The 144,179-nt window shown below is 43.0% G+C and overlaps 2 protein-coding genes and 1 long non-coding RNA gene across 14 annotated transcripts; 1 reads left to right on the top strand and 2 right to left on the bottom strand.

Annotated features, from left to right (window-relative positions):
* Positions 1–84,836: 84,836 nt before the first annotated feature.
* Positions 84,837–87,691, bottom strand: OLFML3 (olfactomedin like 3). Its single transcript, XM_003805652.5, has 3 exons — positions 87,446–87,691; positions 86,459–86,744; positions 84,837–86,141 (listed from the first exon to the last, which is right to left on the bottom strand). Exons 1-3 carry the CDS (start codon positions 87,557–87,559, stop codon positions 85,321–85,323), a joined length of 1,221 nt encoding a protein of 406 aa, XP_003805700.3. The 5' UTR covers positions 87,560–87,691; the 3' UTR covers positions 84,837–85,320.
* Positions 87,692–89,276: 1,585 nt separating this feature from the next.
* On the bottom strand, positions 89,277–138,104 carry HIPK1 (homeodomain interacting protein kinase 1). 11 transcript variants are annotated; one of them, XM_055114181.2, is made up of 18 exons: positions 136,562–136,688; positions 135,202–135,223; positions 134,190–134,284; positions 125,958–127,035; positions 114,529–114,652; positions 112,329–112,448; positions 111,449–111,535; positions 110,293–110,477; positions 109,818–109,980; positions 108,817–109,042; positions 104,674–104,795; positions 103,592–103,726; positions 100,841–100,983; positions 99,155–99,337; positions 98,455–98,661; positions 96,911–97,152; positions 95,154–95,209; positions 89,277–94,084 (listed from the first exon to the last, which is right to left on the bottom strand). In XM_055114181.2, exons 4-18 carry the CDS (start codon positions 127,031–127,033, stop codon positions 93,596–93,598), a joined length of 3,558 nt encoding a protein of 1,185 aa, XP_054970156.1. In that variant the 5' UTR covers positions 127,034–127,035; positions 134,190–134,284; positions 135,202–135,223; positions 136,562–136,688; the 3' UTR covers positions 89,277–93,595. The 11 variants fall into 11 exon arrangements, with proteins under 11 accessions (XP_054970156.1, XP_054970139.1, XP_054970148.1 ...); XM_055114164.2 differs by having other exon boundaries at positions 95,154–95,284; positions 136,562–136,687; XM_055114173.2 differs by having other exon boundaries at positions 95,154–95,284; positions 100,841–100,980; positions 136,562–136,687.
* On the top strand, positions 138,041–143,970 carry LOC130541622 (uncharacterized). Of its 2 annotated transcripts, none has more exons than XR_008955708.2 (3): positions 138,041–138,179; positions 139,017–139,161; positions 143,068–143,968. It is a non-coding gene; the product is annotated as an uncharacterized LOC130541622 (long non-coding RNA). The 2 variants fall into 2 exon arrangements; XR_008955707.2 differs by having other exon boundaries at positions 138,058–138,196; positions 143,068–143,970.
* Positions 143,971–144,179: the final 209 nt, after the last annotated feature.

Here is a 144,179-nt window from a genome sequence, read left to right as displayed (position 1 = left end):
AAAAAATTAGCCAGGCATGGGGTGGGTGCCTGTAGTCCCAGCTACTCGGGAGGCTGAGGCAGGAGACTGGTGTGAACCCGGGAGGCAGAACTTGCAGTGAGCCGAGATCACGCCACTGCACTCCAGCCTGGGTGACAGCAAGACTCCATCAAAAAAAAAAAAAAAAAAAGATTGCCACCTGAACACTTTGGACTCCTCCTACCTTTTAGTTAAGAGGCTAAGAAAGGTGCTGGCTGGGGTGATTGACCTGGACTATCAAGATGAAATCAGTCTACTACTCCACAACAGAGGTGAGGAAGAGTATGAATGGAATACAGCAGATCCATTAGGGCGTCTGTTAGTATTACCATGCCCTGTGATTAAGGTCAATGGGAAACTACAACAGCTCAATCCAGGCAGGACTACAAATGGCCCAGACCCCTCAGGAATGAACATTTGGGTCTCTCCACCAGGAAAAAAACCATGACCTGCCGAGGTGATTGCTGAAGGCAAAGGGAATACAGAATGGGTAGTAGAAGGTAGTCAGTAATACCAGCTATGACCACGTGACCAGCTGCAGAAATAGGGACTGTGATTGTCATGAGTATTTCCTTCTTCTTTTGCTAAAAACATGTTTATGCATGTATACACTTGTGCTAAGAAAATATCTTTATTTTATTTCCTTTTCCTTTTTCGTGTGGCATAAGATTTATTGACTTCATATCAGCATTTAAGTATTGTTAACTTTATGTAATAGTATTTGGGTTGGGGATTGGTGCATTTCTGGTTGTAAAAAGGACAGTTGTATTAAGTTAGATGCAATTATGACATTATTGTCTTTATTTGCAGATTATGAATGATGTCAGGAGATGTGTATGGGCTCAAGTTGACAAGAGGTGAACTTGTGCTGGTTAATACTGAGTGTTAACTTGAATGGATTGAAGGATACAAAATATTGGTCCTGGGTGTATCTGTGAGGGTGCTGGCAAAGGAGATTAACATTTGAGTCAGTGGGCTGGGGAAGGCAGACCCACCCTTAATCTGGTGGACACAATCTAATCAGCTGCCAGCAAACATAAAGTGAGCAGAAAACCATAAAAAGGAGAGACTGGCCTAGCCTCCCAGCCTACATCTTTCTCCCATGCTGGATGCTTCCTGCCCTCGAACGTCAGACTCCAAGTTCTTTGGTTTTGGGACTCGGACTGGCTCTCCTTGCTCCTCAGCTTACAGTCTATTGTGGGACCTTGTGATCATGTAAGTCAATACTTAATAAACTCCTATATATATCCTACTAATTCTGTCTCTCTAGAGAACCCTGACTAATACACCATATCATACATGAAAAATTACTGGCTAGCCAGTGTATTCACTGCCATTGTGTCTGACATTGATTCCATGTCCAGTCAGCATCCGCGGACATGTAAGAACCATGCAGTCTGTAATTCTGTCCCTTCCTAGAGTTATGAGCAGCCAAGCATCCTGAAACATACATAGCAGAATATCCATATATTATTCATATCTCTACTTGGAATCCATAGTCCCTGAAAAAGAGTCACAACCCAAACTGAGATTATAATCTTTCCGTACCCCAACTCTTCTCCTTCCATGATCCCAATCTCAGTGAATGGCATCACCATCCATATGGTTCTCCAAACTAGAAATGAGGGTGCTACCCTCCACTATGTTTTCTACTCTATTCCCCACATCTAATTAAACATCAAAGTTTACTGATTTTTACTGCCAAATATCTCTTGAATTCATCTACCTGTCTTGAAACCACCAGAATTAGATTATGCTATTATAATCTCATTGCTAGTTAATCCCAATAGCCTTCTAACCAATCTCCCTCATTCCACCTTTCTCCTTCCAAAACATTCCCCATATGATATTCAGTCACATCTGATCATGTCTCTCTCTGCTTAAAACCTTTCAGTAGTGTTCCCATGTTCAAAACCCTCCATAATTTAGCCTTCGCTTACCTCTCCAGTCTTTCCACTTGACTTCACTCTGAGATAGAGCTAGGCTGAGCAATTTACAGTTCCCAGAAGCCACATTTTCCAGTTTTTCTTTCAGCTCACCTTTGTTCGTGCTCTGCACCTCTCAGGAAGCCTTCCCTGACCTCTCTTAGTCTACATTATATGTGTTTTCTGTGCACTTTCATAAGGGATTTAGCATTATCATAGTTCTTATCACTCTGTATTGTAAGTGCCTATTTCTTTATCTGTATATACCCCAAGACGTTAAATTTCTTAAAGGCAGGGACTGAGTCTTTTTGATCATCGTACTTGACACATATTCAATACAGGTTTGTTGAATAAAAGAGACACATTTATCTGTAAGCACTTCTTTGTTATTACAATAATTGCTAGCTTTTATTCAGGGTCTTCTATTTTGTAAAGGATATTCACAAGTTGTGTCTCATTGGATCATCCCAGCAAACCTGACACAAAGTCTTCCCAGCTCAGACACAATGCCAAGAAAGAAAGAGAGAGGAATGTCACTCTTATTTACCTAAGAAGGAAATGTAATTCAAATATATTAAGTGACTTGCCTGTTGGCAAGTGTCTAGTACTGACTCCTATTGGGGAAATCCACAAGCAACACAGCTGGGGAGCAGGTATCTATCTCTGTCAGAAAAGAAATCACAAGAATGAGCATGTTCTAAAGAAAAATGTGCTATGAGTGGTGACATTTGAGGCAGGAGATGCTGAAGCTGATAGGAAGACAATGAGGAATCTATTCCAGGAGTTTGCAACTGCCACTTAGATACAAGGGAATGGATGACTTGGTCCTCTGGCAAGTAGAGTGGATATTATGATCCTTAAATGATGATTTATGATGTTCCCTAATGGCAGTGCATATGGCTGGGCTAAGCAAGGATTAGATACAATACAACAGGCTCAGTAAGCTGCTAAATATTGGCCAGGGAAAGGTTAGGTACGGGGTGACCTGATTTTCCATAGAACAACATGGCGAGGTAGGCCAAGTAGAAATCAAGGGTCAGGGAGGGTGTAGAATATAGAATGGGCTTAGCTGCTGCTGCCTATGAGGGATGAGTTCTGCCACCCCATACGGCCCTGTTCCAGCTGTATTCCAATTACCATTCAGAGCCTACTCTCTTGATGATCAATAAGAGCACTATTTGTTACTGTTGTCATTTTTATTATTAGTTTAGTACTAAGACATTAGAGCACTTTAACAACAACAACAAAATGCTTCACATGTAGGGAAAAAACTTAGGAAAAAAAGACCTGGCTCTATTAAATAAGATTATGTCCAGAAAACCTAAGCCATTGACAGATCCACAGTAACAGATGCACATCTCCATTTGTAGTACCAGTCATACAGAAAGGAAAAGAAAAAAGTGACACAAAAAACAAATAGCTACAACAAACAGCTTTGCCCCTGGGCAGATCTCAGACAGTCAGGAGTTCCTTTGCTGGTTCCAGTACTTGTAGTTGAATTAAAGCTCCCTAAATGCTGACAAAGTCATTCTAGCAGCTAAACACGTGTTTGCATAATTGAGCTAACCAAAAGTAAATTAGGGATCTGTGTTTCTGGGATCCACTGTTGAAATGCACTGTGGTATGGCCTAGTGTGAAAAAAAATCATTAATCCCAGGAGCTGATAAGGCAAGGGTTTTACCCGATGACTGAGAACTACAATTTTTAACAGGAAGTAATTTCTTCCAGCTGTCTGCCTTGCAGAGTTACAGAATTTCCAGCTATTTCAAACGTCTTAGCCCTTGCCCTGCTAAATTGGGCTCAGCCCAGCCCCAATTCCAAGAATGTAAATTTAATTTAAGACATACATAATTTGAAGATGGCTGGGTGCAGTGGTGCATGCCTGAAATCCCAGCACTTTGGAGGCAGAGGCAGGCAGAGATCGCTTGAGCTCAGAAGTTTGAGACCAACCTGGGCAACATGGCGAAACCCTGGCTCTACAAAAAATTAATTAGGTGGGTGTGGTGGCATGCACCTGTAGTCCCAGCTACTCTGGAGTCTAAGGTGGGAGGATAAACCTGAACCCCGGAAGTGGAGGTTGCAGTGAGCTGAGATTGCACCACTGCACTCCAGCCTAGGCAACAGAGCAAGACTCTATCTCAAAATATAGATGATAGATAGATAGATAGATAGATAGATAGATAGAGATATATATGTATTAGTTCCCCATTTTCCCATCATCCTTTAATCTGGTGGGGATTAATTTGAGAATGCAAGCCCTAGTATGGAAAAATGGGCCTCACATTGTGCTCAAAGTCACTTTCATTTTAGTCTTACCTGGGCCACTATTATATCCCTCACATCCAATCTACAAGCACTATTGGCTCTATCTCTAAACTATCTCCATTTCCAGCTCCAACCCAACTCCTACCATTGCAGGGTTCTTGGGGTGTCACTCTTCTGGCTGGAAACCTCTGTGATCAGTGTTACCTTTGCCCAAGTTTTGCTCAGACCCACTGGACTCATTCCACCCACTCAGCCTGGCACACTGCACTCAGCTCATGATACCAGCCTGGATCCCACACCTGCCAAGGGGGAGCCAGGCATGGAGTGGTGAGGAGTATGTAAGCAAGCAAGCATGGGGTCTGGCACTGCACACAATCAGGCATGCCAGCTGCTACAGGGGGACAGGCAGCTCCAGGTGATAGTATGGGTGCAGACTCTCTGCAGGGCTGCAGCTGGATCAGGTTCACAGCAAGCAGCTTCCACAACTGCCACCGGGGAACACAGCGGCACCCAGAAGCTTGGAGATTCCAGGAACCACAAGGCCCCAAAGAGTGAGTCACAGCTCTGGCTCGGGGAGTTCCCACGTCTGGGCTACCCATAGGGCTGCAGCTCTTCTCTCCTTCTCTTTACCTGCAATGTGGTGAGCAAGGGGCATGTTTCAGCCCTGTTTTTGTTATAGCCCTTTCAGCCTGCCATTCAGCAGGTCCCAAGTTCTTGTCTTGAGTCCAGGAAGAATGAGGTACATGGACAAGTGGACGGTAAGCAAAGCAAAGAGAAGCTTTATTGAGTGACCGAATGGTTCAGAGGAGGCCCTGGAGTGGTAGCTCCTCTGCAGCTGGTCATCCTGACATCTGCTCAGCTTTGGCTGAGCCCAGGGCTTTTATGAGCCTCAGTGGGGAGTAAGTGCATGCTGATTGGTCCCTGGGCAGCCATGGGCAGGCCCAGAAGAGGCACCACAAGCTCCCACTCTGGTCTGTGGGACTGGCAGCCTGGCCCCCACCCAGCCTTCAGGCCTTCTCTGGCCTGAAGGGACAGGGCTCCCACTTGTCCCCAGCTCCTGCTGCTCCATGGAGTGGGCAGCCCCAGCCACACCTCCTTGCTGCAGCTGGCATGATGGCAGTGGCAACTCCAGACAGGCTGCCACTGCCATGACTACCACTTTAAGTCACCATCATCTCTTCCCTCTCTTTGGCTTACTGTAAGGGCTCCTAACTGGTCTCTGCTTCCACTCTTTCCCCCGCAGTGCATTCTCCACATAACAGACAGATCCTTTCCTTTGTAATTTTTAATATGCATTTTAAAATATATATATAAAAGCATAGTATAATAAAGCCCCAATTATTTAATTATTTTCTGAAATAAAGCAAATCCTAGTCATCATAACACATCACCCATTGCCACTTCCACATTGCCACTTCCACATCTCAAACTAATACAGACTTTCTTATTTCTTATTTGTCTTTTTGTCACTCTCAGTACATGCTTAACAGACTTTCTTTTAGCCCCAAAGCATGCTATTATCACACTTAACAAAATAAATGATAATTATATAATATAACCTATCCAATACCAAGCCCATATTTAAATTTCCTAGGTCGTCTCAAAGATCTCTTTTTACAATTAGTTTGTTTCAATAAGGATCCAAACTAAATCTAAACATAGTGTTTGCTTATGTCCATTAAGCCTCTTTCATTCAATAGTAGTCCTCCCTTCTTTCTTTTCATTTCATTGATTATCCTCTTTAAAATATAAATTGATCAGGTCATTCCCTGCTTCAACCCTCCTGCCCCCCAACAGCTTGCCTTTGCAGTTAGAATAAAACCCATAACCCTTACCATGCTGATATTATTTGGCTCTGTGTCCCACCCAAATCTTTTCTTGAATTGTTATCCCCAGGTGTTGAGGGGAGACCTGGTGGGAGGTGTTGGGTCATGGGGGCAGTTTCCCCAATGCTGTTTTGTGATAGTGAGTTCTTACACCATCTGATGGTTTTATAAGTGTTTGGTACTTCCTCTTGCTCACTTCTTCTGTCTCCTGCTGCCCTGTGAAGAGATCCCTTCCACCATGAAGAAATTTCTGAAGAAAAGAAGCTTAATTGACTAACAGTTTCACAGGCTATACAGGTAGCATGGCTGAGGAGACCTCAGGAAACTTACAATCATGGCAAAAGGCCAACGGGAAGCAGGCAAGTCTCATGTGGCCACCAGGAGAAAGAGCAAAGAGAGAAGTGCTACACACTTTTAAGCAACCAGATCTCATGAGAACTTACTATCACAAGAACAGCAAGGAGGAAATCTGCCCCCATGATCAAATCACCTCCCACCAGGCCCCTCCTCCACCACTGGGGATTAAAATTCAATGTGAGATTTGGGTGGGGACACAGAGCAAAATCATATCAATGTGCATACATGGGAGTCTTCAGAATGGAGGATTTCTTTGGAAGGAGTTATTGCTATCTTATGAGGGTCAACTTCTTCTACCCAAGGGAAAGGGTTAAAAATGGGGAAGGAGGGTGTTACCTCCTTCAATCCTGGAGTGAGAGGGCTTTAGAGGACCATTTAGAGAGCATCCTGTGTGTTCTCTCAAGTTGGTGAGATGGGAGGAGTGTTAGATATTGAACTTGGGCTTGACTCACTGAAAAAACTTAAGTGGTTAGTCTGGGAAAACAGGAAAGAGGGTGTTATATTGGTCCCAGTCTGCATTTTCAGAGCCTGTTATGAAGACAGATGCTTGAATATATTCTATGGACTAATATGGACCATGCAAGAAAAATCAGAGAGCCGTTGTCTTGGGTTCTGCTCAGTGTGGGCACCTAGAAGATGCAGTAATTCCAGCAAGAAGAAGCTGAAAGTAGAGGCCTATTCTTCCTAGGGGCTAACAAAGAATAGCAAATAAACTCTCACAATTAAGATGCATCCACCCGGCTTTAACCATCTACCAGGCCCAAAGAACACAAAATCTCCCAGGCCAGTCTAGCAAGGACTGCCCCATCCCCTTACCACCACCAGCACCCCCTCACACACACTACCCCTTTGAAAGAAGCAATATATCAGCCAGTGAAGGGGTGGGTTGCCCCTCCACACCTGTGGGTGTTTCTCGTTAGGTGGAACAAGAGACTTGGAAAAGAAAAAGACACAGAGACAAAGTATAGAGAAAGAAATAAGGGGGCCCAGGGGACCAGCGTTCAGCATACGGAGGATCCCGCTGGCCTCTGAGTTCCGTTAGTATTTATTGATCATTCTTGGGTGTTTCTCGGAGAGGGGGATGTGGCAGGGTCATAGGATAATAGTGGAGAGAAGGTCAGCAGATAAACATGTGAACAAAGGTCTCTGCATCATAAACAAGGTAAAGAATTAAATGCTGTGCTTTAGATATGCATACACATAAACATCTCAATGCCTTAAAGAGCAGTATTGCTGCCCGCCTGTCCCACCTCCAGCCCTAAGGCAGTTTTCCCCTATCTCAGTAGATGGAACATATAATCGGGTTTTATACCAAGACATTCCATTGCCCAGGGACGGGCAGGAGACAGATGTCTTCCTCTTGTCTCAACTGCAAAGAGGCGTTCCTTCCTCTTATACTAATCCTCCTCAGCACAGACCCTTTACGGGTGTCAGGCTGGGGGATGGTCAGGTCTTTCCCTTCCCACGAGGCCATATTTCAGACTATCACATGGGGAGAAACCTTGGACAATACCTGGCTTTCCTAGGCAGAGGTCCCTGCAGCCTTCCTTCTGCAGTGTTTGTGTCCCTGGGTACTTGAGATTAGGGAGTGGTGATGACTCTTAAAAGAGCATGCTGCCTTCAAGCATCTGTTTAACAAAGCACATCTTGCACAGCCTTTAATCCATTTAACCCTGAGTGGATGCAGCACATGTTTCAGAGAGCACAGGGTTGGGGGTAAGGTTACAGATTAACAGCATCACAAGACAGAAGAATTTCTCTTAATACAGAACAAAATGGAGTCTCCCATGTCTACTTCTTTCTACACAGACACAGTAACAATCTGATCTCTCTTTCTTTTCCCCACAAGCCAGCAAGAGGGAAGATGGGAGAGAAGACAAAATAAGAGAGAAAAAAAACTATCTTCCCTTCCTACAGTCAGGATGCCATCAACTATAGGCCATAATTCAAAGGTGCTAACTCAACTTTTGGATAAAATAGAAGCACTTAATCATTCTTTTCCATCAGACATTCCAGTTTTTAAACTGAGGCTGTCTTTACAACTTAAAGTGACCAAAGGATTGTCTATCACCTAGGAGTGGGCAGAACAATCATGGAATCTACCCACATTTCCAGTATAGGAACAGATCATGACCACTGAGTATACTTCAAATAGACGGTGGATAACAAAATAAGTTATACTTTGAGCCTACAAATCATGCATTTAGCATGTCAGCTTGTTATCTGTCTCCCTTCACTGGCAGGCAAGTCTCACAAGAGTGTGGACTTTGTCATCCTAACATTGTATCCTTAGAACCAAGAAGAAAGTCTGGCATGTATTAGTAATAAATATTATCTAAGATTGATCAATGAGCTCATCTTTAGGTTCTCCAAGTTTCATGTCTCCAAATAACTGTCCTTCTGCTTTGGGGCTCATTTAAAGTGTCTAAGATAGCTGTATTAGATAGGATAAGCTAACTGTCATGACAACAACTCAAAATATCATTGGGTTAACAGAAAACAACTTTATGTCTTGCTCATGAAAAGTCTAATGAGAATATTCCTGGGCAACTCTCCTCCAACTAGTGACTCAGGGATCCAGACTCCTTCCATCTTGTAATGCTATCATTTTTAACATGCAGTCTCCAAGTCTTGGAAGGGGAAAAGAGTGGACTAAGGCACAGCTGATGATTCATCTCCTCAGCTTATAAATGGCACACATTATTTCTGCTAATATTCTTTTGCCCGGTGCTAGTCCTATGGGTACAGCTGAAGACAGTGGATTGAGGAGCATGGTATATAACTAGACAACTGCCTCCTAACAATACCTCTACACTGTGGAAGGAGAGCTTGCATCTTTGGTGATCAGCTACCACTGCTGCCACAGTAGCCACCTGGAAGGACTGATTAAAGGCCTGCCTTACTTGTATAAATGAGCCCTCCTCCCACATAAAGGAGCCCAGACCATGAAGCCTTGCTAGATATCTGGGCTTGACTAACCCCAGAATCACCTCTCTGGTGCCAGCTGTTACTTAGTCCAGCTTCCTCTCAGCTCTACTATCTGTTGAAATCCTGCTATTTCATCAGGAATCTTAGAACTGAATATCTGCCTGCCACATCAGTAAAGACATCCATAGCTAGTTCTGTGGGGGTAAAAAGGCCACATCCACCCCCATAGCAGGGTCAGCTGCCAAGCACCAGTTCCATCCAGTGAGGTCCCTCTGCTCTTACCCATGTTGCTGTGAGGAAACACCCAAAACTCTAAGAGCCCTAAATACCTCTTTCTCTTTACAGATGGAGAACTGGCACCTGGAGCTGGTGGATGGTGGACGTCCAAGGTCACACTGTCAGTGGCAGAGCTAGAATCAGAGCCCACACTTCTGGCCACACTTCACATCACACTACACATCGAAGGCTGCCACCTCCTCAATCCCCCAATCACTTGCTGTTTTACTCAAACTGAGCTTCCACTGTCCTCCTATCCTGAGAGCCTTCCCAGGCCTTCTACTCAGTTTTACCTCCTTCACTTGACCCCCAAGACACGCCTTCCCTGGCAGTCTTCTCCTACCTGCTGGGATGGTATCCAATCCACCCTTTCTCCTTGAGTCTCATTTGGATGTTTTGTTCCATGCTGAGCATCTCCCTGGCCCCACCTTTATGGATGAGGAAAGTTAACACCCAGAAGGCTGAGGTGACCTGCGGAGCTCACACTGCCAGTTGTGCAGTTTGAAGAAGGTGCATCCACACACACCTCTTTTGCATCTCCCAGACACTCTTGGCCTTACCTCCCCCTTTTCATGCAGCCATCAGTCCTCAGTGAGCTGATAGCATCTTCAGCTCAAACCTGATTCCCATCACCCCAGCCCTGCTCTCTTCCCATCCAGGACTCCTACCTGTGTTGAGGGGAACCTGGAAATGCCCGAGAGTTAACATAGGCCAGTTTGTGGAGGGACAAACCTCAACCAAAGAGGGATGGGAACTAACTGAATGCTTCTCTTTCTTTCCTCCAGATAGACAATTCTGAGAGCTTGTCAGATGGCTTCTCAGGCAGTCCTATGCAACCAGGCAATCAGCGAGTAGCTCACTTGCCAGTGTGTCTTTGAGTGAGCTCTCTCTCCATCCTGCTTCACCCCCTCTGACTCTCACTCATGCAGTCTCCCAGGAAATCCTCGCATTTCAGCCTTTGTCTCAGGCTTTTCTGTCCAGGGACCCCAGCCTCACACAGAGACAGAGCAGGGGAGCCATAGGAATGCCTGGCTGCCCAGTTGGGTCCCATGAGAGGGTGTTTGTCTTGGTTAATTTACCATCCCCTACATCTTGTCTTTAGTCTTGTTGGTTCAGAAACTTAACTTTTTCAGAAGCAAAAGGGGTAGCTCCTGTTACCCAAGCCACAGGATACCAGTCTATTTAGTTACCCTAAAAAACAACTGCCAAACAAGACAGAGTCTTCTTGAATGCAGCTAATGGGGCATCTTCTCTCTGTAGCTGAGAAATTCAACAGGCCACATGGGCAGAATGTGCCTTGGTGAGCAGTGAAGCTCTAGCAGTTCTAGGGGATTTTCATCATCCTGGGACACCTCTAGGCTGAGGCCCTGTTAGTTCATCAGAAGTGCCTTGTGGAGGAGAGAGTGGTGAGTTGGCTTGGCCAAGAGCTCTCTATGTTTGCCCTGTCACAGTCCTATTTTTCTGCTTCTATGTCATTACTATTGTTTTTATTATTATTGTAAAGAGGGCACTATTTGGAAAAATTATTAATATGTTTTTCTCTTTTGCCTTTCAGAGAATATGACCTTTTCCCTCAACTGGCCCCAAGCATTCCTCTGCCTTGGGAGAGATTAAATTGCATAGGCAGAATAATGCAAAAAGAAATAAAGAGCTAATATTCTGCTATTGACATTTAAAATGAGATTTCTCTGCAAGGCACTAATTTTTAGATTCAGGCTATTGTCTTGAGAGAGGTGGAATTGCCAATTGACTAAAATGAGAAAATTAGAGGCAAAGTATCTGGGCTGAGTCCAGGTTCTGCCATTTACCAGTTGTGTGACCTTGAACAAGTTACTGAATTTCTCTAGGACTTAGTCTCCTTATCTGTAAAATGGGGTAATAATAGCACTGACCTCTGGGAATTGCTGTGAGAAGTTAATGAGCTAATACATGCAAAACATAATATTACTGAATTCTTTCTAGATGTCAAGCACTATAACACTTAGAAGCAGTTAGGAAGTATCTGGAACATAGCAAGTATTCCATAAACACAGGCTATCATCTTCAAAACTCCTTTATCTTCCCCTTTAGTGTTGCAAGAACCAGCTTTTAGAGTGCCCGTGCAGCCATGAAGCTCTCTCTATGGTAGGTGGAGGATAGAACCCAGTGAGGAAAGCCTTCTTTCAGTCCTGAGGGATAATGGGGAAAGGAGGTGAGAAAAAGAGAGGGAAAAGAGAACAGTCTGCCATCACACACGATCACACATACCACACACACACACACAGCACAAGTGCACAATATATGCCACACATACACCACACCACACTACACATACAACCTACTACACACGCCATATATGTACCACACATCACATACTACACATACACACCATGTACTACACATACACACACTGCACATACACATGCCACACACCATATATCACACATACACACACTGCACATACACACCATATACCATACATACAAATGCCATGTACACCACACATGCACACACCACACACCACACATACACAATATATGCCACATACACACACACTACACATACTGCACCACACTTACTACATATCACACACACCATATACCACATATATACGACACACCACACACACACATCATACACATACATACATGTACATACACACCACATACATATTATACACACACACACACACACCTCTCAAGCCACCTACCACACACACACCACAGTTGGAACTGAGCTTCTGAAATATCCAGGAAATGAAAAGGGCTAAGAACACAGAGACCTCATGTGGCAGAGCACAAATATAAGGGCCCAGTAGCCTGTTAGGTAGAACCAGGCTGTAATTTGCTTCTCTCCGTTCCAGAGGCTTTGCCTTCCTGGAGTTCCACCACAGAGAAGACCATGAGCAGACCACTAGGGTTAGGGAGCTCCGCCCCACCGAGAACGCTAATGGACAGCTGAGTCTGCCAGGGAGGACTGTGGGGTCCTGGCCAGGCTGAGAGTCCAAATCACAAATCCCTCTAGCTGCCAGCTTCAGCCATGCAAGCAGTGACCGGGCTAGGGACAAGAGATAGAGCCCTGGAGACTCCAGGAACCAGTGGCACCATCGCATGCTTCCAAGGGGGCAGTAGGGAATGGGGGGTGAGGGGCCAGAAGACATTGAAAGCTGGGAAACCAGGTATTTTTACACAGAGAGATTGAATACTTCCTAGATGTATTGTTTACATTGTCTTGAATTGAACTGAATCTAGAGTTTTCTTCAAGCTACCCAAAGGCTGGAGACAAAAATAAAGATTCCAATCTCAGACACTTGGAAGACTGAGGCCTGAGGATCTCTTGAGGCTAGGAGTTCAAGGGCCAGCGTCTCTAAAAATGAAAAATAAAAATAAATAGATCACAGTTCCCTCTGGAAGGCCAAGGTTTTATGACCTTGACACTGTATTTATTGTTGCTGTTACTTGTGGATATTATCACTCACTTCCAGGAATTGCCCTCTCCACCCACAGGGCAGTCCCGACAAACAAAACATCTTTTTATTAAGAGGTTCTGCCACCTCTCTTCTCCACTCTCCCAACCCCAAAGAGGACTGGTCCGGAGTGGACACCTGGCTCAAGCTGGATCCCTAAGAATCTCAGCCTTGGGAATTGGAGATTTTGATCTGAGGAAGATGAGCTGTTAGTTGCTCAGACAAGCTCATGGAAAATTTCCAGAGCAGTGATTCCCAAATTACTACAGGAGCTTCCTGGTGAGCTTCAAACTAATCCAAAATGCAAATCCTCATATGAAAATTATCATGTGCAAATGATTTTTATACATAGTCATAAATTTTTATATATCATGAGGGACTATTTCCTAATAATGTACTCAATGGTCATTAGGGGTTTCTAAAATCTATAATTCACCAATTAAAATGATTGTTATAAGAGTGTCCTGATGCAAAGGAGTAAGAATGATAAAATGGACTTTGGGGACTTGGGAGAAAGGGTGGGAGGTGGGTGAGGAATAAAAGAATACACACTGGGCACAGTGTACACTGCTCGGGTGACGGGTGCACCAAAATCTCAGAAATCACCACTGAAGAACTTACTCATGTAATAAAACACCATCTGTTCCCAAAAATCTATTGAAATTTTTTTAATGAAAAAAAAATAGAGTGTCCAACAAACTCTAACTCTGTATTCTGCTATGGACGCTGCCTGCCAGGCCAAGGCCCTCAACGTTGGGGTGCTCTCACAGTGCACAGGCACACAGGGAGCTGGAATTCCTGCAATTGGGGTAAAAACGGGACTTTATTTTCAGTGCTTCACCACTGTTGCTTTGAATTGGCTGTGGGTTTTGATAGCTTACTTACATTGGTCATTAATTATAAATTATTATAAATTTCGTTTCATGCTTATTCAGCTTTAGAATTACCAGTTTCTTGTGCATAGTGATCTTTTGGGCCTACAATTTTTCAATAATTAGACTTTGAAACTATCCATTACAGTTCAAATAACAATCATCACACCCTTTACATGCATATGTATGCATATTCCCCTTTGCAACATAGTACAGTGATCATTCATGTAATAGGACTTTATCTTCTGGAAATTGGAAATAATTAAAAGGTTTCAAAGTTTTGCCCTTCTTCAGTGGGTCACAGTGAAAAGTTTGGGACCTTTATCCTAGAAGAAGGACCCACAAATATCTCGTGTTAAGCCCCTAAAGATGCCCTGATTCTTGCCCTTTCAGACAGCTTAGTCAAGCTCTTTTTTATTCCATGAGTATACACAATAAATTATTCTTTTGACTTTAAAGAGCTTGAGTTGATTTTGGATATTCATATCAAAAGAACCTTAACTAATAAAGTTCTTATATTTTAGGTAGGGACAAAAATATGAATGTCTTTAGTCTTTTCCCTTCCCTCTGCATTCTAAAGAAAATTCCTCGACTCTCTATTTTTGGGATTAGGCTATGGGTGAAATGGAGAGGGTAAAAGCTAATCAGGTTAACATTACAAGACACATGGCAACTAGGGAAAAAGAGACTCAGAAGGCAAGAGGAGTTGAACTAGAGAGGAGTGTAAAAGGAGCCATGTGGGTCGGAGTATTCTGGAAAAAGAGTGAGGAGAACTTTGGGGGGAACAGCCGCCATAATGAGTGGGGTGATAAATGGGTACAGAGGACTTTGAGAATGTTTTACTATGTGCAGAGACCAGCCCAAAGTGGCCAGCACTGCTCAGGTTTGAATCCGACCCATCTTCTTCAGTGTACACGTATTTTTCCTATACAGGTGTAATAATTAGAACCTAATCACTAGGTTACTACTCACTAAACTACAGTCACATTTTAGTCCTACCTCCTTGAGATTCCACTTAAGGTGTTTTGGGTATTCCCAAATTCTTAAATCTCATATTACAGACAATCTCTTGGTTTATTCCCATGGACATATGATTACATCTGCTGAAAGGTTTTTTTTTGGTTGTTTCTTTGTTTGGGAGACAGAGTCTTACTCTGTCGCCCAGGATGGAGTGCAGCGGCCCAATCTCAGCTCACTGCAACCTCCGCCTCCTGGGTTCAAGCAATTCTTCTGCCTCAGCCTCCTGAGTATCTGGGATTACAGGCACACACCACCACACCTGGCTAATTTTTTGTATTTTAGTACAGAAGGGGTTTCACCATGTTGCCCAGGCTGGTCTCAAACTCCTGAGCTCAGCCAATCAGCCCACCTTGGCCTCCCAAAGTGCTGGGATTACAGGCGTGAGCCACTGCGCCTGGCTAAAAGTCGTTTTTATTAGTTTATCTCTAAGGCAACCTTAGTTCCAAACTCTTAGAGGGTTTGCTAAGCTGATGGTAGCCCCCTTTTTTCTGACTTCTAGGCCTCACTATACGGCCTCTGAGCCTGCTGCTCTTTTCACTACCCATGGGACCTCCCTACATTTCTGCTAATTACCTGATTGTCTGTGTTATCGATCCACTCAAATACACAGCACCATGAGGTTAAGACCTATTAGTTCAAATACTCTTGTCATGGTGGTGAATCAAAATCAACCAGGGAGCTTTTATAAAGTGTGGGTTCCTAGGGTTCCAACTCAAACCTACCAAATATGAATTTCCCTGGGAGAAGCTCAGTCATTTGGGGAAAAAAAAAAGACTCCCCTGGTGATACTGATAGGTACTTCTGATTTCAAAACACTGCTGAAGTGTGTATATTTTTTAAGGATAGTTCAATGTCTATGATGTTGTATATCCTACCCATAAATCCTGGAGTGTTAGGCACATTAAAGATTAAAGATCAGTTAAATAAATTCCTGCTTGTTGACTAAATAGCCTGTAAGTTAATAAACACTCTTTTGACTTAGTAAATATTTGTTTACTACATTACCTAGAGAAGTAGAGGCCCCTGTGAAAGTGAAGTTCTTGCAGGATTGTCATATTAACAAAGATTTACAATGGCATCATAAGGGACACAAAAGAGACAAAAATCAGTGTTGTTAGTTGCAGACAACAGAATCCACTCTAACTGGTTTAAACAAAAGGAAGCTATTAAAGAGATTAGATGATTCAAAGATTCTCTAGAAGAGCCAGAGAGTGGGCTCAGAGGCTACACAATTAAGAACAATGCTCCCAAACACTCTGCAGGGGCTCCTAAAAAGACATCACTGGCCAGGTGCAGAGGCTCACCCCTGTAATCCCAGCACTTTGGGAGGCTGAGGCAGGTGGATTGCTTGAGCCCAGGAGTTTGAGACCAGCCTGGACAATATGGCAAAACCCCATCTCTACAAAAAATACAAAAATTAGCCAGGCATGATGGCACATGCCTGTAGTCCCAGCTACCTGGGAGGATGAGGCAAGAGGATCACTTGAGCCTGGGAGGTTGAGGCTGTAGTGAGCCAAGATCACACCACTGCACTCCAGCCTGGGCAACAGAGTGAGACCCTGTCTCAAATTAAAAACAAAAACAAAAAAGACAAAAGACATCACTGTCCCTGCCACTCGTCACACACACGGCAGCCCTCACTGAGGACTGGATGCAAACAGCTCCACCACCACTGTCTCTGAAAAGCTGAAACCTCCATCATCACACTCATCACAAAGTAGATGCTGCTTTCCCCTGTCATTCACATCTAAACTAAAGCCTCATGTGAGTCCAGCTGTTGGCAGATTCACATGTCTGTGCCTAAGTTACAAGGGCTGGCTGAAAGGGGACATTGAATTCCTGGCTTCTGCCTTGGAAAGTCAGTTGATAAAGGGCTTACTCTTCCTTTTCCTACTCTTCTTCCTCTTCTCTTACCTTCCTGAACAATTCCATTCAAAAGCCATTAGATAGGGCCAAATTAGACCTCTGCACTGGGGAAAGGGAGGTAGTTGTTGTGTCCCAGAGTAGGCTGTCAGGGCCAGACTAAAGTGAGTTGTCTTCACAAGGGAAGAGAGGGCAGGTCCAGTGCAGAATTATCAGAACCTGAGTGGGGTGGGGAGAGTACAGGGTAATGGAGCCTGAGCAGGGTGAGGAGAGATGGTGTCCACACAGGAGGAAATGTCAGAGTCCAAAAGAGTGAGGAAGACAGAGACTAAATATTTGTGTCCACCAAAATGTATGTGTTAAAGCTTAAGTCCCCAGTGTGACTTGGAGGTGGGGATTCTGGGAGATAATTAGGTCATGACAGTGGATCCTTCGTGAATGGGATAGTGCCCTTATGAAAAGAGGAGGAAGCCAGGTGCCGTGGTTCATGCCTGTAATTCCAGCACTTTGGGAGGCTGGAGTTGGCAGATTGCTTGAGCTCAGGAGTTTGAGACCAGCCTGGGCAACATGGCAAAACCCTGTCTCTACAACAACACAAAAATTAGTCAGGTATAGTGGCTCACACTTGTAGTCCCAGCTATTCAAGAGCCTGAGGTGGGAGAACTGCTTGTACCCAGGAAGTTGAGGCTACAGTGAGCCATGATCATGCCATTGCACTGTAGCCTGGGTGACAGAGCAAGAGCCTGTCTCAAAAAAAAAAAAAAAATCTGGTTCAAAAGTTTAAAAAAGAAAAGAGGAAGACATGGGATTGCTCTGTCTGCTTTCTGCCATGTAAGGACCCAAGTAAGACACAGCCATCCATGTAAGACACAGCCACCTGCAAACCAAGAAGAGCATCCTCACCGGACACCAGATCTGCAGGTGCCTTGATATTGGACTTCCAAGCCTTCAGAACTGTGATCAATAAATTTCTGCTGTTCAAGCCACCTCATCTGCAGTATTCAGTTGAAGCAGCCTGTGATAGTCAATTTTGTGTGTTAACATTACTGGGCTAGGGGATGCCCAGATATTAGCATGTGAATCAGTAGACTGAGTAAAGAAGATCCATCCTCCCCAGTGTGAGCAGGCATTGTCTAATCTGTTGAGGCCCCAGATAGAACAAAGTGATAGAGGAAGAGCAAATTCTCTCTCCCTCCTTGAGCTGGGACATCCATCTTCTCCTGCCCTCGAACATCAGAGCTCTTGGCTCTTGGGCCTATGGCATCTGAAGCTGACACCAGAACCTCTCCCCACCAGATCCCAGGCTTTTGTCCTCAAACTAAGAGTTATACCATTGGCTCCCCTGGTTCTCAGGCCTTGGACTCTGAATCACACCACCAGCTTTCCTGGCTCCAGCTTATAGATGGCATACTGTGGGACTTCTCAGCCTTCTGAGTCACATGAGCCTCACATGAGCCAATTCTCATCATATTGGTTCTGTTTCTCTAGATAAGCCTGACTAATATACAAACTAAGACATCACACATGTGGGGGTACAGCCCAGTGCAGGGTATTAAAACCTGAGCAGACTAAAGGGGGCATTTGCATAAAAAGGTGACCTGGAACAGGGTGTCAGAGCCTGAGAGGAATGAGAAGGATGTTTAAATGGGAGTGGAACATTGCTGTATGGGTGTTGGAGCTTCAGAGGAAGAGGAGGATTTTGGTAGAGGGAGCAGCCTGATGCAGAGTTCTGGATCCCAGGCAAGGTGAAGAGAGCATCATCACAGGCAGCAGTTGCAGTAGCTCAGTTGGGTAGAAGAGCTCAAAAAGGGTGAGAAGGGGATCCTTGCAGCAGAGGGGTGGCAATGGGAGGTGGCAACCTATAGAGAAGTTGAACAAATAACACATTAAAAATAATAGAGCTAGGTTTCTTACTGTCAGACATGGGAGTTACAAATATGGAAAGGGAGAAAACTAGAATGAACACTGTGATTTGGGACTGGAATTGGAATTGGAGGTAGTGGAGTGGATTTGTGGTTTTTAACATAGATAAATAGATATTAAAATAAATACATATATATACACACACTTGCGTGTACATATATTCTCTATCTCTGCCTCCCAAGAAAGCAGCAACATCTCCATTGTAATAAGCACATGCAGCACCCAGATTGTGGCTTCTAAATACCATTCTCAAGTAAAAGGAACTAGGGCATCTTAGAGAAATGATTAATTCCACCTAGGCATGATGGCTCACACCTGTAATCCCAGCACATTGCAAGGCTGAGGCAGGCAGATCACCTGAGGTGAGTTTGAGACCAGCCTGGCCAACATGGTGAAATTCTGTCTCTACTAAAAATACAAAAAAAAAATTAGTTGGGCATGGTGGCACACACCTGTGGTCCCAGCTACTCAGGAACCTGAGGCATGAGAATTGCTTGAACCTGGGAGGCTGAGGGTGCAATGAGTGGAGATCACACCACTACACTCCAGCCTGGGCAACAGAGCAAGACTCTGCCTCAAAAAAAAAAAAAAAAAGAAAGAAAGAAAGACAAGATAAAAGAAAAAGAAAAATGGCTAATTCCATGATGCCTTAGTGTGCTGGAGCTGCCCTACAAAATGCTACAGACTAGGTGTACTAAGAAACAGACATTTATTTCTCACAGCTCTGAAGGCTGGGAAATCCAAGATCAAGATGCCAGTGATTCCATTCTTGAGGGTGCTGTCTTCCTGGATTGCAGGTGGCTGACTTCTCACTGTGTCCTTGCATAGTAGGAGTCAGAGAAAGAAAACAAGCTTTCTCTGGTCTCTTCTGAAGACACTAATCCTATTAAATCAAGGCCCTGCCTATATGACCTCATTTAACCTTAATTACCTCCTTATAGGCCTTATCTCCAAATACAGTCATATTGGAGGTTAGGGCTTCAACATATAAATTTTGGGGAGACACAATGCTGTCCATAGCACATGACTGGGGCAGGGAAAGTACAGAATGAGCCTATGACATCCTGTTTTGCCCAAAAGTAAGAAAATCTTCAAAGAATGATAAAGATGTATCGAAACAGACCCAAAAGCTAGCTTGAAGGGGATTCCAATGGTTAAATCTGGTGGAGAAATCATGAAAATAAATGATATTAGTAACATTATAACCCTGTGAATAAAATAGAAACCATGAGTCACTACTGATATAAATAAATAAAGGAATAAATTGATAAAAAAAGAGCTATGTACATAATGACTAAGTACCTCCTCACAAAATGCTTATTAATTACAAAGGGAAAAAAGAATAACTTATAGAGGAGAGGTCAGGTAGATATCACTTTAATTAAATCATCAAAGTTAACATCATCAGTAACGGGACAAACAGAAATCATGTACCACCTGATAGGATGCAGTGAGAACACAGCATCACTCCTGTAATATTTGTACCCAAGGTGTATTACCTGCATATAATCATGAAGAAACAATAGACAAGCCCACGTTGAAGAAGATTCTACAAAATAACTGGCCTATCATCTTCAAGGGAAAGATTGAAAGAGACATGACAAATAACGCAATGTGTAATCGTAAGTTGAATCCTTTTGCTATATAATTAACATTATTGGAACAATCAGTGAAATTTGAATAGAGCCTGCAAATAGATGGTAGCAATGTAAAGAAGCCAGGAAACCATAATCAGACAGATGTGCACTCCACCTCCTATATCATCACTTTGCTCTCAGACTTAGCCAACAACCTTACCTCCTCCTCAGCAGAGAATATAGAGGCCATCAAGATTGGATTGACTACCTCCACCTCCTGCACGACACCCATGCAACTTATCTTTCTTCATTTCCATCTTTACCGCTTTCCCTCTGGCCTCGGTGAAAGCAATGTCCCTCCACCTGTCCAAGTCCAGCCCTTCTGCCCTAGATTCCACATCTCCTACCTCCTTCTCCTCAAGAACGTGGCTGCATCAATCAGTCATGCTCAGTGTGTGGTCTCCACCCTACTCTTTCTATTGGTTCTTTCCCTCAGCCATGCTCAACGATCTTCTATTATAAAACATTTTTCCAAAGCCCTCTCTTTTTCTCCACAATTACTATTTCAGACCTTCATCACTTTACTCAAGCTCACCATTTCATCAGAGAATCTAAATTTTATACAACAGAATCCATTCTAGTAGTTAACTAGAAAAAAAAATTGTTTTCAGATATTATGAGGTTACTCACAGTATCCCTGGAAGTACTAGAAATTTGGACTCCAAAGGTATGAGACTGAAAACAATAACTCCTGCATTTCTTTCTTACTAGCCCCTCTTCTTCACTTCACAACCAAACTTTGTGCAAAATAAGTCTACACTTACTGTCTCCATTGCCTTCCTTCCCCTTCACTGTCTGTCCCACATTCCACTGAAACTGTCCTTGTTAAAATCACTTCTGACCTCCTAGTTGCCAAGTACATAGACTCTATTCCCCCCTGAAATCTCTACAGCACTTGAGACTATTGCTCTCGTCCCCTTCCTGACACTCTCCTGGTGTCCATGCTTTTGTGTAATTCCTTCCCTGTGAATGCAGGTAGAACCTGTTAGTTGCTTCTAACCAATGGAATATGGGAAAAATGATGGGCTGTACCTCTCTTAAGTTGTATTATATGGCAAAGGTGAGGGTATGTCATTCCCATGGGTGCATTACCTTATGTAAGACTCTGCCATGGCAGGCTGTATCAAAAGATTCCTCTTGCTGGCTTGATGAAGTAAGCAGGCATGTTGAGGAAGCCAACATGGCAAGGAACTGCAGAAGGGACCTGAGGGTGACCTCCAGCCACTAGCCTGCAAAGCCAGGCTCTCAGTCATTCAACCTCAAGCAAATGAATTCTGCCAACAACCTGAATGAACAACAACAAAAAGCTAATTCTTCCCTTGTCAAGTTTCCAGATGAAAATGCAGCCTGGCTGACACATGATTATAGCTTTAGGAGACCCTGCACAGAGGGTTCAGTGAGACCATGCCCAGACTCTTGACTCACAGAAACTCTGTGATAATATTTGCATGTTATTTTAAGCTGCTGATTTTTTGTCATTTATTACACGGCATTAGAAAACTAATACAGCCTTCCTGAGGCAGGTAGATCCCATAGTGAAAGAAGGCAAGTAGATTAGCCATTCATGCTCATTCCCTCTCCTAAACTCGACACTCAAATCATTGAGGGCGGCCAGGACCGTTTATCTGATGATGGTGCCTGCATATGGAAATATGAAGGCAACGGGAAGGAAAATCTCTCCGTTCACCAACACCTCTGCCTCAATACAAAGCAAGAGTGGGAGAAAGAGAGAACTGTTAGGAGGATACAACCATAGTTCAGACAAAAGATGACAATGGCTTGAGTGGTACAGTGGCCAGGATGAGAAGTCAACAGATCTGAGACATATTTGGAAGGTATAAGTTGCCAGACTTGCTAATTGATTGGATACAGAGGGTGAGAGAGAAAAGATCAAGAACAACTTGTAGGTTTCTGGCTTGAACAACTGGGTATAGTGGTGCCATTTACCAAGCAAGGAAACACTGGGGAGAAATGGTTTGGGGGAAAGAGTGAAAAATTGAGTTCATTCTGGACATGTTAAGTTTCAGTGCCTGTGAGACATCCAAGTAGAGATGTCAATTAGGGGGCTGGATATGCCAATCTGGAGCTCAGAAGAGAAGTTGGGGCTGGAGATATGAATGTGTGAGTCACTGGCATAAAGATGTTATTTAAAGCTGTGGAGAGGTGTAGAAGCACCTTGGGAGGGAACGTAATCGTGCCCTTCCAGGCTCTCCCCCACGCCACCCTCCACACTACTTACTGGTCGTTCTAAAATGCAAATCCCATCATGTCAGTGCTAAGAATTATGCAATTGCAGTCAAAGGGATTTTTTCCCCTTCTTTTAAGTTTCAATTTTGTAGGAATTTTGTTTAAACTGTAAAAGGAACGCTATGTTAACATATTGTACGTTGACCTAGTTTCACAGAAGAAATTATATAGCACTGATTAAAAGCCAGTACAATATTTGGAAAGTGGAAGAGAAACAGAGAACACAAAGAAAATATAATGACGGCAAGTGAATAATTAAATTATAGCAAGTGTGTTGCCTTTAACACTGCTTTCCCAGAGTAACTAAGATAATTTATAGAGCCAGCCAAAGATTTTAATTGCCTAAAAGGCCACTCTCCAGCTGTGTGACCTTGGAAACTGCTTTGACCTTTCTATGTCTCTTCGCTTTTTCTGTAAGGTGGGGATAATGATGTTTGCACTGCTTTCCTGGAAAGGTCACTGAGAAGGCCAGATGAGATAATGGAAATAAAAACACTTTGAAAAGTTTACAGGAGGAGGAGGTCATAAGCTCCTTGGGTTCAGGGACTGCAACGTTTTGTGCTTATATCCTCTCCACCCAGCAGAGTGCCTAGAGTTCATTATAGGATTATTATCAGAAAGGGAAAAAATGCTTCCTGGGCTCCCTCTTGCCTTCAGAATAAATCTCAGTTGGGTTCCCTGAGAGCAGAGTCTAAGATTAAGACCTGGATGCAGATCATTTATGGGGTTGTCTGGGTTGTCCCTGGAGTGAGGGAGCAGGAACAGAGACCAAGAGAACATGCCAGAGTGTGGCACAACAGGGACACCACTGTGGAAGGCAATAGGGACTCAGTTGTGTGAAGATGCCGAGATGCTTCCTGAATCACTTCCGGGACTGTCCACCTGAAAGGTGGGAGTCTAGAACAGTGACCCACCACTCCAGCCCCTCCACTGCATGAGGTTGTCCTGGAGTATGACAACCATCGACCCTCTTCAAGGGAAGCGCTGTGGCCTCAGAGACTCCTGGGGCAGAAGGTGGAGCGTGCTTGTGGTAAAACTTCTCATTGAGCAGTTGGCTTGGGCTTGCATAGAACCTTCCACCACTGTAGCAACTAAAGCCAGAGGTAGGCCAAGGGAATGTGATGTTGGGCACCAAAAGCTGTCTGCTACCAGATCCAAAACCTTCTGCCCGCCATTTGTCCTCCTATAGCTCATAGCCCCACTTAAGGGGATTTTTCTGCTGTCAGACTGCTGCACAGGCAGCCCTAGGGGGCTATTTTTTACCTCATATCCCTGACACCTCCGTATGCCACAGCTGATTGGATCAAGGACAGGCACCTGTCCTGAAGGCAGCCAGACTTTAGGCACACTAGTAACCCATAATTAGATAAAACCAATCAATAAGATTCTCTCCCTGGGGAATTCAAACTGGGAAAGCCAAGAACGTGAGTCCATCAGCAGTAGGTGTTGAAAGCAGCAGGATGAAAGGCAAGGATAGGGCTGTAAGAATAGGTCGAGTCTACCGGGGGCCGACTGATCTAGAAAATTTATCATAAAAGAGATGATTACTTGACCTGAGTCTTATAAGGTGATGATGTGTTAACCAGACAGGCAGATAAAATGAACCAAAGTATGAGCAGACCAAGATTATAGAAATTAAAAGGTAAGGTAGAGAAAAGGTGAGTGAGGATAAGAATAAGCCAGTTGGTGTTGGGTCAGATGGAGATGCCTAAAGGGGGACTGGATTTCCTTAAAAGCACAGAACTACCTTGAAGATGTTCCTGCTGCTCCTGAGGCCAGGTCATGCAGCTTCCTTACACCTGTGTCTTCTGACCACCCCACACTCCTTCAAATAAAGAGAATAATGGATTCCAGGCACCCACAATGTAGCCACTCTCCATATACTCCATATGTTCTCAGGCCAGCCCTGCCTCAAATTCCTGGGCAACTCTGTTTATTCTTTAAAACTCAGCTTGGACATCAGATCCTTTCTTGACTCCACTGTACCCCTATAGCCCTGAATCACATGCCTTTCCTCTGTCCTCCGGATACCCATATCCATCTCTACTGTAGCATTCTTTGAGTTCCAATTATTGATATTCTTATCTGTTACCATTACACTGAGAACTCTCTGAAGATTGGGGAAAAAATTAATTACCCATTCATTTAACAAATATATGTTGAGTGTTATGTGCCACACATTGTTCTGGACATTGGAGACATAAAAATGAATAAGGAAGACAGAGTTCTTGCTCTCATGGAGCAATTGTTGGATGGATGGATGGATGGATGGATGGATGGATGGATGGATGGATGGATAGATGGTTTGGTAGTTGGGTGTGTGGATGGAAGGATGAGAGGGTGGAAAATGGATGGATGGAGAGATGGATGGATAGATGCATGTATGAGTAAATACATGGATGAAGCTTTGATGTGTAAAAGTCCACTATAAAGGAATAAAAGGTTTTGTCTTTGGTTAAACATTTACAGTCACCTCTTAGTCCAGACCTATCAGTATTCCTGTGTTAATTATCTATAACTATGTAACAAATTGCCCCATGACTGAGTGGCTTAAAATAATTATTACTTCACAGTTGTTGTGTGTCATGAATTTAGACAAAGCACAATGGAACACCTGGGGTCTCAGTTGGAAGCCTTGAAAGCTGGGACCTGAAATCACCAAAAGGCTTGACTGAGGGTGGAGTGCCTACTTCCAAGGTGGCTCACTCACATGGTCATGGCAAGTTGGTTACTGTTGATGAGTGCCTCTCCATGGAGCTTCCTGAGTGTCCTCATGACATGGCAGTTGGCTTGTCCCTGAGTGAACAGTCCAGGAGGGAGCAGGGCAGAAGCAGCAATGCCTGCTATGATGTAGCCTCAAAAGCCACAGACCGTCACTCTCACCACATTCTAGTCATTAGAAGCAAATTACTCAGACTGGTGCACATTCAAGGCAATAGGAATTACACTCCACCTTTGAAACTGTCTTCACAGGGTTCACAGGAATCACATGCTGGGTTCTGGGTAGAAACATAGTTATAATAAAGTATTAATCAGCTGCACTTTGGCCACATCCTTGTAACTGAAAGTCAGGTAACACTAGATACTGACTATTCACATCCCTCTTGCTCCCATTAGGCAGGATTTCTGACCTTAGAATCATTTTGGTTAAGAATTGCTTAAGACGTTCTGATCTTAGAATCTTTTTGTTAAGAATTGCTTAAGATGTTCTTCAGATCCTGAATTGTGAAACTACTGAAACCAACCAGTTTGAAGACTCGCCACAGAGGAACCAAACCTGAATAAGAATGCAGTTGCTTCATCTCCCTGACCCATGACTTCTCCCTGCACTCTTCAACCAGTCAATGATCCCCACACCTTGGCCCACTCCAAACCCCTCAAAATCCCCAGCTCCAAATTCCCTGGGAGGTGGATTTGAGATTTCTTCCTGTCTCCTCATTTGGCTGCCCTACAATGATTAAACTCTTTGTCCGCTGCAGTGCCTGGTATCTCAGTATATTGACGTGCTGCACATTGGGCAAATGAAGCTATTAGGATTATGATTACACTTGTTATGCCCAGACCGTTAGTTCCCTAAAGAAGACCACCAGAGTCCAGAGTCAAAGCCAAACGGCAAGGATCTTTACTACAAGTTCGAACCTGGTCCCTCCATTCCACAGCATACAAGAGGGCCCTGAACAATGCGTGTGTTTGCTTTTTATAGCCTGAAAGTTACAGGGGAACAAAGGAATTCTTTTGGTTCCCGCTCTTTCAGTAAAACTTTGAACGGCTGTCCCTTTATCGGAGACTTTCCTGGTGGTGTTTGTACTGGGCTCAGGAAGTTTGAGAGATATATGGCGATATGTGGTGGGATGGGAGGATGGGATGTGTTTGTACTGGGCTTGTTTGTTTTGAGCCCGGGGCTGAGGAATGTGCCCGGCTCCTTTCATTCCCCCCTTTCTTTTCAGGTATTTTTTTAGAGCCAATCTTGCGTCTTATAAGTCTGATTCTGTTTCAGCGTTTACAGGTTGGTATTGGGCTCTGAGGACTATGAGTTGTACAGTGTTAAACTTTTCTTCAACGAACCGCAAAATTCTGTTAACAACACAAGGTCTTACGGTAAGCAGAAATAGTAGACTCAGCAGGGGTCCAAGGAAGGGGGCTAACAGAGAAAACATAGATGAGTTCCACCATTGGTCTGCAGCTGAAGCAAACTGCCGTGTTCTTACTTCTGTGCTTAACTTGCGTAACTGTTGGACCTGGTCTTCTACGAGCCTTGATTCATTTATGTAGAAACAACAGTCTTCTTTTAGAAACATACACATTCCTCTTGGACGGGCCCCCAGATGTTATGCCCAGACCGTTAGTTCCCTAAAGAAGACCACCAGAGTCCAGAGTCAAAGCCAAGCGGCAAGGATCTTTACTACAAGTTCGAACCTGGTCCCTCCATTCCACAGCATACAAGAAGGCCCTGAACAATGCGAGTGTTTGCTTTTTATAGCCTGAAAGTTACAGAGGAACAAAAGAATTCTTTTGGTTCCCGCTCTTTCAGTAAAACTTTGAATGGCTGTCCCTTTATCGGAGACTTTCCTGGTAGTGTTTGTACTAGGCTCAGGAAGTTTGAGAGATATATGGCGATATGTGGTAGGATGAGAGGATAGGATGTGTTTGTACTGGGCTTGTTTGTTTTGAGCCTGGGGCTGAGGAATGTGCCCAGCTCCTTTCACACTTTTGATGGGAGTAGTGCCTAAGAAGTTGTGGACATATGTTAAAACAACACAATCCCTCTTCCTCGGGCCTGCAAATTAATTTGTTTTCTTTTTTCCAGCAGTCATCAACTCCTATCAGACTCCTCTCTCCACAAAACCCCCACTCAACAGTACACAGTCTTCCCAATTTAATTCCTACCAGGCTTCTCTAAACAAGAATAACCTTTGCATCTTAAGGGTTTTACCACTAATCCTTACAGAAAAGAAAAGAAAACTGGCCAGGCGCGATGGCTCACACCTGTAATCCCAACACTTTGGGAGGCCAAGGCAGGCGGATCACGAGGTCAGGAGATAAAGACCATCCTGGCTAACATGGTGAAACCCCATCTCTACTAAAAATACAAAAAAAAAAAAAATTAGCCAGGTGTGGTGGCAAGTACCTGTAGTCCCAGCTACTCAGGAGGCTGAGACAGGAGAATGGCATGAACCCTGGAGGCGGAGCTTGCAGTGAGCTGAGATCTTGCCACTGCACTACAGCCTGGGTGACAGTGAGACTCCATCTCAAAAAAGAAAATGTTTTGTAGAGACAGGCTCTATGTTGCCCAGGGTGGTCTCAAACTACTGGGCTCAAGTGATTCTCCTGCCTCAGCCTTCCAAAGTGCTGGGACCACAGGCATGAGCCACTGCTGCCAGCCTTACACTCCTTCAAAAAGTCTACAAGGCTATTCGTGATGTTGCTTTGGCTCACCTCCCCTGACATCCACTTTTGACCAGAAGGAACTAGGTTCACCACCAAGATCTGTCTCACCTGTGGGCCTTTATACACGCTGTTTGCTCCACCTGGAAAGTTTGCCTCCCCAACCACCAACCCTCATCCTGAGACTGCCTCACTCCTACTCACCTTCAGGTGTCAGTTTGGAAGTCTTCTTTTCCAGGAGTGTATGCCTGACTTCACCTCACCCCAAGCTAACATACTGGGCTTGCTCCCACTTTCCACATGCAATTATAGTTTGCTTTATTATTTATCTATTTATGCTGTTGACAAAAAGGGCCAAACTCTGTAAACTATTGGAAGAGATATGTTCTGAGCCAAATATGAGTGACCCATAATGGCCCATGACACAGCCCCAGGAGATCCTGAGAACATGTGCCCAAGGTGGTTGGCCTACAGCTTGGTTTTATACATCTTAGGGGAACATAAGACATCAATCGATACATGTAAGCTGTACATTGGTTCAGTTCAGGAAGGTGAGATGGGGCAGGGGCCTGCTTTCAGGTCACAGGTAGATTCAAAGGTTTTCTGGCAATTGGTTGAAAAAGTTTATATAAAGACCTGGAATCAATAAAAGAAGTATCTGGCTTAAGATAAGGAGCTGTGAAGACCACAGTTCTTATGCAGATGAAACCTCCAGGTAGCAGGCTTCAGAGAGAATAGGTTGTAAATGTTTCATATCAGACTTAAGATAAGGAGCTGTGGAGACCACAGTTCTTATGCAGTTGAAACCTTCAGGTGGCAGGCTTCAGAGAGAATAGATTGTAAATGTTTCGTGTCAGACTTAAAGAGTCTGTTTTCTCAGTTTTAAGGTCTCTGTTTTAATGTTAATGCTGGTCAGCTGTGCCTGAATTCCAACAGGAGGAAGGTACAATGAGGCATGTCCCCCACCTCCCATCATGGCCTGAATAGTTTTTCAGGCCAATTTTGGAATGCCCTTGGCTGAAGAGAGGGTCCATCAGCCAGTTGAGAGCTTAGTGTTTTATTTTCGGTGTACAATACTGTTAAAACCTGAAGGCATAAACCAGGTGCTCTATCCTCACCACCTAACACCATGCCTGACTCATAGTACTTGCTCAGTGACATTTGCTGATTGAATTGAGGAAAGAAAAATAGCTCAGAGCAGTCTGAGGTAAGTAAGGTCTACAAAATTTATCAGGTCTAGAGAGACATGAGTATGGGAATTCGGTTAGGTGAGGAGGGTACTCACATACCCATGCCTGCCTGTCCTGGGGGAAATTGTTTAAAGGCATTTTGTTCCTGACTAGCTGCCTCACCCATTATCTTCATGTTTTTGTGTTCTTTGTATCACAAACTCCATTTAAAGGAACTCCATTTAAATTCCATTCCATTCAAAGGAATGGAATTTGTGATACAAAGAATGACACATAGCCAATCAATCAATCAATAAAGAAGAAGCAGTTCCTAAGTTGTTTACCAAGAATTTTTTTAACATAAATTCTGCCTCTTCTTTTCCTTTGGAAACCCACTTGTAACTACCACTAGTTTGAGTGTATATTCATGGCAACTTGAATCTCTGCTGCCAGGTTGCAATCCTCAAGCTTGGCCAAATAACCTCTCAACTTGTACTAATTTTGCCTCAGCTTCTTCCTTTTAGGTCATCATGTTACAGTACGTAGCTAGGCAGACATGAGCAGGGCAGGAGAGAGGCCCCCCAACCAGAAACATCAGGCAACCATCAGGTGATGGTCAGGTGGTTGTTACACTGTTTCTCTGAAATAATAATTGATCGCAGCCAGTGCCAGGGAAAGGCAGTCTCCCAATAGATAGAAAAAACCTGAAACGTGTGATCAGCAGCTTCCCAATAAGATCTCGGGAATTGGGCAAGTGGGCTCAAGCATGTGCACTAAGAGGCAAAATGGCAGAGTTTAACTTTCATGCACATCTGCGTGAAGAGACCACCAAACAGGCTTTGTGTGAGCAATAAAGCTGTTTATTTCACCTGGGTGCAGGCAGGCTGAGTCCGAAAAGAGAGTCAGCGAAGGGAGATAAGGGTGGGGCTGTTTTATAGGATTTGGGTAGGTAAAGGAAAATTACAGTCAAAGAGGGCTTGTTCTCTCGCAGGCAGGAGTGGGGGTCACAAGGTGCTCAGTGGGGGTGCTTTATGAGCCAGGATGAGCCAGGAAAAGGACTTTCACAAGGTAATGTCATCAGTTAAGGCAAGGACCAGCCATTTACACTTCTTTTGTGGTGGAATGTCATCAGTTAAGGTGGGGCAGGGCATATTCACTTCTTTTGTGATTCTTTAGTTACTTCAGGCCATCTGGGCATATAGGTGCAGGTCACAGGGGATGCGATGGCTTGGCTTGGGCTCAGAGGCCTGACAATAACCTTCTAGAAACATTTGAGTGGCAAGAGAAGAATGCCTCAAGTAAGCATGTGTACAACTGCAGTAAACACACTGCATGTGGCCCCTCCCAAGTGCTGGCAGGCCACTGCGCATGTGGACAGCCCACCCCAAGGGAAGAATCAGGGGAGAAGGGACGCAAGACCCCAAAATATGCCAACATATAAAACCTTAAGTCAAAGGTCAAACTGTGCACTGGATATTTTAAGTTGCCTGCTTGGCCTTCTTCCAAGCATACTTTACTTCCTTTCATGCCTGCTCTAAAGCTTTTTAATAAAGTTTCACTGCTTCTCTAAAACTTACCTTGGTCTCTTACTCTGCCTTATACCCCTCAGTTGAATTCTTTTTTCTGAGGAGACAAGAATTGAGGTTGCTGCAGACCCATATGGATTTGCCACTGGTAATAAATGTATTGAACAATTGATCAGAGGCCCTTCATTGCCCTCTTCCAGGTGTCCACATCTCTGTTCTCTGGAAGGCCTGCCTGGGCCCAGGACTGTTTCTGTCACATGCACTTGCCTGAAGAGCCCTGACTTAGTAGACAGGTGGGTGGCTCTTAAGGTGGGTTTAGCTCTTCTGTGACTTTTTCTGTCCTGAGCCTCTATTGGAGCTAAGCCTCATTCACTGCCACGTGATGTGGCAGACTGGCACCACCCTCACCAGAGTTCCAACCTTGTAATCCATGTGACACAGATCCCTCCTTCCTCCAAATCTCCAAATAGCAGGGAAATTACTTGTCATTTGGTCATTCTCTGTGCCTGGGTAATCAAAGCTGTCACCTGGGGTGTGTCAGATGACCACTGATTATGGACTCTCCCCTTTCCTAACACAGCCTAGCCAGTCTTCGTCAGACTGTATAGTTATTTTATTTATTTTTACCTTTTTCATTTTTTCATTTTTACACCTCTGTTCTAGGCAAACACAAACTCTATAGTAATATCTCTGATGGCATTTGAAGCAATTCTTTATCAAAGTTCTCCAAAGCTAGAAAGACCTGGAGCACTGAAGGTTGTGATCATTTAGTCTCCATTTCCAAACTAGTGCAGTGTGTAGTTTGAGAGATTGAGTTCTAGAGCCACACTGCCTCAGACAGATCCTAGTTCCACCACTCGCTAGGGGAATGACTTTGGGCAAGTCACATGAACTTTTAATTCAAGTTTGTCCAACCTGCAGCCTATGGGCCATATGCAGCCCAGGATGGCTTTAAATATGGCCCAACACAAATTCATAAACTTTCTTAAAATATTATGAGTTTTTTTTGTAATTTTTTTTTTTTTTTTTTTAGCTCATCAGCTATTGTTAGTGTTAGTATATTTTATGTGTGGCCTAAGACAATTCTTCCTCCAATGTGGCCCAGGGACGCCAAATGATTGCACACGGCTGTTTTAATCCTTTGGTTGCTCATCTATGAAATGGAAATAGAAAATAATAGTGTCTTTTCTTAGTATTACTGTGAGGATTAAACAAGACCATCCAGGTAAAAGAGCTTAGAACAGAGTAGCTCCTCAAATAAAGGAGAGCTACCATTATCTGTACATAAGAGAAGGCAACGCCTCGGGCAGAATGTTCCCCATTCTCTAATTCCCTTCCTCATCCCACTCCATCCCCTTCACAGTCCCCACTGTAAGTCCTTCCTCCATCAGGATATTCTTCCTCTCCTATAGGATGAGGAAAACCTCAGCCCACTCTCCTCTTGGTCCTGCCATTTCCTCAGGTGGGTGTCAGTATGGTCTTCCTCCATCCAAGGCTCTGCTAATCAGCTGAGAACTACGCATGTGACATGTATGTCAGGGGAGGGATGATGAGCAGAAATAGTGGATTTTTCACCTCCATTTCAGCTCCTCTCCATGAGCAAATGCTGCAGTCTTCTTTCCCTGAATGACCTAAAAGAAAATACCCCTTTGCAATTCATTTTCTTACAAAGACCTCAGTCTAGCATATGTAATGCATGCATATTCTTCCCATTAACACAGCTTTGACCCTACTCCTAAGGAAGTAATTATCCTGGCCTTATTATGCTAAAGAACCATTTGCCTACGTTCTGACCTGGTTTTTATTACAAGGCGTCTCCCCGTTAACTGCAAAGGCTTCCGTCTGAATTGGGAGATTAATGGTACCATCTCCTTGGCATAATTTCTCTGATCCCCAAATTCCTCTTTTAATGATAGCTGTTTTTCTTGCTGCTCATTTCGCTGTTCACTTCCATCTTCCTATTTCGAAGCTCCAAACCCTTGTGGGAACTCCCACTCAGCAGCAGTTTCTAGCTGGATGGGCACCTCTTGGTCCCAGCCCACTGCAGAGATGACTAACCCATCCTAAACTCAAAGATGAATCACTCAGATTACCAGCTCCCACCAATTTTTCACAGACCCCATTACCTCCTAGGGTGCCCATCTCATCCCACCCTGTCCTCCTGGAACAGTGGTTCTCACCTTTGTCCACTCATCCTGCATGCACTTGTGCTCACATTCCTAGCACCAGTGTTATGAAAGAGGGGTCCCAATCCAGACCCCAAAAGAGGGTTCTTAGATCTTGCACAAGAAGGAATTCCAGGTGAGTCCACAGAGTAAAGTGAAAGCAAGTTTATTAAGAAAGTAAAGGAATGAAAGAATGGTTGCTCCATGGACTGAGCAGGGCATTTCTGAAAGCAAGAGGAGTAAGGCGCCCACCTTATTAGGTACAATGCATGTTTATATATGAGATAACAAGGCAAAAAATCATGAGAAGGATGTGGTCTATTACAAGGGCTCATGACAAAGGATTGTTAATCCTTGTGTAACTACTGACTTTTGCAAGAATCTATATTACTATCTTTAAAGCAAAATTTATTACTAAACAAAGAATGCTTTTGTGCTTAAGATAGCAGGACATCAAGACATTTCTTGGGTCTGTTAAGTCCTGGGTCTGTTTGGTAAACATTATTAACCTGTTCCCTTAACTGTAAACATCCTGTGACTGCGAATCCCTAACCTCCTGGGAATGCAGCCCAGCAGGTCTCAGTCTCATTTTACCCAGCACCTATTCAACATGGTTCCAAAGCTTCTGACAGTAAGACACCCCTGGATTTTCTTTTTTCTTTTTTTTTTAAACTTTATGCTTTGTGGCATTAATAAAACCGTCCTCAGGTAACGCTCTATCCCCAGTCCCAACTATTATTACAAATCTTCCCACAACTGAGCAACACTCCCCCACATCCCATTAAAAACCTGCATTCTCTACCTATTGTATTCCAGAGCTACAATTTCTAGAAGCTTCTTAAACATGCAATAACAACAAACACAATTCCTTCTAAGGGAAAAGAAGGTCCACCCCCATCACAAAATTCCCCAAGAAACAGGAGAGCGTTAATTCCACCTAAATCCCAAGCAGGCAATAACCGAGTGCCCATAATGGGCTCTGCAGATCACCCCACCCCACCCTCTGCCCCAATTTCCAAAACCTGCTCAGCAACCAAAGCCATTAAATCCAGAAACTAATTTGTAAGGAAAACAATGAAAAGAGTAATAATCTCTTCGTAGGATGCCAATGGAAGGTCCCACAGGGACTGGTGCACTGTAGAGAAAGGAGAAGGGTACCTGGAAAGAAATGCCTATTAACATTCAAAGTCCCCTAATGGAATGGAAGCTGACCTGCTGCAGAATGAAAATGCCCCAGCCCACAGGAGCCTGCACTCAGGTTCGCTTTATTTATCCTGCAAACAGGAGTTGCTAATAGCAAACAATCTTGGGCCTGCTCCCCACAGCTCAGGGGTAGCTCGCAGCGCTGTCCCCAAGACACGTGCCTGGGTTGCTTTGGAGCAATGCTATTTGCAAAAGGAGAAAAAGAAAAATAAAGCAGGGATGTGGAAGTGGGAGAAAGAGCCAGAAAGGCTGAAGAGTAAGTTGGCAGAGAGGGCAGTCTGGTGGTCTTTGCACAGTTGCTGCAGCGGGGGCCAACCTTGCCGAAGGGAAATACTGATGTGATCTTCTGTTCTTCATGGATGGGGGCCAGATACTCAGAAATGGGGAGAGATTCACCTTGAGTCATCCAGTGAGTCACAGACAGGAGGCAGAAATAGATCTTATGACCCACTGTTCACTGTCAAAGACATCTTTTAGCATCTGTAACCAGGATTCCTGAGTGGGGATGGATTCGGGTGCTCCTTGCATTCAGATTGGTTCATTTGATGAGATGTCTGTTCTCTTCCATTCCAAAGGCAAGTGATTTAAAGTCAAGACAGACCAGGATCTTCAAACAAACTTTCCTGGCCAAGGCTACCTCTCTACTCACATTAAGTATGTCTGTTTCCCATTGTTGGCAAGGTAGAACTCATTTGCTTCCTGTCTGTCCTTTGCCCGACTGCTGTCTTGCTTCCACAACACCAAGTCCATCTAGGAATTTTAGATCTCGCTGGGGCCTCATGCATTCCAGAAAGCCTTTCTTGATTAGATTGCCCCAGTTTTGTTCTTTTCTCTTACTTGCATTTTATTAGGGCTTGTGACAGACAGTGGGAACTGCTTACCCAACATCCAAGGTCCCTTCAGCTCCTATGTTGTCAGAAGTCAGATTCAGTTCTGATATTCACCCTCCCCCTGTGCTCAAGGAGGGTGTGCCTTGTCACACACATCCGTGTGAAGAGACCACCAAACGGGCTTTGTGTGAGCAACAAGGCTGTTTATTTCACCTGGGTGCAGGTGGGCTAAGTCCAAAAAGAGAGTCAGCGAAAGGAGATAGGGGTGGGGCTGTTTTATAGGATTTGGGTAGGTAGTGGAAAATTACAGCCAAAGAGGGTTGTCCTCTGGTGGGCAGGGGTGGGGGTCACAAGGTGCTCAGTGGGGGAGCTTTTGAGCCAGGATGAGCCAGGAGAAGGAATTTCACAAGGTAATGTCATCAGTTAAGGCAGGAACAGGCCATTTTCACTTCTTTTGTGATTCTTCAGTTACTTCAGGCCATCTGGATGCATACATGCAGGTCACAGGGGATATGATGGCTTAGCTTGGGCTCAGAGACCTGATATTCCTGTCTTCTTATATTAATAAGAAAAATAAAATGAAATAGTGGTGAGTGTTGGGGCAGTGAAAATTTTGGGGGGTGGTGTGGAGAGATAATGGACGGTGTTTCTCAGGGCTGCTTCGAGTGGGATTAGGGGCGGCATGGGAAGCTAGAGTAGGAGAGATTAAGCTGAAGGAAGATTTTGTGGTTAGGGGTGACATTGTGAGGTTGTTAGAAGAAACATTTTTCGTATAGAATGATTGGTAATGACCTGGATACGGTTTTGGATGAATTAAGAAACTAAACGGAAGACACAGGATCCGAATAAAAGAAGTAGAAAAACAGATATTAAAGGACTAAGAATTGGGAGGGCCCAGGACATCCAGACATCCAGGACATTAGAGAGTGCCTAAGGGGGTTCAGTGTAATTCCTTGCTTGGTCCCAAGTTTAGGCTCTATCCTTGAGTTTTTTTATGTTGTCACAAACCAAGTCAGATTGATTTAGGTAAAAACAACACTTTTCATTTAAAAATATACAGAGTCTTTTTTTTTTTTTTCAGTGTGTAAGTTGAGGCCTCAGCGATTTTGGAGGAAAGAGAAATGCAAAGCCAGCAATTGTTTGTTAAAGAAGGATTAGAAACGGCTAGGAGAGAGTGAGAGAGATTGATAGTGTGGTGGAGATAGCTGGGGAGAGAGGTAGAGAGTGGCATAAGAATGAGAACGAGAATAAGAGTGAGTATAAAAGTAAAGAATAGGACTTCATCAGGGTGAAAGTATTGGAGCGTACCCTGTCAGCAAAGATTATCTATCCACTTTAAGAGAGACTTAAGGGTGGCGGTTTGAGGTAAAACCAGGAGATATCAGTTATGCTGGTTCGAAGGAAAAGTGTAAACCGGCAATGTAAACAAGAGCAGGGCATTTATGGGTAGATGAGAATGGCGAATAGGAGTATGACTAGACAGAAGACAGTAGGGATGACAAGTTTTTGGGGTGCAGTTCAAGTTGGGCTGGTGTCTGGAATGAGACTGGGGCCTAATAAAAAGGAACATCCATACAGGAGCGCAAATGGGCCGTACCCTGTAGCAATCCGAATTCTGAGAAGGGCAAGTGGTAAAAGTACTGTCCAATCCTTTTTAAGTTGGAGGCTGGGCTTGGTGAGGTGTGTTTTGAAAACACCATTAGTCAGTTCTACTTTTCCTGATGATTGAGGACGGTAAGGGGTATGAAGGTTCCACTGAATACCAAGAGCCTGAAAAACTGCTTGGGTGATCTGACTAGTAAAGGCCTGTCCATTATTAGACTGTATAGAGGTGGGAAAGCCAAACCGAGGAATTATGTCTGACAGAAGGGAAGAAATGATCGTGGTGGCCTTCTCAGACCCTGTGGGAAAGGCCTCTACCTATCCAGTGAAAGTGTCTACCTAGACCAAGAGGTATTTTAGTTTCCTGACTCGGGGGATGTAAGTAAAATTAATTTGCCAGTCCTGGGCAGGGGCAAATCCCTGAGCTTGATGTGTAGGGAAGGGAAGTCACAGGGCCTGAATAATCCCTGAGGAGCAGTAGAATAGCAGATGGAACACTGAGAAGTGATTTTCTTGAGGATAGATTTCCACAATGGCAAGGAAATGAGAGGTTCTAAGAGATGGGCTAGCGGCTTGTAATCCATATGGAAGAGGTTATGAAATGACGACAGAATAGAATGGGCCTGTGAGGCTGGAAGAAGATAGTTTCTTTGGTCTAAGAACCATTTGCCTTGTGTGGGAAGAGACTGATAGGTGGAAGTTTCAGTGGGGGAGTAGGTGGGAGTGACCGATGAGAAGGAGAAAAAGTGGCAGTGAGGGATAGAAGTTGGAACACTAGTTGCTTCTTTAGCTGCCTTATCAGCATAAGTGTTGCCCTGAGCAATGTGATCTGACGCCTTTTGATGGCCCTTGCAGTGAATGACTCCAGCTTCCTTTGGAAGTAAAGTGGCCTTGAGAAGAGTTTTTATTAAAGAGGCATTAATGATGGAGGACCCTTGTGTAGTGAGGAAACCTCTTTCAGCCCATATAACAGCATGGTGGTGCAGGATATGGAAGGCATATTTAGAGTCAGTATAAATATTGATGCGTAGTCCCTTTGCAAGAGTGAGGGCTCGAGTTAAGGTAATGAGTTTGGCTTGCTGAGAGGTAGTGGAGTGGGGCAGAAAGTATATGCATCAGGTTTGAGGAAGAAAATAGATTTTGGAAGTTATGAAAACTGTAGAGAGTGAGTTGAGCACAGTTTGTGATTTTGAGGGCCTCTAAAAGTATTATGGCGGTGTCAGCCACCACATGGAGACATGATGGCCAGCCTAAAACAGTAAGGTCAAGTTGTTTGGACAAAAAGGCTACAGGGCGTGGTCCAGCTCTTGTGTAAGAACTCCGACCACACAGCCCTGCATTTTGGCTGTGTGTAATGAAAAGGGAGTGATGAGTTAGGGAGAGCCAGTGTGGGCGCCACATGACAGAACAAGTGAGGCAGAGTTAGCAGGCTTAGGATCAGCTAATTTCAATACTTTCAGTGGGCTCTGGGGCATAGGGACCATCCATAGTTGCCTGGTACCTGACCCTGGGGTGATCAGGGCAGGTGGATAGTGGCCCAGAGTATGAGAGCCCTGTGAGTGCCTCATAAAGGAGGTGGTTGGGGTGTGGGCTCTGGATGGGTTGGTTTGTATCTGAAAGTCACATTTCTGGACAAGTGATTTACTGTCTCCAGGAATTGACTAGCCCAGACAGGGACAGTTTCTCAAGGGTCAGCAAGGCCCCCAGAGGTCAAAGTATCAGAAATACGGCAAATAGAAAGGCATGATTAATACAATTACCCTGGGAGCTGCTGCCAACAGAATTCCTGAGAAGACACTCCAGGCTCCTTGAATTTGTTGAACTACCCTGAATTCTCTAACTTTAATGTTCTCATTATATGACATAACAAATCCCTTACTGTTTTAGCCATGTTATTCAGCTATTAAGCTACTTGCAGCTGAAAGCATCCTAACTGATATGGTATTTAAGCCTTCAGTTTATTCCAAAGGTAAAAATCCTAACTCCAACTTGTTTTGTTGCACTAGAATTGCTTTTTCAAAAAATAATAATAATAAGTTGCTGGCCGGGTATGGTGGCTCACACCTGTAATCCCAGCACTTTGGGAGGCTGAGGTGGGTGGATCACCTGAGATCAGGAGCTCCAGGCTGGGTGAAACCCTGTTGTTACTAAAAATACAAATTTAGCCAGGTGTGGTAGTGTGCACCTGTAGTCCCAACTACTCAGGAGGCTGAGGTAAGAGAATCACTTGAACCTGGGAGGCGAAGGTTGTAATGAGCCAAGATCACGCCACCGCACTCCAGCCTGGGCAGGAGAGTGAGACTCTGTCTCAAAAAATAAGAAGAAGAATAAAAAATAAAAATAAAAAAGAGTTGCTTGAAATAACATCATTCCCAGGCTGCGGGAACTACAGATGAAGTCACAACTGGTCACATTTGTTTAGAATTTTTTTTTTTTAATTTTTAATTTTTTTGTAGAGACAGGATTTCACCACATTGTCCAGGCTTGTCTCGAACTTCAGGGCTCAAGCGATCTGCCCACCTTGGCCTCCCAAAGTGCTGGAATTACAGGCATGACCCACCACACCCAGCCTAGAGTTTCATATTTTTCAGCCTCTCTGAGTTGCTGCATAACCTCTCCAGAGTTAAATAGGAAGTGAACACTAAGTGTTCTGAATCGAGTTGAAGAAGGAGAGAGGTATCTTGTGTTCATCTTTTTCCCCTCCTGATTCCTGAATCTTCTTGTCTGACATTTCCTCTTGAAAATATGTTTGGACTTTAAGCAGGCGAGATGATTGGAAGAGGAGTTGTGATTAGGAAGGAAAGAAGGTAATGAAATTTGATGTTATTAGACTGTAGGACCAAATAAGAAAAATGGGGGAAACATTCTCAAGACTTCAGTTTACTCCAAAGGTAAAAATCCTAACTCCAACTTGTTCTGTTGCACTAGAATTGCTTTTTCAAGCAATACCTTAGAAGAAATAAACTTTCAAGAAATAACCTTAGAAGACAAGGTTTCTATACTGGCTTGGGTGCTATATAGATATGTGTCCTCTGCCAAATCACATCACATTTCTAGGCTTCAGTTTTCTTAATCATAAAATGAGGTAATTGGACTAAATCAATCCTGGTCACTGCAAACCTACTAAAAATTCCATAATTATAAACAGATCATCTCAATCTTCTTTCTGCTAAAACGCCAACCACATACAATCAAGTTCTTTATTAGAGACAAAGACTGTTACATGAATTGAAAGGACTGGTTGTAAATGGCTCTGTTTGGCAGGGCCCTCTACCAAGATATGGAAATAAGTATCGTCCATGCTAATACTAATACCACTATTATGTGTCAAATTGTGTTCCTACTTTCCAGTACCACAGAATGTGATCTTATTTGGAAATAGGGTCCTTGCAGATGGAATTGGTTATGGTGAGGTCATATTGATGTTGGGTGGGATCTTACTCTAAAATAATTGGTGTCCTTACAAGAAGAGGAGAGAGATATACAGAGAATACCATGTGAAGACACAAAGACACACAAAGAGAGTCAGCCTGGTGTGGTGGCTCACACCTGTAATCCCAGCACTTTGGGAGGCTGAGGCAGGTGGATCACCTGAGGTCGGGAGTTCAAGACCAGCCTGACCAACATGGAGAAACCCCATCTGTACTGAAAATACAAAAAATTAGCCGGGCATGGTGGCACATGCCTGTAATCCCAGCTACTCAGGAGGCTGAGGCAGGAGAATAGCTTGAACTTGGGAGGTGGAGGTTGTGGTGAGCCGAGATCGCGCCATTGCACTCCAGCCTGGGCAACAAGAGTAAAACTCTGTCTTTAAAAAAAAAAAAAAAACACTCACAAGGAGAAAACAGCCATAAGACGACAGAGGTGGGAGATTACAGTGATGCATCTACAAATCAAGGAATGCCGAAGATTGCCAGCAAACCCACAGAACTAGAAGAGGCAAAGGAGGATTCTCCCCTATAGGTTTCAGAGACAGCACGGCCCTGCCAGTGCCCCAGTTTCAGACTTCCAGACTCCAGAACTGTGACACAATAAACTTGTGTTATTTTAAACCACCCAGTTGACGGTATTCTGTTACAGCAGTCTTAGGAAATGAATACAACTACCAATAGTTCACATTCATTGAATGCCAACAGCTAATATTCATGAATATTAATATATTACTGTGGGCCAGTGCTAAGTATTCTATGTACAGAATCTCTTTCAACTGTCACAACAGGCTTATGAAGTTAATACTATTTTTATCTGTATTTTACAGGTGAGGAATGTAAGATCTGGGGAGTTAAGATCATGCCCACAGTCATCTAGGTAAGTGATGAAGTTGGAGCTTTGAGCTGCAGGATCCTTTGGTGTAAGGGTTTAAGGGGATTTCATATATAATATGTGAGGCCTCTGTGGATACCATGCTTTTTACAATATTCACTTTGTTCTGCCTGTTTATAATTTGTTTGTTCAACCAAATTGAATGAATAATAAAGCACTGCAAATTTAACATGTCCCATATGGTATTCTTCATTTTTCTCTTCCAAGCCTCTTCTTCGATTTCCCATTAAAACACCTCCTTCAGGTTGGGCGTAATGACTCATGTTTGTAATCCCAGCATTTTTGAGGGGTGGGAAACATAGTGAGACCCCACATCTCTATAAAAATCTAAAAAATTAGCTGGCATGTGCCTGTGATCACAGCTACTTGGGATATTGAAGCAGGAGGATCACTTGAGCCCAGGGGTTCAAGGCTGTAGTGAGAGCTATGATCGCACCACTGTACTCCAGCCTGGGAGACTGTGTGAAACCCTATCTCAAAAACAAAAACAAAACCTCCTTCCCCCAGTCTCAGTTGGAGACTGCATTTGTTCAAGCCACAATCCTGAATCATCCTCACTTTCTCCACTCATCCCACCCACAGGAAAAACCAGCAGGTCCTGGCTCCTCGGACTGTGTATTAAATCAGATCCTATCTCACCATCCCTACTGCTGCCTGTCCATCATAGCCCCCAGCCTTCCTCCTCTGAGTTTACTGCTATCAACAGAAAGAGTCAAACTCTGTAAAATATTTGAAGAGATGTATTCTGAGTCAAATAGGAGTGACCAGTGGTCTGTGACATAGCCCTCAGGAGATCCTGAGAACATGTGCCCAAGGTGGTCTGGGCACAGCCTGGTTTGTTTGTTTGTTTGTTTGTTTTTGAGACAGGGTCTCACTCTGTTGCCCTGGCTGGAGTGCAGTGGTGTGATATCGCTCACTGCAGCCTCAACCTACCAGACTCAAGCAATCCTCCCACCTAAGCCTCCAGAGTAGCTGGGACTACAGGCACGCACCACCACACCTAGCTAATTTTTGTGTTTTTTGTAGAGATGGGGTTTCACCACATTGCCCAGGCTGGTCTCTATCTCCTGAGCTTGAGCGATCCTCCTGCCTCAGCCTCCCAAAGTGCCGGGATTACAGGTTTGAACAACTGCACTGGGCCACAGCCTAGTTCTATACATTTTAGGGATATATTAGACATCAATCAAATATATGTAAGATGTACATTGGTTCAGTTCTGAAAGGTGGGACAACTCGAAGGGGTGAGGATGGGGCCTCCAGGTTATAGGTAGATTTTCTGATTGGCATTCGGTTGAAAGAGTTAAGTTATTATTTAAAGACCTGGAATCAATAGAAAGGAATGTCTGGGTTATGATGATAAGGGGTTGTGGAAACCAAAGTTTTATTATGCAGATGAAACCTCCAGGTAGCAGGCTTCAGAGAGAATAGATTGTAAATGTTTCTTATCAGACTTAAGGTCTGTGTTGATGTTAATGCTGATCAGCTTTTCCTGAATTCCAAAAGAGAGGAGGGTATAATGAAGCATGTCTGACCCCCTCCCCCGTCATGGGATCCCATTTGGGCATCCCTCACTCTCCTGCAAGAGAGAGAGCTGTTCTCCTTTCTTTCTTTTGCCTATTAAGCCTCTGCTCCTAAATCAGCTTCTTGTGTCTGCGTCCTCAACTCCCTTGGTGTGAGACAACGAACCCTGGGTATTTACCCCAGATAATGATGCCACTTCAGAGAGAGATGAAAAATAAGCAAAAAAAAAAAAAAAAAAAGCTAATTAAAATATATGTAGGCTAATTTTGCCATACTACACGTAGGCATATAACCCCTACCTATATAAGCATTAAGAAAATTGTAACACTTTGAGTTGGTCTGGTGGAATTATCTCCGACCTTCTCTCTGTATCCAGTTACAGCAATAATTCCTAGTTTATCTGCTTTTTGTTATTGGGCCATGAGAAAACGCAGCCAGATCCGGCTTGGTTCCGGGAACGGGATTAGAGGAGTGAGCCTGTATGTAGGCTAACTTTGGAATGCACTTGGCCAAGAGGAGGGTCCGTTCAGATGGTCAGTGGGGCCTTAGAATTCTACTTTTGGTTTAGACTGCAATCCTAACCAGCCTCCCTGCTGGTAGCTTCCACTGTGGCTCCATTCCTCACAAAGCAGCCGGCGTGGGCTTTTGCTGTTTCAATCAGCTCATATTACTCTCCTGCTTAAAACCCTGCAGAGGCTTGTTGTTAGGCTTTGAATGAAACCAACTTCTTCCCTGGTCCACAGGCTCCGATGGTCTGGCCCTTGCCCTCCTCCCTCACCTCATTCTCACTCTCTAACCATACTGCTGCCTCCCTCTTTGTGATCCTCAAACATTCCTCAGGGCGTCTGTACTAAAATACGTTCCCCCTAGAGCTTCACCTGGTGGCCTCTTCTCATTATTCAGGTCTCAGGGCCCTTCCCTGATCCCCAGATTTAAAACAACCCCAGTTCCTAGCCCCACTCTATCTCATTACTCTCCTTCATTTCCTTCATTCTCTGAAAATTAGCCTACATATGTTTTAATTAGCTTTTTTTTTTTTTTTTTTTTTTTGCTTGTTTTTCATCTCTCTCTGAAGTGGCATCATTGTAAATACCCGGGGTTCGTCATCTCACACCAAGGGAGTTGAGGATGCAGACACAAGAAGTGGATTTAGGAGCAGAGGCTTAATAGGCAAAAGAAAGAAAGGAGAACAGCTCTTTCTCTTGCAGGAGAGTGAGGGGTGCCCAAATGGGACTTCCGGCCTGCAGCAGAGTGCACTGGAGTGCACCGGATTTTATAGACAGGCTTGAGGAGACGGTGTCTGATTTACATATGGCCCACAGATTGGTTGGACCAAGTGTGAGGTTTACATAGCAGGAGGGGACACTGGCCACCCCACTCTAATCTTATTATGCAAATGGGCTTTCCACTTGGCCAGTGCCATGTTGTCTGCTCCCTACTGCACACATGGCTGGAAAGGAAAAGGGAAGATGGAGCCGCCATGTTAGACATGCCTAGCCCCAGGTAGCCTATTGGCATAACTGCCAGCACTCACCTGTGCAAGCTTCTAGTTGGCCTTTCTATGTCTGCAGCTGAATTTTACAGGCTGCTCTTCATTAGAAAAGAAAATGATTTGGGGGCTGCTTTTCATTAAAAGGAAAACCTTACCGAGGACTTCCTTACCCTCACTATTTGCCTAAATAATTCATTTTTAACTCCTATATCATCTCCATTAGGATTGAAACTTCATGGGAGCAGGGGCCTCCTCTATCCTGGTTTACTGCTTCATTCCAATGCCCAGAATAGTGTCTGACACATAACAGGTGCTTCATAAAGGCTGCATGAGTGAAACATAAAGGTTCTCACCCTGGGGTCCATGCTTTTGGTGTCTCTCATGTCTTTTGCTGCTCCTAGTTCAGTGTTGTGGCCCAAACAAGTGTTCATCGAATGCTTACTGGCCGGATGACCAGAGAATTCTTTCTTCTAGAATTTCTGATCTTCTCAAATATAAAATTTTCTGGGTGGTCCCAGTATTTCACATTCAGAAATCCATCACACAGTGCACATAGATGAGACTCAGACATTTGTTTTCCATTTTTTCTCTAGAGGGTATCTCCGTGAAGCAAGACAAGGTCATCCTCCACATGCATGAATTCACCTGCCCCAAACTTGGGGCCTAACTGTCCAGCTGAGCTCATATATGTAAGTGCTTCCTGGATTTTTAATTACTTCCAGAATAGAGCACACATTTGGAGCCCCTTCCCAGTCATTCTGCATGTCTTACCACTCCAGTCAAACTGCTTGGTATCTTGAGTTTTTCTGTCGCAGGGGACAAAGAAGAAAACTAAGAACTATATATATTTTTAAATTAAGTCCATATTTGATGCTATTCTCAGATGCATTGAATCTATTTGTAATAAGTGAATGTGGATTTGTATTTCTTAAAATTGTTTTATCGACCGTGCACGGAGGCTCACACCTGTAATCCCATTCCCAGAACCAAGCCGGGTCTGGCTGAATTTTTCATGGCCCAATAACAAGAAGCAGATAAACTAGGACTTTATTGCTGTAACCAGATACAGAGAGAAGGTCGGAGATAATTCCACCAGACCAACTCAAAGTGTTACAATTTTCTTAGTGCTTATTTAGGTTGGGGTTATGTGCCTACGTGTAGTACACCATTCACCTAAGTCTATTGGTAACTAATTTCATTTCAACTAGAAGGTCAGAGGCAGAAAAATGCTTGCTAAGTCCGATTAAGCTGTGAGGGCCCTAGTACCTTAAAGGCCTGTCTACTGTGGTACCAGAGTGATTATTTCTGTCTTATCTCCTTTACAGCTTGGTCTGGAGAGCTGCCTCAGACTCTCCAATGGATCTATTCAAACAGCTGCCTCTGTTACCTTGACTCGTCTCAGATTTCGTCGAACTGAGACAGGTCCTGGCACTAGGAATGTAAGGCTGTCTCTATTATTTTGATTTGCTCCAACAAGGGAGAAGCCCATGCAAGGCTCCTGCTGACCATATGTTTCATTTCTAGCTTTGATGTCTGGATATCGATTTCCCTAGGTTTAACTGTTTGCTCAACATTAAGGCAGCTCTGTGGAAATTTGTCTGTGTAATTGGAGTGCTATGCAGGCCTGTCTGTGTGGCTGTCTGTCATGCAGGCCTGTCTGTGTGATTGTCAGGGAGAAATGGCCTGCCACAGTCCCAGCACTTTGGAAGGCTGAGGCGGGTGGATCATATGAGGCCAGGAGTTCAAGACCAGCCTGGCCAACATGGCAAAACCCCGTCTCTACTAAAAATACAAAAAAATTAGCCGGGTGTGGCGGCACATGCCTGTAATCCCAGCTACTCAGGAGGCTGAGGCATGAGAATTGCTTGAACTTAGGAGGCGGAGGTTGCAGTGAGCTGAGATCACACCACTGCACTCCAGCCTGGGTGACAGAGTGAGACTCTGTCCCCCCCTAAAAAAATGATTTCTCCATTTCCCTCAATAGTCTTTTTTGCTGGCTGTATTAGTCCATGTTTACACTGCTGATAAAGACATACCCGAGACTGGGAAGACAAAGAGGTTTAATTGGACTTACAGTTCCACATGGCTGGGGAGGCCTCAGAACCATGGTGGGAGGTCAAAGGCACTTCTAACATGGCAGCAGCAAGAGAAAATGAGGAAGATGCAAAAGTGGAAACCCCTGATAAACCCATCAGATCTCATGAGACTTATTCACTACCATGAGAACAGTATGGGGGAAACTGCCGTCATGATTCGAATTATCTCCCACTGGGTCCCTCCCACAACATGTGGGAATTATGGGAGTACAACTCAAGATGAGATTTGGGTGGGGACACAGCCAAACCATATCATTCCGCCCCTGACCCCTCCAAATCTCATGTCCTCACATTTCAAAGCCAATCATGCCTTCCAACAGTCCCCCAAAGTCTTAACTCATTTCAACATTAACCCAAAAGTCCACAGTCCAAAGTCTCACCTGAGATAAGGCAAGTCTCTTCCACCTGTGAGCCCGTAAAATCAAAAGCAAGCTAGTTACTTCCTAGATACAATGGGGTTACCGGTATTGAGTAAATACACCCATTCCAAATGGGAGAAATTGGCCAAAACAAAGGGGTTACAGGGCCCATGGAAGTCCGAAATCCAGCAGGGCAGTCAAATTTCAAAGCTCCAAAATGATCTCCTTTGATTCTATGTCTCACATCCAGGCCACGCTGATGCAAGGGGTAGGTTCCCATAGTCTTGGGCAGCTCCACCCCTGTGGCTTTGCAGGGTATAGCCCCCAACTCCTGGCTGCTTTCTCAGGCTGGCGTGGAGTGCCTGCAGCTGTTCCAGTTGCAAGTAAGTGCAAGCTGTCAGTGGATTCTGAGGTCTGGAGGACAGTGGCCCTCCTCTCACAGCTCCACTAGGCGGTGCCCTCATAGGGACTCTGTGTGGGGTCTCTGACCCCACATTTCCCTTCCGCACTGCCCCAGCAGAGGTTCTCCATGAGGGCCCTGCCCTGCAGCAAACTTTTGCCTGGGCATCCAGGCATTTCCTTATGTCTTCTGAAATCTAGCTGGATGTTCCAAATCCTCAATTCTTGACTTCTGTGCATCCACAGGCTCACCACCACATGGAAGCTGCCAAGGTCTGGGGCTTGCACCCTTTGAAACACTGGGCTGAGCTATACCTTGGCCCTTTTTAGCAAGGGCTAGGGCAGCTGGGATGCAGGGCACCAAGTCCCTAGGCAGCATACAGCATGGGGACCCTGGGCCCAGCCCATGAAACCATTTTTTCCTCCTAGGCTTCTAGGTCTGTGATGGGAGAGGCTGCCATGAAGACCTATGACATGCCCTAGAGACATTTTCCCCATTGTCTTGAGGATTAACATTCAGCTCCGTGTTACTTATGCAAATTTCTGCCGCCATCTTGAATTTCTCCTCGAAAACTGGGTTTATCTTTTCTATTGCATCATCAGGCTGCAAATTTTCTGAACTTTTATGCTTTGTTTCCCTTTTAAAACAGAATCCTTCTAACAGCACCCATGTCACCTCTTGAATGCTTTGCTGCTTAGAAATTTCTTCTACCAGATACCCTAAATCATCTCTCTTGAGTTCAAAGTTCCACAAATATCTAGGGCAGGGGAAAAATGCTGCCAGTTGCTTTGCTAAAACATAACAAGAGTCACCTTTGCTTCAGTTCCCAATAAGTTCCTCATCTCCATCTGAGACCAACTCAGCCTGGACCTTATTGCTCATATCAGTATCAGCATTTTTGTCAAAGCCATTCAACAAGTCTCTAGGAGGTTCCAAATTTTCCCACATTTTCCTGTCTTCTTCTGAGCCCTCCAAACTGTTCTAACCTCTGCCTGATACCCAGTTTCAAAGTCGCTTCCACATTTTTGGGTATCTTTTCAACAACACTCCACTCTACTGGTACCAATTTACTGTATTAGTCTGTTTTCATGCTGCTGATAAAGACATACCCAAGACTAGGAAGAAAAAGAGGTTTAGTTGGACTTACAGTTCCACTTGGCTTACGAGGCCTCAGAATCGTGGGGGGGCGAAAGGCACTTCTTACATGGTGGCGGCAAGAAAAAATGAGGAAGATGCAAAAGCAGAAATCCCTGATAAAACCATCAGATCTCATGAGGCTTACTCACTACCATAAGAACAGTATGGGGGAAACCACCCCCATGATTCAAATTATCTCCCACTGTGTCCCTCCCACAACACGTGGGAATTATGGGAGTACAATTCAAGATGAGATTTGGATGGCGACACAGAGACAAACCATATAACCCATTAACTTTTAGGCTCTAAGAGTGGTTCTCAACTCAAAATCCAAGGCAGGGGTGGTGGGAGAGGGAGTCTCTCCAGGTCCCACAGTAAGAACTGCAGCAGTAGGGTTCCTGAAGCCCTTGAAAAGTCTGCAGAAGCAGAGATAGCTGAAGGAAGATTGAGCCTTAGATGGCAAGCCCTGGACTCAGTTGCTGCTGTTCTGAGAAAACAGCATCACACAGGACATAAAGTCTGCAGTGTAGCAATTTGTATAGGGCCCTGCCCTGCTGTCACCACAGTCACCCATTTCCATTCAGCGTAATTACTCCAAACCAGAAAGGAGAAGGAGGAAAATGATTTAAAGAGAATTAAGTAAACTTATTTATGGTATTTGCCTGTAAGAAGGAAGCAGCAGTATATTTTGAGCAAAGTTACCTTCCAACAAAACTATCCAAATTCTTCCTCTTTTAATCAAAGGTGTTGAGAAAGCAATCTGATTAAGTGTTGTGTTTTGGTTAAGATTCTTTTGGTTAGGCCAGGTGCAGTAGCTCACGCCTGTAATCCCAGCCCTTTGAGAGGCTAAGGTAAACGGATTGCTTGAGTCCAGGCATTCAAGAGCAGCCTGGGCAACATAGCAAGACTCCATCTCTACAAAAAATACAAAAAAAAGTAGCCAGATGTGGTGGCGTGTGCTGGTGGTTCCAGCTACTTGGGAGGCTGAGGTAGGAGAATCACCTGAGCCCCAGGAACTCAAAGCTGCAGTGAGCCATTATTGCACCACTGCACTCCATCCTGGGTGACAGAGCGAGACCCTATCTCAAAAAAAAAAAAAGATTCTTTGGTTGTGAATAATAAAAATCTATTTGAGCTAGCTTAAACAAAATAGGAGAATGAATGATATGGATATATGAGTATCTTACAGAACCCAAGATCAGGGAGAAGGTATGTCAGGAGAGAGTTAAACCAGGAGCTGGAAAACCTACAGAAACCAAATCAGCCATTTCTTGTTTTTCTCTCACTCTGGGTTCACAAAGACTCTCACCTCTGCTTCCCTCTGCGTCTCTCTTCCACTCTTCTCTCTCCATAGATGGGCTTTCTCTGCTTCTCTCTAATGAGCAGATAGCATGAGGCAGGGAGGATTCTCAAAGGGATTACTGAGGGCTAGGCATCAGTCCCCCAAAATATCTAATCCATGTCATTACCCCATAATATGGCCCCATGATACATATGGCCACCTTTTCATTCTGCCACTCTTGCTGCTCTGTTCCCTTAACTCCTGTGACCTCAGGTTGTTAAAAATGACTATAATCTGGCCCTTTATTCATAGCTTTTCTTATCTGAGAAAGTATCATTTGTTACTAGAACTTTCTAACAAATACTAAAATCATTTTTCCAGAGTTGTTATTTTCTTCTTCCCAGATGCCTGAACAGGTGTCTCCAAACTCCTAATGCACATTCACTCTCAACCTCGGGAACTGAGTCAGTGGTCCTGGGGCCATTTTAGTTAAGGCTAAGATATTAATGTAATAATAATAATAATAATAATGGGAAAAGGGAAGGAAAGAAGAAGAGGAAGTGGACATGGAAGAGGAACTAGCAATTAATGAACATTTACAACTGCCGGGGATTGTAGCAAACATCTTAAGGACTCAGTGGCCAGTCCCTTCCTCCAGCAATTTAGACACATTGATAGCTATAATTGTATTACACACCCACATTCAGGATCACTGCTGTCCCCTAGAAGTCTCTGCAAGTGCTTGGTTTGATTGCACAAAATATTTCTGATTATTTTCATTTACACAAATAGCTTTCATTTGTACCTAATCACTATGAAGCACAAAGATGATTATGTGCTGATTAAGTTTGCTTTAAGATTAATTTCAACATTAAACTCTGCCCATTATTTTAGGCTTCTTAATTTGTTGTGTGTACAGAATTGATTGTATATTCAAACTTAAAGCAATTAGAGGACACATCATGTCCTGGAATATTAGGATACAATACAGAGGGCGCACAAGTCCTTCCCCAAGCAGTAGAGATAATAGAATATTCTGAACAATTAACCTTAAGATATCTGAATATCTTTTTTTTTTTTTTTCTTTTTGAGACAGGGTCTCGCTCTGTCACGCAGGCCGGAGTGCAGCAGCATCATCTCTGCTCACTGCAGCCTCTGCCCCGCCAGGCCGAAGCATCAATCTTCCTACCTCAGCCTCCTGAGTAGCTGGCACCACAGGCACGAACCACCACACCCAACTATTTTGTTTGTATTTTTAGTAGAGATGGAGTCTCTGCCTTATTTCCCAAGCTGGCCTCAAACTCCTGATCTCAAGTGATCCTCCGCACCTCAGCCTGCCTCCCAAAGTGCTGAGATTACAGGCATGAACCACGGCACCCAGCCCTGAATATCATTTTGAATTTTAGAGTCATGGAGGTATACGATATGGTCTAGTTGTATTTTTAAGGTGCTAAACAGAGAGGTGGGCAGTAAGATACTGTGGAGGAGTACCGGTACTAACGTCAAATGCCATGGCCAGCCTGCCTGCAACATTACTAGCTATGTTACCTTAGGGAAGTAGGGATGTGGGACTGTGTAGGGGAAACTAATATTTGTTGAATATATACTATTATAAGTACTAGCACTGTCAGATGCTTTAGGAATAGTAGTGGTAGTAATGAGAACAATCATATAGAAACCCAGATAGCTAGCATTTATTAAGGTCTTTGTGTAGGCCATTGATAATGGTTTGGGTGTATGTCCCTGCCCAAATCTCATGTCAAATTGTAATCCCCAATGTTGGAGGTGGGGCCTGGTGGGAAGTGATTGGATCATGAAGGCAGATTTCACCTTTGATAAAGACTCTCACCTTTGCTAGTTCTTGTGATAGTGAGTGAGTTATCATGAGATCTGGTTGTTTAAAAGTGTGTAGCACCTCCCCTCTCTGTCTTCCTCCTGCTCCAGCCATGTAAGGCGTGCCTGCTTCCCTTTTGCCTTCCGCCATGATTGAAAGTTTCCTGAGGCCTTCCCAGCCATGCTTCCTGTACAGCCTGTAGAACCATAAGACAATTAAACCTCTTTATAAATTACCCAGTATCAGGTATTTCTTTATAGCAGTGTGAGAATGGACTAGTACAGCCATGCAATATCCTATTTAATCCTCAAAATAACCCTAAGGGATTGGAGCTATCACGATCCTCATTTTACAGAAGAGGAAACCAAAGCTCCAAGATGCTAAGTAACTTGACTAAGGTCACATTGATAAATCACAGATAGTCTAGATTTGAATCCAAATCTGTTGGGCATCAAAACTTTAGTCTTTCCAGTTTTTCTAGATTATCTCCAAGGTTAAGTAATCCCTAACCTCCCAGAATCTGCTTCCTCATTTATAAAGTTGTATAAAAATATCTTACTTAAAACAAAAGATCTTTTTGTGGCTCAACAAGATCACATACCTGAAATAGCATATATTGTAAAATACTAGAAGATGTAAACTTGCTAGAGACTTAGAAAATTTACCTGATTTCCTTGAGGCAAATAGGTGCATGTTCCTCTCTTCCTCTTTTCCTCTCTCCCTTCCTTCCTGACATCCTGCCTTCCTGCCTTCCTTTCTTTGCTTTTTGTTCTCCCCCTTCCATTCCTTTTGATCCCCTTTTTGTTCTCCTCTGCTTTCTTTCCATCCTGCAACAACTTCATCCCCACCCCGACCCCTGCCTGGTTTAGGAAAGAATTAACCAGAGAGCCCGGGAAAAGTGTGCATTTTAATTAGTCATCTATGATTCATTGGGAAATGGCTTTGTTACTCTGAAGACAGAAGGAGACATGGATTTTCTCACTTACACAGAGCTGGTTGCACACCCAGCAGGGGCTCCAGGCACAGTTGCTAAATGATGAATGATAGCATACCCAGGTAGGTTACTCACTGGATAAATATGAGCAATTTCTTTTTAGGGGATCATCTTCATGCTGAGTCTTGGACACCAACCTGAATTCTCCTACAGAGAAACTGGACATCTGTTCTTGATGGGGTGTAGTGGATAAGGCATAGCACCTGTGATCAGGAGATCTAGATCTGAGTCTCAGTTGTGACACTTTTTTCTGTGTTACCTTGGGAAAGTTATTTACCCTCTCTGAGCCTCAATTTCCTCACTAAAAGGGGATCATGGTACCAACATGTGTTAAAAGAGTATTAAATGAGATAATAAGTACTTTGTAAACAATGTGTTTGTAATTAATCATGAATCTTAGTTTGATTATATGATTATAATTATGTTTTTTTCCAGTAATGGAAAGAGGGCAGGGATAAAAGGCAGCGAGTGGCCTGAGCTTCTAAAAACTCTCATGAGAAGGATTCATAGAGGGTTCACCTGGTTCCTTCTAGGAGTTTACTCACAGCCTTATAATTTTCATTATTTAGAAAAACAATCACAGATGTCATGTATCACAACTGGCAGAGAACACACCTGCCCCTGAGACAGAGCAATCATGATGATGGTGGGCAGATGGGGTCAATTCTGGGGAACTGGGATTCCTTGTGGGAATGGAGGCCATTTCCCCATGGGTGACTCACAATGGCTGAAGAAGGGAGAGGCAAGTATCTATTATACACAATTAGCAATCACCCCACAACCCTGGCTCATGTGAACCCCACCACCCCCAAAGCTATTGCCTTTTGCATAGTCCTCCACCCCACCTCCATTCCCAACTTCCCAGACACTCATTTTAACGTGCTTTCAGGAGGCAGGAATTCTGGCAGGAGGGAGATATCTCACGAGGTTTGCCCTGAGACACTCCTGCCCCTGACCATGAGGGCAGGCTCCTATCTCCTCCTCCTTGGGTCCAGGTCTGGCCACACCCACATGAGAAGGGAGTGTGATCCCTGAGCATGCCTTGAATGTGGTGTTAGAAAATGGGACCCACATAAAGATTCTGCCACAAAAGTGCTGTATAACTCAGGGCAAATCACTCACTCTCTCTGAGCTTCAGCTTCCTCTGCAGTAAAATGGAGATACTAATACTTGCCCTGACTTCCTCACATTGCTGATGTGAACATCAAATTTAAAAACCAAAACAGGGCCGGGCACAGTGGCTCACGCCTGTAATCCCAGCACTTTGGGAGGCCGAGGCGGGCGGATCACGAGTTCAGGAGATCGAGACCACGGTGAAACCCCGTCTGTACTAAAAATACAAAAAATTAGCCAGGCGCCGTAGTGGGCGCCTGTAGTCCCAGCTACTCAGGAGGCTGAGGCAGGAGAATGGCGTGAACCCAGAAGGCGGAGCTTGCAGTGAGCCGAGATCACGCCAGTATACTCCAGCCTAGGCGACAGAGCGAGACTCCATTTCAAAAAAAAAAAAAAAAAAAACCAAAACAATAGAACAAAAAAAAATCATGAGGACTAAAATGCTGTTTAAATGTTTAGTTTTAGGAGAACAATGAAACAGTTAAGAGCAATAAGCCAGAAGAACACATAGCAATGTGGCTGAATCCTAAAACCATGGTCCTGAATAGAAGACAAGAAACATAATGAGCTATATCACAACCCTATTCACATAAATTAAAAATCCGCAGCCACAAAACAATGATATGTGCTTTTCAAGATTCAACATTAAACAAATTAAAACAGTGATGGGATATAGGGGATGGGGATAAAAAGAATGAATGAATAAATGAATGAATGAATGAATGGCAGAGTTCTTGCATGGACCATTGACGACACTGTGAGATGAGATGAAAGGCGGAATAATCCTGTGTACCTGAGATCCAAGAAAAATGTTTGTTATTATTAAGCATCAGCTTTGTTAAGTAAGAGAATTGACAACACTTTCTTCTGCAGTCTAGTCACTCTTTGATTCATTTATTCAACAAAAGTTGGTTGGGTCCTGATGCAGTGACTCATGCCTGTAATCCTAGCACTTTGGGAGGCCAAGGCAGGAGGATTGCTTGAGCCCAGGAGTTTGAGACCAACCTGGGCAACATACAGAGACCCCTCTCTACAAAAAGTGAAAGAATTAGCCAGACATGGCAGCTTGCGCCTGTGATCCCAGCTGCTTGGGAGGCTGAAGCAGGAAGATCGCTTGAGCTCAGGAGTTTGAGGTTGCAGTGAGCCATGATCGCGCCACTGCACTCCAGCCTGAGTGACAGAGTGAGTCCCTGTCTCTAAAAATATAAATAAATAAACATTGGTTGAACATCTACAACAGGCCAAACTGTGCAGAGTACCAGTATTATAAGCTTCCCCCCAGAAAAAGTCCTGCCTTTGTTTACTGACAAGAAAACAAATGCTCACAGTATGGTATGATAGTGTCTGACAGAGATGAGGACAAAGGAACGCAGAGGAAAAGTCCCTCACCCAGCCTGGGGGAGAGGGAGGAGGCTGTGTCAGCGAAGGCTGGAAGAAGGATGGTTGAGCTGTGCTGAATTATGTGTATGGGTCAATCTGGTGAAGAAGGTAGGGATGTATTTTAGGTATAGGAAACAGCAAGTTCAACAGCACTGACACGTAAAGCAGCAAGCAGCTCAGTACAGGCTAGCATGGACTGCCCCACAGCAGAGACCTGGGGAGGCTGAGGCCAGAGACGCAGCCCACTCTGAAAGGCCTTCGAGACCAAGACAGGGACTTCAGAGATTCCCTAAATGCACGGGAGCCAATGTGGTTTTTACCCAGGAGAACATCACACCCAGATATATGTCTTTAATAGCCACCATGGCCACAATGTGGAGATGGGTTAATGGAGAGAATCTTGGTGTGGAGGAGGCCATTCAGGAGGTGGCATGAACACTGGAGGCCTGAACTAAGGCAGTGGCTGTGGGGATGGAGAGAAGAGACTGAGGCTGTGAGATGGTAAGAAGCAGAGTCCAGGGTTATGTTGACTGGTGTCTGACTGGACATGGAGTAGAGAAAGGGTAAGAGAGGGTCAGAGATAATGTCCAGGTTCCTGATTCAGAAATCAAAATAGCTGACCATGCCATTCTCCAGAAAATGACATCCAGGAGGAGGGACAGCCTTGGGTAAAGGGTCAGAAGTGCAGAAGGTAGTTGTGCACACAAACACAACTCAGTAGAGGGCTCTGGTCAGAAATATCTATATTTGGCAGCACTGCCATACAAAGCCACAGGAAGAGATGATACATCTGGAAACATTTAGAGGATGAAAAGAGAAGAGGGTCAAGAATGAACCATGCATTTAAGGGACAAGCAAAGGAATTGTAACCTGCAGAAAAAAAGGAAAGAAAAGACCAGAAGAGATGAAATTAAGAATAAGTGAGACCAGTGTGGTGGCTCATACCTGTAATCCCAGGGCTGTGGGAGGCCAAGGCAGAAGGATTGCTTGAGGCCAGGTGCTTGAGGCCAGGAGTTTGAGACCAGTCTAGGAACCATAACAAGATTCTATCTCTGCAATATGTATGTGTGTGTGTGTGTGTGTGTGTGTGTGTGTATATATATATATATTTTTTTTTTAATTAGCCAGGTGTGGTGGTGCACACCTGCAGTCCCAGCTACTCAGGAGGCTCGCTTGAGCCCAAGGTTTTAAGGCAGCAGTGAGCCAAGATCATACCACTGCACTCCAGTATGAGTGACAGAGTAAGAGTACCCACACCACTGTGGAGTGAGAAACAGAGAAAGGGGAAGCTGCAGGTGCAGAGAACTTTCAGGAGAGCTGTCTGTAAAAGGAAGGAAGCCAGAACTAGAGAAATCAAGGAAGAAATTGTTAAAGGATGAGAACAACTTGAGTAGATATGGAGGAAAGGATTTAGGAGAGAGGAAGAGATTGAAGATGTAAAAGAGAAGGGAAATTTGATGGAAGAAAGTCCTAGCAAAAGAGAGATATGAGGATGGAGGGAAGTGCACAGCTGAAGGAATTCACATGGACTGAAGAAGGGACACCTCCTCCCCTCGGTGCAATGAATTGTCCAGCTTTCTTAGAATAATATTCCATATGTAGCTCTATGCTCCCTATAAAATGAGACTGACATCTGTTAATGAGATTACTGTAAAGCTAATTTCACTTCATTCTTCACCTCATTTCCTCTCTCCCTAACTATCTCCATTAATGACAAGAGCAGTGAGGTGCCCTGAGAAGCAGGAGGCGGTGCCCAGAGCCGGCAGGGGTGGGGAGAGGAAAAAGGAGTCCAGCCTATGGTAGGACGTGAGTGGCTTCAACACCCCTCAGAACCCAATGCCTCCACTGAACCACGAAGCAAGCTGAGAAGCCCCGCCAGCTTATGGGGAAAGTGCTGGCTTCCCTAGAGTCTAAACCTGTTCTAACTTTCCCCTGGTTCCAGCTCTGGATCCACCTCTACATTTTTAACTCACCCTTGCTCCTTTGGTTTGTGGGATTTTTCTTTTATTGCTGACTTCTGATTCTTGGCTCCTTCTCAAGAGTTTTGTCTTGTGTTCAATTCCTTGATATGCCAGCTTTTGACTACCTTGTCTAAAACTCATGTACTTATGCTCCTCCTCATTCAAAAGGGGATTCGAGGGTTGACAAGGGGGTCATAAAGATAAAAAGGGATTATGTCATTGTGCACACATCACAGAGTGTACTTACAGAAACCTAGATGGTGCAGCCTACCACATACCTAGGCTACAAACCTGTACTGCATGTTGCCATACCGAGTGCTGCAGGCAATTGTAACGCTATAGTATTTGGGGATCTAAACATATCTAAATGTAGAAACTGTAAAGTGAAGGTATGGTATAAAAGGTAAAAACTGTACACCTGCATAGGGCCCTTACCATGACTGGAGCTTGCAGGACTGGAAGTTGCTCTGGGTCAGTGTGTGAGCAGTGAGAGAATGTGAAGACCTAGGACATTACTGTACCCTACAAGGATTAGAAACACTGTACACTTAGGCTATGCCAAATTTATTTTAAAATTTTCTTTCTTCAATAATAAATTACCCTTAGCTTACTGTAAGTTTTTACTTTATCCACTTTTAAAATTTTTTTAACTCTGACTTTTTTGAAATAACAGCTTAAAACAAACATATTGCACAGCTGTACAAAATTTCCTTTATATTCTTATTCTATAAGCTTTCTTCTACTTAAAAAAAATTCTAAATATTTTTACTTTGTAAACTTTAAAAAAAAAAATTAGACACAAACACATTAGCCTAGGTCTACACAGGGTCAGGATCATCAATATCACTGTCTTCCTCCTGCACGTCTTCTCCCACTGGAAGGTCTTTAGGAGGAATAGCACACACAGAGCTATCATCTCCTATCATACCAAAGCCTTCTTCTGGAATACCTCCTGAAGGACCTGTCTGAAGTGAAGCTGTTTTACTGTTAACTTTTTTTTAATGGGTAGAAGGAGTATACTCTAAAACAATGATTAAAAGCATAGTAAATACATAAGCCAGTAACACAGTTATTTACTATAACTATCAAGTATTACATACTGTACGTAATTGTATGTGCTAGACTTTTACATGACTGGCAGTGCAGTAGGTTTGTTTACACCACATCACCACAAACACGTGAGTAATGCATTGTACTCTGACCTCATTAGGCAATAGGAATTTTTCAGCTTCATTAGAATCTTATGGGACCACTGTGGTCTGTGTGGTTCATCACTGACCAAAACATTGTTATGTGGCATGTGACTGTATATCAGTACATATGTTGATCAGATTTACACTATAATATATTGAGAGGAGATGAAGAAAGTGACTGTGAGAGATAATAAATGTTTATTGTTTTAACCTACTAAGTTTTGTGGTAATTTTTGTTTCTCACTACAAAAATGGAAAAGTGGAAAATAAATAAACAATGTCTAAAACAGAAAAAAGTAGCAATATAAGTTTGTTATTTAGAGATATGAAAGTGATATCCCAAAAAAGCTGACAACAGTTGGAGCTGGAGGATGTACTTCTAAGATGGCTCACTCACACAGCTGGCAAGCGAGCTCACACTGCTGGCTGTTAGCAGGTGGCCTCAGTTCTTCACCACATGGACCTCTCCATTGTGCTGTTTGAGTGTCTTCACAACATGGCAGCTGACTTCCTCCTGAGTGGGCAGTATAGGAAAGGACATAGTGGAAGCCACAATTCCTTTCATGACCTAGATTGAGAAGTCACATTCCATCATGTCTGGTATATCTTATAGCTCCACAGGTCAGCCCTATTCTATATGGGAGGTGACTACACAAAGGCATGACTTACTAACACGCAAGGATTGCTGGGGGCTATCCGGGAGGTTGCCACGCAAGTATTCAAAAAGTGGAAATTTGCCTGACACACTGAACCTCATCCTTAATTCTCTTAATGATAAGTACATAAAGAGGGAGGCCAGTGGCATAACTGCTCAGCCTTGTTCAATAGAGCTAGCCAGCCAGAGGCCAAAACCATATGTTCAGGTCTCTGAAAGTCTGACTTATCTGTGAATAAGACTAATGGAATCTAGAGGAATGGTGGGAATGCATGTCTTTTATCTCTATTAATGCTATTTTTTGCAACCAAGCATTTGGTAAATTTTGAGCTGCAGGGAGCTCAGTGTTATGCTGACAAGTACATGGGGTTCAGCTCCTCCCTGTTACCAATTAAGGGCAGCCTTATTCTTTAATAGGCTGGGCTGGAGATGGGCTGTCAGCCTCCTGTGAAAGTGCAGGAGCTTAGCTAGGGCACATGCTTGGCTGGAAGGCGAGCCTCTTGCATGTAATACCTGTCCTAGATGCAGACAATCTTGGCATTTAGGGCACTCCAACTTTAAATCCATGCCCTTCCTCCTTGCTCAAGATCAGAAAAATAATTTATTTCTTCTTTTTAATTCTATCAATGCTTCAAAGTCTAGCTCTAAAGTCCCCCCATCCCCCACCCCCCACATCCAGCCTCCCTCTGCCTTCATATCTGCTCTCCTGCCCCCTCCAGACCAGTATCCAGGCCTCTTGGGCCTCTTTCCTGCTCCCCTGTGCAACCTTACTGATACAGAGGGAATTAACCAAGACTGCCAAGGAAAGTTGGGTACAAAGCAGGACTCATAAGCAAACAGATGTGGACGTATTGACTCCAACAAACAGCACTGTTTCATTCAGATGTGGGACAAACCCAGATACCCCTGTCAGCTTGTACCTTCCCAGACCTCAGGTTTGCTCAGAAGCCCTCTTACCTTTACAAAGTGTGCCTTTAGAAAAGGATGATTCCAGGGGCACAGAGACACCCAGAAATGATACTCAAAATTATGTGTTTGTTCAGGCATTTCTTTTTCCTAGAAAATGCCTGAACATTTTCATCAAATTCTCAAGGCCCAAAGAGGTTAAGATTCCTTGTCAGTGGACACAAACCATGGCGTGCAGGCCAGATGGGGCCCTGTGAGGTTACTGGTTTGGACCACATAGGGTTTTGGGAGTTTTGGCAACGTTTAAAAGTCAGATGATTTTGCGCAAAAATCCAGATTTCTGGCTTTTAAAAAAAATTGAAAAGTGAAGCAACCTTGAGCCCACATCCCCTGGTGGCAAAAACTGGCTGGCCCAGGGCAGCAGCTGCGCTTCAGATGGGTCAGGGGCTCCCCACAGTCCCCAGTGGACACATTTCTTTTTGATGATTTTGTCTGCCATCTCCTAGTTTAGGTCCTTTGTTTAAGATCTTCAGAAACTGGTGAGTGTTTCTCCCAGCAGTTGGTTTTTATTGGTTTCAAGCCACTGTTCTCCATCTTTGGTAACTCTCCCCACCCAGCACCACACTTTCAACAGGAGCACACCCTCATGCACACCTTGGGGGGCGGGGAGCTCTTCTTTCTGCTGTGACATTTCATTACCTGTCAGAAAGACCGACCTGAGCAGGGTGCTCCTGCTGGAGTCTACCTGGCTGGAAACCAGACAGGCACCAACCCTGAGAGCCTGTTCACCTTGGTTTCTGGAATGGACATTAACAACCTCAATTTGCTCTAGATGTGACAGCTGTTGATATGGTTTGGCTCTGTGTCCCCACCCAAATCTCATCTCGAATTGTAATCCCCAGGTGTTGAGGGAGGGACCTGGTGGGAGGTGATTGGATTATAGGGGTGGTTTCCCCTATCCTGTTCTTGTGATAGTGAGTTCTTGCAAGATCTTATGGTCTTAAAAGTAGCACTTCCCCTTCACTCTCCGTCTCTGTCCAGCAGCCATGTAAGACGTGCCTTGCTTCCCCTTCTCCTTCTGCCATGATTGTAAGTTTCCTGAGGCCTCCCCAGCCATGCAGAACTGTGAGTCCATTAAACTTCCTTTTTAATAAATTACCGAGTCTCAGGTAGTATCTTCATAGCAGTGTGAAAACTGAGTGACACTGCTATCATCAGTAATAAGGGTGATACTCTGTTCTCCACCAGACCACACATTGTCTATTTTCTCTCTTTAGCCTGTGGATTCAGGAATTGCATTGCTCTTCACTTACTAATTCTGTGACCTTAGAAAAGTCACTTAATCTCTCTTCTGCCTCAGTTTCCTGGGCTGTAGAAAGAGGATAATAGTGTCACCCTTGTAGAACTGTCATAAAGAGGAAATGAGAAGATCTAGTTTTAAATGCTTAGCCTAATATCCAGAACATTGTAAGAACACAATAACTATAAGTTATTATAATTTCTGATCTCAGTGACTTAAAAATTAAACCAAACCAAAACAAGAAAATCAAAAACAAAATAAATACTGATTTTCTCTGACTGGAGCCTTGTTCCTCAGCTCAACCCTTCTTCCCTTTGATGGTTCCCCAAAGTGGCTCCGGGAAATTCCCAGGGATCCTCCAGACATAGTTTGTTTTTTTGTTTTTGGTTTTGTTGAGACAGGATCTCACTTTTTTTTTTTTTTTTTCGATCTTGGTCTCACTTAGGTTGGAGTGCTGTGGTATGATCATAGCTCACTGCAGTGTCAATCTCTTAAGCTCAAGCAATCCTCCCACATCAGCCTCCTGAGTAGCTGGGACTACAGGTGCATATCACCATGCCTGGTTATTTTTTTTTAACTAGAGATGGAGTCTCACTATGTTGCCCAGGCTGGCTTTGAACTCCTGAGCTCAAACAATGCTTCTACCTCAGCCTCCCAAAGTGCTGGGATTACATGCAACAGACACCACACCCAGCCGGACATACTTCAAAGCAGTCTCCTAGCTGCTGAAATGGCCCCCCACTGACCCTATGCTGGAGCTCAGACACCTAAGAGTAGCCCTTTACTCCTCTCTCCCTTCCCCCAACATTCAGCAATCCCAGGTCCTGTCATCCACAATCCCTCCTAAATTTCTCCCTACCTCTTCACTGTTCTCAACCCCACTGCTACTACCCCTGCCTTTGTGGATTTTTTCTTTCACCTATGAAATTCAATAATTCACTCATTTAGCCAATATTTATAGGTACCTACTATGTGCCAGGCTGAAGGCACCTGGTGAGACAGCAGTGAGCAAGATAGACACATACCTGCCCTCAAGGGGCTTCCATTCTACTGGAAGGAGACAGAAAATAAAGAAGTAAAAGCTATAGTGAGGTAGATGGAGAAAACTACAACATGGAAATGGAACAGGGAGTTGAGGGTAGGGGACTACTTTAAATAAAATGGCTAGGAAGCCTTCCCTGGAAAGGAGACATTCCAGAGAGAGGCACAAAGGCCCTGACGTCGACATGGCTGGCTTGTTTAAGGATCAGTGTGGCTGAACCAGAGAAGACTAGCTGGAGATAACGGGTCAGCCTGTGTGGGGCCTGATAGGTCCTTGGAATGGCTCTGGGCCTTTACCGTGAGTGCAATAAGAAGCCTTAACTAAGATCTCCCCATTTCTCACCTGCATTACTGCAAGAGCCTCCTATCTGGCCTCCCTGAGGTGTCTGCCCAGCCTGTTAACTTTTTATAATTCCTATTCTTAACACCTTCAACAGGTTGCCAGAAACTGCCTATTTCCCTGTTAAAGCTTCAAAACTTTGTGATTTGCACTTAGGCCTATCTCCTTCACTTTTCTACAGCCACTATCCAAGCAACGCCCCCTGCCCTGGGTAATGGAGGACTGATTCTAATTCCCCGTGCGGCCTACAGCCTCTCACTCCCTTTTTGTTCCAGCTGTTTCCTCTGCACTCAGCATATATCCCCTTTCCCCTCTGATATGGTTTGGATCTGTGTCCCCGGTAAATCTCATGTTGAAAGGTAATTCCCAGTGTTGGAAGTGGGGCCTGGTAGAAGGTGTTTGGATCACGGGGTCGGAGTGAGTTCACACAAGATCTGGTTGTTTAAAAGTATGCGGCACCTCCCCACTTCACACTTTCTCTTGTTCCCATTCTTGCCATGTAAGATGCCAGCTCCCCCTTTGCCTTCTGCCATGATTGAAAGCTTCCTGAGGCCTCACCTGAAGCTGAGCAGATGCCAGTGCCATGCTTCCTGTACAGCCTGCAGAACTGTGAGCCAATTAAACCTCTTTTCTTTGTACATACCCAGCCTTAGGTATTTCTTTATAGCAATGCGAGAATGAACTAATACACCTTCCCTCTCTGCTACTGCTCAAGTTCTTCCCTAACCAGCCTGAGGTGGAGAGGAGAACATCCCCCGCCAGGAGGTTCCCCATCCTGTGCATATGTCATTGTCCATTCATTCATCTGTCTGCCCTAGTAGAGCTCTTTGAAGGCAGGACAGTGCTCAGCACAATTCCTTGCACAAAATAGAAGCTCAATCAAACGTTGGTTTAAAAATGAGTGATCCTACCCTCTTCGAACCCAATCCATTAAGCTAAAACTTGTCTTTTCATCTGTTCCTAGGCACTTCCTAGCACTTGGTTTCTAGCAGTAGTCACAGTCCAATCTTTATTAGTTACATGTATATATGTGTTATATCCTCTCGTGGGTTACAAACTAACTGACCAGGAATATTGGAGTTAATTTTTACAACCACATTCCACTCTCATCCCTGCACTGCCTAGAACAATGCCTCCCAGAGGGAGAGCCTTATAAAATTAAGAGTATGGGCTTTGGTATCAGACTGGCATTTGTATCTTGGCCTCCTGGCCTGTGTGGCACTGGCCAGCCATTTTGTCTCTTAGCTTTGCTCTCCTTTTTTTGGAAAATGGGGATGCCTAGCTACTGGAGGAGCGAAAGGAGCCGCTGCACAGGGTTTACCATTGATTACGGGCTCAACAAAGGCTGTTGTTATCATTGGAGGCACTGTGCAGTATTTCTCAAACTTGTCTAAAATTCAGTCCCTTTTAAAGGAGAAAAATTTTCATAGGATCCCAGGGAACATATATGCAAAAACACAGACTTCAGTTTTGTCTTTATAAATGGTATGAGTTTCTGTAAAGCTTATCATAAAATTGAAAAGTCGAAATTCCAGAAATGCTTGGAGAACTAGCAGAACATAAGACTGCATCCACAGACTCCAATCTAAGAAGTTTTTGTTTACTAAGTGGACTTGGGGCAGAACCATAGGCGGGGGAAGGCAGGAGGCCACTTCCTTTGCTGGCAGTGTGGCTTCCCTTCAGATGACATTCTTCACAGTGGGCTGCAGAGACCAGAGATTTTTGTTCTTCCCATGGGGACTGGGGTAGGGGAAGTGGGAGGGGAACATGTGAGGAGGAGCCAAAAGGCCAGTGGTTTGTCCCTGGTGGCTCTAGCCTGGTGTGGGTCCAACCTGTGTGTGTGCGAGACCTCCCACACGAGCCCTGGAGCCAGCAGTGCCTTGCATATGATGGAGGGGAGTGGGACTGTAGCAAGAAGAGGGCTCATGAGCAGAGGCAGAAAGAAGTTCAAGGAAAACGGTGGAAGTCAGAAATTGTGTATCTCTAGCAGATGGGAAATTCACCACATCAAGAGAAGGTCATCCAAAGCAAAGAAGAACCGGGGCAGCTAAATGTAAAGAGAACCCCTGGCCCTCCTCCTTCCCTGCCCCAGACCCACAGGGTCAAAGGAAGCCTTGCAGGGGCTGAGGATCCCTTGGGGTCTGCTGCACAGCTGGTCTGTAAATGCCACTTCTCAACCCAGCCTCCCCCAACACACTCCTCCCCTCTCCTCTCCCCACTAGCACAAGCCAGTCTCTGGGAGTCACCCTGGCCACAGACCCAGAGTAGAAACATGCAGAGATTTTGCAACTTGCGTTTCAAAGAGATGTGAAGAGCTCCTGCCCCACCAGCAGCAGATGGTAGCTCCTCCCACAGAGACAGGCCAAGGCCTCCGTAGTAAACAGACCAACTGGTCACATCCCCCCTCACAAAAGCCTAAATAAAAGCCTAACTGATCATGACAGCCACTAGCAGACTCATTCTGTGAACGCAGGGATCGTGGACATTCAGAATGAATCTGGGAGACAGCAGCAGCTGCCCAGGAGCGAGCGCCTCCTCTGCAGCTCTCTTTCCTCATTAGAGACCCTCACTAGAAACTATCACGCTTGGAATGCTATTCTTCTCCCCTCAGGAGACTTTGGAAAGAGCACGGTGACATTAAACCAAGCCCAGCACACTAAAATGTTCCCAGTGGCAACTTTGCAGGGGCATCAGTGCTGTGATCCTGCAGCGACTGAATGTGAAGCCGCTCCTGGGAGCTCCCACCCGCCTCAGCGCTGGTGGGGACAGGAGAGCGCCAGGGACACACCACTTCCAGGAAAGAGTTTTGGATTGTGGAAGAGCGAGTTCTGCTCTAAATCACTGCAGTGCACCCCAACCAGTACTGAAAGAGAGGGAAAGTCGGCTGTTGGCCACAGAGCCCAAAGCACCAAGCAGAACTCCTTTTCCTCCACGTCTCCTTCGCCCACTTCCTTCCTTCCGTAGGCACTGTAAATTGGAAGGGTTTTCCAGAGGGCAATTGGCAATGTATGTCTAAGGTCTTACTTCTAGGAATTCAACGCCCCCAGCATAATCTGTTTTGTTTCCCCAAGTGGCTATCGAAGATGGCGTAGGGGTGAGGGGCAGGTCCTGGTGCTTGAGGCCGAGGCCACCTCTGGGGACGCGGGGGCCATCGTGGCTAAGCAGGCACTGCTGGGCCGGAGGGTGGGGGGTCGTGCACAGCGAGGGCATCAGAATTTCTGGCAATTTCTTTTCTTTTCTTTTTTTTTTTTTTTTGAGACGGAGTTTCACTCTGTCACCCAGGCTGGAGTGCGGTGGCGCGACCTCGGCTCACTGCAACCTCCACCTCCCAGGTTCAAGCAATTCTCCTGCCTCACCCTCCCGAGGAGCTGAGACTACAGGCACGCACCACCACGCCCAGCTAATTTTTGTATTTTTAGTAGAGACAGGGTTTCACTATGTTGGCCCATTTCTGGCAATTTCTACAGAAACCAGGTGAAGTACCTGGCCTTCCTCCACAGGTGGATGAACACCAACCCTTCCCGGACCCCCACCCTTCCTGGGCCCCCATCTACCTGGTTTGGACCGCGCGAGGCCAAGCCTCCCAGGACCGCCTCAAGGTGTGTGCTGGGATCCCACGGCCCTGCGACAAGAAACAGCTGAAGGTTGTTTCTGCGGCCCTCCAGGTGGTATGTCTGAAGCCTACAAGAAAGTTTGCCTGCCTGGGGCGCCTGACTCACGAAGCTGACTAGAAGTAGCAGGCAGTGACAGCCACCTGCAGGAGGAGAGGAAGGAAAAGGCCAGGATTTACTCAGGGAAGGAAAAGCAGCTCTTAAGGCCACAGAAACAGGCAGCAAAGAACATGGAGAAAACTGACAGATACACAGAGGTCTTCAAGACCCATGGACTCCTGGTCTGAGCCCAATAAACACTGCTTATTCCCCCAAAAATAAATAATAAAATAAATAAACAACTAAATAAATCATCTTTTTTTTTGGTTTTTTAACGTATATAAGTGTTATCTTTACAGTGTTATTTGTAGTAAACATAAATGGCCCAAAAAGAAGGGATCATTTGAGTTAATGATGGCATTTTTGTGTAGTGGAATGCTATGTAGCTAACAACAAAAAAACTTTTGAAGAAAAAATTATGATATGGGGGAAATTCTCATGCTATGTTAGTAATCTTTAAAAAGCATTTTCCCAAACATTATTTCTGATATTTCCAATGATGTAAAGCCAGAACAAAACAGAAGTATGTATGAAAAGTCTAGAAAGCTACATCATTGTGTGGTGGGTATATGGATAATTTTTTTCTTCTTCGTACTTTTCAGATTTCCTATAATTTACCTGTATTACTTCTCTAAATAGGGGATAAAAAGCAATAAATTGTCTTCCTAGAAGACAGACACATACTTTTACATGATATGTATGCTTTTAGAGCAAACATCACTTTGCCCCTGAGAAAAGGTCAGAGTTGGGAAAGGGCAGATGAACGCAAGACAGAGCCATTGACAATGAAAAATCAACTGTCAGGGCCGGCTACATAATTCCCAGGCCCTGTGCAAAATGGAAATAAGGAGTTCCTTTTTCAAAAATTAAGAATTTCAAGACAGCAACAGCAGAACATTAAACTAAGCTCAACCCCTTCTAAGTGCAGGGTTCTGTGCACCTGCACAGGCCACAGGCCTAGGAAGCTGGCCCTGGTCACAAGTTTGAAGCAAGACACCCGGACCCAGCAGGTGAGGGTTTATAGACAGGTACACACCTGGAGGAGTTGATAGGAAGTCCCTCTGCCTCCTCACCTGTCACTGAGCAGAGTTTCATTCTTCATGAATTCAGCTTCCTAGCAATCAACCTTGGGAACAGGGACATACTTTATTACATATATATGCAAATCAGAAGCCAGCCCAGATTACTCAAACCCTAGATCAAAACCTCTTATTTTTTTTAAGGTGGCTGCCTATTTATTCTATTTTAAGAATACCAGAAAGATGCCAAGCTATCTTCTACCCTGAAATTAATGACAATCCCTAACTAGAACGGAATATGGGATTTAAAAAAAAAAAAAAAAAAGATTTCTCATTATTTTCTCTCTAGAATCATCAAGAACCCTGACATGCAGAGAATTATGGTCTTTCTCTGGTCCAACATCCTTTTTTTCCAGTTTCTTCTTTTTGAGTGCAGAAAGAAAATTCATTAACAAATTCACTACAGAGCATTATTCATTTCTCTTGTCTCACTCAGGGGTTTTTAATATCAGGAGGTATAGTAAATCACCCCTGAGTAGTGATCACATGCGTTGGAGATCTAACAAGGTCCACAGAGCAGCCCTCCTGCTAATAAGCAAGCACAGATAAGATTGGAAGAAGCATGTTGATTCCTCTCTTCTAAGGGGGAGCAAACTCATTACCTAATCCTTGGATTAAATTAGGTGCAAAGCAAATCTCTCCCTTTGCAACCAGTCACAGAAGCTGCCTGCCACAGAAATGCAAACAAATCAGATACAAACCATAGCCAGCCACCTGCCTGAGCCTGAGTTGGTGAAAAACGGATGCAGAATTGCTTAGGCAGAAACGTGCACAGTAAACTTCTGCCTCTAACTTCGCCAGGAGACTTCACCGGAAGCCAAGTTAGGGGTGGGCGGAATGAGGCAGAGCCTCACTTCTACTCCGCATCCCGATGGCCAGAAGAACCCCTCTTATTTTCTAAATGCAGCATGTGGAGGATTGCCACATGGCCAGCCATTCCGGTGTCTTTGAACCTCTTCCCTTTTTGACCTGACCTCTTTTTTATATTGCTAAAAAATATAAACAAAATTTGAATGTTGGAAAATATCGAGAAGGGCATCTAGTTCTACTCCTCATCTAATGCTTGCATTCTCTGTACACCTTTGCCCAACATTCATTCAGCCTTTGCTTGAACACCTCCAGTAACAGGGAACTCACTACCACCAAAGGTAACACAAAACATTTTGTCATATGGCTGACTGTTCTTCCTTTTGTTAAATGGAACTTCTTTTTGTGTGATTTACATCCATTGAGCCTATTTCTACCTTTTATGGCCAGATCAAAAAGGGCCAGTACTGTCCCTTTGCCTTTTGATGGCCTTTCTGCTACTTGAAGATACCACTCTTATTCCTTAGGTCTTTCTTTAGTAGGTGTTATTTTTCTCCTTTCTCTAAGGACATTGGCATGTAACTGAAACTCTTGGAGCCTAAGTTTTCTTATTTATAAAATGAAGATCATATTATCTACCTCTTGGGATTGTTTTGGGGATTAAAAAGAATGCATGCAAGCATCTCACGGGAGCTGGCACATAGTAGGTGCCTAATGAATAGTAGCAGTTATGATTATCACCCTTACCTAGGACAGAAAAGAACATTGCTTCTTTGGCCTGACCAGAGCAGAATAACACAGGACTGTTTGCTCTCCTTCACACTAATGTGCTCCTACTAACGCAGCCTAAAGAGTATCATCATTTTGAGCAGCCACACCACATGGTACCTACTTATAGAAAACTTACACCAACCAACATCCTTAACTCTTTTTTGCTTCAAACCTGTCATACAATTACAAGTAATTGTGAATTGGGAAGATATCTATCAAGTGCACATAGTAAGGCCTCAAAAAAAAAAAAAAGCAGCTGCTAGTTGTTAGTAGTTGACAAATATTGTCCAGAAGGAAGAGAAAACGGAGATGCTGGCAATGAGAAGACTGGCTGTGGGTGCACTGCAGATTCCAGCGGCTCCTCGCTTCCTCTCTGCCATATTTCAATGATCTCTTACTGGCTTCACGCCAAATTCACATCCTGCTCTTCTCTCTTCAGACTCTGAACCACTTCCCATCCTCTTTCCCTCTGCAGTTCATTTACTATTCCCTTCTCAACAAGATTGGGATTCGTTCTGACATAAACTCTGTTTCCACTTGCTATCTGTCCCCTTGCTCTGAGCTCTGAGAAGCCTTGTCCCTTCTCCTTCCTCCTCTTCCTCCCTCCTCCTAAGCAAGCCCGTTTCATTCTCCTCTTTCTCCATTACATCTTTAGTCTCTGCCTAGCTCCTACCTTTTCCCTTCAAAAAAAATAAGTTTTCTTTTTTGTTATATTATTGTCTGGTGTTGGTATCAGAGTTATGCTAGCCTCATAGAATGATTAGGAAGAATTCTGGCTGTTTCAATTTTTGGAATAATTTGAGAATTGTTATTAAGTCTTCTTTAAAGGTTCAATAGAATTCAGCAGTACAGCCATCCAGTCCTGGACTTTTCTTTCTTGGGAGGTTTTTTAATTACTGATTTAATCTCGTTACTTGTTATTGGTCTGTTCAAGTTTTCTGTTTCTTTTTGTTTCAATCTGAGTCGGTTGTATGTGCCCAGGAATTTATCCATTTCCTCTAGGTTTTTTTATTTATTGGTGTGTAGCTATTCGTAATGACCTCTAATGAACCTTTGTATTTCTGTGGTATCTGTTGCAACATCTCCTTTTTCATTTTTCATTATATTTATTTGGGTCTTCTCTTTTTTTTTTTTCTTAGTCTAGCTAATGATTTGTCTGTTTAGTTTATCTTTTTAAAAAAAAATCACATTTTTTTTCGAAATAGGGTTTCACTGTATTGCCCAGGCTGGTCTTGAACTCCTGGCCTCAAGTGATCCTCTCACCTTAGCCTCCCAGGTGGAGAGGGATTACAGGCATGAGCCACCATGCCCAGCTAAAGCCAACTTTTTGTTACTCTGAACAAAAATTTTTTAGTCTCAATTTTATTTATTCCTTCATTGGTCATTATTATTTCTTTTTTTTAATGTTTTTTAGACAGAATCTCACTCTATCGCCCAGGCTGGAGTGAAGTGGAGCGATCTCAGCTCACTGCAACCTCTACATCCTAGGTTCAGAAGATTCTCGTGCCTCAACCTCCCAAGTAGCTGGGATTACAGGCGTGCACCACCACATTTGGCTAATTTTTGTATTTTTAATAGAGACAAGGTTTCAACATGTTGGCCAGGTTGGTCTCAAACTCCTGACCTCAGGTGATCCACCCACCTTGGCCTCCCAAAGTGCTGGGATTACAGGCGTGAGCCACCATGCCCAGCCTATTATTTCTTTTCCTCTACTAATTAATGAGTTTGGTTTGTCCTTGCTTTCCTAGTTCCTTGAGGTGCATTGTTAGATTGCTTATTTGAAATTTTTCTAGTTTCTTAATGTAGGTATTTATTGCTATAAACCTGGCTGTTAATATTGCATTTGTGTGTCCCATAGGTTTTGGTATATTGTGTTTCGATATTCATTTGTTTCAAGGAATTTTCAAATTTCATTTTTCATTTCTTCATTTCAGGAGCATGTACTTTAATTTTCATATATTTGCATACTTTCAAATGTTCCTCTTGTTATCGATGTCTAGTTTTATTCCATTGTGGTAAGATAAGATAGTTGATATGATTTCAATTTTTAAAAAATGTTTGAGACTTGTTTTGTGTCCTAACATATGGTCAGTCCTGGAAAATGTTCCGTGTGCTGATGAAAAGAATATGTATTCAGCAGCTGTTGAGCGAAATATCCTGTAAATGTCTGTTAGGTCCATTTTGTCTATGGTGAAGTTTAAATCCAATGTTTCTTCATTGACTTTTTGTCTAGATAATTTGTCTGATGCTGAAAGTGGAGTGTTGCAGTCCCCAGCTATTATCGTACTGAGCTTTATCTCTTTAGGTTTAATAACGTTTACTTTATATAGCTGGGTTCTCTGTTGTTGGATGCATATATAGTAATTTTTAAATTTGCTTGCTGAATTGATCCCTTTAGTATTATTTGCCCCTTTTTACAGCTTTTGACTTGAAACCTGTTTTGTCTGATATAATTACAGCTACTTCTGCTTGGTTTTGGTTTCTAGTTTAGAGAATACCTTTTTCCATCCCTTCACTTTCAGTCTCTGTGTGTGTTCACAGCTGAGGTGAGTTTCTTGTTGGCAGAATATAGTTGGGTCTTGCTTTTTAAAATTTATTCAACAAATCCATATATTTTAAATAGGGAATTTAATCCAGATACATTCAAAGTTAGTATTGATAGGTGATGACTTACTCCTGACATCTTATTGATTGTTTTCTGGTTATTTTTTGTAACCTTTGTTCCTTATTTCCTGTCTTCTTATTTATTTTTACAGTTGGATGGTTTTCTATAGTGATAAGGGTTTTGTTGTTGCTGTTTCTTTGTTTTTGAGACAGGGTCTTGCTCTGTTACCCAGGCTGGAGTGCAGTGGCACAATCATGGCTCACTGCAACCTGCACTCCCTGGGCTCAAGCAATTCTCTCACCTCAGCCTCCTGAGTAGTTGGGACCACAGGTGTGTGCCACCATGCCTGGCTAATTTTTTCTTTCTTTTTCTTTATTTTTTTTATTTTTATTTTTTTTTTTGTTAAGACAGTGTCTTACTATATTGCCCAAGTTGGTCTTGAACTCCTGGACTCAAGCAATCCTCCTGCCTCAGCCTCCCAAAGTGCTGGGATTACAAATGTGAGCCACCATGTTTGGCCAGTAGTGATAAGGTTTGACTCCATTCTTTCTCTTTTGTGTATCAGCTCTACCAGTGAGTTTAGAATTTCACATGTTTTCATGATGGTGGTTATCATTTTTTCACTTGCTGTAGGACTCCCTTGAGCATTTCTTATACGGCCAATCTAGTGGTGATGAGTTCCCTTAGTTTTTGCTTATCTGTGAAAGATTTTATTTCTCCTTCATTTCTGAAGAATAGCTTTGCTGGGTATAATATTCTTGGCTGTCTAGTTCTTTTCTCTTAGTACTTTGAATATATCATCCCATTCTCTCTTGGCCTGTAAGGTTTCTACTGAGAAATCCACTGTTAGTCCAGTGGGGATTCTTTTATAACTGACTTGATGCTTTTCTCTTGGTGCTTTTAGAATTCTTTCTTTGTTTTTGACTTTTGACAATTTGACTATAATGTGCCTCGGAGAGGACCTGTTTTGGTTGAATCTATTTGGGGGTTCTTTGAGCTTTCCGGACTTGGATGTCCATCTCTCTCCCAAGACTTGGAAAGTTTTCTGTTATGATTTCATTAAATATGTTTTCCTCACCCTTTCCCTTCTCTTCTCCTTCTGGAACACCCATTACATAAAATTTTGTTTGCTTAGTTATGTCCTGTAAGCTTTCTTCATTCTTTTTTTTTTTTTTTTTTTTTTGAGACTGGAGTCTCACTCTATCACCCAGGCAAGAGGGCAGTGGCGTGATCTCGGCTCACTGAAACCGCTGCCTCCCAGGTTCAAGCAATCCTCATGCCTCAGCCTCCCAAGTACCTGGGATTACAGCATGTACTGCCACACCTGGCTGCTTTGTGTATTTATAGTAGAGATGGGGTTTCACCATGTTGGCTAGGCTGGTCTTGAACTTCTGACCTCAAGTGATCCACCCACCTAGGCTTCCCAAAGTGCTGGGATTACAGGTGTGAGCCACCACACCCGGCCTCTTCATTCTTTTTAATTCATTATTCTTTTTTGTTCCATCTGCCTGTGTTATTTCAAAAGGCCTGCCTTCAAGTTCAGACATTCTTTCTTCTGCTTGGTCTAGTCTGTTTTTGAAACTCTCAATTGTATTTTTTATTTCATTTGTTGAATTATTCTAGAATTTCCATTTGATTCATTTTATATCTGTCTCTGTTAAATTTCTCATTCAAATTGTGAATTGTTTTCCTGATTTCATTAAATTGTGTATCTGAATCCTGTATCTTATTGAGTTTCCCTAAGATGATTATTTTGAATGCTTTTTCTAGCATTTCATATATTTCCTTATGATTGGGATTTTTACTGGAGAATTATTATTTTCCTTTGGGGGTGTCATGTTTCCTTTCTTTTTTATATTGGTTGTGTCCCTACATTGATTTCTATGCATTTGATGGAAAAGTTGCCTCTTTCAATTTTATGGAGTAGGTTTTATAGGGAAAGACTTATTCATAAGAATGGGTCTTGGGGTGTCAGTTCAGTGTAGTATGTTGGCCTTGGTTCTAGGTGGATGCAGTAATGTAGATTCCATGTAGTTTCTTCAGCTGTAATTCACACTATGGTGTTTGCAAGTTGCTCAGTGGCCTAAGCTGCAATGGTGGTGCAGCTTTGCCACAGGTGGTCTTGCCAGGCTGTTTCTCAAGTTAGGAGTGCATGTGTGCACACGATGGGTTGGCCAACTTGAGGTCTGGCTCACTGAGGTTTGGACCATTGAGCTGTTACTCTGGCTGGAAGCATAGGCACATAGTTGCTCAGCCGGCCTGGGAACATGTCTGCCAGGAGCAGCCTGCAGGGCTGTTTCTCAGGCCCAGAACATAGCTGCACAACTTCTTGGTTGGCCTGGGGGGATGTTTGCTGGGGGCTACTCACAGAGCTGTTTATTAGGCTCAGGATGCAGGTGCACAGCTGCTCAGCTAGCCTGGGGGTATGTCTGCCAGGGGCAGCCCCCAGGGCTATTTCTCAAGCCCAGGTCATGGTCATATGTCCTCTCAGCTTGCCTGGATGCATGTCTGCAGGGGGTGACCTGTGGCACTGTTTCTCAGGTCCATGTTGTGGGCTCCTGCGTGTTTGGCTAGCCTGGGGATGTGCACACCAGGGGCAGCCTGTGGGACTCTTTCTCAGGCCCTTATTGGGGGCACAGGACCATTGGGCAGCTGAGGAACATATCTGCATGCTGTGGGGAGCTCTGCGGGGCTGTTTCTCAGGCCTTGTGCATGGGAGTGTAGCCACTCTGCTGGCTCAGGGGTCTACCAGTTGCTTGGAGGCTTGGAGGCCCCTTCTGCTTGAGGAAGGGCATGCAGCAGCTTGGCTAGTTCCAGGGGGATTTCACCCTAAGCAGGATTGCCAGACTGTTCCTCCAGCTGGAAATGGGGCTGAGGGTCTGGTTTCCCTGCTGTGCAGGACCAGCATCACAGCCCAGGCTCCACGCAGCTAGTGCTGTGCCATTTAGCCAACCATCTGGGCTTGGTTGAATGAAGATGGAGCCCCGGTGCTGGGCAGGTGTAGTGGCTTTCAGCCTCCAGAGGAGGATGTACTTTAAAAGTTGGCTGCAGTCTCAAGATGGCACTGTGCTGCAGCAGCTTGTCTCACAGACGGTGGTGGGTGAGGGGTGGGAAGTGTATAACTTGTGCTCCTAATCTTGGGTGATGCAGCTGCCTGAGTTCCCGGCAGCTCTCCAAACCTGGTCTAGGGCTTGTGAGGACTGTGGGATTCTCCTGTAGTAAGGATTATAAATGTTTGCAGCAGCAACAGGGGCTGGTGGAGATCTTCTGCTTCACTTTTCCTCATAATGGAAAGTCCTGCCTGACTCCGGACAGATCTGATTCAGATGCAGAATGTGAGGCTACAGAGGCAGGGTGCCTCCATGCCGCCCTCCTGGATTTCCCCTCACCACAGGTATATCTCCAGTCGCCCACTGCACTCCAGCTCTCCACTTTTCAACATTTCGGTCAGATCTTAGCTGTTTACAGCCATCTTACAGATATCACTCCCAGAAAAAAAATTAAAATGTTTCCCTTTACCCTAAAAATTCTTTCACGTGATCGTTCATATAATAATAAGATACCACATTACATGCATCAAGCTGACAAAAATCAACACATGTGGTAACACTAGGTTTTAGTAGGCCACAAGGGATCAGGGATACAGAGTGGCACGTTCACTTCGGAAAGTCTTATAGCAATGTCGAGTAAAACTGAGGACAGACACACCAGTGACACAGCAGTAGCTTCCACTTCTAGGGGTCCCCTAGAGGGACAATCTCACATGGGCATGGGAAACATGGACAAGATCATTTGCTCAGCACTATTTCAAGCAGTGAGAGATGGCAACAACCAAAATGACCAGCAGCAGGGAAGTAGGCTTATTCATATACAGATGGTTAAAATAGTGAGCCAGAGCAGTGTGTGTCATCCTGGGCAAGCTCAAAAATAATGTGGCAATTTTTATTGCATGAATGATGTGAATTTTTTAAACACACAAAACAATAATATAAATTATATTAGTAAAGATATATACAACAAACATGTTTTTTTAGGTCATGGGGGCTGAGTCCGGTGGCTCATGCTTGTAATGCCAGCACTTTGGGAGGCTGAAGGGGATTGCTTGAGTCAGGAGTTTGAGACCAGCCTAGGCAACATAGAGAGGCCCTGTCTTAAATAAAAAATAAAATAAATAAAATTTTAAAAAAGTCGTGGGAATAATATTAACTTAAGGATGGTGTTTACCTGTGAGAAAGGAGGAAGACTTTTCTTTTGCACACATCTTTCTGCTTTTCCTTGCCAGACAGGCTGCTGGCCAGTCCCATTCCTTGGCTGCCCAAAACTCAGCACAGACACTAGACACTCAATGCTAGGTATTAAATCAATAATGAGAGCAGCTGGCATTTGGGTAGCTTACGATTTACAAACCACATTCACATGCATCATCTCATTTAGTCATCACACCACCCCGTGAGGGAGATATTAATATCATTGCTATCTTACAGATGAGGAAACTGAGATCACACAAGCAGAAAATAGCTGAACTGCAACTTGAACCTTGGACCTCTGCTCCATGCCCTTCAACTACATGGCCCTCAGAGACAGCATAAGCCAGCCAGATCCTTTCCAGACCATGAATCAATAAGAGCATTTCTCTGCCTCATTTGCCCTCATTAAAAACCCACAGGACATAAATCACAATTTATGGCTAATAAACTTGAAATTTACAGGCTTTCAAGTGAATATTGAAGTTTGGTTTAAATGGAATTACTCTTATCTCAACTTGAAATCCAGTGATAGAATTACCATTTCTCTCTGTCACCCCTCCCCTACTTAATTATCCTTGAGTGTTTTCAGTTTACATTTTTAGAGTTTCCCCTAGAACTCTAAGTAATATATGGCTGTAAAAAAATATTTCACCTCAATCAGGACTGAAAAGGGCTAGAGAGAACATAGAGGAGAAAAGGAGGGAAGTTGCTAGGTCATAATTAGCAATCAGAGGAGAAACTCACATCTACGTATGTTTACCTCCTCTGTGCTGAGAGGAAAATTGCTTAAGAATCCAGATCATTGGGTAGAAATTCCAAGGGGTGGAACCATGACTTTCTCAACCATTACCCGCATAAAACATGCACCTGCTTCATAAGTCACTGAGGAAACTAACACCATGCTTAGAAGGAACTGGACAGGGGCATGAGTTAGGATATAGTTGCATGACTTCAAGAGGTCAGATCAGATGACTGTGAGGCCTCTTCCAGCTTAAAATAGTCAATGCTTCTAGTCTGTGGTCTACTCCGCCATAATCCTTGTGACTCCAATAAAGGTACCTTCTATGTGCGCCAAACTTTAAATCTTTCAAAGTCCTTTTACTCCTATTCTGCCCCAGACTACAGTGGATAGCCCATTCAAAACAGTGACAGAGATTTCTTAAAGTGGATCCAGTGGCTACAGGGAGAACTGACAGCTGACAGTGAGGGAGAAGAGAGCAGGAAACATAAGTAGAAAAACATAACAGCCACATTCTATATAACATAATTGGTTCTGAAGCCATCCTGGCAGGATGCACAGTATAGTGATTGATGTGGATAATCACTCTGAGTCATCAAGGGGGCTAAATCACAAATATGTCACTGGGAGCTGGTCACACAACTCATTTACAAAATATCTGTTGGACACCCAGTATGCACCAGACTGTGTCTGGATCCTGGGGATAGAAAGATGGATAAGGCATGGTCCCTGCCCTCAAAACGCTCTCTGAGCTTCAGTTTCACCCATTATAAGAAGAGGAAGCCAAAGGACATGATTCCTAAGAGTCCTTGCTAGAAGTTCTGAATGCTTTATGCATTAGGGCTTGAACTGCAATGATCGTGGGTGATGATAATCCAGATAATAAAATCCTGTTTTGCAAATGAGCAAACTGAGGCACAGAGGGATTAGCATCTGGTTCAATGTCACACGGTCAATGAGGAGCAGAGACAGGACACTGAGCACATGGACAAATTACACAGGAATAGAAAGTTCATCTTACTCCCACCTGTGCTCTTTCCACACTATCTTCCTTCCCCAAGAAAGCACAATAAGAATAGATAGAGAACAGCTCATGCATTTGACAACTGCATGGATTTACAGGTCTGGAACACAAAATTCACCAGCTACAAAACCAAAATTATGTGAAATTGGACAGTAATAAACACCCATAAGATGAAGTGCAGCAAAATGGCACCAAAGGATCTGCCAAAATCCACAGTAAGGTAAGTCCAAAAAGTTAGTAATGGTGAATTTTAGGGACACAGGCTGAAAAACTAAAATATCTTTGAGAGAAAATGTGATCGAAGGAAAAATGTAGCTTTGGAGCACAATGTCTCTCTCTCTCTCTCTCTCTCTCTCTCTCTCTCTCTTTCTCCACACACACACACACACACACACACACACACACACACGCACACATATCACTGCTGGGAGAGGCGGTCCAGGCACAGAGAAAAGGAGGATGTGTCAGTGCACCTTACTTTCTTCCCTCATGGCTAGTGCAAGGCACCTGTCAACCCTGCTGTTACTGATAACACAGAGATCTGTGGTGGGAAAAAGGTGCCACATCTTCCTACAGAACAGTGTACAAATGGAGAAGGAAGGAGCAGAAGGGCCACTGGGTCAGGATAAATGGTTTATAATGCCTAGCAGAGATGATCACTGGCATGCTGTTCCACATCAAGATAGCAAAAGTCAAATTAGCCAGGTGTGGTGGCGTGTGCCTATGGTCCCAGCTGAAGTGGGAGGATCACTTGAGCCTGGGAGGCAGAGGTTGCAGTGACCTGAGATCTCACTTCAACCTGGGTGACAGAGTGAGAACCTGTCCTCCTGCCCCAAAAAATAAAATAGCAAGAGTCATGGGCCTAGGAATGAACATTTATTGAACATCTATTCTTCTAGATGCTCTGCTAGATATTTTATAAACACTAGCTGATATGATTTGGCTCTGGTCCCTACCCAAATCTCATGTGAATTGTAATCTCCAGTGTTGGGGGAAGACCTGGTGGGAGGTGATTGGGTCATGGGGGCAGATTTCCTCCTTGCTATTCTCATGAGAGTGAGTGAGTTCTCATGAGATCTGGTTGTTTAAAAGTGTGTAGCACATCCCCCTTGGCTCTCTCTTCCTCTTGCTAGCCATGTGAGACTTGCCTGCTTCCCCTTCACCCTTCTGCCATGATTGTAAGTTTCTGGAGGCCTCCTAGCCATGCTTCCTGTACAGCCTGGGAAACTTTGAGTCAATTAAACCTCTTTTCTTCCATTGCCCAGTCTCAGGCAGTTCTTTATAGCAGTGTAAGAATGGACTAATACACTAGCTCACCCATTCCTCACAAGTCTCTGAGATAGGGCATGGTTGCACAGGATTACATTGCTAGCAAGTGGCAGAGCAAGGATTTGAAGGCAACTTGAGTTCAGAGCTCCAGCTCTTCACTCTCCTCCACACAGCCTCCGTACCATAGGTTCCAGCTCCAACACTTATCAGTTATGTGGCCTTAGAGGAATCATTTCATCTCTATAATCCTCAGGTTTCTGACACCTGCTTATCTCATGGGATTATTGTGCAGATCAAAGGAGAGAAAATATATGAGAGCACTTTGCTAACTGAAAAGACTTATGCAATGATGATGACATTAGTAACAATAATAATAATAATATAGGCTGGGCATGGTGGCTCACGCCTGTAATCCCAGCACCTAGGGAGGCAAAGGTGAGTGGATCATGAGGTCAGGAGATCAAGACCATCCTGGCTAACATGGTGAAACCCTGTCTCTACTAAAAAAAAAACAACAACAAAAATTAGCTGGGCGTGGTGGTGTGCACCTGTAGTTCCAGCTACTCGGGAGGCTGAAGCAGGAGAATGGTGTGAACCCGGGAGGCGGAGCTTGTAGTGAGCCGAGATCACACCACTGCACTCCAGCCTGGGTGACAGAGCGAGACTCCATCTCAAAATAATAATAACAATAATATATATTGAGCACCTACTGTGTGCCAGATACTGGGCTCACTGCTTTATAGAGATTATTTCATTTAATGCTCACAGCAATCCCTGAAGTGAGTACTATTAAATCCATTTCACAGGTGAAGAAACCAGGCTCGAAGAGGTGGAGTAACTTGCACCACATCACACTCTGGCAAGTGACCAGGCTGGGGTGCGAACACAGGTTCAACTACTCCAGGACCCTTGCTATGAACCAGTGCTGAACACCTAGGTCTTCCGCTACCTCCTGCAGCTTTATTACCCTCCTCCCCTGTGGCCTCAGGGCATAAAGGTGCTGGCCTAGCTTGAGTTTCTCCTTAGATGTTTGAACTGAAATCATGTGGGAAGGCCAATGCCTTCTGCAATTGAAAGACGACTGTTTTCAGTTTTTATCTGTAGCTTGTCTTTGTCCAACTGATATGGTTTGGCTGTGTCCCCACCCAAATCTCACCTTGAATTGTAATAATCCCCATGTGTCAAGGGTGGGGCCAGGTGGAGATAATTGAATCATGGGCATGATTTCCCCCACACTGTTCTTGTGGGAATGAGTAAGTCTCATGAGATATGATGGTTTTATAAATGTGAGTTCCCCTGCACAAATTTCTTGCCTGCCTCCATGTAAGACGTCCCTTACTCTTCTGCCATGATTGTGAGGCCTCCTCAGCCATGTGGAACTGCGAGTCAATTAAACCCCCTTCCTTTATAAATTACCCTGTCTCAGGTATGTCTTTATTAGCAGCATGAGAACAGACTAATACACCAACTGACTTGAAAAATGCCACCAAGAACATGTACTGCTTGCTAGCAATGTGCCACTCCCGAGCTAGGTCCTGAGTTAGGAGACAAACATGCTCAGGGTTCCCAGGGTTCACAGCCTGATGGAGGAGCATGGATATATATAGCGTTTATACATTCAACAAGTAGTTATGAGTCAGGCTCTGTGTTAAACCCTGGGGACACAAACATGAGCAAACAGCGCAGCACATTACAGGCTCCAAGTGGGCTATGCCCAGGGGTGAACAGGGGCCCATAGCAAAGGGTCCTGACATGTGTGGTTGGCAGTAGAAAGGGCCAGAAAATCCTCTCAAAGGAAGTGGGGTTTCAGAGCTACCACACACTGATTGCATGCACTACTAAAGAATCTGCGTATTTCATCCTTAATCCTCACGGCAACAATCCTATTGGGTAGATATTATTTTATAGATGAGGCCTTAAGTAACTTTGGTAAGTGGCAGAGCCAGACTCTGATCCCAGGGGCTCTGACCCCAAAGTTGATGCTCTTTCTAATACATAAGTTTGCCTCTGAGAACACTGTGCTACGGGCTCTGATGGGGTGAGACGGCAGACCATGAATGAACAGAACAGGAATGTGGAACTGACCAGGTCGTCTGGAAGGTGTCGTGGAGGAGGTGTGACTTGAGTGAGCCTCGGTAGAATGATTTGGGCCAGGCTTTGGGGAGATTCTTTCATTATTCTAGTGAGTCTTCTGGGTCATGTGCAGGGAAGAGCACTCTACGGCAAGCTTGTCCAACCCCCGGCCTGTGGGCCACATGTGGCCCAGGATGGCTTTGAATGCAGCCCAACACAAATTGGTAAACTTTCTTAAAACATCATGAGGTTTTTTTTGCGATTTTTTTTTTTTTTTAGGTCATCAGCTATCCTTAGTGTACTTTATGTGTGGTCCAAGACAATTTTTCTTCCAACGTGACCCAGGGAAGCCAAAAGATTGAACACCCCTGACTATGGGGCCAAGGCCATTTGCCTAGCAGTCCAGCGGACAGGGGATTTTTTTGGTGGGAAGGTAAAGATGAGGAGCTGCCTTTGGGTTTTGGGAAACAGAAATCCACTCATATTAACTTATAGGCACCTTGAAGAACCCAAGAGCCAGAAGTGTGCCGTGACCTCAGGATTGATGGCTGGGGACTGGGCAGGAACACAGGCCCGGGTCAGCTGCTTCCTCCCTTCTGCCCCGGCTTCTCCCTGGGGTCCACCTCGTCCTTTCCCCTCCAGTGGGCTTTCATTGCCTCTGGGTAGCAGGGCAAAGATGCCTCCAAACACTTCCTAAGATCTAATATCTCTGACCTGCAATTCTAACTCCCCAGGAGGGAGTCTGATGTGTTCCCTTCTGGGCATACCGCTATGGCCAGGGAGTAAAGTTGTCCCATCTCAGAGAAGGGGGAATGTAAGCTGGATAGACCCCCAGAGGTCATGCAGGAGTGTCCTGTGTTGGGAACAGGCCCCCAAAATCTGGCCATAAACTGGCCCCAAAACTGGCCATAAACAAAATCTCCGCAGCACTGTGACATGTTCGTGATGGCCATGACGCCCATGCTGGAAGGTTGTGGGTTTACCGAAATGAGGGCAAGGAACACCTGGCCCACCCAGGGCAGAAAACCACTTAAAGTCCTTCTTAAACCGCAAACAATAGCATGAGTGATCTGTGCATTAAGGACATGCTCCTGCTGCAGATAACTAGCCCAACCCATCCTTTTATTTCTGCCCATCCCTTTGTTTCCCATAAGGAATACTTTTAGTTAATCTATAATCTATAGAAGCAATGCTTATCACTGGCTTGCTGTTAATAAATACGTGGGTAAATCTCTGTTTGAGGCTCTCAGCTCTGAAGGCTGTGAGACCCCTGGTTTCCCACTCCACACCTCTATATTTCTGTGTGTGTGTCTTTAATTCCTCTAGCGCTGCTGGGTTAGGGTCTCTCCAACCGAGTTGGTCTTGGCAGTCCTGGAGAGGTATGGTCAGAACCCAAGTTCTGGGGAGATGGTGCTGAGAGTTTTGCATTTTCACTTCTCACTCTGCCCTTTTAAGTAATACATAGGCTTCCACATTTATAATTCTGTGGAGTTATTAAATCCAGAAATAAAGCTTTACTCTTTTAAGCTCTGCATTGTAAAAGCAGAAGTTAAAGACCAGGCAAAGGAAAGCTCACCAGCCAGGCTGAGGGGTCCACAGGGCCTGCAGAGGCCACAGCTGCCAACAGGAGCTAAGGCCACAGGACAGACCCTGCTCTCCAGCCGGAGAAATAGAAAAGTTCTCCTGGACCACAGACCACACTAAACTGCAAAGGCAGACACAGAGAGGCTGGGTGGCAGGCCCTGAAGAGACCTATCCTGAAGGCCCTGAGAAATACCAGGACAGTCTCAGCAGCTCTCAAAATGGGCATGCTTTCCTCTAAACCAGGTAGAGGAGTGGGGAGCAGTGGAAGGGGATGCCCCCAGGAGCCTCGGGGAAGGGGTGCCTGTTCAAGGAGAGATGAGAAGAGGCCCAGAAAATCTGAGACTGGAGGAGGAGGAAAAGGAGGGCTTGGTTTCTGTTTAGCTCAGAGCCCATCCCAGAGGAAACATTGACAGCTGAATCAACAACTTCTTCCTGTCCATCTCTGCCCTGTCCCTCTCCACCATCCAGGGCGCTCACAACACTGGCTCAGCTTCCTTGATTAAAATGAACAAGACAAACACTTTGGATTCGCTGGCAGGCAGATACTAAGACCAGCATTGGAGAAGAGAGGATATTGAGAACAAGGAGGGGAGCTTAGGAAGTAAAGCAGGAAACCCTGAGGCCCAGTGTGGCGGAGAGGGGAGCCCTCTCAATACTGCCTTGGGGGAGCCCTCTCAATACTGCCTTGTGATGGAGAAGCAACATCTGGACCTAAGACCTAGCAGACAGCTGCCTCCACCACAGCAGCCCCTCCTGGTTCTTAGTGCCCTTCCCACATCCCCATCCTTGGGTGTTTACTGTACCACCCAATGGCTAGGCACTGGGGCATATGTGGGACTTCTCTTTGGGCTTTTAACCCCTCTCTCCTCTACTAGGCCCTTTGCCTTCCACTGACTTTTGTTCAACAAAATCAGAGGTCACAACCTATTTCTGCCAAGTGATGGGTTGTGGAGGGTCTGATGGGGGTCTGAGGCTACTTGTGGATGATAGGATTTAGCTACCGGTGCTGTCTCCTGGAGCAGCAGATAATTTAGTTTAATGAATTTGGACAGTTCACTGGATCTGCCCACACAGTTCTACTCACCTTCCATAATGCTTCCAAAATAGCACTAGCTGTTGCACAGGAGCCAAAAAGAAGGAAGAGAAAAGTAATAAACGACAAGGCCCCAGAGATTTCTGCCCTTTCAGAAAAGCCTGAATGAACTTTTCCACAGAAATTGTAAGCCAAAAAAAGAGATGCTTTTTTTCTTTCTCATGGAGGAGGAATCAGGCAAAGATAGATGCCACAAAGACAAGCACACACATGCAACGCGGAAGAACCTGGTTACCTGATTTTCATGGAAGTAATAAGGCGTTAAGAATGTACTTCAAATACATATTCCTTGACGTCACTTATACACACGGAGTCTCAGGTTATGCTCTCATCAAGGGCATCAGAGCCGCTCCTGGTGTTTGGTGCTCTAACAAGGTAACTCCAGAGACACGGCCTGACCCTACAGCCTCCTATCACACACTCATACAACCACACAAGCTAGCAGACAAGCTCCCCTGCCACATGCAGGCACATATACACATACACATACACATACACAGTCACACTAGGGAGCAGACAAGCACCTCTGCCACACACAGGCACCTCCCACCCCCAACACACACACACACACAGTCACGCTTGGGAGCAGACAAGCTCCCCTTCCACATGGGGCACCCACAGTCCCCACGCTGCTCTGCCAGCCCTGTGGCCCAGACCCCATTCTCCAGGCCTGTGCTCAGAATGCCCTTCCCCCTCAACCCCTCCCTGTGCACCACGTGTGCCGCAGCCAGCTGTTCTGTGGGCAGACCCTTCCGTGGGCTGACAGGTGGTGATTACTGTTGCCAGCCCCACATTAGGAGAGAATTCAATGGGAGAGAGCCCCTGCCCGCCCCGGTCTCCCTATAATAGCGCCTTTGTGAGGTGCTTCACTGTCTTTCTTTCCCCATCCTCATCAACCTACGTCTGGAGCAGCTCTGCCTGAGGAGAAAAGAAAAGAAGACAAAGGGAGGCTCACAGGGCCCTGACTGAGTCACCCCACCTGGGGCGGGAAGGAGGGCTGTGCTTTGGGGAGAAGGCTGTGCCCCCTTCCCGCACTTGGCTAGGGCAAATAACCAAGAGGACCCCCAGGGATGCCTGAGGTGGACTCCTCATGAAAGCAGTGGATCCTGCCCATCAGCCAGCCTTGCCCCTGCGAGCTGAGCATGCAGCAGTGAGGGTGAGGCTGGGGTGGAGGCCTGGTGCAGAAATCAGCAGATTCCTGGAGACTGGAGTCCAAAGCCTGGAGCCTTCCTCCTCCTCTCCCTTCTCCCTTCCCTCTTCCCCACATTACGCTCTGCAATCCAACGCCAGAGGCCAGGGTATGGGCCAGAGAGGGTTAAGTTTCCAGAAGTCCTGACGGGCTTCAGCCAGGTTCAGGGCTGGAGTGGGTAGGTGAGGGTGATGAGAGTGGAGAAAAGGAAAGCAAGAATAGGCTGCAGACCGTGTAAGGCCAACATCTGGGACACGGTCACTGCCCCTCCTCCCTGCACAAACCGCAGACGCTGTGGCAGCAGGAAAATCAGAGCGGTCCAGACCAAGAATGATTGTGCAACCTGGCCCTGCAGGAGCACAACGCTGGAGGTGGGAGTGGAGGTCTGGGGTGCGGGGCAGAGTCCACTTTAGAGGGGAGACTTCAGTTCTTACTAAAAACACAGGCATTCAGGGCTCTGGTTTCCACACTAGAATGCAATGCAACTAACATGCATTTTGTAGTTCAAAATCCTCTGAGAATCGGAACTGGAATCTCTGCCCTGGGCCCCAGTGTCTCACAGCCAGAGGCACAGTGCCACTGAGGTTCTAGGATGGCTGCTGTGGATTGGCTGCTGTGGATGGCGGTGGGTGTGGAAGGAGGCCTTTCGTCCAGCCTCCTAAAGTGGCGGGATTCTGCCACTTCCCCCAGGCGCCTCACAGTAAACTCTTCCTCAGCAAAGGGAGCCCCGCCAAGTCTTTAATATGGCTCAAGGAGTGGGGATGGGTTGGGAGGGAGAAAATGGATGGTCAGGGGGAAATTTGATCTGAGGGCTACCCCAAACAAACACAGGAGAGGAGCAGTGGATTTTCCTTTTAATGCAAAATGTTGCAATACAAAACAATGTGGAGAAAGTCCTGTTCCTCAGGACACTGAAGGGAGGAGTGAGGAAGAGAGGGCAGAGCTGGACGTCTCCTCCTATTTCTCCCTCCCCAAGTCACTCTGAGGGGAAGAACACTGCTGCCTGCTCCCTGGGCCTGCCCGCATACAAGGTTAGAGCCCTAGGTCTGGGTCATCCTTAGCCTGAAATTTGTTGACATGGGGCGGGAGAGCAGGAGGGAACATTGAGGGTTTTGACTCTTTGGGCTCTAAAAGGATTACTCAGGATCTGGAGTTCTGTATGAAACAAAGGAGCTGAAAGAATTTGATTGTCACTGGCTAAAAATATAGAGGATTTGAGCCACAACTGGCCCACATTTGAAGAATGAGGAACAAGAAATTTAGTGGGGATATAATATAAATGTATGGGAGTGAGAAAGATGCAAAAAACAAGGCTAGCTCCTCAAACCTCCTCCTCTTTCTTCCTCATCTCCAGCTTATAGACAATCTGGTAGCCATCATCCCAGGCATAGAGCTGGCGTTCTCGGGGGTTATAGCGGAGGCTGGCATGGGCACCATATCTGCGGGGAAAATAAGGGAGTGCTGCCCGTTCAGGGGTCAGGGTGCCGCTGGCATCAAAGGAGCACTGGATGCGGGCCCGACTGGCAGGACGGGTGTTATAGACGACATAGAGGGTTCCACAGATGACAAAGGCAGCCTCAGCATTCTCTCTGGGGCATGGTGTGTCCCACTGCTGCTCTGTGTCCAGTGTCTGTGGATCTAACTTGGCCAGACACAAGTGCCTGTCATCCTCCCGGGTGGCATAGACAGCCCAAAGACCTTCCTCATCAGCTGCCAGGTCGATGTAGGTGTCTGCTGTCAAGCCGTAGGGGGGGATCAGCCCCTCTGCTGGGAATACTGAGCTGTCCACCACTGTTCGGTTTGCCAGGTGGAATTTGATTAGCTGCAAAGTGTTCTCCATGTCACCACCTCCACCAGGTCTTCCAGGAGGCCTCCGAGCAAAATAAAGAAAGCCACCATATACCAGCTGCCCTGTGCCTACCCAGGGGAAGGGCACTCGGACTCGGGAAGCTTTCCGGGCAGCCATGGCAAGGGTGAAGTCACGCAGCCTTGGGAAGACAAAGGCTGTGTCATTCTGTGTCCCATCTAACACGTAGATCTTCTCTGTTTGCCCCAGTGGATCCTTGGTCCATAGACCAGCCGGGCCACCAAATCGCTTCAGAATCTTCATTGATCTCACTTGAGAGATTGTGTAGCCACAGTCTGATGAGAAAAGCACAGGAAAAGGAAATAGAGACAAGAATTAGATGCCTCCAGCAGGAACTCCCCTAGGGTAGGTGATCTGGAGAATAGTGAGCATTTGCCCAGTGGTTGCCTCCACTCTTAGGGAGAATTGAGAAAGAGCGGGTACCACAGCGGCCTGGATCCCCAGAACCTCTGGCATTACAGAGGTTTCCCTAAAACAGATTCCAGAAGACAGAGCCACAATGGACTGGGACAAAGCGAAAAAAAGAGTAAGAAGCAAGGAAGGAAGAATATCGGTTCTGAGAGAGTTAGGGGCCTGCTTTCAGATTATTTACCTGTCACCATATCGTACTTCTCATTCCTTCTTCCCTTGCCTTTGGTCCCAGGGCCTCCAGTCACCTTCTCATCAAACTCTACACAGGGCAGAGCTGGGTTCTGGGTCTCCAGATAGTCTACCTCCCGCTCCAGACGATCCACTCTCCCGGAGATGGTGTCGGCCTCAGTTCTGAGTGCCTCCCGCTCCTTCTCTGCCACCTCCAGCAGTGGCAGCATCTTGTTCTTGAAGTCCCGCAGCTCAGCAGCATGCCGACTACTCTGGTCCTGGCATTGGGCCAGCCGTTCCTGAAGGGATGGGGGATCAGGAGGGAGGCTGCAGGGTTACAACTCCCAGGCAGGGAGAGGCCCAACTCGGGAGTCAGGAATGGGAAAAAAAGAGCAAACTCAGCCAGGCTTCAATATCCCCTTCCACTCCTGCAGAAAAGGAAACCAGATGTGCAGAGGTGCTAAATGTGCAAACAGCCTAGCTGAGATTCACCTAGGCCCCTACCCCGGCTCCATGTCCTCCAGCCTGTGTTCTCTGTGAGCAGTGCCACTGAGCCATCTGAGCCTCTAGGCAGGTCTAAGCGCATGAAGGTGTGAAGAGGGCTCTGCTCCCTTAGCAATTATCCTCTCGGACACTAAAATGCTACAGATCTCAACCTGTTAAAAAGACAGGAAGTTATAGATTCCCTGGGAACCTCCAACTTCAACAGAATCATCACCTTCTCTGGAGATGCAGCCCCACAATCTTGGCTCTCGTTTCCACTCTGCCCCCTTATTCTATCTAATCCCAGAGGTAAAACGCAAAAGTCGATTTGCTTTGGAATTGTTCTATGTGGGGTAAGAGGAGGGCTTGTCATTCCGAAGGTCCTTTTATTAAGAGAGAATTTTCTGTAGACTCTAACAGAGCCCTTTCTTGTTATCCCCAGATCCCTAACAAACTGGTTGAACCAATAGCCCTGGAATCCTTCTAGGCTGGGCTAGAAGAGAAAGGGGTCCCTCACCTCTAAAGCAGCTAGTCGGCGTTCCATGTACTCCACAAGGTGGTGCTGCTGTCCTTGGAGGGGTCCCGACCATGACAAAAGGAACAAGATGAGGAGAGGGGTGCTGGGCCCCATGGCAGCCTGGAGAGTGGTGCCAGAGTAGAAGGAACGTACAGTCAGCCTCTTCCCCTCAAGCCCGAGGGTTAGCTTTGGAGGCGGGGTGGGGGCGGTGCCTTCTCTCCTTCTGATCTCTGGGTCTCTCTCACTACTCTGGAATGCTTTCAGTCTCTTTACAACCCCCACCCCCTCCTCTCCGCCAGGATTGATCAAACACAGATGGCCCCATTGCACAGCAGCCAGAAGCCTTAACCACCTCCCGCCTAGGCTGTAGGCTCCTCTGGAGGGGAAAGAGATGGAAACCCGAAGGCAGAGGCCTTCTAGGCAGTCAAGCAGGGAAGCTAGCTGCAGAAAGCAGAGACCCCAGAGAAAACTCAGCAAACGCCATTCCTGTTTTAGGAAAGTTTCACCAGTGCTGACTTAAGAAACTGACATTTTTCATTAATCCTTCCCTTTCCCTGCAATAGAGTGGGTTGTTTTCAGCCTTGTTCAGTAGAAGCTGGGAGCTGGGGAGGTGAGGCTTGAAGGGAGGAAGCAGGAAAAAAATGGCCCAAGTGGTCAAGCCCAACTTATTCTAAAGCTCATTGGCGCCACCTTGTGCTAAGCAGCTGGTGTCATCTCTCACGATTAATACAGAAACTAAGGCTTAGACTTCACCCCATGAGGAAAATATTCCACAAAAGCCAAATATATTGAATTTACAGGGGTTTTCACCACTAAAATGCATATTTCCCCCAAGACTATCCAATTACTACTTTGGGGGCTATGCAAATATCTGATTTAGCCCAAGGAAGAAAATATAACTGAGATTAAAAAAAAAAAAAAAACCAGGTCACTGAGAAGTTAGTAAATTAACTCGATCGTCTGGAAGTTAAGGCTGACAGCAGCGCTGTTTTACATGGCTTTCCTTTGCTTGAAAGAGGCCAGATATAGTCTCTCACCAAAACTGAGGAGTGTTCAGTGAGTTCACACTAATTTACTATACATTCATGTATTGCGGGGGGGCGGAATCTGATATATATATATGTGTTGTTGCAGTCTAGATCAATGTATTCTGACTTCCTTACCACTGGGAGAAAAGACTATTGGTTATTTCTCTTGGTTGTGGTCCAAAAGGGTATTTCTGAGTGTTTCTCATTTCTATATCCCAACTAAGGCTGCAGGAGCCCAAAATGAATTAATGGCCACCATAAGGTAGACTTGGCCTGACACACGAGCCGAAAAAAAAAATCAAATAGAGCATTTACTCAGAGACCTGCAGTCATTAATTGAAACAAACCCCTATTTCTTTATCAGGAGAAATTCTATTCACTTTAGAATCAACAGAATCTGATAAGAGAGGTTCCTTCTGTAAAAAGGACCATGCCTCTAACAGTACAGTTTGAAAGGAGGGGAAAAATAGCAGCTTCCTGTGGTTACTCATCTTTTCATTCTGCTACTGCTATTTGGCAAAATATATGAGCAAACAAAGCTTAATTAGCCGGTCTCAGAAGTCTTCTACCTCTTTCAAAGGGTCAGATCCAGATGATGTGAAGTAAGGACCCTGGACACTGCATTCTTGGGAAGTATTCCCTGCCAAACCCTATTCATTTCCAGTATGGAGATTTGTATGAAGAATGAAATTGTCTCTAGTACTCTACTGATGTTCAAATACAATATGCTTAGCCACTTTCAAAGATGTCATTTATTGATCCCCTTTATATCCTATAACAGAAGTCAAAAACAGCCACATAAGTCAGAAAATTTACCCATTTTATTGATGCATTGCAATTGCTCTACATTTTACCATATTATGTAGAAAATACTGAAAATACAAGCTACTTTGTAAAACCAAAGACAAACATTGAATCCAAAGATAAACTATGTTTTACACAATGGACCCTTTTCCCATAGTTAGTATTAAATTTTAAATATCTATTTCTTTTGTTAAAATGATTATTTTACATACTCCCTAAGTACATCTGCATTACAAACATAGCTCAGTAATTCTCAGAAACTATCTGTTTCTAGAGGCTTGTTGTAAAAGAAAGCGCACAACCAAAAAAAGGGAGAAAGCAAAAGTTTAAATCGCACACAATAACTAGCATATCAAATACATTTAATAAAGTAGGAATTCCATTGCAATATCAAGGATTCAAAGCAGAAATACTAACATTACATATAATGTACATATAATGTACTGCTACATGTAGTGAGATTATTTTTCAAGCTGAATTGAAACCGCACATTATATAAAGTTTAGCAACAAACAACCATGTAGACATGCTGCACCATCTATCAGTTAAAAAAAAAAAAATCAAAATAGGAAGCAGGCTCGGGCCACTCCTGTCACTGAGAGGCAATTTCATTTCCTATCCTAAAACAAACCATCTCAACTAGTGAATTTTTGCATAATAATGCTGAACAAAACACACATTACTGTGCTTGCCTGGCTAAGGGCAGTCAAGCTTAGCCCCTCTAGTGGAGGACAATGGATGAGCAATCACAAAAGCAGGCTCAGAATGGCCAGAACTGTTTGAAATGGAGTTCTTATTCCTGGGGTTGGTATTTCAGCTGAGCACTGAAAATAATATCACCTCCTGGGAGCTATTAAAAACTCTGGAGTGACCAAGTGTCCCTATGAGCCCAGAGTGGCTACACTGAACCCTTCTCCGCTTCTTCTCTCACCGGGAAAGGAAGAAGTTGGAAATGCAAGTTCTGAGAGAGGACTTAAAGCCTTAAGCTGGTTTGAGGTCAGGTCACTGTGACTCAGGCCAGCTGCTCACTAAATTCACCAGGCTTCCTCCCTTCCTGTCAGGGCCAACAGGGCTAACCCCAGGGACAGAATCTAAAGCCACAGTGAGCACATACATACACATTCAGCAGACACAGGTGGATTTTTATGTTGGAAAATCGGAAATGCCAGTTTGCAGACTAAGACTGAAAAATCTCTAGTTTTTAAAGCCACACACTGCTAGGCAAGTGACTAAGGTAACAATACAAGCTCTTGGTATTATCCTTTTCTGTGGAGTTTAGACTCCTGTCTTAAGTGGTATCTGCTTATTGGACTGGGGTGCAGGAATGGGATTTGGTTTTCTTTCCTGCATCTCATTTCTTACAAAAACAACAAATCTTGTCCCTTACAGAAAAAAGACAAGGAACAAAAAATTTGTCCTTTAGAAACTAAACCTGTGTTCCAACAAGAAAATCAGAATGTGCTTGGCAAAAAGCAGACACAAAGATCACACATGTTGACCAGAAAACTGTATGACACTAGTGACAGAAATTATACAAACTGCTTGGCTATCTTGACCAATATAGTGCTGAAAACACAACTCAATATAATGATTTTAAAAAATAAAGAAAACACAACATGTTCCTGGTAGGCTGTACTGACTACCTGCCCCATCTTGGAAGCCCTTACTCCTTACAATGAAGAAACTCCAAATACTTTGACAGCTCCTCGGTGTTCAACCTGGTACAGAGCTGGCTGACCAGGCTCCATGAAATCTCCCATCTCCATCCTGCACCTCCTTGACACCATCTCTATCTACATAGAACCAGTCCTAAAATTATATCTCAAATATATCATTTTCAATTCAGATGGAACACACCTGTATTTTAGGATTAATCTTCTTTCCCCAAATCCTTTATGGGCAGGAATGTCCCCATCCCCAGTACCTTCTACTTGACCCAGATCCATGCAGGAGCTGAGAGTACAAGGACAATTTCACAGCTTGAAGGGCCCCAAGACTATACAAGCTGTTAAAAAAGAAACCTCAAAAGCCTCAATGACTCAACAGGCTTTGGTTCCTTCTCTATATTCTTCACCAGCTAAGAAACCTTTCTGTGAGTTCCTTGTCACCAGCGGCACCACAAAACTCCTCATAGTATGGGGACATGGTAAGCAATACAACAGGCTCTTTGGTATAAACACATCTGTTACATGTTTTTTTCAACAAGCAAATATTTTACTAGGAATGTCAACTATGTGCAGGAAGGACTGCCACATGGGAAAAGGAAAAAAAAATTCATTCTAAAAGTGATTGCACATACTTTAAAAGAATGCATATTTAATATTGGCTTGACTCCTCTCACCTGCTTCCTGAATTCTCACAGAAGCAAGGTATCAACGCACAGTGAGAGAGCCACATGGGGAAAATGCTTCTGTGAGAACTCAGCTGAGAATCCAAAATGGAAAGGGGTAGAGGTGGTGGTAAAGGAGAAAAGCTGCTGTTTTTATTTTTCAATGTTGGCAGGGAAACTGAGAACAATGCATTTACACAATACAGCTACTAATCCTGTTCTGATAAATCCCGGTGAACAACTTAGGGTCCACGGGGGCTTGCTGGTCCATCCTAAGGCAAGCTCACTGTAAACTCTATTAACCACTACATTATCATATAAGGCACTACAATAAGGGAAGGTGGAAGAAAGGGAAGGAAGAGACACACACTGAAAAACTCCTCACCAGACACACCTGTGCAAAACAATTCCAAGGGTCTCCTCTCCTTGCAGGCAATGCCCCTGCTCATTCAGCACTACAGTAATATGCTCTAATATAATTGCAATTAGTTCACATACATTCCAACAAGTATCAGTTCATTTTGGTTTAAATACAATGGAGACATCAATCCATCTCCGGGATAACACTGGAGGATCACATACACACTAAGTACACAATTCAAGTGTAATCACTACACATTTGATTACAAATAACATTTTGGGTTAGCAGGAAAAATTGCTTGTTATATTTTTCTAATCAATATGTACATATTTAATTATGTAAAATATTAAAACACCACCATTACAAAACTTCTAAAATATTTTTAAATTCAGTAATAAATTTTTAAAATATTTTTTGCAATTCCTACATGCACTTATTATATAAGTCTTAATAAGAGAGCATTCAATTTGCTGCTGGCATACAAAGGAAGCTACTTTAAAGTATAAAAGCTATACACAAGAAATGTTCTTATCTGGTTTCAGGTTTTTTTAGCTTTCTCCCCAAACAAATCACATAAAACAGAAGGGAGAGATGAGCAAAACAGAGGTGTATTACTGAAAATTCATACTAATCTTTAGGCAAAGCTCATCAATGCCAGTATCTCATAATAGACAGAGATTTTGCATATAATAAAACCACCACCACCATATAATAATAACCACCTTAATGGCTTTTTCGATAAAAAAATTTAAGCTGAATCAGAGAGAGAAAGACTTTTAAAAAATAATTTAAAAAAGAATTCATGGTGCTTCATTTAAAAAGAATACTTGGTGTTTTCACGCAGATATGGATTCTCTCACATTAAGTTACCAGCAAATGGTGAGCTGCCTTTTAAACACTACTTTATAACAAACACAGGAGCAATTGAGAGTATCTCAATAGTAACATAGAGTAATACGTAACCAGTTTTGCAAAAATAACAATTGCCCATTAAGTATAATATGACATTAAAACAAAACTGACACTCTGTAAGTTTAAATGTCCAATAAACAAAAGGGAGATTTTGAGGAGAAATGCCTGATAGTAAAAATACAGACTTGTGTAAGCCGCTTTTAAAATAAAATAGGCAAGTCTGAGTTTATAAACAAACAAAAAGTAATGATTTTTCTTTTCTTGTCATCAGATTTCAACTCCTTCTATCAGCATTTTTCCTGACCAGCAATCACAATAACACAAAATGAAATAAAGAGGGGCTTCACTTGTTTTTAAAAGCATTTATAGAAATCAAGTCAGAGAGACAAAATATTTTTCAGAGGGTAACTTCAGAACAATCTCTCTTCCTTGGTAACTGCAGAAGATGGGCATCTGAACTCTTCCAAGTACCAAAATTGCTGTCACAAAAATAAAGAATTTAAAAATAGGGCAAACTTTGGGAAGACTACAACAATGCAGTCAACACTGAGACAGGTTCCCCCAGAGAAAAACCTTCTGCTTCAGTGGGCCCCTGCAGAACAAGTTGCTGGCTAAGAAATTTCAAGAGGGTAAAGGAGGATCTCTCCATAGCCCAATATTAAGAACTCAGGGCCAGGAGAAGGTAGCCATGACTCCTCCTCCCTCATGCTCACCAACTATAAGTAGGAATACTGGCTGATCTTGGTAGGACTCAGCGGGTATCCAGTGTAAATTGTTGAGCCTCGGGAAGACCCAATGTAGGATTGGGTGGCAAACTGGTGTTGGTACTGAGCAGGGGCCACGCTGGCAGAAGTGAGGAGGCTGGGCCCAACACTGACAGGGACCTGGTGCACCAAAGTGCTAGGGTGAGTGGTATAGGCTGCAGCATGCCTTGAGGAACCCTGTGGGGAGAAAAGATGAGCAATGGAGCTGGTTGAGCCCAGTGCAGCAGCAGAAGTCGGGGCAGCATACGTATACAGATGAGCCTGGCTTGGCAGGTGAGCAGGGGCCGGGGCAAGGTGTGGGTGCCCTGTCGAGTGTAGCGGGCTGCCATGCTGGAAGGTGTAGGGGGCTTGGGAGAGAGGGGCCACAAACGCCTGCTGCCTGCGGGGGGCTGGGTTGCTGCTTCTCTCCTGTGAGGTTGGAGCCGCCGATGACTGCTGGTTCTGGAAGAAAGTAGGAAGAAGTGAGGAATCTTGAGGTCACTCCAGCTCAGGGCACCAAAGGCCAAGTTAAGAGCTCAGGTCCTGACTTGTACTGTTTCCGAATGGGTATAGCACATAATCTCCCACACTGGCATTGAATGCTGTCAGAAATCAGCCACCCCTCCCTCTGCCTCTTAGCAAGATAGATCCTAACCTGGCTCAGGTAACAGCATTTTGCTTATAAGTATGACAGGAAGAGGGAGAATTAAGAGATCATAGGGTTCCCCACTCCTGCAAGTTAATAACTGGTGACTCAACTCACCCTATTCTGGCGTCAGTAAATTTGAATTTTTCCTAACCTTTATTTCTTACCATTGCTTTCTTTTGTTTTCGTCCTCTAAGTTCTTCATACCCCTCTTGAAATGTGGAGCCTAAAATACATGCACTAACTCAAACTTACATTTTCACTTGCATGTGCTCTCTCTCACATACCCTCATATTGACACTTTCTCACTACTGGTGGACATCATACAAGCACTCGAATTTTAGCTTCTAAGAGTGAACACAAATAGAATAAAGTAATGAGAGAAGCAGAAGGGTAGGTTGGGGCTGGGGGTGTTCGGAGAGTGGGGAAGTCCCAAATCGCAGACTCCAGCAACAAGTAGGACCTAGAACCAGTTGAATTTGGTGGCCAATGAGCTTTTCACAATCTCTTGACTCAAGTAAACAATGTAAGGATCAGCTTACTTATGGCCTGGGGAATAAAGAGAATCTGGTCTCAAAGCATATGCCTATCACAGACATGGTTAAAGCATCCCAGGCTCTTTCTAAATCCCAGACGTTTCTCTAACCTTCCAGGGTAGACTTAGGGAGGTCTGATGGAAAACCTAGAATGTACATCCTGAACACACTTACAGAGTGAATGAAGAGACACAGCATATGCGGTACAACGTAAGCCATAGAACACAAAATTGTTTGACACAAAAGGGGCTTCATTTGGCTTTATTCAGCATCCAGCCAGAAGCAGGGTTCTCCAGAAAGTAACAACAGTGCAGGGCCCAAACAGAAGGCAGTAGCCCATAGCACTTACCTGGCTAAGGTTGAGTGGTTGTGCTGCACTGGTCCCCCCGCGTTGAGCTCGATACCCTGTGGGGGTGATACAGCATCCAGATGACTGCCCACTCACTGAAGCTACTGGCTTAGTCTTATTGCTCAGGAGACCTAAAAAAGCACCAGGCTTAATAGTTATGAGTAGACATCACTGAGCTAACCTCAGATGGCATCATATTAATTAGTCCACATCTGTATGTAGTTTGCAAGCATTAAGGTCTCAATTCTATTTACACCAGAAGAAAATAACCTGTTATCACCCATTTCTTTTCTGTCTTGGCACAAATCTCCACATAGGATCCTCAAAATGTTCACTTAAATAAATATTATAAATATTTTAACTATAATCTCTTGTCATATACAAGGAACGACTGGAAATACAAACATGCTAAGACACCATCCCTCTCTCCAAGAGTTTATAGTTTTATGTAGGAAGGGATTAAACAAGCACAGAAATGATAATGTGAAGCTGAGAAAGCTATTGGTAATTCTTAGGATATTAAAGTGTCAAGAGGGTTTAAAAGAAGGTAAAATTCTATCTTGTTGGACACTTACTGTCTTCAAATTCTTAGAAATTACAGGACAGCTGAATGTGAAATTTTGCTTGCTTCTGTGTTCCCATTAGGAAAACCAGAGCATTTATTCAGTGTCTCATGTGATAGCCTATATTCTCTGGACCCAAGAGCACACGGAGGTACTAATAATTCTATTCAGTAGCCTGGCATCAGGAAGCTCTCTCTCTTGTCTGCAATGGGACAACTGTCTACTTCTGAAAAGAATCACACAGAGGCATAACACAATACCCTCAAATTACAACCCTGTTTATGTCTATGGCAGTAAGATAATACATAATAAAACATAATTTATACAAGTATGGCCCAGGTTTATGTTGACACCTAAACTTCACCAACCCCTTCCTTGGTATGAAGTTGTCACTGAAAAGCAGCTGCCTTAACAAGACTACATTGCCTGGGCTCACTTGCATCTAGGTGGGGCCATGTGAGAAGCATTCACTATTTCCACTTATTTCCAGCCTAAAGAGGTTAAGACATGTGTGTGCCTCCTTCAAACTTTCTTTCTCCTTCTGACTGGATGCTCAGGAATCAAACACTTGTACCAAGAAATTATATGAGAGAGAAGTAAAATTCTACTATGTTACGCTACAAAAATCTAGGATTTGTTACTGCAACTGCTATTACCCAACTAACACAATAACTAAACCAAGGAGCCTAAGTCCAGTATCTAACAGGGCAAAGATGATGGAAGTAATTGGGTTGGTAATAAAACCATCAAAAGCATCACTGCTATGACACTGGGTGAGAAAAAAATCTAAAGAATATAACTGTTTTCCAAAACACTTTTGCAGTCATTTTCAATATTATCAAGTCCTGTCTACATCTCAATTGCCAAATTCAAATCATCTGTGGCAAACCTAATTGCCTGCTAATTCTTCTTGCAATATCACACGTCTTGTCTGCTTTCTCCCATCAGCATTGAATGTGTTTCTGAGACTACAATCTCATTTGTATATTAATCCAAGCAAAATAAACACAGGAAGATAAAGTGATGGCCAAAAATAATTTCACATTGTGCAGGGAACTGATTTCTGAATTAAGGACTCTTTAAGAATGTCTACACCACTGGTCTCTACCACTGATATAAATGGATTATGGCAAAATATTTAAGCATTCACACATCAAAGGAGAATTCAACTCAAGCTGTGAAGATAACACTCACCTGAGGCCTGGGTTGCTACAGTGCAGTCACCAAGCTGAGTTTTCAGTGGAGGCACAATGATGGTGCGGGTGCCAGTGCCATCTGCCACAACTCTGCCAGGCCCCTCCAAAACGGATCCACTATTGCCTCGGAGAGCACTCAGGGTATCAGTGGAATAAGGGCTGCTCAAAGAAGAGTCAGAGTCTGGAGAATCATTGACAGTGACATAACTGATGACATTAGACCTTGGCTTCAGTCCAGAGCTGAGGAAAAGAAAAATACATGAAAATTGAATTGTTCTTTTTTGTGTGTGTGACAGCGTCTTGTTCTGTCACCCAGGCTGGAGTGCAGTGGAGTGATCACAGCTCGCTGCAACCTCAACCTCCTGGGCTCAAGCTATCCTCCCATCTTAGCCTCCCGAGTAGCTGGGACTACAGGTGTGTACCACCATGCCCAACTGTTTTTATCTTTTGTAGTGATGAGATGTCACTATGTTTCCCAGGCTGGTCTCAAATTCCTGGGCTCAAGTGATCTTCCCGCTTTGGCCTTCCAAAGTGCTTAGGATTGCAGGCATGAGCTACCATGCCGAGCTTCAACTGCCCTTTTAAGCAATGTTTCTTAGATGATCTGTCTCTGGTTCTCCCATGATAACGATGATAAAGATGGTAATAATAATAGTAATATTAGCAGCAGTAAACTTCCGGGTACTTATGTATCAGGCACTACTCTCATGCTCTACATACATCTCACTGAATCCTTACAACAATCCTATGAAGTAGGTACTATTAACCCCATTTTGCAGATGAGGAAACTAAGGAATAGGGAGATGAGGAACTTGCCCAGGGTCACACAAGAAGTGATGAGTGGTGAAGACAGGATTCAGACCCAGGACAGAATGACTTCAGAGTCCACACCTCTAACACCTCCTGTATGTTGCCTCTACCATCTTACAATTGGTCCTTTTGAACTAACAGGCTCTAAATTCATTCTAAATTTTCTCTTCCAAGTTCACTTAAACTTCATTTCTGCATGACTCTGTAAAGTCTCTTAAGTTACTTTCATGTGTGAATCCTACCTTCTCAGGTAAAAGCAAGAGGTCATTCCCTCTTCCGTATGCCCAACACCAAAAGCCCCATCGAAGGCTATGCTTCCAAAATACCTCTTTCTTCGGCCCTTTTTTTTGGGTGGGGGCAGGAGGGGATGCAGTCTTGCTCTGTCACTCAGGCTGGAGTGCAGTGGCACGATCTCAGCTCACTGTAACCTCCGCCTCCTGGGTTCAAGTGATTCTCCTGCCTCAGCCTCCCGAGTAGCTGGGATACAAACATGTGCCACCACGCCCTGCTAATTTTTGTATTTTTAGTAGAGACAGGGTTGTGCCATGTTGGCCAGGCTGGTCTTGAACTCACCTCAGGTGATCTGCTGGCCTCAACCTCCCAAAGTGCTGGGATTACAGGCGTGAGCCACCATGCCCCACCGGTCCTTTCTTTCACAGGCCAAACTGGGCCCACTTGCCTGAAGCCAACAGTCTAAAACCAATAGAGCCAGGAACCATTCACTTATCTTACCTACTGGGCTTGTATTTGCTGTCCTCTTCCTCATCAGTGTCACTTCGGATAGTGATGACACTCACAGGAGGGCTGGGAGTATCTGGAATGATGATGGGCTGATGCTGATCTTGGACAGGGACTAAGGAATTATAAGAAGATGTGGTGCGGAGGGGACTGCTCCCAACCAGAGAATAGACTTGGGAAGGCAGAACATCTAGAGAGGACCTGTAGGAAAAGTTCACATGGAAAGATGATTCAGTCCTTGGCCTTCCAAATTGTGTATCTTTTCCCCAGACTGCTTTCCAATTTACTCATTGATTCCTTTTTACATAATCATTAAGCAAATACATTTAACTATATAAGTTCCAGTGAAAATAAGCACCATGCTGGCAAGAGTTTCCAGGGACAAGAACACCAAAATACAAAAGACATTTTACTTTTATAAGCCCTTTATCCCAGGATTAAATTTCACTCTGTAAAGTAAAATAAAAACATCATAAAATGCCCTAGATTCAAAGTGGCAGCAGAGACAAAGGACCATCATAAAACCAGGACACACCTGGTGTACATGCCCAGATGAAATGATTTGCTCTTCCTCAATTTGGCAGCTACTTGCTGCTTCATATCTATATTATATGTCTATACAATATTCCAAATGCAAGGCAACATATCTCTCAAACTGGCACAGTTTTAACTATCAGCTGTAACACAGACTCACTTGGAAGAGACTGGAGCTGACTGCTTATTCTTCTTCGAAGGGAGGGAACTGGATTGTTGTTGTCTGACAACATGGGCAACACCAACATTCAGAGGCTGAGCAGTGGCCAATGTCACATGGTTAGTCAGCAAGGATGGCTGCTGCATGATAGTGCTGTACTGGTTGCCATGAGAGTGGGCATTCCTGTACCAACAGAAAGAAAGAGAAGAGTGAATTCCAAAACCACTGAAGAATCAGGACCAAACAGACATCAAAAGCAATTAGCCAAAATGCAGCTGCATTTTATTTTTTTAAAGTTGAGCACCTACCATCTGATAAGGGATTAATAACCAGAATACGTAAGCAGCTCAAACAACTCTATGGAAAAAAATCTAATAATACGATCAAAAAATGGGCAAAAGAATTGAATACACATTTTCCAAAAGATGACTTACAAATGACAAACAGGCATATGAAAAGGTGCTCAACATCTCTGACCATTAGAGAAATGCAGATCAAAACTGCAATGAGATATTATCTCACCCCAGTTAAAACGGCTTATATCCAAAAGACAAGCAATAATAAACACTGCCAAGGATATGGAAAAAAGGGAACAACTGTACACTGTTGGTAGGAATGTAAGTTAGTACAACTATTATGGAGAACAGTTTGGAGGTTCCTGTAAAAACTAAAAATTGAGCTACCATATGATCCAGCAATCCCACTGCTGGGTATATACCCAAAAGAAAGAAAATCAGTATATCAAAGAGATACCTGCACTCCTATGTTGCAGCACTGTTCACAGTAAGATTTGGAAGCAGCCTAAGTGTCCATCAACAGATGAATGGATAAAGAAAATATGGTACATATACACAATGGAGTACTACTCAGCCACAAAAAGTACATGTTGTCATTTGCAACAACATGGATGGAACTCAAGATCATTATGTTAAGTGAAATAAGCCAGACACAGAAAGACAAACCACATGTTCTCACTTATTTATGGGATCTAAAAATCAAAACAATTTAATTCATGGACATAGAGAGTAGGATGGTTACCAGAGGCTGGTAAGAGTAGTGCAGGGCTAGTGGGGAGGTAGGGATGGTTAATGGGTACAAAAAAAAAAAAAAAAAAAGAATAAGAACTACTATTTGATAGCACAATAGGTGATTATAGTCAGTAATAACTTAATTGTACATTTTTAAATGACTTAAAGAGTGTAATTGGATTATTTGTAACTCAAAGGATAAATGCTTGAGGGGATGGACACCCCCTTTTCCATGATGTGCTTATTTCATATTACATGCCTGTGTCAAAACATCTCATGTACCCCATAAATATACATACCTAGTATGTAATCACAAAAATTAAACATTAGAAAAAAAGAAAAAAGAATTTTCATTATAAAAGATAAAGTTGGGGACCTAGATTACAAGGCTTTAGGATCTCACTGTATGGTTTCTAATCACTTAAGACTCTCTTTAAAAAATCTAGAAGAAATGATTCCTGACCTTCAGAACCTATTGCTTTCCTATATTCAAAGTTTTCTTATAACACCATCTCCTAGCCTGATACGGGTTCTTAAAGGATTCCAACAGTGTCAAATTTTCCTTTATTTTCTTACTAGTCTCTCTCCTTATTATCAAGTGCTCCCACCCTATGGGATCTGCCCTTACAAATCTCCCAGAGTAACACAGGACACTTGCCTCCAGTCAGCTAGCTGCTGTCCACTCCCCATGGCCTCTGGAATCATTGCTGTGGGCTGGACAGAGTTGTGTAGAGCTACCCCAGGCAACTGTTGCCAAGTTGAAGGCAGGAGAATTTGCTGAGTCCCTCCAGGCCACGCCTGCTGTAAGGAAACACACATAAAAAACATCCAGACTTGATTCATTCTTGGCTTTTTCTTCTGTTTTTTTAAAGAAAGAAAAATTCATATCTTAAAAGAAGTTGCTTGTAGATTGTTAACTTGCAGAGATTAAAAAAGAAAGGTCAGAGGGGCTCAAGCTACAAGTCTTATGAATGGGGAAAGAAAACATACTGCTTTCTCTTGCCCACCCCCATAACCTGACCACCCGGGTATTAAAGAAAAGAAGATCCCTGCGGTTAAGAGCTTCTATTATACTGTAGAGAAAAGGAGTCTGAGAGTTCAGAGATAACAGCTGGTTAAATGCTGGAGTTTCATTTTTGCAACAATTCTAAAATAAACCCCTAGAAAGAGTTAAGAGGACTCCCTGGAGATTGAAAATGTTTTAATCTGACTGCCAATCAGATAAGGTATCAGATCAATTCAACCCATAAAACAAAGGGCAGAACTGTTCCCTTTTTTAAAAGGGTAGTATTTGGAAAATGGAGCCAGATGTGGATGACCAAAGGCCTAATCCTTTTGGGAAAAAAATCTTATGCCAGCAAGAAAAAGCTAACTTCATCATTTATAGCCACATAATGGAATTTCAAAATAAGGCAAAAAGTAAGATGTTTTAGAAGCAGAAAGCATCATACTTTGTTTCTAATAGTTACCTAAAATATGTTTTTATGTATCATTTGCAGGAATATTTCCACATAAAAACTAATCACTACAAGAAAATACATGATTTCTAGTTTTAAAAAAGCCATGTCACTTGCAATAAACTGAGCAACAAATGTTTTCTGTACTTCTTCCTCACAGAAATTCTGGCATTTTTTGAAAAAAAAATGGGAACAGATTTGGAAGTTTCCTTTTTAAACTTGAATTCTGCAGTACGATTACCTACAATGCTTGGGTACATATGGTTCTGTTTCTTGAATTTCAAATCGCAAGGCCATCAACACACTGTTTTAAAAATATTTCTGCAAGTAACAGATCCACTTGTTACAAATACTGGTTCCAAACAAGAAGCCTTCAAAGCAGAGAAACTGCAAACACGTCTGCTACCATAAGCAGAATTTAAAACAAAATAAAACAAAACAAAAAATAAAAGAAGTATGTTAAGTCACACCATGCGTCTTTCCATAAGCCAACACCTGCACAAGACAAAGCATGTAGTTTAATACAAAGCAAGAAATAACATTCCAATGTGAGGCAGAAATCTGGCGTTCCAAGCGACGAACTGTTTTGACAGAGGAAGAACAAAAATATGCAAAGCTTAGCAAATGGCTAGTGCAAACTTAAGAGAAGCAGCAAAGGAGAAGTGTCAACTAACATTCCAACCTCGAAACTACAGATGAGTGAGTTAAAACCAGTGGCCTGGATCAATCAAGTTGGACATATATCTGACTCCCTCACACTCAGGTTTTATGCTTACAAGAAAATTAATCTGGAAGTGACAAAGACTTTTAAAATGAAAACCAAATTCCAACCAAAGTATGTTTCTGGAAGTGTTTTCACTCACATAAATACTTAAGAAACAACAAAAGAAATTTAAAGCAACTTTGAAAACAGAGAAATAACAGGATTCAATAGTGCCTTTCAGGTTTTTGGATGCTTACCTAATTTTAAATTTCAAATGATAAAATGCTGGATATCCAATAAACAATTCTAACTCCCCATATAAACCAAAACACATCCAAAAAATCACTCTTAAGGTTACAAATCCTGAAACACACCTCAAAGTCTTGGTTGTTTTTTCTATCTCTAAGCCCAATACTACAATTGCAGCTATATTAAGTAACTATTCCCCATGACTTTTAATAACAAAGATATTGTATTTGCATAGTTTGTTGGCCATACTTTCAACCTTTGTATAAAGACCTATTTGTAAAATAATTAATTCCTCCCAAAACTCCTAAAAATGTGTCCACTTTTAATTTCAACCAACAATATGACCTACAATATGATCTACATTCTAAAGGGAATATCTTTAAATGTAAGATATAAGCTGCCACTGATCACGAGTGGCAAAAAGAGCTATCTTCATGTGTCCATAGAAGGATGGTTAGTATCAACTGATAAAGCAATAAATTAAGAGCATCTTAAGCATTTCCACATGCAGAAAAGTTTTAGAACCTTAAAACAGCAAAAAAAGGAGAAAGCTATCTTGCCAAGGAGTTCAATTTTGGCCATCCGGGTACCTGTAGCTGAGCCAAATTAAAGGCCATTTCCTTCATTCTCAAGGATCAGAGGGTAAAAGGCAGAAAACAAGTAACAGTGTTGAAGCTCTTCTGAGGCTACATCGAGAGCTTTTATCACACTAGGCTGGCAAAGAAGAATCAAGGGATCTGGCTCCTTACAGAGCCACACAACCATCAGTCAGACAGTGCTACAGCAAATGTTGGGGAGGAAAACAATGAGACATTAAAAGATGTAGCAAGAACACAGCCACAAGATGGCACATGCTTCCATGCCCTCTGCAAAGACTAAGCTAAAAAATTTTTTTGAAAAATAAACCAGAAAAAAACAGAACAAAAACAAACAGGAAAAAACAAAAAAGAAAGAAACCAAAGAAACTCCGTTAGTAACACAATCAAGTGAGGGGAATTACCAGTACAGCGGCAGTCTGTTCAACCAGCGCCGGCCGGCCGGCTGCGCAGCTCAGAGTAAAGGGCACCGCATACTGCGGTGTGATGGTGGCTACTTGAGGGTGGAGAGTTGCTACCATTAGTGGTGTACAGCTTCCCTGAAACGTAGATTAGGCAGGTGAGTGAAACAAACACGGAGGCAGGATATCTGGATTCAGAAGGGTTCTCATTCCCCCCAAGTTATTACTGACAATGAACAGTAATTTGATAGCATCTAAAATGCATATACCAAACACAACTTTCCCCCTTCAACTTTGTACGGCATTGGCCCACAAAGTCAAATGCCAATGGCCTAAAACAAAGAAGTATAGGAATCCTCCTTGGGCTAGATTCAGGGGATCAGTTCTATGAAACAAAGACATTTATTAAGAATTCTTCCTCCTGTTCACAAAATAGGGTTTTTGGATTTGAGAATTTCCTATGTGTCATAGGCCACAAACATTTATATATAAAATATAAAATATACTGTTTGTTGCTATTTAAATACTTTACAATTTTCTCTATCATCTTAGTCGAATGTTCCATAGCAAGTATAAAGTTTTAAAGCTTTCTACAATCTGGTTAAACACACGGAATGAAGGAATGTAATACGTGAAGAGGCATCCTGATGTGATCCAGCCTCTCAACTGTGATGAAATTCTAAAAGAGTGAGCAAAAGGGACACAAAGGATGCAAAAGTGGAACCTTATATTTTAGAATCAAAATGCTGCATATATACTTATCTTTATATGAGCTCCAACATTTAAAAAACAAACAACAACAAAAAAAACGCTTCACCCCGCAAAATTAGAGTAAACTTACTCAGAAGACCATTTCTCAAGAATGTCTGGATATTTTTTCCCTGCAAGTCTAAGGAAGACAATGGCAGAGTTGCAATAGTGTTAGGAATGAGTATATTGTTCCATAGAGATGTTTCATTTTAAGTCCACTGAATCATGACCAAGAAAGATCTTATAGTCAAAGGAAATACCATTTTCTAGGACAAAATATCTGAATCTCAATAGTGTTTAGCAATACTGAGTATCCACATTGCTCTAGCTTTTACCTGCGTGAGAACTCCTGACTGAATCTGTAGTGGCTGAGCAGCTGGTGCCTGGGGTACAATTGGTACAGCATTATCCATCCTCACAGGGAATCCAGAATGCTTTGTTGTTGCTTGTAGTCCAGCTATTGAAAACAGCATCACAGTTAAATAGTTTTGCAAGGTCTGGGAGTACTGTTTTAAGATTATTTTGTTTTCAGCTTTTCTTTTCAAATAATCCACTGTTCAGGTTTTAATCCTAGACACTTAAGACAAAGAAGTTTCATTCATAGAAGTCTTGGAAGTTAAGAAAAGGGAGACTTCCCCTCAGGTTAGGTTAATGGAAAGATGTTTGATATAGCGAGGGTTGGTTTAAAAGAATTCTAAATTTTTTTTATGCTACAAAATTTAAAACACAATATTCATCCCATCTCCATTAAGAGTACAGGCAAAAACAAAAAAATCTTCACTTAGTAAATTAAATTCACTTTCTTTTTTTTTTTTTTTTTTTTTTTTTGAGATGGAGTCTCGCTCTGTCACCCAGGCTGGAGTGCAGTGATGCTATCTGGGCTCACTGCAAACTCTGCTCCCAAGTTCAAGCGATTCTTCTGCCACAGCCTCCCAAGTAGCTGGGACTACAGGAGTGCGCCACCACGCCCGTCTAATTTTTATATTTTCAGTAGAGACGGGGTTTCACCATGTTGGCCAGGCTGGTCTCGAACTCCTGACCTCATGATCTGCCCATCTTGGCCTCCCAAAGTGCCGGGATTACAGGTGTGAGCCACTGTGCCCAGCATTATTCACTTTTTAATCCACTAGGTGGGAAAAAAACTTGTTTTTAAAATTCTAATCTTTAAAAGCAAAGGCTTAAGTATAACTTTTAGTGAATTAGATAAGAAAGATTATGAAAAGCTCAATAATTTATAATCTAAGTTACCTTCTTATTTAGAATGCTTTTCCCCATTCCTCAAAAAATATAACCTAGTCCATAAATCAGTCATATATTTTATCCTTAACCAGGCATGAACTGAAAAAAATTATGCCTAGGATAAGAATATTTTAAAAGCAGACATTCTGGTTTATAGAAACTTGCTTCAACTTATTTTAGAAATCTACTCTTGTCATTGACATCTAATAGGGCTCTTTTGTAGTTAATGGACAGCTAGGAAAATCAAGAATTCTTCTTTGTAACAGTGCCTTTATAACAATAACCATGTCTTCTTTATCTTTTTATTCATTATGCTCTTAGAACAAATGTTGAATAAATCTTTCCTACAAATAGACCTCCTGGGGAAAAGCACAACTAAAGACAATTCTTTTTGTCAAGACTTGAGAGCCTTCAGTTGCTTCTGTACTTTATCGAAACTTGCAACATAAAGAATTTAAGTTGCTATTATATTTCCAATTCACTAATGTCTGCAATTTTGTTAAGTGAGGATATAAAGATTTTAATTAAAGACTACTTAGGTGACATTTTCTCAACTATCACCAACTAATTTCTCTTAATATTACTATGGAGGTATCAAATGAGCATAACTCATAGACCTAACACTGCTGTTTTCAGCAAGTCAGTCTTCTAATTTTCCACTTCAGTAATTTATGAGTAATTTAATAACAAGTTGTCATGAAGAAAAATACAATCCAGCAACGTACAAAATAAGAGGGCATAGTAAAATCACAATTAAAACACTAACAATATCTTTTTTTATATAAAAATAAAAAGTAACAAATTCATATATCAAGATTAAAAAGTTGCCAGCCATGCTTCCGTAGGCAATGTTATCCAATAAGAAGGCTAAGCCACACAAAATTCTTGCCTATAGTAGGACATGGATACATGCCCAACTACAAGACATTGGTATTGTATAATAATAGCCTCCTACAAATTGGTAAAATTTAGGAGGAAATGTTCACTTCAGAAGCTCATCTATAGCCCCCAGGGTGATAAAGCGAAAGGTGACAAAATTAGAGAATAATAGTTACCACTAAGCAAAATGTGTTATCTATTTTGGCCAACCAGGATCGTATGGAAAGTAGTATTTATAGTACTGACCTACAAATGTGACTCTAATGTATTAGATTGCTATTGTACTTTAGGCTGAGCCCAAAAGTGGAAAAAAAGAATTAACAAAAGGCAACACTGTTGGAACATTCTCCCTGGTTCCTGACCTAAGGGGGATTATAGTTTCATTTTTTGTTATTATTTTGTTTTATTGAACATAGTCCTTTAAATAAAGAATCAGGTAAGTATGGAAAGAATAAATTGCCTAACTGATGAGGATCTATCCTCCTGTAAGTATAGTCATCTTGTAAAAGAACAGATAGTCCAAGAAAAGTGGGCAACCTGGAATAGACCATTGTTGCACAGAAATGAGCAACTAGTGGTGGCTGGCAACTGAAGGGCAATAAGGATAATACCTCAAAATATAGAAGCTATGAAGTCCCCTGCCTGGGTTCAAATCATGGTTCTGCAATAATTAGTTATAGGACTTTGGGCATATGAAGGAACCATGCTCAAAATTCTCATCTATAAATTGGGGATAATGACATTACCCTACCTCCTAGAATTGTTAGTGAAGATAAATTAATACATGTAAAAGCACTTGGAACATTATCTGGCATATAGTAATACATATCAGGCATCATCATCATCACCTTAATTTTAAAACTCCTTTTTCATTTGGAAAATTTTAAGTATGCTCTAATAACTCCTCAGGTTATTTATACTTCCTAGATAGGAAAAATTTCAAAGCTTACCTAATTATACTAAAAAGGGTTATCCCACTTTTCCCCTCTAACTTCTTTAGTTTACATTTTGTTTTGTTAAAGGAACTCAAAAGTTCTTCTGCTTCATCTTGTATCATCTGAGAAGCAGCAGAAAACTTCAGGGTCCCACATCTGAAAACTGTTCCAATGAAACTCTTCGGAAAAAGTGGTGAAAAAAGTGGCTAATCTGCTAAGCTCTGTGGAAGAATCACTCAACATATGACAATCCCAACTACAGAATTTACTATTATGAAGCATATGCAGAAAATAATTTGGTAAGTTAGGCTAAACGTGCATTTACGGATTTTGAATCTGTCCCTCTGCTCTCCCTGTGGTTTCTCCCTGGTTTATATCGCTATTGCTCTCCTGTCCTCCTGGTAATCTCTCTGACTCCCCTAGCCCCTCTTTTCCTTCTGCTTGCTCCGACTCTGTCAGAAACCAAACAAACAAGAGAGTCACGGTCAATAAGTAATTGATGTAAAAAGGCAAAAATGCTACCTGCTTCTATGTAAAGTGTTATATGAGATACCTGAATCCTGGTTTATTCTCACAGGGTACTGACACTGACCTTCTCTTGGGAAAGTCAAATGTGTCATTAGATTTTAGCCTTAAAGTAACATTCTTCTAAATGGCTTACCAAATGATTAAACACACATTTCCCATATACAGAAAAAAGAAACTGGACAGACTAGATTACAGAACAACAATGTGAAAATTAAGAAGGATGGGAATGTGAAAATTAAAATCTTATTGCAACACAGGGACTCCGCCTCCTCCTTCAGCTATTCTGTTCCTCTGTTGACAGGAGTTTGCAGGAACTATATGATTCATAAGCTGAAGAAGATAATCTTGATGCCTGCCCCACACAAGCACCTCAGCCTGTAGGATTTTTTAGTTCAGTAAATAATGATTTTTCTTTCCTTAAGTAATTTAAGATGTTTCCACATTCTTAAACATGATTTTTACATTTTAGAATAAAATCACTTTTTATTGGGAACATAATTTTTATAATAGAATGATATAGGAAATAAGATCCAATATTTAGCAATTCTGCTTACAACAAATTTTTTCAAGTTGTATAGATTTTGCATATTGACAGATACATGCTTATACAAGACGTACGACATTGACACAAGGACTCAATGGGCAAGAAAACTGGTATCAGGCAATTCAATTAAGGAAACATAAAGTGAGCTCTTACAATGCATCAGATAGCATCATAATTAGATAAATAGCCTATGTAAAAAGAGAAAATCCATTTTGTGATATTACCCAATTTTAGTTACCTTCTTCATCAGAGACAGAGTTTAAACTTGTAAAGATCAGAACTAAACAACTAGAGCTGCCTAAAGCAGGTAGGTCTGATACAATCCCATATGATACAGGAGTTTCCCCACTTACTTTGAAACGCAGGTGGACATACTATAAATGTCTGTTGGAATGGATCTGTCTGAGTGCAAATCTGGGTGGTTCCAGGCTGCAAGGAAACACCCTGCTGGGCAACTCCAGGAACTGGTGCAGCAGATGATGGGTACAAAGCTGACTGGTAGTTTAGTAGTGAGACATCTGAATTAGCCAGAGAAAGAGTAGCAGCTGCTGCAGTAGAACTGGAAGCTAGAACACTGGCCTAAAAACAAAAGGATTATATTTGTACACTTGTATTAAGTAGAGACACACAATAATTTTATATATACAGAATTTATCCAGAAAAAAGTAGAATAATGTTTTAAAATGTAATGTTAACTGCCTCTGAAATAACCCTCTGCTTAAGAAACTTCCCTAGTCCCTAAATTGAAGGCATATTATATGGTCAAATAAGCAAATAAAAGAAAACAAATGGTCCTATGTTGGCTGTGGCTACACAAACCCCAACTACTTCTGCACAAAAAATTACTGGATGGAAGATCCCACCAAATCTCATAGGCTCTTCCATTAAAAAAGTAGACCCAGCCAAGAAACTGGGAAGCTTACATCTTCAGAAATAAACCTAAATGCAAATATCACTGGCTAGCAAACAAATGCAAAACCACCCTTAAAGTTAATGACTGGAAACCTTTCAATACAGTAACAAAAGATATAAAATCCTTCTCCTAACAGGGAGAAAGTCATTTGGCTAAAGTCAGTAAAACTAACAGCAGTAAGTAGCATAATAGTCAGACCCCATTTATTTGATGCTGCTGAACATATGAGGGCATGGATTAGGCCTTTATATTTAACTGTAGTTAGCCTGTGCCTGGTAAGTATTAACAGTCTACCCTGTTTTCCATCAACTTTTGTCAAGTGGAGAATTTCTAAGAAGCAACAAGACCACCAAAACAAAAATTGGTTCTTTACCTTGCCCTGTATTCTTACTAGTTTCTATCCCACTTAAGCTTGAGTTTCCAAAATTATTTATTGAATACCTGATTGTGCACTGTATTGAGCTGATTGCTGAAGCTCATGGTTAGATTTGTGCTTGTATTTGGGGCAACATGTGTAGTGAAGGGACTCTTGATCTGACTCACTGTATCATACATGTGAACCCTCCGCTTGCAGATCTCCATGTTCTGAAAACAAGACTTAACACTGAAAAAGAGATTAAAGATTCATTAAATGAATGCTGAGATTTAAACAGACAGCAAATAACTCAAGATGAACATGGATCAAAGCTTTTTTTCCCAATCACTTTCAGATAAAATAAATCAAGAATTTGTATAATCATAGGGAAGAAAAATACACATCTAATTTTTATCTTATGATGTTTCAATGAGAAAGAAAAGCACTACTGAGCCAGATTTATAAGCACCGAAGTGGCTGGCTCATTTGATAGTGCCATTGATAAGGCCGTAACTCAACAAAGAACCACATGGCAAAAGCCCCAGAATATTCCATACTCACTGATTGCTATGTGGAAAATCCAAAAGGTGAGTCATTGTCACAAACTGATGGTTAAGAGTTTTTAGAGGGGTAATTCTCTTATCTGCATCAATCGTGAGCATTTTCTTTAACAGATCAATGTATTCTCTTCGGTCTGCCTTTTCTGCCAACATGTCTGTTCCCTCCAGGTCTGTAGACATATTCACCTTCCAAAGAAAATTCAGAATTATACTTCTTCACTTAACCTTTGGCACTGACACTACATAGCTGCTTTCCCTCCAAACTATGTGTGTGTGTATATATGTAATCAAAAGAGAAACCTGGGGAAATTCTTTTTATGAAAATCTAATCATTTTCAGAGGAGGAAGCTCTTTTTATGCTGCTTAATTAAAATCTTTATCTAAATTGAGTGGTAGAAGAAAGCTAAACGATTTCTTGTCATTAAAAATTTGGGGGCTGGGCACGGTGGCTCATGCCTGTAATCCCAGCATTTTGGGAAGCCAAAGCAGGTGGATCACCTGAGGTCAGGAGTTTGAGACCCAGCCTGGCCAACATGGCAAAACCCCGTCTCTACTAAAAAAAATACAAAAATTAGCCGGGCATGGTGGCACGTGCCTGTAATCCCAGCTACTTGGGAGGCTGAGGCAGGAGAATTGCTTGAACCCGGGAGGCAGAGGTTGCAGTGAGCTGAGATTATGCCACTGCACTCCAGCCTGGGCAATAGAGTGAGACCCTGTCTCAAAAAAAAAAATAATAATAATAATGGAACAAGTAGCTAAGCAATAGTGATTGTTACTACCTAAATATAGAAGTTTCTACTGTTGAAAAAATTAAATGACATAAGTGTGAAGTGTTCAGAGTTTGTAACATAATAGGCGCTCAGTAAATATAATTCTTAAGTATTTAATAGAGAAAATGGGACAAGAAACTTTCATAATATTTTAAAACACTGCTATGTAACAAGACAAGTAAAGCAAGAGAGAAATATGTAATTCTAAAAATATACTTGGTTAGGATTTAAATGTTCCTTTACTACATGGTGGAATATTAATGCATTTTTTATAAAAACTGAAAACAAATACTAGAAAGATAACATTAAATTTGTCTTTAGTATAATCAACAGAAGTGTCTCTGACTAAAAATAAATGTCTGACTTTCTGAAACTTTCCGTACTCACCTGAGCCATGTCATCTAAGCAATTAAAAATGTACTTCCGAGCTTCTTTTGATTTTATTCCAGTCTCCAGTTCATGTTCTTCAGGTGTCTATAAAATAAAGATTTTCCTCCTTAAATTCCATCTGTATGTTATTTTCACATTTTATTCAAAACCAAAGCCAGAATACAAGAGACAAGTGTGGTCACCTTGCCAACCATAGATGGCAAACATGAAAGTAATTCACAACCAGAAAATCTTCCAGTGGAGAGATGTGACCTTGATATCTAGCTACCCTTTCAACAGTGATAAACATGCAAGTAATGATACAGCACAGTTCCTAAAGAATGTCAGGTAAAAAGGGACACTACCATTGTTCTCTTAAAGCTACTTTGAAATAAATCGATATCTCAAATGCTAACTGTTCAACAGACTCAGACACACAGTCACAGGGTTAGTCAAATTACTCAGATATTTCTGAACCTGACAGAGTAGGCTCAGAAGTAAAAAGCAGGTATTTGTTTCAAGAAAAAATATAGAAGTCCTGAATGTGGGCAGTTAGAAAATTATGTGATTTTATCATGTTCATTGAGAATTCTCTAAAAATCAGTCATTACTATATGTCTCTAGTTCTATCGCTTAATGATGAGCACTACCCTCCAAACTTTCTATCAGCTGTGGATTGAACATATACAAAATAACCTCAGCCAACTGAACTAGCAATTAATGTTTTGTTTTTCAACTGAGGATAAGGCCAAACAGGTACAAAGAAATAATTTTTCAAAATGTTTCCCCCTCTCCTTTCCCTTCTCTACCTGAAGAATTTAATAACTAAACTTTGAATTCAAAATTGGGGAGTGAGGGGTGGAGTACAGGAGTCGGAAGCATAGTAGGGAAGACAGACCTTAAGCCTCCACAGTGGGTACCCCAAATTAGGATCTCTGTTGAAAAACCTGGTTGTTTTTGTTCCGGCACTGAGAAGATATTCAGCTGGCAAGCCTTGTGTTTGTGAAATATAACGAATCTGAAACATCAAAACCATCAAACAACTATTTGGAGTGAAAAGGGAAATTATTAAAGGCTTTTACACTAAAACATCATTAACTTTAGGCAAAGGAAGAAATCAAATCTTTAATCAATACAACTGAAATTTATCTGTAAATACCTATATATACTAATCCATCCACAGCTACTGTATCTATTATTTACAAGGAAATCCAGTTTTGAAAATTTTGGCTATAATCTTTTTTGCTTTTCCTGTTGAATTCTAATACTTCAAATCTGTGGAATCTACTACAACTCAGATAACTTCCTTTCTAAATCCTGTAGCTGGAAACCAAAATACCATGCAGACATTGTAAATGACAAGGTAGAAGTGTATTTACGGACAAGTAAAGATATTTGACAATATAGGCCAGGCATGGTGGCTCACACCTGTAATCCCAGTACTTTGGGAGGCCAAGGCAGGAGGATAGCTTGAGCCTGGGAGTTTGAGACCACCCTAGGCTGATATAGCAAGATCCCCGACTCTACAAAAAATAAAAGAATTAGCTAGGCAAGGTGGCATGCACCTATAGTCCCATCTACCTGGGAGGCTGAGGTGGGAGGATCACTTAAGCCCAGGAGCTAGAGGTTACAGTAAGCTGTGACAGGCCTACATGCCAGCCTGGGTGACTGAGCAAGACTCTGTCTCTAAAAAAATAAAAACTTAAAAACCACAACAAAAAAACTGGTGTACTTACTGTGTACCAGACACAGTGTTAGGAGCTGAGGATACACTGGTGATGTGAAACAATCTCTACCCTCAAGGAGCTTACATCATAAAGGGCAGAAACATTTTTTAAAAATAAGAAGAAGGCCAGGCACGGTGACTCACACCTGTAATCCCAACACTTTGGGAGGCTGAGGCAGGTGGATCACCTGAAGTCAGGAGTTCGAGACCAGCCTGGCCAACATGGTGAAACCCCGTCTCTACTAAAAAATACAAAAATTAGTTGGTCATGGTGGCGGGCACCTGTAATCCCAGCTACTCAGGAGGCTGAGGCAGGAGAATCGCTTGAACCAGGGAGGCAGAGGTTGCAGTGAGCCGAAATCGCGCCACTGCACTCCAGCCTGGGTGACAGAGCAAGACTCCATCTCAAACAAATAAAAAGAAAAAAGAAAAAATAACAAGAAATGAGAATTCACAATTTACTTCCATAGTAAAACATTTTCCCTTAACGGACCAATTCCTTAGGAAATTATAGCATATCTCCTAAAGTTTGTCTATTTTTAGATACAGATCATATATTACTACAATTCAGATGATTTCCTTTCTAAATCCTATCTTAGCGACCCAGTATGTCACAGCTTCTGGGACCTGAAGTGTTTCAGTCTGAAGAAAGTACTTCAGTGTGTCATGCGTAAAAGTAAATTATAATAGCTCCGAGTAAGTAGAAGTTCTCTTTTAAAATTCCAGTTCCAGGCCGGGCGCGGTGGCTCACGCCTGTAATCCCAGCACTTTGGGAGGCCGAGGCAGGCGGATCACGAGGTCAGGAGATCGAGACCATCCTGGCTAACACGGTGAAACCCCGTCTCTACTAAAAATACAAAAAATTAGCCGGGCGTGGTAGCGGGCGCCTGTAGTCCCAGCTACTCGGGAGGCTGAGGCAGGAGAATGGCGTGAACCCGGGAGGCGGAGCTTGCAGTGAGCCGAGATCGCGCCACTGCACTCCAGCCTGGGCGACAGAGCGAGACTCCGTCTCAAAAAAAAAAAAAAAAAAAAAAAAATTCCAGTTCCTCATCCTTACTCTACTTTCCTAACTCACAAAGCACATAAGTTAATGAAAGTTAAGTCTCTAATAAATCATTACAGATCTGGCAAAGTATCAACCTTAAGTAATATAAAATAAAAAATTTTTTTATTATAGAATTGCAAACATACTTTAGCCTAAGAAGCAGGAAGAGAAAATTATACTATTCTTTAAAAAGTTCTTTAGTAGTAATTGGACTACTCTTTCCCTATTATCTAAATACTTCAGTAGTATTTAGTACTTCTCTTTCTCCAGAATCTAATTCACAAGTAACTATTTGCATTCTATTTCCATTCAAATAAACACTTTTACCTGATCATATTCTGAAGCACCAGGATAAAGAGGCCATCCCAGGAACAGCTCAGCTATCACACAGCCCAGTGACCACATATCAATAGCTTCACAAAATGGTAACCCAAGAATAATTTCAGGAGCTCTAGCAAAAACAAAAAATATCAGATTAAAAAAAAAACAAAACATTATTTGGGAAAATTAACTACATGACTAAGTCCTGTTTTAGTATTAGCTAAAGGAACATTTATTCAATGAAATGGAAAAAAAATCTTTGGTATACAATCCATCATCTGAAGCTCAGGGCCAGATGTGTTTTGGAATTCAGAATATTTTGAATTTCAGAAAGGTAATGCAGAACACAAAGTACATATTATATAATAATCCCAGTGGAGTTCAGGGCAGTGCACTATAATCAAACACATTAATATTTCTGCAACAAAACATGGAACAGTCATACTAAGTTGGCTAAATAAAGACTTCAAATAGCTTTACAATGGTTCAAGTCAGGTCTTGCCAATTAAATGAATTTATACCAAACTTAAAGAAAAATTTTCATTTATGAGAGCTTTCTGAATTTTGCAATCACAGATAAGGGATAATAGGTTTTTTTATTATTATTCCTAGCACCATTTCAATCATAAAAAAAAAAAATCAATTAAAAGGCCTGGTCAACTGGGCACAGTGGCTCATGCCTGTAATCCCAGCACTTTGGGAAGCCAAAGCGGGTGGATCACCTGAGGTCAGAAGTTCAAGACCAGCTTGGCCAATATGGTGAAACCCCAAATCTACTAAAAATACAAAAATGAGTCAGGTGTGGTGGTGGGCGCCTGTAATCTCAGCTACTCAGGAGGTTGAGACAAAAGAATCGCTTGAACCCAGGAGGTAGAGGTTGCAGTAAGCCAAGATCACACCACTACACTCCAGCCTAGGCGACCCAAGACAGTCCAAAAAAAAAAAAAAAAAGCCCTGGTCAATAAATAACCCTTCATGACAGAAATGCCTTCTGGAAAAAAAAAAAAGAAAAAGAAATGCCTTCTGAAGAGACATGGTGTTGACAGCACACTCTCTAGAGCCAGCCTGTCAGGGTCTGAATCCTAGTTCCATCATTTAATAGCTGCAGGTATATTACTTGATCTCTCTGTGCCTCAGGTTCCTCATCTATAAAATGGAGACAGTAAGAGTTCCCACCACATAGAGTTGTTGTGAAGCTTAAATAAATATATGAAAGCTTTTAGACCAGTGCATGGCACATGGTAAATACTAGTAAGTGTTAGATATAATTAACAGTATTATATTACCATTATTTTAAAACTTTGAACTCTTAGTGTGCTTTTTAGAAATATTCATTAACAGTCCAAGTGAGAAATAAAATGCTAGGGAACTTTAAAGAGATGACTAAGGTAATCCATAACTCAGACATTTATATATACGAACACATCTAAAATAGAATTATTATCCCCATTACAGAAGAAGAAGCTGAGAAAAAGAAAGATTAAGTTATTGGCCTAGAGTCACAGTCAAATAAGTGGCAGAGCTAGGATTTGAATCCCTGCAATCTGGCTCCAGAATTGAGTATATTATATATTACACTGTTTCTCAGTAAGTAAAAGTACATACTCATCTATGTAAATTTATATTTGACATGGTGGAATACAAGGGCAATTGTCAAACTATGACTAATTAGGCAATAAGTGGGTTCAAAAAGAAAATAATAGGTAACACTAATAGCAATAATAATAAATGACACATAAATAGTGCCTACTATGTGCCATGCACTGTTCTAAGTTCTTTATAAATGTTGAGTCACTTAATCCTTACAACAATCCTATCAAAGTATTATTATGATGTCATCAATTCTAAGATACACATCTTTTTACATGTTAGCACCTCTGAAATTAAGAAGATTCTTACAAATGATGGTATATTTTAGTTTAATGGCAGCGCTTTTCCTTTTTTAAGTGGTACAAAAATAATGTATCTTATAATCAACGGCATGTTAGATTCTATGCAATAAAAGTATTACCTCCATTTTACAGATGAAGAAACTGGGCATTACGAGGTTAAAGTAACTTGCCCAAGGCTACATAACTACTAAAAGATGGTGCCCTTGGCCAGCGCAGTGGCTCACGCCTGTAATCCCAGCACTTTGGGAAGCCAAGGTGAGTGGATTGCTTGAGGTCACGAGTTTGAGAACAGCCTGGTCAACACGGTGAAACTCCATCTCTACTAAAAATACAAAAATTAGCTGGGCATGGTGGCGGGCAGCTGCAATCCCAACTACTCAGAGGCTGAGGCAAGAGAATTACTTAAACTTGGGAGGCATAAGTTGCAATGAGTTGAGATCTGCCACTGCACTCCAGCCTGGGCGACAGAGCGAGACTACATCTCAACAAAAGAAAAAGGATGGTATCCAAGCTATTTGGATCCAAGATTTCAGCTCTTAGGCACCTGATCATCTTCTCCAAATAATTTCCTTTCTTTCTTACAAGTCATGGAATTATAATCTATAAGGACACTCCAGATCCAGATCCAGATCCAGATTCAGATTCCTCATGTTACAGGAGTTAAATGGAAAACAGATCTCTCCATGAAGAACCATCTAACTGGCCGTGTCTCCTCACAGAATACCCAGGTTTCTCAAACTACTTTCAAGTGATATGTGCTTATTGTTGTTTTGTGTATATGTGCAGGGGGTTGAGGGAAGGCAAGGATTAAGCAAGGAGAATATAAAGTAATTTCCCTAAATAAGAATATCCCTCCCCATCTAAGCAAACTAGGCATAGAAGAAAAAAAAAATCCTCCCCTAGTATTTATATATAAATAGTGGCCCTTAGAAAACAGTAAATCTGGGGACTCCACAGGGCCTGAAAGCTTTTCTGATCCTTAAATACAAATAGCAGTCGACCCAGGCCTCTTCAGGCTTACACTTTTTAACAGCTATGGGTGGAACCACCAATATCATCAGTTTTTGTAGTATTTAATTTGAACTGTGGTTTTATTTACCAAAGAAATAACTGGCCGGGTGCGGTGGCTCACGCCTGTAATCCAAGCACTTTGGGAGGCCGAGGAGGCTGGATCACCTGAAGTCAGGAGTTTGAGACCAGCCTGGCCAACATGGTGAAACCCCATCTCTACTAAAAATATAAAAAATCAGCCAGGCGTGGTGGCGGGCACCTGTAATCCCAGCTACTCAGGAGGCTGAGGCAGGAGAATTGCTTGAACCCAGGAGACGGAGGTTGCAGTGAGCTGACACAGTGCCACTGCACTCCAGCCTGGGTGACAGAGTAAGACTCTGTCTCAAAAAAAAAAAAAAAAAGAAAAGAAAAGAAGTAACCCTCAAAAGTGATATTCCTGTTGCAGGTGGCTAGAGGCACATATTACTGATGGAATTTCAGAGTTCAATGAAATCTCAACCATAATGGCATGTTTTCAACACTGCACAAGTTTGACAGGCGCATTAATAAGCTAGTAAGACTACCCAGAAACAACATAAAAGCTTTTCTAAAATTGAAAAGGAACAAAATTTTCTACTCCTAGTGAGCAGAATCATTAATTTCCAAGTTCATGACAGTGCCAAAAATAGCTGGCAGGGGGAGCACAACTGGCAATGAGCCAAAATAAAAACTGGGTTTAGAACATTCCAAAGCATCAATTGGAGGGCAGCATATTGATTTTGCTATTCCTACCATACTAGAAAGACATTTTAAAGTCCAAAAGGTAGGTCACAGAGAATGGCCAGGCCACTCTATAACTTTCTTTAAAAGGTAGCGATAACAGGCCAGGCGCGGTGGCTCACGCCTATAATCCTAGCACTGTGGGAGGCCAAGGCACGTGGATGGCCTGAGGTCAGGAGTTCAAGTCCAGCCTGGCCAACATGATGAAACCCAGTCTCTACTAAAAATACAAAAATTAGCTGGGCGTGGTGGCAGGCGCCTGTAATCCCAACTACTCCAGAGGCTGAGGCAGGAGAATCGCTTGAACCCGGGGGGCAGAGGTTGCAGTGAGCCGAGATTACATCAATTCACTCCAGACTGGGCGTAAGAGCGAAACTCCGTCTCAGAAAAAAATAAAAAAGGTAGCAATAATATATGATAACTGTCTCGAGCTTCAAGTTTTCTGGGAAATTAAGGAAAATATCACTTCCACAGCCCCCAAGTCCCATTTAATTAAAAAAAAAAAGAACTGAAGATTAGCTGAGTTTTTTCATTTGGTCTCACCCTGCTTTTGGAGTGACAAAAGCAGCTAAGGACTTCCAGCAAAAGCTCAGTCAAAACAGCAACTCTACCGTATCTACCTTATAAAAAGGCAAATAGCAAAACGAAAAACAAAAAAAGGAAAGCAGTTTAAAAAAAAAAAAAATACGGCCAGAAACGGCGGTTCACACCTATAATCCCAGCACTTTGGGAAGCCAAGGCAGGAGGATCACTTGAGCAGGAGTTTGAGACCAGCCTAGGCAACACAGCAAGACCCAATCTCTACCAAAAAAGTTTAAAAAATTAGCCAGGTATGGTGGTGCGTGCCTGCAGTTCTAGCTACTCAGGAAGCTGAGGTGGAAGGATCACTTGAGCCCAGGAGGTCAAGGCTGCAGTGAGCCATGATTGCACCACTGCACTCCAGCCTGAGACTCTGTCTCAAAAACAAACAAAAAATCAGTAAGGCTGCTTAGTTCACTGAGGGTTTTGTATTATTTGGGCCTATAAATGTTAGACTTACCCAAACTCTACGAAGCAAAAAGACAAGTTATTTTCTACTTTACTGAACAGAAAGGCATCACTAGAGCAGGTTTATCTCTAAGGACTGAATACTTTAAACTGTGAATCCAGATTATAATTATTAGAATTATTTTCATTACATCTTTCCTCTTGGCCTCCTTATTTCTTAATCCCTCAATATAAACTCTATAGACACGTAAAACTCTGGTTCTACCTCATTTGTGTAATAAGGAAACAGAGTTAGATAATTACTCTTCTAGGTCCCTTTCCAGCTGTAACATTCCAACAACTGGGCAGTAAAAAAGGTTATCTACAGAAGCACAGGAAAGTGAAAGAAACTGTTAAAAACTGGCAGTGTTCACTTCAGTAGGAAAATGGTATTAATTGTGCTTTGAACATGGCAAGTCTCCTCTTTGAAGACACATCCCATCCTTAAAAAACAAATACTAAACAGGCTCTGGTTATTACAGCTAAGTGATAGAAACAACAATCCCTGCCTTTTGATTCCCCAACTTCAAACTTCTTTAAGTTGAAAAATTCTTCCAACCAACATTGTTGAGGTTAATTTCACTGGCACCCAGAGCAAGCTAAGGTTAGGATCACTTAACACAAATCACTCTGATTATTTTCATGAACATTTTCGTTTCTTTCTTCCTATCTCAGAGACATCAAACCTACTTACTTACCAATTAGAGAGGTTACATAAAACCTAACTTCCTGCATCAGTGGCTTAGGTGAAACTATATTTTGACTGCCAGAGGAAATTAGATTATTTGTTTGTCTAGGATAAATGGAAGATACGTTTTCCTTCTCTAGACCTTTTCCTTCCGTAAGTAACAAAGTGATTCAGCTTGAAATAAAGGCTGGCTAGTTTGTTCAGTAGGGAAAAACATTCAGCCTGTAAGCATGGCAAACCTTTGTCTCTAAAACTCAAGCCCGAAAGACAGGAGCTTTGCTTGGAGTCTGTGCACATTTACAGTGAGCCAGAGAATAAAGTATATTATTTCCACTGCCTGAATCATTTAGCCATGCCCAGGGCCAATGGACACAGCGAGGTGGCAAATTTATGTGAGCTGATAATACTGGCATATTATCAGAAAGACAAAGCAAGGTAAACTAAAAAGGTGGGTAAGAGGAGGACTAGCTTTGGAGTCAAAATGCTTCACCAGCCAAACAGATTTCACAGAGGTTTTTTGAAAGACAGAAGGGTGAGGACTTAATGGACTCTAATATGGCAACAAAGCAACATCAAAGAAGCTTAAGAGGACCACTGCGGGTAAAACTAGTGATAAAGAAGGAATGCCTGAGCTGCTATTCCATCTGCCTTAGGCTCATTATCAAGTATTACTGTGACACAACAGAACACTCATGTTAAATCCTAAACACTGTCAAGCCCTGGGCACTGAACTTGAGTATACAGAGTAATTACTCAGTAATACACAGAATGAACTCCTGTTTTTAAGAGGCAAACTTAGCTCCACTTAAAATTATAGTCAACAACTATATTGCAGTGAATTTAAAGAAAGCTTTGTTGAAGGGTAACTTTGAAGATTTGAAAACCTTAGTTTCTATAAAAAACAAAACCAAAATGAATCAATTGACAGCTTAAATTAAAAGGATAAAAAAAAACAAAGATCAGCAACCTAACACTGAATATTATTCAAATGAATTACACATTACAGAAAGCTAAGCAGCCAAATAATTCATTTTATTTTGTATTAACATGCCCCAATTATAACAAAGCCAAATAATTTTTATCTCCTATTGCTCTCCCTTTTTCAATTTAAAAACTACTCTGTTATCACAAGAGAATGCACTTTGTCTTTGACAGGGCAAACAAGTAGTTAAAGAACACCTGCAGGCACAGAGTCAAGACAGAAAGGAAGAGCTGATCAGCCCTCTTCCTTCAGCTGTGGTCTGCCTAGTCCCTCCTGAGGACTCAAAATGGGATTCTGCGCTGAATTCTTCAGTGCACCTGTAGAGTATGTTATATATATGTTATGTTGGTGTGGCTGGTGGTAAGACTGCTCAAAGGAGAGCATTAAAAAGCAAATGTAGTTGGAACCTAAATCTCCCAAGGCATAAATAAATAAATGGAGACGACATTCTTAAAGTTAGCCAAGGTTGCCTAGGGCAGCATAAAACCAGAAAACAAAGGATCTAAGAGTTTATTTACCTTACCTCAAGTAAAAAATACCAGTTTTATAAAACTGTAAAAAGATATAAAGAAATAAGGATGGACTGACTTACTATTAAGCTGTCAATACTACCCAAAGTCATCTACAGATACATCGCTATCCTTAATAAAAAGCAATTATGGTTTTTGTATAAAATAGAAAAACCCATCCTAAAATTTATATGGACCCTCAAAGACCCCAAATAGCCAAAACAATCTTGAAAAAGAACAAAGTTGGAGGTCTCACACTTCCTGATTTCAAACTTACTACAAAGCTACAATAATCAAAACAGTGTGGTACTGGCATAAAGACATATATAGATTAATGGAATAGAGAGCCCAACATTGAAAATGGGAAAGCAATAGAAGATAAGAATTATTTGTATATATGTTCAAATGATTCCAACAAGGGTGCCCAAACCACCCAACACAGAAAGGACAATCTTCTCAGCAAATGGTGTTTGAAGAACTGAATAGTCACATGCCAAAGAATTACACTGGATTTGTACCTTGGACCATAGACAAAAATCAACAAAGAATCAAAGACCAAAATATAAGAGCTAAAACTATAAAACTCTTAGCAGAAAACATAGGGGAAAATCTGTATGATTTCGACTTAACAGTGACTTCTTGGATATGTCACCAAAAGCACAAGCAACCAAAGAAAAAGTAGACAAACTGCACTTCACCAAAGTTAAAAACTTTTCTGTGTCAAACACTATCAACAGGTAAAAAGGCAACCCAAGGAATAGATGAAAATTTAGTATATAGAGTATACAACTCAACAACAAAAAGCCCAATTCAAGAAATGAGGAAAGGACTTAAATAGACATTTCTCCAAAGAAGATATACAGATGTCGGGCACATAAAAAAATGCCAGGCTGGGCATGGTGGCTCATGTCTGTAATCCCAGCACTTTGGGTTGCCGAGGCGGGCATATCACTTGAGCCTATGAGTTTGAGACCAGCCTGGGCAACACGGTGAAACCCCGTCTCTACTAAAAATACAAAACACTAGTCAGGTGTGGGGGTGCATGCCCGTAGTCTCAGGTACCCGAAAGGCTAAGGTGGGAGGACCGCTTGAGCCTGAGAGGTCATGGCTGCAGTAAGCCATGATTGCACAACTGCACCCCAGCCTGGGTGACAAAGTGGGACTCTGTCTCAAAACAAAACAAAATAAAACAAATGCTCAACATCATTAATCATTAGGGAAATACAAATCAAAACCACAATGAGATACCACTTCACACCCATAAGAATGGCTATTATTGACCGGGCCCAGTGGCTCACGCCTGTAATCCCAGCACTTCATCACGAGGTCAAGAGATCGAGACCATCCCGGCCAACATGGTGAAACCCTGTCTCTACTAAAAATACAAAAATTAGCTGGGCATGGTGGCACCTGTATTCCCAGCTACTCAGGAGGCCGAGCTAGGAGAACTGCTTGAACCTGTGAGGCGGAGGTTGCAGTGAACCGAGATCGTGCCACTGCACTCCAGCCTGGCAACAAAGCAAGACTCCATCTCAAAAAAAAAAAAAAAAAGACTATTATTGGCCAGGCACAGTGGCTCATGCCTGTAATCCCAGCACTTTGGGAGGCCAAGGTGGGCAGACTACCTGAGGTCAGGAGTTCGAGACCAGCCTGGCCAACATGGTAAAACCCCATCTCTACTAAAAATACAAAAAGTAGCTGGGTGTGGTGGCAGGCACCTGTAATCCCAGCTACTCGGGAGGCTGAGGCAGGAGAATCCTGGGAGGCAGAGGCTGCAGTGAGCCGAGATCGCACCACTGCACTCCAGCCTAGGCAACAAGAGTGAAACTCCATCTCAAAAAAAAAAAAAAAAAAAAAAAAAAAAAAACCCATGGCTATTATTTAAAAAACAAAACAAGGCCAGGAGTGGTAGTTCACACCTGTAATCCCAGAACTTTGGGAGACTGAGGCAGGAGGATGGCTTGAGGCCAGTAGTTTGAGACCAGATTGGGCAACAAAATGAGACCCTCAAAACACTGTCACCACAAAAAATAAAATAATAGTAATTAGCCAGGTATGGTGGAGTGTGACTGCAGTCCTACCTACTTGGGAGGCTGAAGTGGGAGGACTGCTCAAGCCCAGGAGTTGGAGGCTACAGTGAACTATGATCGTGCCACTGTACTCCAGCATGAGCAATAGAGGCAGCTCCTGTCTCTGTAAAAATAAACAAACAATATTTTTAAATAAAAAAAATAACAAATGTTAGAGAAAATGTGGAGAAATTTGGAATGCACATCCACTGCTGGTAGGAATGTAAAATAGTGCAGCCTCTGTGGAAAATAATTTGGTAATTCTGCAAAAAGTTAAACATAGAATTATCATGTGACCCAGCAATTCCACTCCTAGCTATATCCCCAAAAGAACTGAAAATAGGGACTAGGATACTTGTACACCAATGTTCATAGCAGCATTATTCACAACAGCCTAAAGTTAGCAACAACCCAAATATCTACCGACAGATGAATGCATAAACAAAATGTGGTATATACAAACAATGGAATATTATACAGCCATAAAAGGAATGAAGTTCTGATACATGTTACAGCACGGATTAGCCTCAAAAGCATTACGCTAAGTGAAATAAACTAGACACAAAAAGACAAACATTGTATGATTCCACTTACATGCAGTATCTAGAATAGGCAAATTCATAGAGACAGAAAGTCAAATCAAGATTACCAGTGGTAGGAAGAAGAGAGAATAGGGAGTTATTGCTTAATGGTTAGAATTTCTGTTTTGGGTGATGAAAACATTTGGAAATAGTGGTGATGGTTACACAACATTGTGAATACACTTAACAGACAGCAGTGATGGTTACACAACACTGTGAATGTACTTAACACAATGAGTGGTACCAAATGGTTAAAATTGTAAACTTCCTATTATAAAGATCTTACCACAATGTTTTTAAAAAAGGAAACATGCAGATGACATTTTTTCTGAGTCCTTGTATGGGTTAAAATATCCTCACATTATTTTCACACATAATATAAAATTCTTAATTCAGAATTTCTATTTCCTCAAATTTTATTACAGGCATCTGGCATGTATAGCTCCTTATAAACATATTTTATAGGTTATCTATGTTTTTATTATTTCACTTCTTGATTGGATGCTTACATGATTTGTATTTAATGTATGGCCATTAAAACTAAATATTAGATTCCTTAAAATTAATAACTAGGCAAGTAAGTAAATGGGTGCTGATAAAAAGCACATTTTAAAAGCCTTGGTTATGGTACAGACAAAATTGTATATATCAGCATTTACATACTGTCCCAATAATTATTATATATTAAATCGGTAGCTACATTAAAAGTATCAATCTAGAAATATATATCATTAAAGTATAAGGTACTTGGGTCAAGGCCATTCTAGGATAACCCATTAAGTTCAAAGTATTTAGAGAATGTTAAAACAGGAAGAGATTGTAGCAATCATGTAATTCAATTCATGCTACTACAGAAGAAAATGTAAAAGAATAAAATGTTACTAGAGTTAAACCTGGAGTTATTCCCACGTTATTTTACCTGCCAAGATAAGAGCTTCGAAAAAACAGCAACATATGCTCAGATTCATTACAAATAAGTAAATATCTTTGTGTATTTCAAGACTCTTTAAAATGGGAAAATGGCTGGGCATGGTGCCTCACGCCTCTAATCACTTTGGGAGGCTGAGGCGGGTGGATCACCTGAGGTCAGGAGTTCAAAACCAGCCTGGTCAACATGGTGAAACCCCATCTCTATTAAAAACAAAAAAATTAGCCGGGCGTGGTAGCAGGTGCCTGTAGTCCCAGCTACTCAGGACAGGAGTAGCAGGAGAAATCACTTGACCCCAGGAGGTGGAGGCTGCCGTGAGTCGATGTCACACCACTGCACTCTAGCCTGGGTGGCAAGTGAAACTCCATCTTAAAAAAATAAATAAATAGGCTGGGCGCGGTGGCTCACGCCTGTAATCCCAGCGCTTTGGGAGGCCGAGACGGGTGGATCACGAGGTCAGGATATCGAGACCATCCTGGCTAACATGGTGAAACCCCGTCTCTACTAAAAATACAAAAAAAATTAGCCGGGCGTGATGGCGGGTGCCTGTGGTCCCAGCTACTCAGGAGGCTGAGGCAGGAGAATGGCGTGAACCCAGGAGGTGGGGCTTGCAGTGAGCTGATATCACGCCACTGCACTCCAGCCTGGGCGACAGAGTGAGATTCTGTCTCTAAATAAATAAATAAATAAAATAAATAAAATGGGAAAATGAGGTAAAATGATACTAAAGAAAAGAACCAGGTGCTAGTATAATTCAACTAGTAACAACTTTCAGAATCAGACTGAGTTAATTTTTCCAGTGCTAGATAAAATTTCAGAAATAAATGTCATATATAGGAATGCCACACACATAGAATGAGCTAAAACATATCCTATTTCTATCTCAGAATCTATAAACAAATTCATTGCTCTATGTAGCCTAAGGGGTATATGTTAAATATAAGGACAGAACTCTAGCCTAAGATACAATTTTCAGCATTTGCCACTTGCCTGTAGTAACGTGACTGTAAGTAGGTTGAGCACACAGCTTTGGAAACGTGACTAGCAGAACCAAAGTCAATGACCTTCACTCGGTAGGGCTGGCGAACTGGATCAACCAGCATGATGTTTTCAGGCTTAAGGTCAGCGTGGATCAGACCAAGACTCTTGAGCTTCATCAAGGCTGTGGCCACCTGCTGCAAGATTGGTCTGATGTACTTGAGTGGCAGTGGGCTAAATTTGTTTTGCTTTAGAAAATCATATAAGTTCTGCTCCAACATTTCAAAAACAAGGCAGGTGTGATTCTTATGCTGAAAGCACTCGTATGAACGGACAAAATTATACTCATCAGCATTTTCACTGCTTAGGCGGGAAAGGATGCTCACTTCAATCTGTCCTTGTCTGGCATAGGAGGGGTGGTTCTTCAAGATTTTAATAGCCACAATTTCCTTGGTGCTCCTCTTCCAGCACTTAGCCACCTGTCCAAATGTCCCCCGGCCTAGGAACTCCAAGACTTCATAGCTATTGGTCATAGAGCAAAGGATCTCATGCTGGACCAGCTGGTAATCCCCTTCTCCGCTGGAACTGCTACTCTTTGTGGTCACAGTGGTGGTTGTGGCAGCAGCACCCACCACAGTCCTGTTTTGCAGCATGAGAGGGGGATGTTCTTCTATGATCTGCACACTACCGTTGCTGTCAACTTCCTCACTTTTTCGTTTCAATCCACATTTTTGATATGGCTCAAGCAAAGAAACGTTGCTTCTGTGAGTCAGGGTCTGGCTGCTTTGGAAGGTTGATGTAGCAGCACTGCCCGAGCTATCAGCGGCTGTTACAACAATATGCTCCACTGCAGGAGCTGGGAGGAGGAGGCCCTGGTCGTAAGCAGGGAGGTTGAAATTTGCTACCTGGTGAGAGGAGTTGGCTTGCCCTTGTGTGGCTGGGAGGGTTTTGCTGTGGGTATAATATTTGTCGTTGCTACTCTGTCCTGAAACATCCCAGCCAGAGGGCTCTATTTTCAGTTTCTTCGCACTGCAGAAGGCACTCGACGACACTGATGGGGGCGAAAACACTTGCAGCTGTGATGCCATACCTATATTGAGAGAAAGGAAGAATTAGACCACAAGGATAAAAGATACAAGGCTTAGATTTAAAACACACACAAACACACACACACACTTTTACTTGACAAAAGAAACATGATGTAATAATGTTCTCCTCTTCTCAAAAACTAATTCAATCTTGACCTATATTCATAGAAACAGTGTACAGAACGTGCTGGACAAAGTGAAGATTATCCACTCTGCTCAGGTCATACATAAAATGCATTCAATTGTCTACCACATTTTAAGATAAAAAAGTAACCAGTATGGGCCAGGCACAGTGGCTCAAGCCTTTAATTCCAGCACTTTGGGAGGCCAAGGCAGGAGGATCTCCTGAGCTGAGGAGTTCGAGACCAGCCTAGGCAATGTAGTGAGACCCTGTCTCTAAAAATACTAAAATTGAAAAAAAAAAAAAAAAAAAGTAACCAGGATGATGAGAAAGCTAGAGTATATTCTGAAGAACCGAGGAAAGTTAGTAGAAAAATATGAGGAAAGGATGTAAGAACAGTCCAGCTTTCTGTCCCTGAATATCCCACAGACACTTCCAGCTCAATAAGCCCACAGATTAAACTGAAAGCTATTTTTTCATAATAAAGTCCAAACATCTGACATAGCACACAAGCTATTTCATATTTATCTTCTCCATTTTCAACCATCCGATCTCATATGCCTTGGGGCTCTATAGTAATCCCTCTTTCCTTGCTCTACCCTTTCCCCCTTTTTAATAATTACTCCTCAAAATTAGTCATCTTCAAAAGACTAAAATCTCTATCTCTAACCCAGGATTCTCTCGCTTTGAACTCCAAACCCTATATCCAAATGACTACTTAACCCTGCAACTTGGACATTTTACAAACACCTCATATTCAATACATTCAGAATTAAACTTACGAGCCTCCACCCCACCTTCAGTTTTCTATCTTAATTATGAGATGCCATCACACATCCAACACCTCAAGCCAGAAATCAGGGAGCTCCAGCCTGGGCAACATGGTGAAACCGTCTCTAAAACAAACAAACAACAACAAAAAACAGATAAAAAAGCCAGGCTTGGTGGCACATGCCTGTAGTCCTAGCTACTCAGAAGGCAGAAGTGATCACCTGAGCCCAGAGGTAGAGGCTGCAGTGAGCTGTGATCGTGCCACTGCACTCCAGCCAGGGTGAAAGAATGACACCCTGTCTCAAAAAAAAGAAAAAAAATTAGGGATGTCTGTTTCCTCAGCTACATAATGGTGATAGCAATACCTACCTCATGGGGTTGTTCTGAGAATTAAATAATTTAATACATGTAAAATGATAGTGTCTACCACATATTTAATACTATTATCCTGGCTCATTCCTCTCCCTTATTCCTCCACATCTAATCTCTATCTTATCCATTCCATCTCCTAAGTGTGTGTGTGTGTGTGTGTGTGTGTGTGTGTGTGTGTGTGTATATATTTTTTTTTTTTTTTTTTTTTTTTTTGGAGCCAGAGTCTCACTCTGTAGCCCAAGCTGGAGTGCAATAGCACAATCTTGGCTCGCTGCAACCTTCACCTCTGGGGCTCAAGCAATTCTCCTGCCTCAGCCTCCCAAGTAGCTGAGACTAGAGGCGTGCACGACCACACCCAGTTAATTTCTTTGTATTTTTAGTAGAGATGGGTTTTCACCATGTTGCCTGGGTGGTCTCAAACTCCTGAGCTCAAGTGATCCACCCCCCTCACCCTCCCAAAGTGCTGGGATTACAGGCGTGAGCCACTGCCCCTGGCCTCCTAAGTATATTTCAAATCAGCCCTTTTTCCCTACCCTTATTGGCACCATTCTAGTTCAAACTGCCAGTAGCTTCCAAACTAATCTCCTTAAATCCACTCAATAGATCTTTGCTTTTAAACAATGCAAATCAGATAACTGCTCTCTCTTCTTAACCATCTTGCTTCCCCTTCTCCCGGGATTTCTCATTGCTTTGGAGATAATGTCCAAGATTCTCAACTTGGCTGGCCATGGTCGCTCACGCCTGTAATTCCCGCACTTTGGGAGGCCCAGGCAGGAGGATCACTTGAGCTCAGGAGTTCAAGATCAGCCTGGGAAGCATTAACAAAAAAAAAAGAAAAGAAAAGAAAAGAAAAATTAGGCCAGACGTGGTGGCTCACGCCTGTAATCCTGGCACTTTAGGAACCCAAGGTGGAAGGATCACTTGAGTCCATGAGTTCAAGACCAGCCAGGGCAACATGGGGAGACTCCATCTCTACCGGAAAAAAAATAAAAATAAAAAAAGCCAAGTGTAAGTGGCACATGCCTGTGGTCCCAGCTACTCAGGAGGCTGAAGCAGGAAAATCACCTGAGTCTGGGACATTGAGGCTACAGTGAGTTGTGATTACTCCATTGCACTCTAGCCTGGGCAACAGAGCTAGATCCTATCTCAAAAAAAAACCTGTCTCAACCTGCCTTAAAATGCACTCCAAAATCTGCTTGCTGCCTTCCAACATCTCCCCACTTTGATTCCTCCCCTAACCCCCACTCTAGCCACACTGCTTTTCTTTCTTTAGTTCTTGGAAGGCCACTCACCTCCAGGCCCTCTAAATATGTTGAAGACTTTCTGCTGCGAAAACTGCCCCGACACCTCTGTCACATGCAGAAACGCTCCCTACGATCACCCCCTGCCCCCACCATGCATTCCCACAGCAACCTGTTAACTTGAAAGTATTTATTTAATGCTACATTCCCAGCTACAGTATAAGCTCCGGCACATCTCTGTCTTGCTCTTCTATCACCAAAGCCTTATACAGACTGACAATATATACACACTCAATTATCTGTTGGATGAATTATTTGACCCCTGCCTACCAATCTCATATCTATTAAATACAACTCCCTACCACTCACATTCAACTGTAGTATTTTCAAATGCTCGATCCTTGATTTTTTTTTTTTAATGTCTTCCCTCCTTTTTATCTGTGTGGTCCTTGAGTCATGGGGGAAGTCTCTACTCCAATCCATATAGTATAACATTACTAATCATAAGAGAATAAACACCCACAACAAGAAAGGAAGGAAACATGACAAAGGATGTTACAGAACATCAAAAGGCAGTAAGTACATTTCTTTGTGCCTGAATACAACTAGAAACCACCTGCACTGGACTAGTCAGCTGGAAAGAACAAATCCTCTGCCTTCAATTTCTAAAACCCAGTTGAGATTTACTTTAAGAGTTTCCATAATTTATATAAACTTTGAAGAGAAAAAAAAGTACAAATTAAAAGCTAAGGTCAGTACAATTTAACTGTGAGGCTGAATTTACAAATCATCTTGTTCTACCTACTTCACTGAAATACCAAATATAATAAAAGAAAAATCTGAAACCAAGTAGCTCCTTTACAAAATGCACCTATTAAAATATATGTGTAAGTATTTATCATAAAATTAAGCCAACCTGTTGAACAACAAAAGGAAGCAAATTTTCTAAATTTGTTTTCCATTAACAATGTTAATATTGTTCACCTAATTTTAACAATCTATCAAAAAACATAAACACAACTTTTATGTAACTTGAAGTATTTAGTGAAAGAATCTAAATAGAAAATTTGCAGTTTGCAGCAACTGTCTAGGAATAGGGGGGTCATAAAGTAATACTGAAAAGAATTCATGAAATACCAAATTTTAAAAAATGTATTCATTTTGGGAGGCCAAGGCAGGCAGATCATGAGGTCAGGAGTTCGAGACCAACCTGACCAACATGGTAAAACGCCATCTCTACTAAAAATACAAAAATTAGCTGGGCGTGGTGACACGCACTTGTAATCCCAGCTACTCAGGAGGCTGAAGCAGGAGAATCACTTGAATCCGGGAGGCAGAGGTTGTAGTGAGCTGAGATCATGCCATTGCATTCCAGCCTGGGCGACAGAGTGAGACTCCATCTCAAAAAAAAAAAAAAAAAAAAAAAAAGGATTCATAACTAGATACTCTATAAAATTTTGCATTTGGCAGAGTAACATTATTGCCAACTTTTTACCCAAAAAACATAATAAAAGATTACTTATGATTTCAGATCTTCACATTGGGCACTGAAAAAAGTACAAGTTCTAGGACATTTTTCAGAATGTTTTAATATTAAATGATTACAGTTCTTATCCATAAAGACAAATTTAGTTCACCCAAAGGGAAAGGACAACTCAGAATTCTTTCACTGGTCTTCCCCACAGCAAGGGTGTGATGTACAAAAAGTCAGTATCAGACCACCGGGGTTCTTACAGTGTGGCTGAGACTCATTCTGACCTCAATTAACACAAGGTGAGAAGAAAATACAGAATCACAATGGCCTAGAAAAACCAACAGACTCTTATTTATATTCTACTCTGAAACTCAGCTAAAATAGCAATTTCTAGACACAGGATAAAGATATTATGTTCTATTAAACTTGCCTTTGCAAGTGTGGAGGCAATTCTCTTCCTAGGTGGAGAGCTTTCAAACAACAACAACAACAAAAACAGAATTAACATCTGTGGAAAACTTACTATATATCAGAATCTGTGAGGCAAATTACAGATATTTTCAATTCAATGTGAATAGCAACTCAATAAATTAAAAAGCTATTTTTGACACACTTGCAGTCAACAAGCATATGAAAAATTGTTCAACATCACTAATCATTAGAGAAATGCAAATCAAAACTAAAATGAGATACCATCTCACACCAGTCAGAATGAATATTACTAAGAAGTCAAAAAATAACAGATGCTGGCAAGGTTGTGAAGAAAAGGGAACACTTATACTGCTGATGGGAGTATAAATTAGTTCACCCATTGTGAAAAGCAATGTGGCAATTCCTCAAAGAATTTAAAACAGAATTACCATTAGATCCAGCAATCCCATCACTGGGTAAATACCCAAAGGAATATAAATCATTCTACCACAAAGACACAAGCACATGTTCACTGCAGCACTATTCACAATAGGAAAAACATGAAATTCAACCTAAATGCCCATCAATGGTAGACTAAAGAAAATGTGATACATATACACCATGGAATACTATGCAGCCATAAAAAAGAACAAGACCATGTCCTTTGCAGCAACAGGCAACATGGATGAAGCTGGAGGGCCACTATCCTAAACAAACACACAGAACAGAAAACCAAGTATTGCATGTTCTCACTTAAAAGTGGGAGCTAAAGAACGAGAACACATGGACACAAAGAGGCCAACCACAGACACTGGGGCCTACTTCAGGGTGGAGGGTGGGAGAAGGGAGAGGATCAGAAAAAATAAATGTCAGGCACTATGCTTATTACCTGGACGACAAAATATCTGTACACCAAACCCCTGTGACATATAGATTACCTATATAACAAACCAGCACATGTACCCCTGAACCTAAAATAAAGGTTTAAAAAAAAAAATAGCTGATTCTTTTTTTTTTTTTTTTTGAGACAGGTTCTCACCACTGTCAGTGAGGCTGAAATGCAGTGGTGTGGTCACAGCTCACTGTAACCTCGAAATCCTGGGCTCAAGCAATCCTCTGCTTCAGCCATCCAAGTAGCTAGGACTACAGGCACACACCAGGACGCTTGGCTAATTTCTACAGGCACATGCCACATTTGGCTAATTTTTTTTTTTTTTTTTTCAGATCTGAGGTCTTACTATGTCACCCAGGCTGGCGTCAAACTCCTGCTCTAAAGCAATCCTCCTGCCTTGGCCTCCCACGATATTGAGATTACAGGCATGAGCCACCGTACCTGGCATAAAAAGCTATTTTTGACTTCCTGAAAATGCTGCGCCTCTTGACTCCAGCAATAAATGAAGTCTTTACATTTCAAACCTGACTTTCCAAGGACTTAACCATCTCAATATAATGACAAATTTGCCCAGTTCATTAATACCAAATTAGCAATGATGGGCAAAAGATCACTGGTACTTGTACTTATTGCTAAAAGATAATAGCTAGAATCCAAGGCTTTCAAAAACAGATTAACAACTTTCCCACTCCCTGGCATGGTCACATCCATTTAACATTATTTACTGGGTGCTCCACACTATAAGCACTATAGGCAAATAATCTTATTAAAAGGATCCAAATATTATAACCCTGAATGGAACAGTTGGATATGACAACCCAGGTAATCATTTTCCATTGATTTGTCCTTACCCCTCAGTAACTTTTTCCTGACACACCAGTAATAAATTCCTGTTGCTTTTGCTCAATGTTATCTTTGCGTCTTTCATACAATTTAACAGCTGGTTAGCCAAATGACCTAAAAACTGTACTATATATTGATTTCTTGCTCCAGCACTTATCCTCAGATGACATGAACACAGGTGTACATATTGTCTATCACATACTCTGACACATATTTTTTACAGATGATAAGAGTACATCTTCTGTAAAAACAAAGTGAGACAAGTTTGGGAAGAAAATTCTTCCCAACAGAACACCTAAATCTCTCTCTACTCTCCTAAGTTTTCTCCACCCCTACTGCACAATCCCATACTTAAATAGCTTAACTGGTTTCCTCCAAATTGTACTCTCAACTTCCCCCCTTTATTTGAGACTCTGTCACCCAGACCGGAGTGCAGTACACGATCATGGTTCGTTCACTGCAGCCTTGACCTCCAGGGCTCAATCCACCCTCCTACCTCAGCCTCCCGAGTAACTGGGACTACCAGTACATGCCACCACGCCCAGCTAATTTTTTTGTATTTTTTGTAGAGACAGGGTTTCACCATGTTGCTCAGGCTGGTCTCAAACTCCTAAAGTGATCCACCTACCTCAGCCTCCAAAAGTGCTGGGATTACAGGTGTGAGCCACGATCTAGCCTCAAGCCCCTTTTCTAAGCTCCCCTCTCCCAATTCATTATTCACCTCTCAACTGAAGCTTTTAAAAATGCACATCTGAAAAAAAAAATGTGTACCTATCCCCCACTTAAAACCTTAGGACAAACACCAAAATTCCTAATTTGGATTACCAGGCCTTGCAAGATCTGGACCACGATTACTTGCACAGCCTTGTTTCATCTGCGCTTTTCCCCAGGCACTCTCTCTTCCAATACTATCAAGTCTCTCTGGGTTCCCACAATAGACCTTGCCTTCTCTGGCCCTAGTTCCTTCAACATGTTTCCTCTCTGAACTTCATTTTCCCCCTTAGCCTTTTCTTTTCCTAACTTTTACTTACCCTTATAGTCTCTGCTTAAAGCTCACTTCTTCAGTGTGGCAGAGGCTGTTGCTTTGTATCAAAATCAATAGTTCACTTAGATTTATTTGGAATGACTACGGCAACAGAACAAAAGAAAAGTAAGTGCTTTGTGTTTAGTAAAAAGGTACTACATTTTAGTACCTGCACATGACAGTCTATAGGTCTATAAAGCTTAGAATTAAGAAAACTATACCTTGAGGAGTTTCCAGGATAAGAAAAAGTTAAAATTAACAAAGCAGAGATCAATATGAAACATAAACAATATGCCAGCAAAGGCTGAAGGAAAACGGGACTTAAGTAAGGCAACAGCAGTTTGGAGAATGGAAGATGGAGGAGGCTCTTTCAGAAGAATGAGATGACTTTTGCTATCCTAGTATGCCAAAGGATGTGGAAAAATAAAAAACCGTGTAGAGTAAGGAGATATATTTAACTGGAGCAGAAGACACTAGCAAAAAAGTACTGGCACTCTTACAGATAAAAGGGACCTTAAAAGATTCTAAAACCCCCTAATTCCGAGATGAGAAAAAGGCGATCCAGGCCAGGCATGGTGGCTCACGCCTGTAATCTCAGCACTTTGGGAGGCCGAGGCAGGTGGATCACTTGAGGTCAGGAGTCTGAGACCAGCCTGGCCAACATGGCAAAACCCTATCTCTACTAAAAATACAAATATTAGCCAGGCATGGTGGTGCGTGCCTGTAGTGCCTGTAGTCCTAGCTACTTAGGAGGCAGAGGTATGAGAATCACTTGAACCCACCACTGCACTCCGGCCTGAACCCACCACGGCACTCCGACCTGGGCGACAGGGCGAGATCCTGTCTCAAATCAAAAAAAAAAAAACAAAAACAGATCCAAAAAGGCCAAACGAGTTTTACCCAGCGCTAATGAGTAGCAATGCTGGCAAAGGTCTTCTCATTCTTTTTCCTTAAGCACTCTGGGAAAGCACTGTACCAGGTACCCTTAAAGAATCTAAAAGGAATGTAAGTTTCCTTACCTTCAAAGAACTTAAAATGTTGCTGAAATGATATAACACATGAAAAAGAAAGAAAAATATGAAAACAGGATGTAAATTTTTCAAGTGCCAAATTATGCACTACAGGAATATATTAGGCATTTAGGAGCTGGGTTCCAACAACTAAAGGGAAGATCAGGAACAAAAACAAAAGGAACCAAAAGACAAACCAGTGATTGTTGAAGTGGTACTTAAAGGAAAATAATCTTGATGACTTGTGTTCAGAATGGCACAAAGGGAGAGGAAGGGAAGATAACGGGAGGAATAATAGTAAATTTTTTTTTAAAAGACCTAAAAAATACAGACTGCTGTTATACACTCATGCAGGTGGCAGATCAAGCAGCTCATGTTTGCAAAATTACTTCAAATTACAAGACCAGTTACAATATATAACTAACAAGCTGCACAAGTTCCAAGTGTAAGAACTTTACAAGGCCGGTATGACTCACTGATTTGTACCAACAAATCACTGATGGAGCTGTGCTTATAAAAACAAAAGCACAGAATGAAAGAAGTCTATTTTCCAAAGAATTGTGAACTTTGAGATTATCTCTTCTTTTTTTTCTTTTAGAAGGAAGTTCTGGTTTGGTTTGAAGTCTCAAGTTACCAACGAACTTGCTCAAAAAACCACAAAACTACAGTGTCGAGAGATAAGATAAACTATTCATGAAGGTATCACTGGCTCTTGCCAACCAGAGCCAGTATATTTATAAGATCTCATTCACCATTTTATTCTAAGATGCTTTACTGGCTTGGCTGCCTCCAGTTCCAACCGCAAGTACTTTACTAAAATATCTTTCAAGCCAGGAACAGTATCTTAAAGTCAATGACACCCTTCATCATAACAGTATTATAACACAGAACCCTGAGATAATTACATGTAAAGATCCAAAATCACCAGCTGAATAATGAAAATTAGGTCAAATGATTTGTTAGATTTTAAAAATGTTTTATAGAAAGCTTTAGGCTTCCATATGAAAAAAGCTAGCAATAGTTTGCATTCTCTATAATCTTACAAAAAAAAAAAAAAACCCCCACAGACCAGAGATCAAAAATAGCTTTACACAAACAAAAGGAAAATTGTAGGTTTGCTGAGGGCATCAGCCACTTAATTTAACCCTATTTCATCAGGAGCGGGAAGCCACACTGCTGTTTTCACCAGTTACTAAGAAACAAGATAAAGGACAGATTGGGACAGAGAGTCTATAGCTGAAAGTATTATGTTGATGCAATTACTGAGAATTCCCAAAGTGTCACTAATAGACAAGAAAGAGCATCTAGGACTGCCTCTAAATGAGTCTACCTACAACAGAATCAGTGATCAAGTAAAGAAAAGACTTACTGGAGCTTGGGGGTTTTTCCCCCTCTTCCCTACCCCCATCCTCCCATCCTGAACCCCCCTCCCCAAGTAGGAAAGAAAGCTCGCCCAGCATAAACACAGGCCACTGCTCACAGCTCGTCACCACAACAAACTGGAGGTTAGACCAACGCTCCTGGAGACGGAACTCCACGTCTTGGTTGCTAAGCACAAAAAGGGGACTCTTCCCCACAGACCTGTGAACAGTGTGGGCCTTACCAGAATTTTGGTTGTTTCTCCACCTTCCCCCCCGCCTCACCTTTTGTTTTTTTAACGAAAGCTTTGAAAGTGGTGGCAGCAAAAGTTTCCCTTTGGGCCAGACCTCTAGATCTCCCTTGTACACATATACATTAGGGGGGCTGGTCTCACGTAGTCTCCACCGTCATTACGAATTACAAGCCTAACGACTACAAAACATCAGCGGAGACGACAGAAAAGCTTCCACACCCACCCCACTGTCGTCCTCTCCAGGCACGGCTTCCTGGTCCCAAACAGCACAAATAACCCAAAACCATGGTGATAAGCGGAGCTGTGAAGTACACACGCACAAGCCACACACTGGGAACCTGCCACGACAGCCGGCGAAAAAACCGGCCGAGTGAGGAGACGCAAGGCGGTCCCCTGTCACTTAAGGACAACACGCCCAGGCGAGAAGTGGCAGGAGGCAGGGGGAGTTGCCCCGAAAACCAGCCCGGAGCCTCCCCACCTTCTTGGGAAGGCAATCCCCTCAGCGGCAGTGAGCGGCCGGGCCGCAGGACGCGGCGCCCGGTCCCAGGCAGGGGCCCTTTGAGGAAGGCTCCCCCGGCAGGCTGGGCGCTCCAGGAGAGCCAGCGGCCGGCCCGGCCCCGCCTCAGGGAGCTGAGGGGAAGTCGCTCCCCGCCGAGGACCCCTCCTGCCCGTCCCCACTCACCGCCGGTGTGTCTGGTTCTCAGCCGCGAGCTGGGGCTGCCGCGAGGAGGCGGCGGAGGAGACGAGATCTGGGGCCCCGCAGCCGGGTCATCATACCCCCCGCGCGAGCCGGCCCGGGCCCCGGCCCCCGCCCCCCGGAGCCGTCCCCGCGCCCGTCCCGCAGGGGGAGCCTCCTCAGCCTCCCTCCCGCTCCACCACCCAGCCCCTTCCCGCCGCCGCCGCCGCCGCCTCAGCCCCGCGCGCTCCCGCCTCGGCCTCCTGCTGCCGTCCGGGGCTACCGCCGGGCCCCTTGCTCCGCAGCGGCCGTTGTCGCCAGACCCGACGAACGGAATGCCGAGCGGCCGCCCCTCAACCCGGCCAGCCCCGCCTCGCCGGAACTATTCACCCGCCCCGCGCCATGACACCTACTGAGGCGGAAGTGCAGCTGAATGGACTCTCTAGGACGATCGCATAGTACTGATTGCAGTGGGAGTCGGTGGGCCTCGCGTGGGTGGGCCTCCGTAGGGAGCCAGCGTGGATCGAGTGCGGGGGCTGGACTTCCCGCCCCCTCCGCACTGTAGACTCTGCGGTGATTTAAAGGTGCCTGGCGGTGGTACGGGATCCAACTGTAAAATGTCATCCCAGCTAGTGTGACACCCCCAGAGCTTGGGCAGTGTACGGGACGACAGTGCCTAGCAGAGGAGCTTCACTGCCGGTGAGGGATTACCTCAGGTTAGGCTTTAATGTTTCGTTGCCGTCTAGAGACGTTCTAGCAATGTGACATCTGTGTACCATATCTGGAAGTCTCCCTGTACGTCAAGAGCCCCTTAGGGGAGTCTCCCATTGCCGCCGTGGGAACCTGTGTTTACATTACGAGGAGAGAGAATAGCTGTACTCTGAACTCAAACGCTCAAAACATGCAGTGAGCGAATGCTAGCATAATTTTCTTGCCTCTACCAGAAGGAAGGCTGGGTATTTAGGAAACAGAACGCGTTGGGCACAACATTCTGAGAAAATGGACACAGAAAATTAGGTTATCCTAATAGAAAAGCAGTTGCATCTCCCAAAGTCAAGAGATTCTGTAGGACTTCCGATGTATCTCCTGCTGTGTAAAATATTCAGGTTCCTGAAGTGGGGGACATTTTTAGGGCAACTGTAATTTCTTCATTTTTTCCATCCCACAAGTGCTGGAGGCAGCAGTGATCTGAGCTCTAGAAAGTTACTGTCCGTCACCATCGGTATTTGCATATACTCAGTGAGGAGAAGGGCAGATGTGGCTAAGACAAAATTCTACTATCAAGTTTTGTTTCTCAAATCTCACTCATTAACATCTTTGATTTCCTTGGATCCCCATAACACACACAGAAAACTATAATTTGTGTAAAATGTGCTGAAGTACCTTTTAAGGGAAGTCATTTGGCTTTCTCTCTGGCTTAACAACACGGGGAGCAGTTCCATTTTATCTGGAACAGGGAAGTTTATTTCCCTAGAGAACTAGGGTTACCAAAAATGTTCGATCCCACAAGGCAGTTTTGTTTGCATATTTTCACAGAAACTTCCTTCTACTACTTAAAGTCCTCACATTGGGCTGACCTGGGAAACATGAAGATAAAAAGAGTGGGTAAACATGCCTGCTTGATGAGCCAGAAAAAAAGGCAGAAACCTGTGGTCTGGGTAGAACAGATCCTGCTCAGAATGTAAGCTTCAAACATGTTTATCATGCCTTGGTTCAACCTAACTCTCTGACATGTTCCTAAACTCCTGCTCTCTCAAGTTATGTCCCTTTCCTCTTTTCAAATATCTCTCAGAATTCACCCTTTCGGGAACCTTTGCTGATTGACTCCTATTTTATTTGAATTCTGCATCATCATCTGATTACTTAAATTAACCTGTACCTTCTTTATGTATATTTGTTAACTTCTATTTTCATTGCTCTTAGGTCCTCAGTTTTTCTCACTATACGGAGAGCTTCTTAAAGTCTGTATTTTCTCCTCTTTAGTATCATTCACTCATTCATCCAGCAAACTGCTTGTGTGCCTGCTCTGTGCTATACACTCTTCTAGACACTGGGTCAGGTATGAATGAGACAGGTGAATAAAGCATGGTCTTTTCCCTCAGGGACCTTAGAGTCTAATGAGGAAAAAACGTGTGCAGACATACATAAGATAAGTGAGAGAGTCGGAGAAGAACATCAGAAGTGATATTTGAGCATAGTAAGGTCAAAGAAGTTTCAAAGTTTAGTCATTTGTCCATTCAGTAACTATTTACAGAGCATCTTCTGTGTGCTAGGCACTATATAAGAAATTAAGGGGCTGGGTGTGGTGGCTCATGCCTGTAATCCCAGCACTTCGGGAGGCTGAGGCAGGTGAATCACCTGAGGTCAGGAGTTTGAGACCAGCCTGGCCAACATGGTGAAACCCCGTCTCTACTAAAAATACAAACATTAGCCAAGTGTAGTGGCACATGCCTGTAATCCCAGCTACCCCGGAGGCTTAAGCAGAAGAATCGCTGGAACCCAGGAGAAGGAGGCTACCGTGAGCCGAGATTGCACCATTGCACTCCAGCCTGGGCGACAGTGAGACTCTGTCTCAAAAAAAAAAAAAAGAAAGAAAGAAAGAAAGAAAAAAGAAATTAAGGATACACAGAAGAAAAGGCATGGTCTGTGCCCTGAAGGAGCTTACAGTTAAGCAGAGAAGTTGCACGATTTGGAAGTAGTAAAGTAAATTGAGTCAGATTTTGAAAGGCAATGTAGAGCTGTTAGAAGTTTATTCGCACAGGTAGCCAGGCACAGTGGCTCATGCCTGTAATCCCAGCACTTTGGGAAGCCAAGGTGGCAGATCACTGGAGGTCAGGAGTTCAAGACCAGCCTGGCCAACACAGTGAAACCCCATCTCTACTACAAATACAAAAATTAGCCAGATATGGTGGCATATGCTTGTAATCCCAGCTACTCTGGAGGCTGAGGCAGGAGAATCACTTGAATCCGGGAGGCAGAGGTGGCAGTGAGCCGAGATCGTGCCACTGCAGTCTAGGCTGGGCAAACAGAGCCAGACTCCGTCTCAAAAAAGAAGTTTATTCAGACAGGTAATGTGAGAGAGAACTAGTGATGGTGAAGGAAGAGGGCTAGCTGGAGTGGGTAAAGACTGGAGAAAGGGATCCTAATCAGAAAACTATGATGAGGGTTTGATTACACAGGAAAGAAGGCGAGAAGGGGCAGATATGTGAAATACATCCTCCTAAACCAAGTCAGAGCAGCTGGAGAGGGAGGTGGAGCAGTTAGCAATCGGAAGCATTCAAGTTTCATTCAGGGTATGACATCCTTCTAGGGCCTACAGCCTAGATTCAGTGTTGCAGGCAAGAAGTCATTTGCCCAAGAGCGGCAGTGCTTAAGGCCAAATAGGAGAAGCTAATGAGAAGGCTGTGTCTTGAGAGAAGCTGAACCAAAAAGCTAGGCAAACTATTCAAACAAATAGTGAATCCTAGGGGCTAGGAAAAAAAAGAGAATTTAAATAGAAGTCAACAGGTTGTGAAACTGGGAAAACCAGATTAGAGTGAAGGTCTGCAGTAAAGGATAAAAAGCAGAAAAGTCCCTTGAGCCAACAGGAGGAGAACCTCAATGATTTTTTAAAAATCCAGACCCCAGAATACTTTTTATTTGGAAATAATGTTAAACATACAGATATGTTGCAAGAGTGACAGAAAGAGGACCCAGATTATTAACATCTTGCCCCTTTTGCTTTATCATTTGCAGTTATAGATAGATAGAGTTATATTACACACATACATGCCTTTTTTTTTTTTTTTTTTTTTTAGACAGAGTCTCACTCTGTCACCTAGGCTGGAGTGCAGTGGCATGATCTCAGCTCACTGCAACCTCCGCCTCTTGGGTTTAAGCGATTCTCCTGTCTCAGCCTCCCGAGTAGCTGGGATTACAGGTGCCCACTGTCACAGCTGACTAATTTTTTTGTATTTTAGTAGAGACGGGGTTTCACCGTGTTACCCAGGCTGGTCTTGAACTCCTGAACTCAGGCAATCCACCCACCTCAGCCTCCCAAAGTGCTAAGATTATAGGTGTGAGCCACCGTGCCCAGCCCACGTACATATTTTTTTTTCCAAGCAGTTGAAAGTAAATTGCATGCATCATCCTCCTTTACCACATAATACTTGAATATCCTAATAAGTACATTCTCTTATGTAAACAAAATACATACAATTAACAACTCCAGGAAATTTAACATTGCTGTAATACTTTACCATCCATGTTCCAAATGTTGTCAGTTGATCCAATAACATCTTTCTTAGCATTTTTTTTATTTTCCAGCACAAGATCCAGTTTAGGATCATATATTACATTTAATTGTCATGTCTCTTTAGTGTTCTTTAATCTGGCACAGTTCCTCAGCTTTTCTTTGTCTTTAATATTTTTGAAGAATACAGGACTTTTTCTGGTAAGGGGTAATAAAATGTTCTTCATGGCTGGGTGCGGTGGCTCACGCCTGTAATCCCAGCACTTTGCGAGGCCAAGGTGGGTAGATTGCAAGGTCAGGAGCTCAAGACCAGCCTGGCCAAGATGGTGAAACCCCATCTCTACTAAAAATACAAAAATTAGCCAGGCGCGGTGGCAGGCGCCTGTAATCCCAGCTACTTGGGAGGCTGAGGCAGAGAATTGCTTGAACCCGGGAGGCGGAGGTTTCAGTGAGCCAAGATCATGCCACTGTACTCCAGCCTGGGCAACAGAGCGAGACTCTGTCCCCCCGACCAAAAAAAAAAGATCTGAGCATTAGGCCCACAGTGATTTATTACTGAATGCTTGTATATGAATATCAGCCCTTCAGTCTCCCTGCTCATCCCTTTCCTCAGGTTGCAAGACTTAGGTATTACCAAGATTTTTCTCTTAAGACTCCTTTTGAGTATCCTTAGCAGAGAAAGCTTGCATAGGGAAATTTGGCAGACACTGTCCATTGCCTATTCAAATGAATAGTTAGGTTTAGCTAACTTGTGTAGCAAACAATCCCCATACCTCAGGGGCTTATGGAAAGGTCACTGCTAGCTGGTCCATGATGGCATGTGCCTATAGTCCCAGCTTCTCAGGAGGCTGAGGCAGGAGGATTGCTTGAGCCCAGGAGTTCAAATCCAGCCTGGGCAACATATTGAGACCCCCATCTCTAAGGTAGATAGATTAGATACATGGATGGATGGATGGATGGATAGATAGATAGATAGATAGATAGATAGATAGATAGATAGATAGATAGATAGATGTTATTACTGATATTGGTGAGAGCCACTACTCCCATCGCTGAGAGAGGGAGAGAGAGAGAGAGAGAGATAGTGATAGTATTTGATCTTCGAGAGAGCGGTTTTAGTGGCATAGTTTGGGCAGAAGCTGTGTGGTTCCTATATAGGATTACTCATAGTATGAGTGGTGACTGACAATCTGGGAAGAATGGCCTGGTCCAGCTGAATGGTAGAATCTATTCTGGTCAATACCCATATTCAGCTCTCAATATCCGAGGAATCTGCTTGGGTCCACATCAGCTACGTCTGAGAAGTTATGAAATGAATCATTTTGACTACATTCTCTATCACTTCTCTTCTCACAGGTATAAACCAGGAAAAGTTGTTCTGGCCCCTCATCTGGTTTCATGAAGGACAATATCTAGCATGAGAGTGACAGGGGTTAGAATAATGGACATTTTGGGGACTGGGTCCTAGCGGAAATGATGGAATAATGGAACAGGAGTTTGGATGAATGGGCATATTATGGGATTAAAGAAGATTTGAATACAAGCTTTCCTAATAAATGAAAGGGGAGGTGAAACTAGAGCATGCTGATGGCTGCACAGCATTGTGAATGCACTAAACGCACTAACTGTCCACTTTAAAATGTTTAGTAATATGTCAATTTTACCTAAATAAAAAAAAGGAAGCAACATAGTGAGTCCTCGTCTCTATAACAATTTTATTCAGATGTCTTGGAGGATAAACCTTTCTTTTTTTAATTAGCCAGGCGTGGTGGCACACACCTATAGTCCCAGCTATTCAGGAGGGTAAGGTGGGAGGATTGCTTGACCACTAGAAGTTGAGGCTGCAGTGAGCTATGATCTTGTCACTACACTCCAGCCTGGGCAACAAAGCAAGACCCTGTCTCAAAAAAAAAAAAAAGTGGGGTGGCAGGGAGGGAGGTTTTCAGGATTTAGAGACAAGGCACAATTACCCTTAATTTTCAAGGGTCAACCCAGAGACTATTGTGGGGAAAGAACAAATGCCTTGACTCCTTATATAACCCATGTTTATGACTCCTCAGACCCTCCTTCCTCCATAATCATTTCTAATGTCACCCTTTTCTACACATAATGATCTTACTCTTTCTCACTTTTCTCATATACCAACTGTTTATTTAGCAAAAGCAAGGAATAGTGCTTTTTCTCCCTTTCCTTGGGTCATCATTTCTCATTATTATGCTTCCTCTGTTATGTAGTTTCTAACCTTTTCTTTTTTTAAAAAATCATCCTCCCCACTCTAAGATTCTCACCTTTTCTTTGACCAACTGTTACACAGAATTTAGCATCTGCATTCCATATGTCTTTCCCTATCATCAATTTCAAGCAATATCTAAAACCAAAATAAATGGTTTGGGAAGGCACACAGAGACCCACATGAAAAGGGCAATGGAGCAGAACAGGAACTTGAAATTGAATAATTGAATATTATT

Source organism: Pan paniscus, chromosome 1, assembly GCF_029289425.2.
Source record: "Pan paniscus chromosome 1, NHGRI_mPanPan1-v2.0_pri, whole genome shotgun sequence".
Lineage (NCBI taxonomy): Eukaryota > Metazoa > Chordata > Mammalia > Primates > Hominidae > Pan > Pan paniscus.
Note: the sequence above shows the minus strand (reverse complement) of the source record. Positions and strands in the feature narration are given on the sequence as shown.

Bases quoted from the DNA above. Each gene is read 5' to 3' on its own strand.
- OLFML3 (XM_003805652.5), bottom strand. From the start codon at position 87,559: ATGGGGCCCAGCACCCCTCTCCTCATCTTGTTCCTTTTGTCATGGTCG. The intron at 86,745-87,445 runs GTGAGGGACCCC...CCATCCCTTCAG, and splicing joins GCCGACTAGCTGCTTTAGAG to GAACGGCTGGCCCAATGCCA. The intron at 86,142-86,458 runs GTAAATAATCTG...TTTTCTCATCAG, and splicing joins GAAGTACGATATGGTGACAG to ACTGTGGCTACACAATCTCT.
- HIPK1 (XM_057302615.2), bottom strand. From the start codon at position 138,104: ATGACATTTTACAGTTGGATCCCGTACCACCGCCAGGCACCTTTAAAT. The intron at 98,662-99,154 runs GTGAGTCTGTGT...CTTTTCCTACAG, and splicing joins TCAGCTCCAGTCTCTTCCAA to GTCCTCTCTAGATGTTCTGC. The intron at 97,153-98,454 runs GTAAGATAAGTG...TCTTTTCCTCAG, and splicing joins AGCAAATACAAGCCCAGTAG to CTCTGGACTGAAGCCAAGGT.